The 144179-nt window shown below is 43.8% G+C and overlaps 2 protein-coding genes across 4 annotated transcripts; one reads left to right on the top strand and one right to left on the bottom strand.

Moving 5' to 3' along the window:
- Nucleotides 1-47560: 47560 nt before the first annotated feature.
- Tbpl1 (TATA-box binding protein like 1) lies at nucleotides 47561-73389 on the top strand. Of its 3 annotated transcripts, none has more exons than XM_032894880.1 (7): nucleotides 47561-47802; nucleotides 65359-65537; nucleotides 67759-67841; nucleotides 67980-68043; nucleotides 69417-69520; nucleotides 69614-69708; nucleotides 71376-73389. In XM_032894880.1, the coding sequence occupies exons 2-7, from the start codon at nucleotides 65403-65405 to the stop codon at nucleotides 71453-71455; spliced, it is 561 nt and encodes a 186-aa protein (XP_032750771.1). In that variant the 5' UTR covers nucleotides 47561-47802; nucleotides 65359-65402; the 3' UTR covers nucleotides 71456-73389. The 3 variants fall into 3 exon arrangements, with proteins under 3 accessions (XP_032750771.1, XP_032750772.1, XP_032750773.1); XM_032894881.1 differs by lacking the exon at nucleotides 47561-47802 and adding an exon at nucleotides 48180-49587; XM_032894882.1 differs by lacking the exon at nucleotides 47561-47802 and adding an exon at nucleotides 59936-60385.
- On the bottom strand, nucleotides 71907-125978 carry Slc2a12 (solute carrier family 2 member 12). Its single transcript, XM_032894883.1, has 5 exons — nucleotides 125692-125978; nucleotides 106110-107447; nucleotides 87884-88006; nucleotides 84011-84143; nucleotides 71907-75282 (listed from the first exon to the last, which is right to left on the bottom strand). Exons 1-5 carry the CDS (start codon nucleotides 125804-125806, stop codon nucleotides 75129-75131), a joined length of 1863 nt encoding a protein of 620 aa, XP_032750774.1. The 5' UTR covers nucleotides 125807-125978; the 3' UTR covers nucleotides 71907-75128.
- Nucleotides 125979-144179: the final 18201 nt, after the last annotated feature.

Genomic DNA, 144179 nt, shown 5'->3' with positions numbered 1-144179 from the left:
TTATATGTCACTTGACCTTCTTCGCTTACTGCTTTTAATATTCTTTCTTTGTTTTGTGCATTTGGTGTTTTAACTATTATGTGACAGGAAGAATTTCCCTTCTGGTCCAATCTGTTTGGAATTCTGTAGGCTTCTTGTATGTTTATGGGCATCTCTTTCTTTAGGTTAGGGAGGTTTTCTTCTATAATTTTGTTGAATATATTTATTAGCCCTTTAAGCTGGGAGTCTTCACTTTCTTCTATACCCATCATCCTTAGGTTTGATCTTCTCATTGTGTCCTGGGTTTCCTGTATGTTTTCGGCTAGGAACTTTTTGCGTTTTACATTATCTTTGACAGTTGTGTCAATGTTTTCTATGGTATCTTTGCCCCTGAGATTCTCTCTTCTATCTCTTGTATTCTGTTAGTGATGCTTGTATCTATGTCTCCTTGTCTCTTCCTTAGGTTTTTCTATATCCAGGGTTATCTCCCTTTGTGTTTTCTTTATTGTTTCTATTTCCATTTTCAATTCTTTCACCTGTTCAGTTGTGTTTTCCTGTAATTCTTTCAGAGATTTTTGTGTTTCCTCTCTAAGGGCTTCTACTTGTTTATTTGTGTTTTCCTGCATTTCTTTAAGGGGGTTCTTTATGTCTTTCTTAAAGTCCTCCATCATTATCCAAAAATGTGATTTTAAATCTAAATCTTGCTTTTCTGATGTATTTGGTATATATATTTCAGTATTTGGTATATATGTGTTCAGTATTTTCTTTGGTGGGAGAACTGGGTTCTGATGATGTCACGTAGTCTTGGTTTCTGTTGCTTATGTTCCTGTGCTTGCCTCTAGCCATTGGGTTGTCTCTGGTGTTTGCTTGTTTTGCTGTTTCTGAGAGTGACTTGGCCCTGCTGTAGGCCTCTGTGTCAGCACTCCTGTAGAACTGTTTTCCTCTTTTCTTTCAGTCTTTCCTGAGACGAGGTGCTCTTCTCTCAGCTGTGTCGGCACACCTGGAGACTGTCTTCCAGCTCTAGGCATGGGCAGGAATCAAAGGGTCCTACCCCTGATTGCTCACAGGTCCTTGTACCCAGCAGGCACAGTTGGCACTATTCGATTCCTTCTTGGGTCTGGACTGTGGGCAAAGGGTAGTCTCCTCTGACTTCTCAGGAGTATCCACACTTCTGAGGGTCCAGCTCTCTCCCAAACGGGATTTGGGTGCAGGGAGCTGTTTGGCCTGTTCAGTTCAGTCCTGGGCGCTGACCAGAACCTCGGGTACCAGTGGCTGACTGTTCCCATATCCCTGTGTCCAGAGGCACTGTGCAGTTTCCCCTTGGAACAGGGATGTGGGCAGAGGTGTGCAGAGATGACAGTCTGTCCTGCGGTCTCAAGATGTCTGCACTCCTGGGAGGTCAGCTCTCTTCCCCACCTTCTTTAAGTATTCTTGGGTGTAGACACCTATTTAAGTTGAAGTTTTTCTTCTAGAGCCTTCTATAGAGCAGGATTTGTAAATTTGGTATTATTGTGAAATATTTTATTTTCTTCATATATTGTAATTAAAAATTTTAATCAGTTTATTAGTCTGGGCTGGGCTGGTGTCTGTGGTCTCTTTGATTCTGTAAAACATGTGCTAGACCTTTTAGAGTCTCCACTGAGAAGTCAGGTATGATTCTAACAGGTCTGCCTTTTTATGTTACTTGGTCTTTTTCCCTTTAAACATTAAACATTTTTTCTTTGTTCTGTACATTTACTGTTTTGGTTATTATGCACCAAGTGGATTTTCTTTGCTGGTCTAGTCTACTTGGTGTTCTGTATGTTTCTTGTACCTTGATTGACATTTCCTTCTTTAGGTTGGGGAAATTTTATTTTATGATTTTGTTGAAAATATTTTCTGTGCCTGTTGCTTTTCCTGCCTCTATTCCTATTATTTCTAGATTTGGTCTTTTTCATGGTGTCCGAGATTTCCTGGATGTTTTGTGCCAGTAGTCTTTTAGATTTATCATTTGTTTGACTAGAGTATCCATTTCTTCACTCTTGTCTTCAATGCGTGATAGTCTCTCTCATATCTTATATTCTTATCTCTGGGATTCATGTTTGTGTTCCTAAATTTTTGTTTCCTGATTTCCCTCAGTTTGGATTTTTTTTTTTTTTTTAATTAATTTATTTTTTTTTATTAACTTGAGTATTTCTTATTTACATTTTGAATGTTATTCCCTTTCCCGGTTTCCGGGCAAACATGCCCCTAATCCCTCCCCCTCCCCTTCTCTATGGGTGTTCCCCTCCCCACCCTCCCCCCATTGCTGCTCTCCCCCAACAATCACGTTCACTGGGGGTTCAGTCTTAGCAGGACCAAGGGCCCCCCTTCCACTGGTGATCTTACTAGGATATTCATTGCTACCTATGAGGTCAGAGTCCAGGGTCAGTCCATGTATAGTCTTTAGGTAGTGGCTTAGTCCCTGGAAGCTCTAGTAGCTTGGCATTGTTGTTCATAAGGGTCTTGAGGCCCCTTCAAGCTCTTCCAGTTCTTTCTCTGATTCCTTCAACAAGGGTCCTATTCTCACTTCAGTGGTTTGCTGCTGGCATTCACCTCTGTATTTACTGTATTCTGGCTGTGTCTCTCAGGAGAGATCTACATCCGGCTCCTGTCAGCCTCCACTTCTTTGCTTCATTCATCTTGTCTAATTGGGTGGCTGTGTATGTATGGGCCACATGTGGGGCAGGGTCTAAATGGGTGTTCCTTCTGTCTCTGTTTTAATCTCTGCTTCTCTATTCCCTGCCAAGGGTATTCTTATTCCCCCTTTTAAAGAAGGAGTGAAGCATTCACATTTTGATCATCCGTTTTGAGTTTCATGTGTTCTATGCATCTAGGGTAATTCAAGCATTTGGGCTAAGAGCAACTTATCAATGAGTGCATACCATGTGTGTTTTTCTGTGATTGGGTTACCTCACTCAGGATGATATTTTCCAGTTCCAACCATTTGCCTACGAATTTAATAAAGGCATTGTTTTTGATAGCTGAGTAATATTCCATTGTGTAGATGTACCACATTTTCTGTATCCATTCCTCTGTTGAAGGGCATCTGGGTTCTTTCCAGCTTCTGGCCATTATAAATAAGGCCGCTATGAACAGAGTGGAGCACGTGTCTTTTTTTATATGTTGGGGCATCTTTTGGGTATATGCCCAAGAGAGATATAGCTGGGTCCTCAGGTAGTTCAATGTCCAATTTTCTGAGGAACCTCAAGACTGATTTCCAGAATGCTTGTACCAGTCTGCAATCCCACCAACAATGCAGGAGTGTTCCTCTTTCTCCACATCCTTGCCAGCATCTGCTGTCACCTGAGTTTTTGATCTTAGCCATTCTCACTGGTGTGAAGTGAAATCTCAGGGTTGTTTTGATTTGCATTTCCCTTATGACTAAGGATGTTGAACATTTCTTTAGGTGTTTCTCAGCCATTCGGCATTCCTCAGCTGTGAACTCTTTGTTTGGTTCTGAACCCCATTTTTTAATAGGGTTATTTGTCGCCCTGCGGTCTAACTTCTTGAGTTCTTTGTATATTTTGGATATAAGGCCTCTATCTGTTGTAGGATTGGTAAAGATCTTTTCCCAATCTGTTGGTTGCCATTTTGTCCTAACCACAGTGTCCTTTGCCTTACAGAAGCTTTGCAGTTTTATGAGATCCCATTTGTCGATTCTTGATCTTAGAGCATAAGCCATTGGTGTTTTGTTCAGGAAATTTTTTCCAGTGCCCATGTGTTCCAGATGCTGCCCTAGTTTTTCTTCTATTAGTTTGAGTGTATCTGGTTTGATGTGGAGGTCCTTGATCCACTTGGACTTAAGCTTTCTACAGGGTGATAAGCATGGTCGATATGCATTCTTCTACATGTTGACCTCCAGTTGAACCAGCACCATTTGCTGAAAATGCTATCTTTTTTCCATTGAATGGTTGTGGCTCCTTTGTCAAAAATCAGGTGCCCATAGGTGTGTGGGTTCATTTCTGGGTCTTCAATTCTGTTCCATTGGTCTATCTGTCTGTCTCTGTACCAATACCATGCAGTTTTTATCACTATTGCTCTGTAATACTGCTTGAGTTCAGGGATAGTGATTCCCCCTGAAGTCCTTTTATTGATGAGGATAGTTTTAGCTATCCTGGGTTTTTTGTTATTCCAGATGAATTTGCAAATTGTTCTGTCTAACTCTTTGAAGAATTGGATTGGTATTTTGATGGGGATTGCATTGAATCTGTAGATCGCTTTTTGGTAAAATGGCCATTTTTACTATATTAATCCTGCCAATCCATGAGCATGGGAGATCTTTCCATCTCCTGAGGACTTCTTCAATTTCTTTCTTCAGAGTCTTGAAGTTCTTATTGTACAGATCTTTTACTTGCTTGGTTAAAGTCACACCGAGGTACTTTATATTTTTTGGGTCTATTATGAAGGGTTTCGTTTCCCTAATTTCTTTCTCGACTTGTTTCTCTTTTGTGTAGAGGAAGGCTACTGATTTGAGTTAATTTTATACCCAGCCACTTTGTTGAAGGTGTTTGTCAGCTTTAGTAGTTCTCTGGTGGAACTTTTGGGATCACTTAAATATACTATCATATCATCTGCAAATAGTGATATTTTGACTTCTTCTTTACCAATCTGAATCCCCTTGATTTCCTTTTGTTGTCTGATTGCTCTGGCTAGAACTTCAAGAACTATATTGAATAAGTAGGGAGAGAGTGGGCAGCCTTGTCTAGTCCCTGATTTTAGTGGGATTGCTTCAAGTTTCTCTCCATTTAGTTTAATGTTAGCAATTGGTTTGCTGTATATGGCTTTTACTATGTTTAGGTATGGGCCTTCAATTCCTATTCTTTCCAGGACTTCTATCATGAAGGGGTGTTGAATTTTGTCAAATGCTTTCTCAGCATCTAATGAAATGATCATGTGGTTTTGTTCTTTCAGTTTGTTTATATAATGGATCATGTTGATGGTTTTCCGTATATTAAACCATCCCTGCATGCCTGGGATGAAGCCTACTTGATCATGGTGGATGATTGTTTTGATGTGCTCTTGGATTCGGTTTGCCAGAATTTTATTGAGTATTTTTGCGTCGATATTCATAAGGGAAATTGGTCTGAAGTTCTCTTTCTTTGTTGGGTCTTTGTGTGGTTTAGGTATAAGAGTAATTGTGGCTTCATAGAAGGAATTCGGTAGTGCTCCATCTGTTTCAATTTTGTGGAATAGTTTGGATAGTATTGGTACGAGGTCTTCTATGAAGGTCTGATAGAATTCTGCACTAAACCCGTCTGGACCTGGGTTCTTTTTGGTTGGGAGACCTTTAATGACTGCTTCTATTTCCTTAGGAGTTATGGGGTTGTTTAACTGGTTTATCTGTTCCTGATTTAACTTCGGTACCTGGTATCTGTCTAGGAAATTGTCCATTTCCTGCAGATTTTCAAGTTTTGTTGAATATAGGCTTTTATAGTAAGATCTGATGATTTTTTTAATTTCCTCTGAATCTGTAGTTATGTCTCCCTTTTCATTTCTGATTTTGTTAATTTGGACACACTCTCTGTGTCCTCTCGTTAGTCTGGCTAGGGGTTTATCTATCTTGTTGATTTTCTCAAAGAACCAACTTTTGGTTCTGTTGATTCTTTCTATGGTCCTTTTTGTTTCTACTTGGTTGATTTCAGCTCTGAGTTTGATTATTTCCTGCCTTCTACTCCTCCTGGGTGTATTTGCTTCTTTTTGTTCTAGAGATTTTAGGTGTGCTGTCAAGCTGCTGACATATGCTCTCTCCTGTTTCTTTCTGCAGGCACTCAGAGCTATGAGTTTTCCTCTTAGCACAGCCTTCATTGTGTCCCATAAGTTTGGGTATGTTGTACCTTCATTTTCATTAAATTCTAAAAAGTCTTTAATTTCTTTCTTTATTTCTTCCTTGACCAGGTTATCATTGAGTAGAGCATTGTTCAATTTCCATGTATATGTGGGCATTCTTCCCTTATTGTTATTGAAGACCAGCTTTAGGCCGTGGTGGTCTGATAGCACGCATGGGATTATTTCTATCTTTCTGTACCTGTTGAGGCCCGTTTTTTTGACCAATTATATGGTCAATTTTGGAGAAAGTACCATGAGGAGCTGATAAGAAGGTATATCCTTTTGCTTTAGGATAGAATGTTCTATAAATATCTGTTAAGTCCATTTGGCTCGTGACTTCTCTTAGTCTGTCTACGTCTCTGTTTAATTTCTGTTTCCATGATCTGTCCATTGATGAGAGTGGGGTGTTGAAGTCTCCTACTATTATTGTGTGAGGTGCAATGTGTGCTTTGAGCTTTAGTAAGGTTTCTTTTACGTATGTAGGTGCCCTTGTATTTGGGGCATAGATATTTAGGATTGAGAGTTCATCTTGGTGGACTTTTCCTTTGATGAATATGAAGTGTCCTTCCTTATCTTTTTTGATGACTCTTAGTTGAAAACTGATTTTATTTGATATTAGAATGGCTACTCCAGCTTGCTTCTTCTGACCATTTGCTTGGAAAGTTGTTTTCCAGCCTTTCACTCTGAGGTAGTGTCTGTCTTTGTCTCTGGAGGTGTGTTTCCTGTAGGCAGCAGAATGCAGGGTCCTCGTTGCGTGTCCAGTTTGTTAATCTATGTCTTTTTATTGGGGAGTTGAGGCCATTGATGTTGAGAGATATTAAGGAATAGTGATTATTGCTTCCTGTTATATTCATATTTGAATGTGAGGTTATGTTTGTGTGCTTTTCTTCTCTTTGTTTTGTTGCCAAGACGATTAGTTTCTTGCTTCTTCTAGGGCATAGCTTGCCTCCTTATGTTGGGCTTTACCATTCATTATCCTTTGTAGTGCTGGATTTGTAGAAAGATATTGTGTAAATTTGGTTTTGTCATGGAATATCTTGGTTTCTCCCTCTATGTTAATTGAGAGTTTTGCAGGATACAGTAACCTGGGCTGGCATTTGTGTTCTCTTAGGGTCTGTATGACATCTGTCCAGGATCTTCTGGCTTTCATAGTTTCTGCGAAAAGTCTGGTGTAATTCTGATAGGTCTGCCTTTATATGTTACTTGACCTTTTTTTCCTTACTGCTTTTAATATTCTTTTCTTTATTTTGTGCGTTTGGTGTTTTGACTATTATGTGTCGGGAGGTGTTTCTTTTCTGGTCCAATCTATTTGGAGTTCAGTAGGCTTCTTGTATGCCTATGGGTATCTCTTTTTTTAGGTTAGGGAAGTTTTCTTCTATGATTTTGTTGAAGATATTTACTGGTCCTTTGAGCTGGGAGTCTCCACTCTCTTCTATACCTATTATCCTTAGGTTTGATCTTCTCATTGAGTCCTGGATTTCCTCTATGTTTTGGACCAGTAGCTTTTTCCATTTTACATTATCTTTGACAGTTGTGTCGATAATTTCTATGGAATCTTCTGCTCCTGAGATTCTCTCTTCCATCTCTTGTATTCTGTTGGTGAAGCTTGTATCTACAGCTCCTTGTCTCTTCCTTTGGTTTTCTAGATCCAGGGTTGTTTCCATGTGTTCTTTCTTGATTGCTTCTATTTCCATTTTTAATTCCTTCAATTGTTTGATTGCATTTTCCTGGAATTCTTTCAGGGATTTTTGTGATTCCTCTCTATAGGCTTCTACTTGTTTATTTATGTTTTCCTGGAATTCTTTCAGGGATTTTTGCGATTCCTCTCTGTAGGCTTCTACTTGTTTATTTATGTTTTCCTGTGTTTCTCTAAGTGAGTTCTTCACGTCTTTCTTTCTTTTTTTTTTTTTTTTTTTTGGAGCTGGGGACCGAACCCAGGGCCTTGTGCATGCTAGGCAAGCGCTCTACCACTGAGCTAAATCCCCAACCCCCTCTTCACGTCTTTCTTGAAGTCCTCCAGCATCATGATCAAATATGATTTTGAAACTAGATCTTGCTTTTCCGGTATGTTTGGATATTCTGTGTTTGCTTTGGTGGGAGAATTGGGCTCCGATGATGCCATGTAGTCTTGGTTTCTGTAGCTTAGGTTCCTGCGCTTGCCTCTCGCCATCAGATTTTCTAGTGTTACTTTGTTCTGCTATTTCTGACAGTGGCTAGACTGTCCTATAAGCCTGTGTGTCAGGAGTGCTGTAGACCTGTTTTCCTGTTTTCTTTCAGCCAGTTATGGGGACAGAGTGTTCTGCTTTCGGGCATGTAGTTTTTCCTATCTACAGGTCTTCAGCTGTTCCTGTGGGCCTGTGTCTGGTGTTCACCAGGCAGGTCGCTTGCAGCAGAAAAGTTGGTCTTACCTGTGGTTCCGAGGCTCAAGTTTGCTCGTGGGGTGTTGCTTATGAGCTCTCCGCGGTGGCAGCAACCAGGAAGATCTGTGCTGCCCTTTCTGGGAGCTTCCCTGCACCAGGGTTCAGATGGCATTTGGTGTTTTTCTCTGGAGTCAGAGATGTGGGCCGAGTGTAGACTGTTCTGGTTTCCGAGGCGTGTCTGCCTCTCTGAAGGTTTAGCTCTCCCTCCCACGGGATTTGGGTGCAGAGAACTGTTTATCCGGTCGGTCGGTCCCTTCAGGTTCCAGCGCTGTCTCAGAAGCAGTGGATTTCCTGCTCCTGTGCCCTGCGGTCCCGAGGCCCAGTTTGGATTTTCTATGTTGTTCTATTTCTGCTTTCAGATCTTAACCAGTTTTACTCATTTCCTTCCACTGTATTTTTATAGATTTGTTTGAGACTTGTTCATTTCTACTTTAAGGTGTTCTATCCTATAGTCTATTTAAATTCGTGGGATGGCTAATTTGGGTTGAACTACAATCCAGAAATGGAAGGTACACCTGTGATCTGGAACTTGAGGCTAAAAGACACAGGTTTTTGATCCAGGTCTTGAGGTGGGATGATGACTTGATTTTGATGCAAATGAGCACATGCCTTTAATCCAGATCTTTAAGGCTTTTTCTTTTCTTTTTTTTTTTCCAGAGCTAGGGACCGAACCCAGGGCCTTGCGCTAGCTAGGCAAGCGCTCTACCGCTGAGCTAAATCCCCAACCTCCTTTAATCCAGATCTTAAGGCACACCTTTACTCTGGCCCACACTTCTGCTGGAGACCCATTCAAGGACAATGGAAGAAGGAAGCAGGTTTGGGCTCTTCTTCGACTGCTTGCGCTTTGCCAGCACATCCATTGCAGCCCACTTCTTCCAGTTTCCAGCTTATACAGAAGACCAGCTGTGACACCCCTCTGGCCATTGTTGGATTAGTTAAAGAGTTTTGTTGTTGCCCTTTTCCTTGTCCAGACCTTAGGGTTGGAGATGCTGCTGCTCAATTGGATGAATTAAATCCGATGGGTGTAATTGGGCTCCAAGGTAGCCAGGGCCAGGTTGCAGCATTGAATCACCAGAGACAAGATGGTCATAGTTACTATAATGGGTGGTGTAGACAAAGCAATGTTCTTGGTGACCCATAGACAAGATAAATTTTATAACACCATGACTCCTATGGACCTTTTGTGCTGGCTCATTAATGTTTCCAGGAACGAAATAGATAAGAAGCCCACTGCATTTCTGTTTGATCTGTATAAGCAGAAAAATTGCAACACTGGACCTCAGCAAAAGGCAATCTTGGCCAGTGAATCAATTTCCAGACTTGAGTCAGTTTGAGTCAGACTTGGGTCAGTTTGCAGACCTAGAACCCCTTGAATGAAGGGATGGCCAGGTGTCCCTGAAGAAGGACCTTGATAAAACACCTAAAAGTTTTGCTAACCTTTCTCCAGTCCTTTCCCAGAAGGACCTACAGCCTTTTACAAAAGTAACTGTACACCGGGGGAAAGGGAATAACCAGACTTTCCATGGTCTATTAAATACTGGTTCTGAATTGATTCTGATTCTGAGAAATCCCAAGAAACATTGTGTCCATCCAGTTTAAGAAGGGGCTTATGGGCCAGGTGATTAATGGCATTTTGGCTGGTGTCCAACTTCCAAACTCATCCTGTGATCATTTCCCCAGTTTCCAGAATGTATAATTGGGATAGATATACTTAGAAGTTGGCAGAATTATCACACTGATTCCCTGACCCGTGGAGTCCAAGCTATTATGATTGGAAAGGCTAAATGAAAGCCCAGAGTTGCCTCTGCCAAAGAAAATAGCGAATCAAAACAGTATCGTATTCCTGGAGGGATTGCAGAGGTTAGTGCCATCATTAAGGACTTGATAGATGCACGGGTGATGGTTCCCACCACATCTCCCTTTAACGCTCCTATTTGGCTGGTGCAGAAGATAAATTGATCATGGAGAATGACACACTTGACTATTGAAAACTAAATCGGGATTGGTAAAGATCTTTTCCCAATCTGTCGGTTGCCGTTTTGTCCTAATGACACTGTCCTTTGCCTTACAGAAGCTTTTCAGTTTTATGAGGTCCCATGTGTCAATTCTTGATCTTAGAGCATAAGCCATTGGTGTTCTGTTTAGGAAGTTTTCCCCGGTGCACATGTGTTTGAGGCTCTTCCCCACTTTTTCTATTAGTTTGAGTGTATCTGGTTTGATGTGGAGGTCCTTGATCCACTTGAACTTGAGCTTTGTACAAGGCAATGAGAATGGATCTATTTGAATTCTTCCACATGCTGACCTCCAATTGAACCAGCACCATTTGTTGAAAATATTATATTTTTCCACTGGATGGTTTTAGCACCTTTGTCAAAGATCAAGTGACCATAGGTGTGTGGGTTCATTTCTGGGTCTTCAATTCTATTCCATTGATCTATCTGCCTGACTCTGTACCAATACCATACAGCTTTTATCACTATTGCTCTGCTTGAGGTCAGAGATCCTACACCCGAGAGAGGGCTAATATCCAATATATTCAAAGAACTCAAGAAGCTAGACTCTGGAGAGTCAAATAACCCTATTAAAAATGGGGTAAAGAGCTAAACAAAGAATTCTCAGCTGAGGAATACGAATGATTGAAAAGTACCTAAAAAATGTTCAACATCTTTAGTCATCAGGAAAACTCAAATCAAAACAACCCTGAGATTCCACCTCACACCAGTCAGAATGGCTAAGATCAAAAACTCATGTGACAACAGACGCACTCCTCCATTGTTGGTGGGATTGCAAGCTGGTACAACCACTCTAGAAATCAGTCTGGAGGTTCCTCAGAAACCTGAGGACTCAGCTGTAACACTCCTAGGCATATACCCAAAAGATGCTCCAACAGATGACAAGAACATATGCTTCACTGTGTTTTTAGCAGCCTTATTTATAATAGCCAGAAGCTGGATCCTAGGCATATACCCAAAAGATGCTCCAACAGATGACAAGGACATATGCTCCACTGTGTTTTTAGCAGCCTTATTTATAATAGCCAGAAGCTGGAAAGAACCCAGATGCCCTTCAACAGAGGAAAGGATACAGAGAATGTGGTACATCTACACAATGGAGTACTACTCAGCTGTCAAAAGCAATGACTTCATGAAATTCATAGGCAAATGGATGGAGCTAGAAAATATCATCCTGATTGAGGTAACCCAATCACAGAAAAACACGCATGGTTTGCATTCACTGATAAGTGGATGTTAGCCCAAAAGCTCGAATTACCCAAGATACAATCTACAGACCCCATGAAGCTCAAGAAGAAGGACAACCAAAGTGTGATGTGGAACAAAATATTCATAAAAAATATTCATAGGAAGAGATATGGAGACAAAGTTTGGAGCAGAGACTGAAGGAATAGCCATTCAGAGCCTGCCCCACCTGGGAATGCATCCCATATACAGCCACCAAACACAAACAATATTGCAGATGCCAAGTACATGCTGACAGGAGCCTGATGTAGCTGTTTCCTGAAAGGCTCTGTCAGAGCCTGAAAAATACAGAGGTGAATGCTAGCAACCCACTGAGAAGAGGGTCCCTGCTGGAGGAGTTAGAGAAATGTTTGAAGGAGCTGAAGGGGTTTGCAACCCCATAAGAACAACAATACCAACCAACCAGAGCTCCCAGGGACTAAACCACCATCCAGAGTACACATGGCTCCAGCTGCATACATAGCAGAGGATGGCCTTGTTGGGCACCAATGGGAGGAGACACCCTTCGTTCTGCCAGGGCTGGATCCTCCAGTGAAGGGGAATGTCAGGGCGGGAGGCTGGAAGGGGAGGGTGGCATAGCACCCTCATAGGAGCAGGGGAGGGGGGATGGAATAGCAAGTTTCTGGAGGAGATGAGGGGAGGGGAAGGGGATAACATTTGAAATGTAAATAAAAAATGGGGGTTCCAGGTAAAATGTGCTTCTAGGAATTAGGAGCTGACACTTGGGGATGGAAAAGGAGAAGGAGCTGAGTGGGTCCTCCGAGGGAGGAAGCAGGAAATTCATTCTATCTGTTTAGTTCCCTGGGAATGAGGGCCAAGAGTCTGGAGAGGCCACAGTGGAAGGTCTGCTGAGGAGCTGGGGATGAGACTAGGGGATCAAACATGGAGGATCAGAGGAGAAAGGAAAGATCTGCACTTAGCCTGCTTGCTTCTCTGTCTAGAGCGGCTTGTAGATTCCTGGGCATTGTTTGCTGGAGTTGGGGGAGGAAGTTAGGAGGGAGGATGTGTGGCTGAGCCACTAGAGACAGGGCTGGAGGGGGGTGGGGGGGGAAAGAAGCCTCCCTCAGCAGGTGGTCCGCAGAACTCCGAGTGTGAGGGCCCGGTTTGGAAGAGGGGAGCAGTAGGTGAACATCTCCAGTTAGCTTCCCCAGCCAGAGCCCCGAACTCTTCCTCCAGTTTTACTTCAGCTTGGGTTTTCTCTAATGATTCTCTACTTTCATGTCTTAACGGTCATTTCCAGGATTTGTGTTTCCACAGACCCTGTTTTAACAGATTCGTTTCTATCCCCCTTTAGGTCCTTCCTTGAACATATTCCTAAAAGCTATTCTGAAGTCCTTGTCTTTTACTTCAGCTATACCCGCATTTCTCAGGGCCTGCCATTCAGTGTTGCTGGGCTGTGGTGGGAACAGACCCTTTTGGTTGTTACTGATTACATTTTTACTCTGATATCTAGGTGTCTGCGTTTGGAACTATTGTAATTCTAGGTGTTGATAACTGCTCTTGTCTTTGCTGGGTGTGTGTGTGTTCCGTTCCTTGTTTTGTGTGGGGAGGAGGGAAGTTTAGTGTTTGTTTTATTTTGGTTTTGCCCTCTCTGGATCTCAGGGGACTGTAGCAGCTATGGATTGCCTGGTAGGAAGTGTTTCTGAGCCCCCCAACCCCCAGTTGAGGCCAGGGAGGTGGGGATCCCAAGTAGAAAGTGTCTCAAGTTACTAGGGACTGTCTGGAAGCAGAGGGGTTGGGCAGGAAGAGGGAGGCTGAGAGGACCCAAGGGAAGAAGAAGGCTGGATCTGCCACCCGGCTCAGTGGCTTCCTGAGGGAGTTGAGGCAAGGGAGGACAAGCTCTGTGAGCCAGCAGCCTGCTACTGCCTGGGAGATGAGACTGGGGGGTTTGCACTGGAGGAAAGAAATGAAGGTTAAGACAGCATACCTGATTCCCAAGCCTGCCTGTCCCAGCCAGAGCCTCTTGGTATAGAGAGGAGGCTGGGTCCCTTGAGGACCTGCAGAGTCCCAGGGAGTGAAGGCAGAGGAGGGGGGCTGCATCTCAACAGGCCTGCCACAGGATGTCCAGCCTTTTGAGTTATTTTCCTCACTGAGTTCACAGTATTAGTATGGACTTTCTTCTTTGGAATTATTATTTTTTTAAAAAGTTGCATCTTCTCTCATATATGACTCCCTGAATTTGTTCAAAACTATAGACAGTCAGTTCTCTGAGGTTTTTTTTTTTTTTTCTGATACTTTCTTGATTTCCCCCAGGAGCATAAATAAAATACTAATATAAATTAGTTACACCGGGCTTTATCTTACCTGTTATTATGACAGTCACTCGGAGTGTGAACTACTCACACACATTACAGTCACTCAGAGAGTGTGAACTACTCACACACATGACACAACCCAGAGAGTGTGAACTACTCACACACATGACACAACCCAGAGAGTATGAACTACTCACACACATGACATTAACCAAGAGACTGCGAATGACTTACATAAGTGACAGTAACCCAAGAATGTGAAAACTTACACATATGACAGTGGCCCAGAGTGTGAACAACTTACACACATGAAAGTAATCCAAGAGTCTGAAAACCTTATATACATGATAGTAACCCAGAGAGTGTGGTAAACTTACACACATGACAGTAACCCAAAGAGTATGAATGACTTACATATGTAACAGTAACACAATTGTGTGAACAACTTACACAACAGTAACCCAGAGTTTAAATGACTTGCATACATGATAATAACCAAGAGAGTGTGAAAACCTTTACACACATGACAGTCACCCAAAGTGTGAAAAACCTTACACACATGACAGTAACCCAGAGAGCGTGAACTAGCAAAGAGATGGATGTATAGGTCACTGGAAAAGAATATAGGACCCAAAAGTAAACTCACAGAAACATCCGTAACTAATTTCTATCATAAAATCCAAAAAAAATTTTAGTGGAGCAAACATGTCTTTTCCTTCAGTGGATGGTGCCCTATACAAAAATAAGTTCAACATGAAGAATGGACTCACCTATAACATATCAAACTTTTAGAAAACAATGGATAGGAGAAACACCTGTGAACTCTAAGGAAATCTAGAGGATTCATAAACTTGATATTTTCTATATAATAAATATTTACTGCCTCCAAAGTCAGATGTTGGAACCAATCCTCATTGTGGTAGTGTTTGCAAGGTATAGATTGGGGGAAATGATTATGTCACTAGGGCAGAGTTCCCTGGGGTGGAATTACTGTCTTCTCCACTTTGCTTCCATTTGCTGTGATAAACATCATGACCAAAAGCAACTTGGAAGAAGAAAAGGGTTTCTTTCAGCCCATCATTGAGGGGAACCAGGGCAGGAGCTCCAGGTAGGGCCTGGAGACAGGAACTGATGCAGAACTGTGAAGGGATGCCAATCGCTCCCAGGATTGTGGTGGTCTCCTGTTGTTATACGGTTCCAGTCCCCCTACCCAGGATGGCATCCCACACTGGGCTAGACACTCAGATAACTCTGAGCGCTCAAGACAACTAATGCTAACCAGGAGAGTGTCTTTTCAAGAGACCTTCCAAGAGCAGCCTGTCAAAGGGAGACAACCATCTGCAAACCAGAAAGTGTCTGTGAGATATAGACTTCTGTTGTTCACGTGTAAACATGTACACGTGCACAAACACACATGTGCACACACATATGCACACACCCAGCTAGACAGCAGAAAGGCAGGCAATTCAGTGAGACACAGCATGGAGAAAGACCCATTAACTGAAGCAGAGTACAAATGGCAAATAATCTTAGAGAGAGAAAGGTTAAACACTGATAGCCCTTTGGAAAGTGTGAAGTATTAAGCCACAATGAACTATTATATACTTCGCAGAAGAACCAAAGCAAAATGAATGAATGAATATCAGGTGCTATTGAGCATACAGAGAGGCTGGGTCATTGACTCTTTGCTGAAAGGAATATAAAGCGGTTCCCCTACTCTGAGAAACAGTGTATCTGTTACTTAAGAATGAAACACACGAGGTTGGAGAGATGCGGCAGAGGTTAAGAGCCCTAGCTGCTCTTCCAGAGGTTCTGAGTTCAATTCCCGCAACCACATGGTTGCTCTCAACCATCTGTAATGAGATCTTGGGCCCTCTTCTGGCTATGCAGGCAGAATACTATACACATAATAAATCTTTTTTTAAAAAAATTAAACACACAAATACTACATATTTTCAGACCTTTGTGTGGAGAGGGAGGACTTTTGCATTTACACACACACACACACACACACACACACACACACACACACACATACACACACTGCGCACACACAGAGGCACACACATACATACCACATCTGAATGTCTACAACAACTCATTCATTAGAATTTCCAAGTAGAAACAACTTGGACATCTTTTAACTAACAAGTGATGAGAGATTAGTGGCAGAAAAATAGAGAGTGGCTTATTCATACATGTAACAACCGGGAAGAATGTGTGATGAAGTAGACCACGTGAAAAAGAACAAAAAACGCATAATGAACGCACAGTATCAATTTCCAATTAGATAGCACTAATGGGCAAAGATATATCCCTAAATTAGCAGCAGTGCCTGGTCCAGACGCCCAAGGAAAACCTGGGTTGCTAAGAAGCATGAATTCAGAGGAGATGCGCATGCCTGAGCCCATTCTTGTTACTCGGGTGGTCACATTGTCTGAAGGAGCTATGAAAACGGTGCTTGCAAATATTGAACCAATGCTTCTAAATGGAATGGCGTAAAAATCAACCTAAAATATATCTGACATAAATTACAATTTTAAATCTGGAAAACAGGTCTCTTTGGTTTACAAAAGTAAAAATGAGCCAGGTGGTGGTGGTGGCCCACACTGAAAATCCTAGCCTTCGGGAGGCAGAGGCAGGTGGATCTCGGGGGCCAGCCTGGTCTACGGGTCTACAGCCTGGTCTAGGATAGCCAGGGCTACACTGAGAACCCTTGTCTCAAGAAAGAAAGTAACAACAATAACAATGATTTTGACATGCTCATTCACCCCAGAACCTTCTAAGTGAAAGTGGCAAGATCCGGAGTCCGAAGTTATCCTCAGCTACAAAACAAGTTCAGAGTTTGGGGCTTACAGGAGACCCTTTCAAGAAGAAAAGAAGGGGAAAAGATAAAGGGAGGAAGAGAAGAGAGGAAAGATGATAGGGATTTAAAAGCCCTAAATGTGTTGCCTGGTTCACCCCATCAGGTGTCAGAGTTGGGGTTCCGACCCTACTCCTGGGCTCCACAGTTGGAGGTTTCACCCTTTAGCACACTGCCCCCTACTGGCTGCATCCTCAGCCACACCTATATGGAAATCCGCATACATTATCCTTTGCTCTGTGCCTGTCCTCAGGTGACCATGGCTGCCTAAGCTTCATGCCCTCCTAGCCATCCTGACAACCCGGGTCAGCTGATTTTCCACAACAAAATCTCTTAAGATGTGTCTCCTACCAGTTTTGCTTCTCCGTTAAACCCTGGATGAATACACACAATGAGAGAATTAAGCCTACTCATCGTCTACAGCCAACTTTAAAATAGTCAGATGGGACTAATGAAGCCACAAAGGCCCTGCCCCCTGGAAGAGGGGACACAAGAGCCTTTCTGGATAGTTATGAGAGTGACTTGTGCAAGCAGCCACTGAAAGGTACAAAAGTAATCCCACAGATGAACGTGAACATCGAAAATGACGCTGGCAGTCTTCAGGACCAGCAAAGGAAAGTCAGTCTTCCCTAGAGCTACCAGAAGGAGGGTCATCCCAGGGACACTTGATATAACCTCTGGGACTGCATGACAGCAGGTTTGTGTCTATCTAAGCAGCTAAGTTTGTTTTAACAGCAGTAGGAAATCAATATACCACGTCTCTAAAATCTTCTTAGAACCAGCCTGTGTGGCCATGCAGGTAGATGTCTGTGAGTTTGAGGCCAGCCTGGTCTGTAAAACGAGTCCAGGACACCCCAGGCTCCGTTACACAGAAAAACCCTGTCTCTAAAAGCCAAAAACAAACAAACAAAATGTTAGAATAAACACACACACATACATGCAGTTCATAAATTTATGTAGTTCTAAGTATTTAAGTATGTTACTTTTATAATATACACATCTTCATGTACAAATTTTTTTTTTCGGAGCTGGGGACCAAACCCAGGGCCTTGCGCTTCCTAGGCAAGCGCTCTACCACTGAGCTAAATCCCCAACTTTATGTACAAATTTTAATCCAATGTTTTAGCATTGACTTCCTTTGTGTTCTGTTGAAGAACTCTTGACAGTTTGTCACTGAAGTAGTCTTTGTGTTAAAGAATGTTCACACTGAAGTTTCTGTTGAGGCAGTGACGCCAGATGCCAGACTCAAACCACAGTCCCTTTTGACGTGTGTACAAAGAAGGTGGTCCCCAGACTGAGTGAGCCCTTTAAACCTTTCTAAGCCAGACTCTGGCAGGACAGGAAAGTGTGGGAGATGTGAAATGTTTGAGGAGAGGCTTTTGAAAGAAGATACTATGTGATGGGGGCTGAACTGTGAGGGTCACCCACCCTCATCATAGGGGCAAAGAGAGAGAGCACTGTCACATGAGTGAGGGTCCTCAGAGAATGCCAGTGTTGTTCCTTCAAAGGGGGTGGGTCTTCTTCTATGTGGCAGGTCGGGATGAAGAAGCCTCACTTATGCTTAGGAGGCAATGGCATGAAATCACTGTGGGCTCAATCCATGTTGACTAACGCGCTCTCCTAAGGTGATGTCTTCTATCTGCCAGGGACACGTGACCATACGTTTTAGAGATAAAATGGCTATGAGTAACGGCAGATCCAGCAATCATGCAACCAAATTATCATAAGTTCTTATTCTTGTACAACCTTGCTCTATAGGTCTGGACCCGTCCTTCCCTATTTAAACTGGCAGGCCAGCCTAGGGGTAAGGGAAGAGGAAAGGGAGAGAGAGACAGGGAAGGCAATTGTGTGCTCTCGGTCCTCTTCCAGCAGACCTGAGTGAGGTTTGGCATACAATATATACCTAGGGCGGGGCTTTTCTAGAGTGCACACACTGCATACCCAGCATGGTCTCGGTCACGTTTCATAACCACCCACTTGGCATCTGCAGCGGTCTTCCTATGCATTATTTTCATGTAGGTATCTTCTCTTTCCACTTCCCTTCCCCATTACTGAATTGCTACTCTAAGGCTCAGAGCACTGTCCAGTGTCTCAGACTTAGCATGGAACCCGCAGGGCTTGCAAACAGTCATTTAGGGGACTAAGGATAAACTCCCCTGCTGAACCCCACTTACTCGGGAGACAGGAGAATGGGAGTCAAGAGTGCTTGGATTATTATCAACAAGGGGGTTCCTATTGACTATAAATTATTTTCCATTTTAAATCTTTCCCACTCACTTATTCAGTCTGTGCCTGTGTATACGTGTGAACACACAGCTTTCAGAGTCTTCTCTCTTCTTCCACATAGGCATTCTGGGGTCAAACTCGGGTCCTCAGGCTTGGTGGCAAGCACCTTTACCTGCTGAGCCCTCTTGCCGGCCCAGAACTTTCTATTCATCAAAGTAGGTTCTATCCAGACTGGAAAGTCAACACTGATACTTCCTGTTGCCACATGCTGCATGCCCAGCTTTGTCAAGATCACCTCTCACAACCACCCACTGGGAATTTACTGCCACCTTCCTACATATTATTTCTATATACTGATTTTCTCTTTCTCCTCACCCTTCCCATGTTTCAGTTGTAGGTTCAGATTTCCTTATATCGTGGTTACTGTAGTAATGTTCATATAATGACTTTGCTTAGGTCCCAGTTTAATCTGTTCTACACAAAACCAAATCTTCATGAATTCAGCCTTTCCCCACGCTTGTGTGCCCAGCATTCAAACCCTCCCAAGCCCTAACTCTGTCTCCCTTTCACCTACATTCCTACTTTGTCTGTGTCCAAGGCATTTGCCCCAAATGGACGGGTGTGTGTCTGTCTCTCCTTCTGCTTGGGTGGGTCCCACGATTGTAGTTATGCTGTAGATTTGCAGTCCTTTCCTTTTGAAGGTCCAACTCAAATGTGACTTCCTCCCAAGAAGTCTTTTCTGCTCAGTCAGAAGCGGAAGCAATTAATCAACTAATACCAGAAGAGCCTTGTAGAAAAACACTTCCAGGCCCCCATCAATATCAATCCCACTGCTCAGTGGTATTTACACTCAAACCAGGGATACACTGACAGCAAGGATGTGATTTATATAAAAGAACAAGAATCTTCAATAAGCATTCAGAGTATCCCCGGATGATGTAGGCCGTGGAGGAAATACGATCCCAGGAAAGATTCTTCAGTTGTGGAATAGAGTTCACTGGGTTTTCACAGCCTCCGGTCCCACTAGAGAGCAGTTTGAACGAGAACGTTTCATTTAAAAACTTAACTCCTGTAAAGGGAGCACTGTATGTAGGGTTGGGACAGTACACCTCTAGCGGCAACAATCTTGGAAGGACTCTGTCTCCCCAGAGCTTGGGTCCAGACCCCCTGCAGAGGTCATTTGGACAGACAAAAGGCTTCGTGTATTGTGAGAGCGGACACACACTAGCAGGAACTAGTGACTTGGGAGTTTCAGCTAGAACTGGTACCCAGACAGGAGACACCTCACTGGGGTACGGGCTAAAGCCCCATAGGAAACGGCTGTGGCAAAGTACCGGGAATTTGTCCTCTGGGTTCGATGAAAAGCCGCCTATAACACACTTGAGAGGCTACCTGAGGAGATGGCTGGCTGACAAACCCCACTTTGAAAATGCTGTGTATGCTGTGTTCTAGTTGCTAAAGGCCACTGCCAGCCCCATCTTTTCCGAGCAAGCTTGGCTTGCTCTGGTTTGCAAAGAAGCTTGTGGGCCTGTTAGAAAGCAGCTCTCTCCTGCAGTGTCCCTCTGGCGCCCTCTACTGACAAACTGTAGCACGGAGCTGCGGGACATAACAGCCCCACTTGGAGATCTGCCCCAGAGCAGGTAATGTATCAATCTGGTAACGGAACCACCCCTACCTATGTCTTCCTGGGTCCTTATTTTTCTACTGAGAAGGCCAAATTGCCTTGTAAACTCACTATCAGGCTCCCAAATCTCAGGATTTCTCTGGGCGTTTCCATTGCCGTCACCACTAACATCAAGAATTTCAAGAGAACAAAAAAGTAGTGGTTGATGTCTTTGGTTTACCACATCTCTGGGATCGCAGTCACTGTGAAATATTGGTAAGCACGATACGAATTGTAGCTATTATTCTTGTGTGGAAAACTGAAGTACAAAGACATCCAGCTAGCACGCGATGCATCCTAAAGAGTGAATCTCAGATCCACGAGATTCTTGTAAAACCAGTGCACTATTAACAACCTTGGACTGGGTTTCTCGTCCTGAGAGTAAGGTTTTCGGTGTTCTAAATTCCAGGAACCTCCACTATAGCACTGCCTTGAGACAACTATTACGTGGTAGATAACGTCTCACCTGGAAATACCTTAAAATTTTAGGGGAGCTGCTTTTCATTGTGAATTCATTCGCTTGGTTGTGGACACCCTGAGTCTAGGTATACACACATTTATTTCTACTGCTCCTGGGCAACTCTACTGGCCTAATATTTATGGACTCTCAGAGCAAGAGCTAAGCAAGTGCTAATTGCCCTGTGGCCGTTGATGAAACCTTTGACACAACCTAGGCATTGAGATTTCATGTTCAAGATTAGAAACTAAAGGTTAAAGCCACTGAGTAATGTGACCAAGGTGATTACCTAAGTGGTAGCTATGGATGAGAAATACACATGGATCGGAAACCAGGGATTATTTAGTTTCTTGGTAGTGCCATGAGCCCAGAGCTCCTCTGGCTAACCTTTCATCCTTGTTCGTGGTACCAATTTACTTGGTTTTGGTTATTCTATGTTTTATATTTTAAAAACCTAAAATAAAGAGTGTTCATTTTCTATCTCCATTTAGTCACTGAGGTAATTGGGATCCTGTGGGGAGGGGGATGCTGAGCTGTCTAACAGGGACGCTTACCTCTAACCTTTCGCTTACCAGAGAGCAGTCACTGGTTTGGTGCCCTCCGCCAGTCCTTACAAATTCCAATGAAGGTGGGCAGACATGTGTATACTCTGTCAGCCATCTGCAATAGTCTGAGATGGAACTATTACCCCATATACGGCAAGCTTTTGTTTTCCATTGTGCGCTCCTTACCCTGAGCCAACTTGCTAGAACCGTTACATACTCGGGATGTATGTTTATGAAATGGATTTCTCTTCACTCCAGGTTTAAGCCAGACACGAAAACGTGCCTTCGGAATCTCAGCTCCCTGGAGGCTTAGGCAGCTCCTGGGCCCGCCTCATAGTGAGACTATGTGTCAAAACATAACAACAAAAAGTAACAAAAGTGAACAAAAAATAGACCGGAGTCCACAGTTCTGCTACACTGAAGCCAGAGCTCACACAGCTCTGAGCAGGGTCTGTGCGAGATTGGAAGACCTTGATACTTCACTCCACAGTCGTCATATACTATATTGGTTTTGGAAGCAAAGACAAAAACAAAACCATGGCTTTCAAGAATTGCATATCCTATAGCATTACGTTATTTAACAAAATTATGCATAACTATGCCTGCTTTTAGAGGAGGAGGAGAGAGAGCCTCTGTAGACCAAAAGGCCGGTCCTCTATTCTCTCTTCCTGGAATTGAAGGCTATGCCACAGTTACATCTCGTGGTTGTGCCAGGAGTTTCTGGCGTCATCTAAAACGGATTTTGCATTTTTGCAGTTACTGGGGCCTGACACCAATTACAAAGAATTTGCCAATGACATTACAGTTGATGGAAGCTCACCTTTGACGACTTCCTATTTCTCTACTTCTCTGGGTAAATCCCTCCTCTCTTCACATTTCACACCACACGGGGGCAGCCTTGTTCCTTGAGTCCCATGTGTCTGCTGCAGGGCTCTGCCTTGTTTCTGAGTTTCTGGGTTTGAGAAGAAAAAAGCCAACACCCTGGACCAGCATCCTGCAAAGGAGATCAGAAGAAAACAGAGGGGGCTCCTTGGCCTCTGAAGTCCCTTCTCATTCGAGCCCCCTATGCTTGGGATCCCCCAGCACCATCCAGGATAATGAGAGATTGGCAGAGGTGGGCAAGAGAGAGTGAGGCCGTTCCAGCATTTCCGAACAGAAGTTGTAAGACAATACATTCAGAAGACTCTTGTGGCGGTCCAAGGGTCTCCAGGACCAAAAGAACAGAAGTTAAAATTAAAGTTAGAACACACTAGTAAGGTACTCAATGCTCACATCCTAGGAGCTGATTCAAAATCCGTATTATATATCCTACCAGCTGAGAGGAATCAGACAGAACCAGCTCTTATGGAAGTGCTGTTAGCAGGTTTTTGCAGGAGAAATAAAAAAGTCCACCCATGGTAAAGAAAATGGCCCTCAGAAGCTCACAGGGAGTGGCACTATTAGGGGGTGTGGCCTTGCTGGAAGAAGTGCATGGGGATGGGCTTTGAGGAGCTCAAGCTATGTCCTGTGTAGCACGCAGTCTCCTGCTACACCATGTCTAGCTACATGTCATCATGCTTCTGGTCATGATAATGGACAAAACTTCTGAAACTGTAAGCCAAGCCCCAGTTAAATGTTTTTTTCTTTACGAGAGTTGCTATGGTCATGGTATCTCTTCACAACAATAATACAACACCTGTCCAATCACAGTAGTTTTAATTATTAATTACAATTCTATCGTAACTGAGTAATATAGATAAAAAGATAGCAAGCAATCTAAATGGTATTTTTAAAAGGAGCAAATGAAAGATGGATTTTTAAAGGTAGTTATTTAAAATGATTAATTTATTTTTATTTTATGTGTATGGGGGTTTTGCCTGCATAGTGCAGTGCCAGTGGACTCCTGGGTTCCCTGAAACTGCAGCCAGGCTGGGGGCTGCTGTGTGGGTGCCGGGAACTGAACCTGGTCGTCTGTAAGAGCAGCCAGCATACTGAGCCATTTCTCCAGCCCCAAAGATGTCTATCTGAAGTGCGTGTACTTTTAAATAAGACAGGTGCTGTCCCACTTGAACAATGCCGGCCACCAAAGGAAGCCACATTCTCCCTGAACAACTTTCCTGGTCACCGTTTATCTTTGTTTTGGAAAAAAATATCTTAGGTCAATATTTGGAGACAAGATAACAGCGTTTCTGGGCATGAGGTATGAGTCAGACAAAACAAGTTTCAAACCTGATCCTGCCAGTCAAGAGTCGTTCTCGGCAAGAGCCGCAAGACCCATTTCCTCATTCCTGTGGAGAAAGCAGGACACCTAAAGTTCTAGAGCTTAACTGAGATGTAAAAATGTAAAACGCTGAGCAGAGTTTCTGTCACAAAGTCCGTAACAAGTGCAAGAGATTATTATCAAGCATTCATTTCTTCACTAGCGTCTCATCAGTTGCCATGGATTTTTAAAAATTAATAATTTTTTATATGGGTGCTTGGTGTGTGTGTGTGTGTGTGTGTGTGTGTGTGTGTGTGTGTGTGTGTGTGTGTGTGTGTTATACTGCATGTATGCAATCCTGCAGGAGCCAGAAGGTGGCGCCAGATCCCGTGCAACTGGAGTTAGAGATGATTCTGAGATGCCCAGTGGGCCCTAGGAATAGAACCCCACTCCCCCATAAGAGTAGCCAGAACCCTTAATTCCTGCGTCATCTCTCCAGCTCCTTCATGGATATTTTGAAGTTTAATTTTCTTTAATTTTTAAATAAAAATGTTAGCTGTGTTCAGTTTTCCAGACAATACCATCATGTGCGAAAACCAAACCAATAAATAAATAAATAATAAAACTCACCTGAGTCTGCCTTTATTGCTTTTTCTCCTTGTCTCTCTGTATCGACTGAAACTTCTAGAAGCAGTATGAAAAAATAATGGGATCTTCATGTCAATAAACGCTGCTAATGTTGGTTCAACCAACAATGCAAACTCAGAGGCTAGAAGAAATGCCCAGGCCCGGCTCCTGTTCCATTACGTCTGTAACCTCACAAAGGTAAACCTACATACTCTTGCACATGCGTGCACTGCGCACTCGTATGAACGTGCACACACACCACAGACAGACGTGTGCTTACAAGCACGCACCCACGTGCGCACACACACACACACACACACACACAAACGTGCGCGTTTGTGTAAATGTGGAGCCCAGAGGACAAAGTCAGGTGTCTTTCTCAATTGCTCTCCCCCGTTTCTACTTCAATTACCTTCTAGCTATTTATTTTGTGTGTGGCTGACTGAGCATGTGCCACTGCGCGAGTGCAGAGGTCAGAGGGCAAGGGTCAGAGTTGGTTCTCTCCTCCTACCCGGAGGTATAAACACAGGTCACGTTGCAGGCTTCGTAGCCGGCGCCTTTGCCCTGTAGTTTACCTTCCTTGCCCATTTTATTATGTCTTATTTTTGGATTAACTATTGCTCTGTGTGTGTGTGTGTGTGTGTGTGTGTGTGTGTGTGTGTGTGTGTGTGTGTGTGTGTGTGTACACGTGTGTGTGTGAACTCATGCATTTGACATGCATGTGGAAGTCAGGACAAACTGACAGCAGTCAGTTTTCTCCCCCCAACCTTGTGTCTTCTTGTCTGCAGCCTGCTCCAGGCTCCCTGGCCTGCTCTGTCTCTGCCTCCCATTTCACCACAGGAGCGCTGGGATTACTGATAGACGCCACTGCATATGGTTCTTATGTGGGTCTGCGTCAGCCTGCCAGGTCTCTGAGGCAAGATCTTTTACCCACTGAGCTGTCTCCCTGCTCTGATGTTACTTTGAGACAGGGTCCTTACTGAACGCTGAGTTCGTGGATTCAGGTGGACACTAGCTCCAGAGATCCCATTTCCATGTCCACAAGGCCGAGATTACAGGGCAAACTGCTTTTATGTGAACGTCGGGGATCGAACTCGCGTCCTCATGCTTGCCTGCAATCAATATTGACTGAGCCAGTCCTATTTGGAAAAAAAAAAAAATCATGTTATTAGACTTTGGGGGCTGTGCTTCAAAATAACTTTTCATAATATTCACGTTGATTTCTTTAGTTTGGTATAGTTTTTAAGTCGCTCCTGACAGTCAATAATAAGCTCAAAATTAACCCACGTGTTTCTGTTTAAACTTTGCTTTATCGGTTTCTACTATTCTATAATACATCTTGGAATAAGCACTATAAATTCATTACACTATGAAGAAACTGCCGTTATTAACAGTGTAGCTACAGGGCTGCTGGAGAGATGGCTCAGTGGTTAAGAGCACTGGCTGCTCTTCCAGAGGTCCTGAATTCAATTCCCAGCAACTACATAGTGGCTCACAACCTCTGTAATCGGATCTGTTGTGTCTGAAGACAGCTACAGTATGGGATCTGGTGCCCTCTTCTGGGCTTCAGGCATACACGCAGGAGACTGCTGTATACATACTAAATAAATCTTTAAAACAAAAACAAAACAGTGTAGCTATGAATGTTTTTGCATTGTTAGGTCTCCATGCAAGAGTTACCCTCATAGCTCCTAAGGAGCTTAAAAATCACGTGTCGTTTCCATTGATTTATTTAGTCATATCATGCTGATACTCCTGAGCCATTTCTCTCTACTCAGCCTCCCGCTCCTCCTTCTTCTGTCCCTCCACCTTCTTCTCCTTTCTTTCCCTTTCTAAAATAGGGCCACTTGTAGCCCAGGCTTGCATCTAACTTGCTGTGGCAGCTTAACTGAAGCTGTCCTTCAATTTCTGATGCTCCGCCTCTCCCTCCTCTGCCCCCTGCTCCGTGTCTCTCCCTCCTCTCCCTCTGGATCTTTCTCCCCCGTCACCGTGCTCAGCTCTATCACGTTTCTTCTGTATAATGCCTTCAGATCTTTATCTTTCTACTAGGTTTGGTTGGTTGGTAGGTTGGTGGGTTGGTTAGTAGGTTGGTTGGCTAGTTGGTTAGTTGGTTAGTGGGTTCGTGGGCTGGTTGGTTGGTTGGTGAGTTGATTGGTGGGTTGGTGTGTGTTTGGTGGGTTGGATGGTGGGTTCATGGATTGGTTGGTAGCTTGGTTGGTGGGGGGGTGGTTGGTAGGTTGGTGGGTTGGTTAGTAGTTTGGTTGGTTGGTTGGTTAGTGGGTTCATGGGTTGGTTGGTAGCTTGGTTGGTGAGGGTGTTTGGTAGGTTAGTGGGTTGGTGGGTTGGTGGGTTGGTAGGTGGGTTTATGGGTTGGTTGGTAGTTTGGTTGATGGGTGGGTTGGTAGGTGGGTTGGTAGGTGGGTGGATGGGTTTGTTGGTGGGTTTATGGATTGGGTGGTGGTTTGGTTGGTGGGTGATTGGTGGGGGGGTGATTGGTAGGTTGGTGGGTTGGTTAGTAGTTTGGTTGGTTGGTTGGTTAGTGGGTTCATGGGTTGGTTGGTAGCTTGGTTGGTGGGGGTGGTTGATAGGTTAGTGGGTTGGTGGATTGGTTGGTGGGTTTATGGGTTGGTTGGTAGTTTGGTTGGTGGGTGGGTTGGTTGGTGGGTTTATGGGTTGGTTGGTGGGTTTATGGGTTGGTTGGTGGTTGTTGGGGGGTGGTTGGTAGGTTGGTGGGTTGGTAAGTGGGTTGGTGGATTGGTTGGTTGGTGGGTTGGTAGGTGGGTTGGTGGGTTGGTTGGTGGGTTTATGGGTTGGTTGGTAGTTTGGTTGGTGGTTGGGTTGGTGGTTGTTAGGAAGGTGGTTGGTAGGTTGGTGGTTGGTTATTGGGTTACTGGGTTGGTTCTAGTCCCTCATATTTCCTCTGCAATCTGTAAGAGATTCAGCCTTTCCCGTCCATGTTAACCCTTGTTGGTGCGGTGAGCTGTAAACATTCTGGGAAGATACTGCAGCTTTTCTGATTTGTGTTTCTTCACCCACCAATGACTGAGTATCTTTTCTCGGTGCTAACTTTCCGTTTGTCTATCTTTGGTAAAGGGTCTCTCACAACTTCCCTTCACTGCTTTATAATTCGCTCTAAGAATTCTCCATCAATACAGGAATTGCAAATATTTTCTACAAATCTGTGGCTTAGCGTCTCCTTCTCTTGGAAATTTTTTTTTTCAAACAGCAGTCATGTTTAACTTTTATGAAACGCCATAATTTAGTCTAAAAATTATTATTCTTTTGATACAAGAGGGATTTACCTAATGTGATGTCATAAACGTTTTCTCCAAGAAGTTTCTAGGCTCTATTGAGAATTAATTTTATATATAACCCAAGTTATGGATTAAAATTTTTTTGTTTGTTTTTTTATGTTGTTTGGGTTTGGGGGATGTGTTTGTTTGTTTTTTATGTTGTTTGGGTTTGGGGGATGTGTTTGTTTTTTTATGCTGTTTGGGTTTGGGGGGATGTGTTTGTTTGTTTGTTTTATGTTGTTTGGGTTTGGGGGGATGTGTTTGTTTGTTTTTTTATGTTGTTTGGGTTTGGGGATGTGTTTGTTGGTTTATTCATTTTTGTCCCTGGCTACCATGTGATTCCTGAGCCTGTTCATAATACAATAATCACTTCACTATTTAGTTCAAGAGTTTGCATACTGATTATAACTGGCTGGTAATTTTCATGTCTCTCACTGTCTTGCTGTACATCAGCAGCAAATACTTCTAGCTTCATAAAATGAATCTGTAAGTATTTCTCATCTTTTAACTCTTTAGAATATATTATATATGTTGCAATTATTTTTCTTTTTTGAATCACTGATAAAACTGCCCACAAGTACCATGTAAACCTGGAATGTTCTTTGTAAAAAATGTTTGGAAAATTGATTTATTATCTTAATTATAAGGAAGTGATTTCCTAGGAATTTGTCCTTTCGTGTTACATTTTCAAGTTAATTGACATTTAGGAATATTCATGACATTTTTATTTTAATGACTACGTTGTCTTAGTCATAATCATTTGTATATTCTCCTGTCTTTTGCTCAACTAATCTCAGCTAAGCAGAGAGCTATAAATGTAATGTTACTTTTTATTTACTAAAAAGCATTTAAATTGAAATATAATTATATCACTTTCCTCTTTCCTCCCTCCAGCCCTTTCTGTGTATGACACCGACTCCCTCTCAAATCAATGGTCTCTTTTACATTTATGACTATTACTACAATATATAATATATAATATGCCATATATTATATAGTAACATATAATATACAAAATATTTACATATTATATTTTTATTGTATAATATATTATAATAAATATAATTAATATAATGAAATAAATATAAAATTATATATTTTATATAAAGTATTACACATATTATATAATATATAAAATATGTAAATATAATAGAAAACAATATGCAATTGGATATTTATATAATGTTTGCACGTTATATATTGTATAATATAAAATAAAGATAATATATTTAGAAATTATTGGAATTTAGATATAATATAAAGTTGTATATATCTTATATATACATATGTACATATATAAAAAGTATTTAATAATAAATATATATTTCTATATTTAATATATTAATGTTAAATTAATATTTCATTATATTGATTCAATTATTATAACATTAATCTATTATATATTCTATGGTGAATATTAATAATGCTAGTTAATTAATGACTATATAAGTATATAACATAGAGTGAATGTTATATTTTTATAAATATAACAATTATATGTGTTTTATAACACTCCAGATTTTATCTTCCTCCCAGTCTACCATCTTCCACATCCCATACCTCCTCCCCAGACCTGGCAGTCCTCTGCTGTATATGTGTTGGAGGCCTCATATGAGCTGGTGTTGGGGGCCTCATATCAGTTGGTGGATGCTGCCTGGTTGGAGGTCCAGTGTCTGAGAGATCTCTGGGGTCCAGGTTGCTTGAGACTGCTGGTCCTCCTACAGGATTGCCCTCCTCCTCAGCTTCCTCCACCTTTTTATGTATATAATATATATTATATTTTTAACATACAATATTATATAATATTAACATTATATATAGTATGTGCGCTTAAATATATTAAACCAAGCTTCTGAGTATGTTCAGGGTGAGCATGTTTAGGGTGACTTGAGTATGTGATTTCAAGGCTAACCACTTTGTATTAGGTAACCAAATTAGGGAGCTAATCCTTGGGAGAAGCTCTGTCTCCCTGTCTTAGCAGTCATTAGCTGCCTGGAATTCCTTGTCTCGAGGTGGATCCTATGAGACTTCTCCCTCCTGTATTAGCATGTCTATTGATCCTCCTGTTCGGGTTATGTTCAGGCACCCATAATGCTGAGGGATCCTGGGTGTAGCTTTCTGTCCTTTTCAGGCAGCTCCAGACCAGAGCAGACATCATAGATCTCCGGCTCTTACCGTCTTCTGCCCACTCTGCTTCAGTGTTCCCTCAACTTTAGGTTGTAAGTGCTGTGTGTGTCTTAGTTAGGGTTGCCATTGCTGTAGACAGACACCATGACCAGAGCAAGTCTTATAAAGGAAAACATTTAATTGAGGTTGGCTAATGGTGTCAGAGGTTCGGTCCATTATCATCATGGTGGGAAACATGGCAGCATCCAGGCAGACACGGTGCTGGAGGAGCAAAGAGTTCTACATCACGATCTGAAAACAGCCAGAAACAGACTGTCTTCTGCAGGCAGCCAGAGGAGGGTCTCAATCACACTGGCCAGACTTGAGCACAGGTCTGAGCTCAAACCCCTACCTCCACAGCAGCACACTTCCTCCAGTAAGGCCACACCTCCTGATAGTGCCACTTCCCGTGGGCCAAGCATATGCAAACCACCACGTGTGGTCCATGCATCTCTGCATTATGATGCTTGTGGTTTGCAGTGATCTCTGTAAATTTAATAGTTACTTTATAAAACCAACTTCAGGCCCTATTAATTCCTTGGTGGTGAGCTATTTTACTGCTCTGAAGTGGCTCTCGTGATCTCTGGTAACACTCACTGATCTAAGAACTGTCTCACTTCTACTGTAATTTGGTGTTGGGTAATTCCGGGGACTCTATTGCTTCACACCTTGCTTTCAATCTTTATGTCTTCATGATTTAGATGTAAGTTGCATATAGTTGGATTTTTCCCGTTGTCTTTTACTTAATCTTATTTAATCAGTGTCACTTTGAACCACAGCATTAAATCTGGATGCTTTTCTTGCTTTCGAGCATGCTTTTCTTCTACCTGGCCATTAAACACTTCTCTTGCACGTCGATTGGTACATGTATGTGCATGGGGAGGGGAACTTGTCTGCCCGTGTGCATGTACAAACATTCTCGTTCTTGCCAGTGCACAGAGGCCAGGGTCTGATACACCCTTCCTTTCTCATTCTCCACTAGACTCTCTGGGCCGCAAGACTCCGGGTTCCACCTACATTGCCTCTCTAAGAACTGGAGTTGGAAGTCTGTGCTGCCTCACTCAGCTTTTTAAGGCAGATGCTGCCGATCCACACGCAGGGCTTCCCGCTTGTGTGGCAAGCACGTTCCTCACCCAGCCATCTTCTCTGCCTTTCTCTCTCTTTCACTTGGTTCTCGTTCATATTGCTGTGTCTCTTCAGTTGTCCGTTGAAATATGACTGGTTAGACATGAGTAGTAGTGCTCAAAAATGCCTTCATAGGAGACACTTATTAAAGCCTAAACAAATCTACCTTCCTGCAGAGAGATCTGAGATCTCCTTACTCTTGAGTTAAAGAAAAAGAGTTCCTTCCCTCCAAGGTTCTAGAAACAAGCAGCAGCAGAAGTTTTCTCAGTTTATTCTTACCTCCGGATGTAGCTTCTTCTATGTCTCCGCTGGGGTCAGGAAGCTTCCTGCTTTGAACAAACTCTGGACAATTGCGTTTAAGGAAGGAATCAAAATGGAGGCTTGAAGTCTCCAGGCTAGTCCGTATCAACACAGCTGAGCGCTTCCCAGCTCCCACTCCTTTCCCTGGTTCCTCTCCGTTGACTCTCACAAGCAGGGGGCCTTTTCTCCCTGCTCCCACTTGCCCCACAACTAAACCTCCACATCAGGGTCTGCCACTTTAAAATCCACTGATGACCATTTTATGCTAAACGGCCAGTACTTACAACATCAGCAGGCTTTCATTTCTGTTTAACTTTCTTAGACGGAAAATACTGCTGTGGCCTCTGTTAGTAGACATAGCTTCTATTCTGTTTTTGATTGATGCTTATCATTCAGACACCCTGTCTGCTGAGGGTGACCTCCTCCTAACCCCTTCTTCTCTCCTAGTGCTGAAGAAGAGCTTCCGTCTCCCACCCTCAGCGTTTTAGACGCTGTCAGTAGCATGCTTGCTGGCCAGCGTCCCGAGACGTTTTTGATATCTTACTCTTTATTTCATCAAAATGTTCAAATTTATTGGCATGCAGTTGTTCATGGTGTTCTTTTTTTATTCGTTCAGTCTTGGCCATATCTGAGCCTCCCTTTTGTCCTTAATTGGTTCTACTTGGGCTTTATTTCTTGTTTTTCTTGGCCAGCCTCTCTCAGGCATTGTCTATTTTATTGCTTTTTATCAAAAATATCAGCAGAATCTTCTTTTTGTTTTATTATTTCATGAGTTTATCTTTGGTCCATATTTTTCTACTTTCTAAGAGTTATCCTTTTTACTTTGCTTTTTCTAAAAAAAAAAAAAATAAATAGCAAGTTAACATTTTAACTACATCTTGTTCCCGTCTACTCTGATGGGTTTCCGATTTCTCATTTTTATATATTAATTTTTGTTATTTTGTCTGAGGTTAATATGGCTCCTAATTTATTTTTTAATTTCATGTGCAGGCATGTGTTCTGCCTGCATACATGTCTGTGTACTACATGTGTACAGGGGCTTCAGAGGCCAGAAGAGAGCATTACAGATCCTCTAGTTACAGATGATTCTGAGCTGCCATGTGGGTACTGGGAACCAAACCCAGTGCTCTAAAAAGCAGCAAGTACACTGACTCATCTCTCTAGGCCTTGATGAGGAGATCTCCTGCTAAGATTTTCCTGGGCCCTCCCGCCCCGCCCCCCCGAAGATAAGTTTGATCTCAAATCTTAGTCTTGATTCTCACGTCTCAGCCTCCCAAGTACCTGGACTGCAAATGTGTCACTATGCCTGACTTTTCAATTTCCCCATCTCTCTAGTCTTCTGTGCTGTGACTGTGGGTGTGCATTCGCGTGTATGTGTGTGTGTGTGTGTGTGTGTGTGTGTGTGTGTGCGTGCGTGCGTGGTAGTCAGAGGACAACCTCTCTGCAGGTGCTGTCTACCTTGTTTTGGGAGACAAGGTCTCTGAGTGGCCTGGAACTTGCCAATTAGGCAAGTCTGACTGACTGACCAGAAACCATGTTTGGATTTACCATTCTCTGCATACCCAGCTCAGGAGTTACGGGTGTGGCCGTAAGCCCGGATTTTAACATGGGGTTGGGGCTTTAACCTAGGACCTTGTGCTCATGTGGCAAATGCTTTATTGGGTGAATTATCGGCACTGCCCTACGTGTTTCTGTTCTTGAATATAACACACCTTTTTAAGAGGATAAGAGGTTTTTGTTGGTGGCGGTGGTTTATTTAATCACCGAAACATCTGTTTTTCAACTCATGAGCTGGCTTAGCAGGTAAGCCACGTGCCACCAAGCTTGACGCTCAGAACCTATTTTATCAAGGAGAACCAATGCATAAGAGCCAGAGTCCGGTTGAATTAAGTCCACTATGAATCCCTCCCCGTGTCAAGGGACCACATACTCACTTTATAATACAGGGATGCAGCGCTCGTCTCCACTTTCCTCGTACTTTCTTGGTCTTTCTCTCCTTGTTGGTTTTATCCACTCATGGCTTCTGTACATTCCTTTTTCATTGGTTTGGTGGTGATAGGGTTTTTTCCCCCTCCTTCTACTAAACGGGAATCTAAGCATGTTTTGGGTTTTTTTTGTTTTTGTTTTTTTGTTTTTCTCTTGTGGGTAGAGATGGTTTGAGTTCACTCAAGAAAACCTAAAATTAACCTTCTTCCAAACATTACAGACCTAAGGACTCTTCTCAGATCAACCTCCGTCCATTGCTTCCAACTTAATAGCATTGGTAAAGATTTATGATCAGAGTTTCTGGTTTAGAAATAAAGTGGGTAATTTTCCAACTACTAGAGGGTCAAATGCATTTTCAAAATAATTTTTTTATGCATTTGAAAGTAATTTTGAAGTCAAGCATAATGGTGCACACCTTTAATCCCAGCACTTGGAAGACAGAGGCAGGTGGATAACTATGTGTTTGAGGCTAGCCTGGTCTACATAGTGAGTTCCAGGACAACCAGAAACATTGTCAAAGAAAAAAAAAAAAGAAATAAATTCTGGCATTTATCCTTAACTTTATTTTGGTTATACATTTAATTTGTAAAAAATGTTCAAGTGCACGTTTTAGCTTAACAACAAGTGTTTACTTTGTTGCCCTTCTGAAATCCAATCAAACTAGCATAGTAAAAACATAAAGATTAAAAGTCTGGCCGGAAGAGGCGGCGCAGATCTTCCTGGTCGCTGCCACCGCGGAGAGCCTGTGGGCAGAACCCCGCGAGCGAACTCGAGCCTCGGGACCAAAGGTAAGACTAACTTATCTGCTGCAAGTGACTTGCCGGGTGGAATCGGGACAACAGAGGCAGAATCCCTCTAGGACCAGGCACGTCCTGTGTTTACCGGAAGTCCCACACCCGTGGATCCCGGCCCGCAGCAGCTCTCTGCTCCCAGAACCCGTGGGAGAGATACCCACCGCCTGGTCAGGTGGGCACTCCTGAGGCTGCAGAGCAGAAGAGACCACCAACACTGCCCACCCCTGCCCACATCCCTGGCCCAAGAGGAAACTGTATAAGGCCTCTGGGCTCCCCTGGGAGAGGGCCCAGGTGAGGCAGGAGCCCTGCCTGAGACACCGCCGGAACCTGAAGGAAACAGACCGGATAAACAGTTCTCTGCACCCAAATCCCGTGGGAAGGAGAGCTAAACCTTCAGAGAGGCAGACACGCCTGCGAAACCAGAAGAGACTGCTCTCTACACACATTGCTGATTCGAGAGGAAAACACCGGAGGCCATCTGGAACCCTGGTGCACGGAGGCTCCCGGAAGAGGCAGCGCAGATCTTCCCGGTTGCTGCCACCGAAGAGAGCCCGTGGGCAGCACCCTGCGAACGAACTTGAGCCTCGGGACCACAGGTAAGACCAACTTTTCTGCTGCAAGTGACCTGCCTGGTGAACTCAAGACACAGGCCCACAGGAACAGCTGAAGACCTGTAGAGGGACAAAACTACACACACAAAAGCAGAACACTCTGTCCCCATAACTGGCTGAACGAAAACAGTAAAACAGGTCTACAGCACTCCTGACACACAGGCTTATAGGACAGTCTAGCCACTGTCAGAATTAGCAGAACAAAGTAACACTAGAGATAATCTGATGGCGAGAGGCAAGCACAGGAACACAAGCAACAGAAACCAAGACTACATGGCATCATCGGAGCCCAATTCTCCCACCAAAACAAACATGGAATATCCAAACACACCAGAAAAGCAAGATCTAGTTTCAAAATCAGATTTGATCATGATGCTGGAGGACTTCAAGAAAGACGTGAAGAACTCCTTAGAGAACAAGTAGAAGCCTACAGAGAGGAATGCAAAAATCCCTGAAAGAATTCCAGGAAAACACAAACAAACAGTTGAAGGAATTAAAAATGGAAATAGAAGCAATCAAGAAAGAACACATGGAAATAACCCTGGATATAGAAAACCAAAAGAAGAGACAAGGAGCTGTAGATACAAGCTTCACCAACAGAATACAAGAGATGGAAGAGAGAATCTCAGGAGCAGAAGATTCCATAGAAATCATTGACTCAACTGTCAAAGATAATGTAAAGCGGAAAAAGCTACTGGTCAAAAACATACAGGAAATCCAGGACTCAATGAGAAGATCAAACCTAAGGATAATAGGTATAGAAGAGAGTGAAGACTCCCAGCTCAAAGGACCAGTACATATCTTCAACAAAATCATAGAAGAAAACTTCCCTAACCTAAAAAAAGAGATACCCATAGGCATACAAGAAGCCTACAGAACTCCAAATAGATTGGACCAGAAAAGAAACACCTCCCGTCACATAATAGTCAAAACACTAAACGCTCAAAATAAAGAAAAGAATATTAAAAGCAGTAAGGGAAAAGGTCAAGTAACATATAAAGGCAGACCTATCAGAATCACACCAGACTTCTCCAGAAACTATGAAGGCCAGAAGATCCTGGACTGATGTCATACAGACCCTAAGAGAACACAAATGCCAGCCCAGGTTACTGTATCCTGCAAAACTCTCAATTAACATAGATGGAGAAACCAAGATATTCCATGACAAAACCAAATTTACACAATATCTTTCTACAAATCCAGCACTACAAAAGGATAATAAAGGGTAAAGCCCAACATAAGGAGGCAAGCTATACCCAAGAAGAGGCAAGAAACTAATCGTCTTGGCAACAAAACAAAGAGAAGAAAAGCACACAAACACAACCTCACATCCAAATATGAATATAACAGGAAGCAATAATCACTATTCCTTAATATCTCTCAACATCAATGGCCTCAACTCCCAATAAAAAGACATAGATTAACAAACTGGATCAAGCAACGAGACCCTGCATTCTGCTGCCTACAGGAAACACACCTCAGAGACAAAGACAGACACTACCTCAGAGTGAAAGGCTGGGAAACAACTTTCCAAGCAAATGGTCTGAAGAAGCAAGCTGGAGTAGCCATTCTAATATCAAATAAAATCAATTTCCAACTAAAAGTCATCAAAAAAGATAAGGAAGGACACTTTATATTCATCAAAGGAAAAATCCACCAAGATGAACTCTCAATCCTAAATATCTATGCCCCAAATACAAGGGCACCTACATACGTAAAAGAAAACCTTACTAAAGCTCAAAAACACATTGCACCTCACACAATAATAGTAGGAGATTTCAACACCCACTCTCATCAATGGACAGATCATGGAAACAGAAATTAAACAGAGGCGAGACAGACTAAGAGAAGTCATGAGCCAAATGGACTTAACGGATATTTATAGAACGTTCTACCTAAAGCAAAAGGATATACCTTCTTCTCAGCTCCTCATGGTACTTTCTCCAAAATTGACCATATAATTGGTCAAAAACAGGCCTCAACAGATACAGAAAGATAGAAATAATCCCATCGTGCTATCGGACCACCACGGCCTAAAGCTGGTCTTCAATAACAATAAGGGAAGAATGCCCACATATACGTGGAAACTGAACAATGCTCTACTCAATGATAACCTGGTCAAGGAAGAAATAAAGAAAGAAATTAAAAACTTTTTAGAATTTAATGAAAATGAAGGTACAACATACCCAAACTTATGGGACACAATGAAAGCTATGCTAAGAGGAAAACTCATAGCGCTGAGTGCCTGCAGAAAGAAACAGGAAAGAGCATATGTGAGCAGCTTGACAGCACACCTAAAAGCTCTAGAACAAAAAGAAGCAAATACACCCAGGAGGTAGAAGGCAGGAAATAATCAAACTCAGAGCTGAAATCAACCAAGTAGAAACAAAAAGGACCATAGAAAGAATCAACAGAACCAAAAGTTGGTTCTTTGAGAAAATCAACAAGATAGATAAACCCTAGCCAGACTAACGAGAGGACACAGAGAGTGTGTCCAAATTAACAAAATCAGAAATGAAAAGGGAGACATAACTACAGATTCAGAGGAAATTCAAAAAATCATTAGATCTTACTATAAAGCCTATATTCAACAAAACTTGAAAATCTACAGGAAATGGACAATTTCCTAGACAGATACCAGGTACCGAAGTTAAATCAGGAACAGATAAACCAGTTAAACAACCCCATAACTCCTAAGGAAATAGAAGCAGTCATTAAAGGTCTCCCAACCAAAAAGAGCCCAGGTCCAGACGGGTTTAGTGCAGAATTCTATCAGACCTTCATAGAAGACCTCATACCAATATTATCCAAACTATTCCACAAAATTGAAACAGATGGAGCACTACCGAATTCCTTCTATGAAGCCACAATTACTCTTATACCTAAACCACACAAAGACCCAACAAAGAAAGAGAACTTCAGACCAATTTCCCTTATGAACATTGATGCAAAAATACTCAACAAAATTCTGGCAAACCGAATCCAAGAGCACATCAAAACAATCATCCACCATGATCAAAGTAGGCTTCATCCCAGGCATGCAGGATGGTTTAATATCTGGAAAACCATCAACGTGATCCATTATATAAACAAACTGAAAGAACAAAACCACATGATCATTTCATTAGATGCTGAAAGCATTTGACAAAATTCAACACCCTTCATGATAAAAGTCCTGGAAAGAATAGGAATACAAGGCCCATACCTAAACATAGTAAAAGCCATATACAGCAAACCAGTTGCTAACATTAAACTAAATGGAGAAAAACTTGAAGCAATCCCACTAAAATCAGGGACTAGACAAGGCTACCCACTCTCTCCCTACTTATTCAATATAGTTCTTGAAGTTCTAGCCAGAGCAATCAGACAAAAAAAAGGAGATCAAGGGATACAGATCGGAAAGAAGAAGTCAAAATATCACTATTTGCAGATGATATGATAGTATATTTAAGTGATGCCAAAAGTTCCACCAGAGAACTACTAAAGCTGATAAACAACTTCAGCAAAGTGGCTGGGTATAAAATTAACTCAAATAAATCAGTAGCCTTCCTCTACACAAAAGAGAAACAAGCCGAGAAAGAAATTAGGGAAACGACACCCTTCATAATAGACCCAAATAATATAAAATACCTCGGTGTGACAAGCAAGTAAAAGATCTGTACAATAAGAACTTCAAGACACTGAAGAAAGAAATTGAAGAAGACCTCAGAAGGTGGAAAAGATCTCCCATGCTCATGGATTGGCAGGATTAATATAGTAAAATGGCCATTTTACCAAAAGCGATCTACAGATTCAATGCAATCCCCATCAAAATACCAATCCAATTCTTCAAAGAGTTAGACAGAACAATTTGCAAATTCATCTGGAATAACAAAAAACCCAGGATAGCTAAAACTATCCTCAACAATAAAAGGACTTCAGTGGGAATCACTATCCCTGAACTCAAGCAGTATTACAGAGCAATAGTGATAAAAACTGCATGGTATTGGTACAGAGACAGACAGATAGACCAATGGAACAGAATTGAAGACCCAGAAATGAATCCACACACCTATGGTCACTTGATTTTTGACAAAGGAGCCAAATCCATCCAATGGGAAAAAGATAGCATTTTTCAGCAAATGGTGCTGGTTCAACTGGAGGTCAACATGTAGAAGAATGCAGATCGATCCATGCTTATCACCCTGTACAAAGCTTAAGTCCAAGTGGATCAAGGACCTCCACATCAAACCAGACACACTCAAACTAATAGAAGAAAACTAGGGAAGCATCTGGAACACATGGGCACTGGAAAAAAAATTTCCTGAACAAAACACCAATGGCTTATGCTCTAAGATCAAGAATCGAAACAAATGGGATCTCATAAAACTGCAAAGCTTCTGTAAGGCAAAGGACACTGTGGTTAGGACAAAACGGCAACCAACAGATTGAGAAAAGATCTTTACCAATCCTACAACAGATAGAGGCCTTATATACAAAATATACAAAGAACTGAAGAAGTTAGACAGCAAGGAGACAAATAACCATATTAAAAAATGGGGTTCAGAGCTAAACAGAGAATTCACAGCTGAGGAATGCCGAATGGCTGAGAAACACCTAAAGAAATGTTCAACATCGTTAGTCATAAGGGAAATGCAAATCAAAACAACCCTGAGATTTCACCTCACACCAGTGAGAATGGCTAAATCAAAAACTCAGGTGACAGCAAATGCTGGCGAGGATGTGGAGAAAGGGGGAACACTCCTCCATTGTTGGTGGGTTGCAGACTGCTACAACCATTCTGGAAATCAGTCTGGAGGTTCCTCAGAAAATTGGACATTGAACTGCCTGAGGATCCAGCTATACCTCTCCTGGGCATATACCCAAAAGATGCCCCAACATATAAAAAAGACACGTGCTCCACTATGTTCATCGCAGCCTTATTTATAATAGCCAGAAGCTGGAAAGAACCCAGATGCCCTTCAACAGAGGAATGGATACAGAAAATGTGGTACATCTACACAATGGAATATTACTCAGCTATCAAAAACAATGACTTGATGAAATTCGTAAGCAAATGGTTGGAACTGGAAAATATCATCCTGAGTGAGCTAACCCAATCACAGAAAGACATACATGGTATGTACTCATTGATAAGTGGCTATTAGCCCAAATGCTTGAGTTACCCTAGATGCCTAGAACAAATGAAACTCAAGACGGATGATCAAAATGTGAGTGCAGATCGCTCATGAGAGAGACACAGCCAGAATACAGCAAATACAGGCGTATGCCAGCAGGAAACCACTGAACTGAGAACAGGACCCCTGTTGAAGGAATCAGAGAAAGAACTGGAAGAGCTTGAAGGAGCTGTTGACCCCATATGTACAGCAATGCCAACCAACCAGAGCTTCCAGGGACTAAGCCACTACCCAAAGACTATACATGGACTGACCCTGGACTCTGACCTCAGTGGGGTCGCAATGAATATCCTAGTAAGAGCACCAGTGGAAGGGGAAGCCCTGGGTCCTGCTAAGACTGAACCCCTAGTGAACTAGACTGTTGGGGAGAGGGCAGCAAGGGGGGGAGGGTTGGGAGGGGAACACCCATAAGGAAAGGGAGGGGGGAGGGGGATGTTTGCGGAAACCAGGAAAGGGAATAACATTAAAAATGTATATAAGAAATACTCAAGTTAATAAAAAAAAAAAAAAGATTAAAGTCTGGTATGATAGGTCGTAAGTATAACCCCATCCCTGGGAGGCAGTGGTAGAAGGATTAGCAATTGTAGGTTATTCTTGGCTCCATAGTAAACGTGAGGCCAGCCTGGGCGATGTAAGACTGCGTCTCAGAAAACACAAAGGGAAATTTAGTTATTCTGTTGATGCTTTTCCTGAAGAAACTGTCCACAGCTAAATCAAATGTGCAAACAGTCTCATTAAACAATGTATTGAAATCCTAACCCAGAGAACCTGTGGCTGGAAGCTTATTTGGAAATAGGAACCTTGAAAGTGGAATGACATCTTGATGTGAGATCACCCTGTAGTAATGGTTAAGTCCTCAAGCCAACGGCAGTGTCTTCATAGGAAAACATTCTGGGAGGAGGGGATTAAAAAAACAAAACAAAACAAAACAAAACAAAAAAAACAAAAACAAAAAAAAAACAGATGCAAAGATGGAGGGAGGTGAGGTGAGTGGTCTGTCACAAGCCAGGGATGCCAAGGGTTGCCAGGTGGCCCATAATACACCCTCCCCCGCTCCTTGTGAAAGGAGTCAACCTGAGAGGATTCCAGGTCTCTGGCTTCCAGAATCAGGAGAGTGCGCTTTCTCCCTGTTTTCTAAACCACTTTGTGGTGCTTTGTTATATCAATCTCGGGGAAACTAGTACAGTGAGCAACTTGAACGTGGAGGGGTAAGACACACAGAGGAAAACACCAGCAGAGTGACAAGGACATCTCTGCCTCTGTTTCTTCAGCTCGGCCTAGGGAGGCCATCTCTGATGTTCATGCTTTTCCTTCTGGCCATGCTGTATTTCTCCTGCCCTCAGCCAGAACTTGTTTTCCTGATGAAGTGGCACAAACCATTTGTGGAAGGGTGAGGTCCTCCGACACCTTGTGCTTTATTTTAGCTGCTGTCACTTTCCACTGACTCCCACATTAATTGGTGGCACTAATGTGATGCCCCAGAGTGTCCTCTTGCCTCCACCGCATAGAAGCAGGCAAACTTCCTCTTTGAAATTGGGATAAATCACATCATCTCGTAGATTGGTTCCTGTTTTCCCTTTTCTGTTCATTGTGTAAGGAACCCAAAATAGCCAGGTGGTAGTCCTCCTGTCTCGTGTAATCAGTGTTGCGTCATCTGACAGGAGCAGCCTCCCCTTGGGCCTCTTGTCTGAACCCACGGCAGCCAAGGTTCCCAGGCAGAGAAGGAAATGAGGAGCTTGTAGATGACACTGGAAGATAAACCACCGTCTCTGCCACATCTTGATTCAAACATTGCTTTTTATGGGAGAGACAGCGTGACATGGGCTGAATTGAGGATCTCATTTTCCAAGGTCCCGTCTCCAGCTGGGATCATAACTAAGTTTTCCATAAGTCATTTCACCATCCATTTAAGCCAGATGCGTCCCAGCGGCGTGTGTGTGTGTGTGTGTGTGTGTGTGTGTGTGTGTGTGTGTGTGTGTGTGTGTGTGGCCAGCCCAATTAATTCCCTTGCTACGAAAGGAGCTCTGATCAGAGGCGGCGTCGACTAGGATGCTCTGATGGCAGATAAGGCACTTTGTGGGCTCACAGTCAGTAGAACTGGCAGAAACCTTACAGGCAGTAAAAACTAAACCGTTTCCAGAATGTGTGATCATTCCAATCAGGGTGAATCTTTGTTTCTTCCACGATGGAAGATATCCAGTATAATCAACCTGCCACCAGATGGCTAGCTCATGGCACCTGGGAATGGTGCCATATTAGAGACTCGATGCTGCTCTCTGCTCTCGACAGATTAAGCACTTGGCAGTAGTGTTGCCAAGGTGACCCTGCTAAGGGAAAGTCCATGCTGGTGAGCACATGGATGGCCTCCTTCCTGACTACCATAGCCACTCTGCTTAAAGGTCCGCGGTTGAGCTGTGAGATGGCTGGAAAAAGACACTGACCATCAGCTGGCTAGTGTGCCCTAGTGTGTCTGCCTAGTGTGCCCTGGTGTGTCTGCCTGGCTGACAGTCTCTTCTGTACTGGGTGTTCGCAGTGTGTATTCAGCTACAATGTACGTATTTTTACAGTGTGTACCCATTCAGAAAATGCCCACAGACCTCTTAACAGGCTTCCTCGTCCTGCTTCCCAGTCTCATCTCAGTCCTTCCAAATTGTTGATCCTTTAGTCAAATCATTAGCAACTAGTTTTAGCACATTCCCGTTATCTCTTAATCATGGGGTTGGTTTGTTTTTTGCTTTTGTAGATAAGGTCTTGCTATGTTACTCAGTCTATCCCTGACTCCTAGACTCAAGTGAGTCTCCTAGTTTAGGCTCTGTGAAGGTGACAGATGCCACCATGCCAGCTTTATCCCTTTCGATGTGTTGGACCAAACAAATTCTGTTTTAATTTGGTTAACTTGGAGACTTTGCTGCTGTCCCTGAGACCCATAGAGAGGGCTGTCAAAGTCACCTGCGCTGCAGAACATGGAGTCTAACAAGGCCTTCTATGCTATAGGAGCTCGTGGGGGAACACAATGTAAAAGAAAACTTTACTTCAGTATATGCAGCATTATCAACTAACAGAAACCCAACCTTGTGACACCAAGCACAGACAGCTAACTAACTGTAGGGTCTAGACTAGTCACCAAATAGGAATCAAATGAATATAGAGCCAAGAGGCCAAGCAGTGGGTGTGCACATGTTTAATGCCAGCACTCTGGGGCGGGGGACGGTGGGAAGGGCAGAGGCAGAGGCAGAGGCAGAGGCAGAGGCAGAGGCAGAGGCAGAGGCAGAGGCAGAGAGGGAGAGGCAGAGAGGCAAGAGAGGGGCAAGAGAGAGATGCAGAGAGGCAGAGAGGCAGAGAGGAGAGAGAGAGAGAGGAGGAGAGGGAGAGAAGCAGAGGGAGAGGCAGAGGCAGAGGCAGAGGCAGAGGCAGAGGCAGAGAGGCAGAGGTAGGGGCAGAGGTGGGGGCAGAGGCAGGGGCAGGGGGGGCAGAGGCACGGGGGCAGAGGGGCAGGGGCAGAGGGGCAGAGGGGCAGGGGCAGAGGGGCAGGGGCAGAGGGGCAGGGGCAGGGGCAGGGGCAGGGGCAGGGGCAGGGGCAGGGGCAGAGGCAGAGGCAGAGGCAGAGGCAGAGGCAGAGGCAGAGGCAGAGGCAGGTGAACCTCTGAGTTCAAGGCCATCCTCGTCTACACAGTGAATTCTAGGAAAGCCAGGCCTACACAGGTCTATCTAGTTGGCCAGCTCAGGTCAGAAACCTGCTTCTCTGTCTATTAGAGAAGTTCTTGCTGACTGATTGTTTGGCTGGGGACCAGAAGTGAGAAATTCCCAAAGGATAGATGAACACTTTTCCAAGAGAAGAGTTCCATAAAATAAAAAATAAGATTCCAATAAACTAGTCAGATGCTCTATGGGTAAAATCACTTATGACCAAACCCAAGAACCTAGAGTCAATCCCAAGTGCCCACATGGTGGAAGAAGAGAACTCACTCATGAAAGGTGTCTTCTCAGTGCATACTGTGACAAGAAGGTGTGTGAGCACTCACTTGTGTGTGTGTGTGTGTGTGTGTGTGTGTGTGTGTGTGTGTGTGTGTGTACTCACCATTGTAGTTCTGCTTAACATCAGTCAGCTACCCCACATACTACCACAAACATGCAATCCATCCTCGGTAGTCGAAAACCCAGTTACTAAATTTAAACTCCAAATTCAGGAATCTTTAGACTGTTGATTTCGCTCAGGTCTGATTGTGGCCAAACAGTGTAGGACTTTACGCTAAAGAAGAGGAAAACAGACAAGGAAAAGCAGCTTGTGATGGTGATGAGCATCCACTGTGCTTGGCTAAACAGGAGGAAGGGAGTCAGGGCTGTCCCTCTACAGCACCCACGTTTCTCTTGTATCAGATTCTGCCCCAAAGGTACAGCAAAAAAGCAACCTAACTCATCTTTCTACCAGATCTGAAGCCTGCGGACATTGTCCTTGAAAACAGATCACCTTAGGAATCGTCTGCCTGGGAGTAAGGGCTGGGGAGTAGACTGGGCTTATGAAGCTGTGTTATTAGCATCATGATATCTGCTAAGATGTTTACCGCTCAGCTGGCATAATGGGAGGACTGTCTATGGTAATGGGGCATATCAACACAGAGGAGGGCCCCTGAGGAATGGGGCAGCTCTCACATCAACAGCTCCCTGGTCTCTAACTTGGTGTGAGACAAAAAGCCTCGTTGCTTTAACTGGCATGGCAGATCCTCACCAGCACAGAAAAGCTGACCACTGGCAGAAATAACTATACTTAATGGCGTGACGTGATTTCAATCCTATCTCCCATCTTTTGCAGGACTACAGGAGGCTAGAGGAGCCAGCACATTCCTGTAGCTTCATTTGAAGAGCTAAGTTTCTTAGAGTCAGACTTACTGTGACAGTTGGCTGTTGTCTTAAAATGTCGGTAGTAAAGGATACATTTTTGTAGATTTTTTTAAGTTACTAATAAATACTGTGATATTAAATTATTAAAAATGCCAACCTGTCCGTTTAGATTTCAGTCTTATTTCATTGTTGACTGGATCAGCTTGTAGTTATTGTAGCCTGTGTACTAATTACTCTTCTCAAGGCTGCAACAAAATTCCCAACCAAAGGAAGGAAAGAAGGGTTTATCTGGGCTGTTTACTAAGGCGTGTAAGGGCACATCCTATGATGGTGGGGGGGTGTATGATGGGAACACGAGGCAGCAAGTCACATTAAATCCACAGTCGGGAAGCAGAGAAAGATGAACGCTAGTACCCAGCCACTTCTCCCTTCTGTTCAGCCAGGGTTCCCAGCGTATAGAATACTGTCAACACACATTTTCTGTCCCATCTCAGTTAACCCAATCTAGAAACTACCTCAAAGTTGTGCACAGATGTCTGCTTCCCAGGCGACTCTAATCCCCAGGAAGCTGACAGTCAATATTGCTGTCATGGTTTCTATGTTACATTTGCAGTTGCAGAACTTTTACCAATGAAGCTCGCTCATCTCTCTGGTCTAGCATGAATAGGGTGTCACTGTCCTTGACTGACAGCGGTTCTAAACCTGTGGGCCATGTCACCTTTGGTAAACCTCTCCAGAAAAAAATAGTTACATTAAGATTCGTAACAGTAGCAAATCTAGTTATGCGGCAGCAATGAAAATAACTCTATGGTTGGGGGTCACCACACCATGAGGAACTGTATTAAAAGGTCTCGGCGTTAGGAAGGTTGAGAACTGCCCCGCCATCTTACAGTTAAGACAACTGTAACTGCCTCTTTAGGTGTCAGTGCCACAGCGCTCATAGGATGCTTAGTTTACAGCAGGCTGCAGATGGCGACTTCACAACAGTCTTCTGCGCACATACGAGCAGAGATGGTATTGTCCCACTTCTCTCACTAAAAGGGACTTCCTCCATCCGAAGGACAATAAATGGGATAGTATGATAGCATGGAAGTATTCTGGTCATTAATGGGAAATGGCCATATAAGGTACTTTTGTCTGGGAGTCAGATCAAAGGGGAAGAAAGAGGGTTTCACGCACAGATGCCAGTCCATCATGGCCAGGAGTGCATGGTGCAAGAGTTCCCATTCCTCCTCCAGGAAGAAAAGTGAAAGCAGGGGCCAGGGCAAGAAATGTCAGCTAAAGACACACCCATGACCTACTTCTTCCCAGCAGGCCTCACCTACCTTTGATTTCCATATAGTAATGCTGCCATACTGTGTAATGAATCTATTGCGAGCAATCCATCTGTCTCTGAAGGCATCATCGCAGATACACTTACAAGTGTGCTCTATTAATCATCCAGGGCGAAGAATAATCCAATCAGGCTAACAATCAAGATCAGCACCACAGCAAATGGAACTTGCAGGCAAACTATATCCAATTAAGGCTCCTTGGCTATAACAAAAGGCAACCTGAAGTACAAGGCACTAGACGTTCCAGGTATCCTGCTGGGCTGCTTGAATGAAAGTATCACAAAGACCTTAGAATCAGTCGCCATTGTTGTAAAATTGCCTTCTAAGCAGGGACAGTGGCCCTTAAAAATAGAGCGTTTAATGGTTATCGTTTTTCTTAGTCAACCATACCCCCGTTGCTCGCCAGCACGAACTCCCTAGCATTTGGAAGAGAATTCAAAGTCCCGTCTGCAAGGTGCAGATGGTTTGGGGTCTAACTTCCCCTCCAACTTATCTTCTCACTTTCTCCTATCTGTATTCACTTTGCCCTATTCCTATTAACACCCCGCCCTCCCCAGCGTAGCCAGACCTCAATATCCTCTTTCCTCTCAGTGCCATCCCTTCGAGATCTGTCGAAATCAGTCACCACAGGCATGACTTTCTCACCCAGCTTCTTCTTCGTTCTATCCCACACAATCACACCTATTTAATATTGCTCAAAAAATGAGAACTGAAGCAAATTTGTCCTACGGAGCTTTAAAACGTTCGAGTGCCGTGTGTGTGTGTGTGTGTGTGTGTGTGTGTGTGTGTGTATACGCGCGTGTTTTCACACTTAACAGTAGGGAGAATAGGCATCCTTGGCTACCCCTCAAATACTTAAAATCCCCTACTAGTTGTGTACTCCCAAACCCTCAGTAGTCAGTCAGCCATTCTCAAAAAGCCAAGTGGAGTGGTCCCCGTCAAAGGCCAAACAGCTAAGGAACCCGGTTCACGTGGCCTTTAACCCGCTGGCCTCCCCCACCGTCCAGGGCGAGCCAGCAGGGGCAAGAGCGGGGTCGCGCGGCGACTCTCAGGCCGTTATGAGTCTCGCTCCGCAGGAAGCACGGCCCACGCCGTCCCGAGGGCTCACTCGGCCCGCACGGTGCGGCCGTTCAAACCGGCGAGTGTGCGTCGCCAGCGTCCGGCCAGCCCCACTGCTCCCGCCACGCCGGGCCCTCGCTGAGTAAGGCCGGGACCCCCGGGACCCCCTGGTCAGGACTAGGGCCCAGTGGCTGCTAGCTGAGCTTGTCTGGATAAACGGTTGGGTGCTAGGCACAGTTCTGGTTTAAATGGAAATTAAAGCCCGTTTGTGCTATGCTGCTCGCCAGCGATGAGCGGAAAACATGCACGGGGCTTCCAACCCTCCCTCGGCGAGCTGAGGGAAGCGCAGCCCGGGTACCCAGCGCCCTCTGGCCACTTCCGCCTCGCCCATCCCGCGGGCAGGAGGACTTTGCCAGTGGCTTCTGGAAGGAGGAAGGAGCTAGGGGCCAGGGCTGCGAGGGGAGCAGCGAGAACCGGAAGTGAGTGGCTAGCGCGGATACCCGGAGTGCCCGGGTCCGGCGGCACTCTAGCTGCCTCGTCCCGTCTCTATGCTCCCGAGCGTCTAGTCTATTTATTGTCGCGGGGGAAGCAGCGGCCGCCCTGTACCCGGAACAACAAAGCGAGAAACGGAGCTCGAGCCTTGGGGGGCTCCTAGCAACGGGCCGGGGCGGGAGTTCCATGGAGACTGGGGAGCGAACCCGTTTCATCTTCATCCTTGTCCTCCAGCTTCTTCTCCGCGTCCGACGCAACCAGCAGCAGCGCTGCCGCCGCGTCCTTTACGACCGCCCCGTCTTCCCACGGTAACCCCGTCGGCGGTCCGGGGAGGGGGACGCGGAACCCGCGGGGCCCGGAGCAGCCGCGGGGCGTCTGCGCGCGGGCCGGGCTGCGGGGAGCTGTGCGGGCGGGGACCTGAGCATGGGAGCGCCGCGGGCCACCGGCTAGTACAGAGGACAGGCCGAGCGGTTCGGGCATCCCAGTAGGGATAACGGGGTGGGGGTGGGGCGCGCCTGCCTCGCCGAGGAAGACGGACGGGCAGGGATGGACCGGGTCCTGGAGCACCCCCCCCCCAGGGGTAAAGGGACCATGCCACTAAGCGAGGGGTCCGAGGCTTCTCGGAAAACTTGGAGCAGCTGCGCGAGGGCTCCCCCAAATAGCGGCGCCGTCGCCTCTCGTTTCTGGCACTTGCCGGGAGCCCCGCTCTATAATAATAGTAGTAGCCAAATTAAGCTTCGGGAAGAAGGATCTGGAACGCGGGAAGAAAGAAATGAATTGTGAATAGGGCTGAGCAGGGATGAGAATTGGGGGAGGAGGAGGCGATAATCGCTGCACAATCGCCTGGACGGGTTCTAGAAGTATATAAAATGGGAAATGACTGAAATAGAAAACACTCCTTTGCCGAGCTGTGCATCTGCAGGCCGTGCATCTGCAGGCTCTGCCAGTGTGCACATTGCACCGAGTGTCAAGCTGCAGCCAGTCCACATCTGTGAGCTTTACTGCATCTGTCACCTGCCGAGCGAGACTGGCAGTGACTAGTGTGAACTTGGCGTGCTTATGGTTAAGAAGAATGGCCTAGAATTGTGGCTTGTGTATGAAGCTCAGATTCCGTGAGGTCATTGAAAAAGGGGAATGGAAGGAGGGCATTCAGACTTTGGCCAGAATTCGCAGGCTCTTTCCAAGTTTGAGAAAATAGCAAGCAGTCCATTCAAATCAAGAGTGACTTTTAGCACTGTCTGGTTGAAAGAATTATTTAGGGTTTAATACGCCCAGTTAAATATTCATCAGTCTGTGTTCTTCAGACTTGCATCACAGACTACTTAGGAGACTGAGGCGGGAGAATGTGAGTCCAAGGCCTGCTTAGGTACATAATAGTAAGTTTCCTGCACTAGATACCTGCCTCAGAAAACAAAACAAAACTGAATTTCCCATCGGTAGTAAAGTTCCTCTGTGGTCCGGAAAGGTTACATTCTACAGTAATAACATTTTTATGGTCAGTAGGACCAAGGCTCTTCATACAAAGTTGAAGATTAATGATGGAAACAGCATTGATAATTTTCTAGGCAATATGTTGACCACAGGTTCAGTTGCTAAGCCTGGCTTCTCCTAAGCCAAAGGATGTCGCTGTTACTGCCAGGCCTCTTGTATATTCTGTGCTCCCAAAATGAGTGCCAGGAACTGTAATGATCTAGAGCTGTGTGCTTTCTTGAAGAGGAGCCAGGCAGGGTACAGTTTTTAAGTCCTTGTTTCATTGTAAGCTTCTAACTGGGACTCTGGGGTCCAGTGTTGTTAGTTGAAGTACTTTCAGATTGACAAGGAGATCAGCAGCTTCCCTTTAAAAGGACTGGAGATTTGAACACTGAGATGAAAAAGTCAGTATTTCAGAAGCCAGGGTGAGACTTTTGCTTCTTATTTTTATTTTATTATTCTGTGGAGGCTACTTGGTGATCATCCACTGTGGGTTGTAGTGCCAGCCTTGGAACTTCTCAGTGTGTATCCTAAGGAACTCCCTGCACATCAGCGTTTCCATTAGACTTTCTTCACCTGGACTGTTTGCTGAGCCCTCTGTCTTCTGTGGTCCCTGAATGCTGGTCAGTTCTCATGTCGAACTTTTATTAATCCTGTTTTGGCTTTCCGTGGTGTTGGCCCCAGGACTCCGTGTTCTCCTCAATTGTATCCTGATCAGAAATGCTTTTTATACTTTTATATGTTTTTCTGCTTCATAGGGAGTTTTCAGCACATGCCCTGGGCTTATGTATGTTTTTCATTAATGGTACTTTGTTGTATTTTCATATGAACCCTTTTTGTGGGGAAGAATTGGAGTGGACATGCCAGATGTTCTATATTTCAGAATAACTGCTAAGCTTCAAATTCATTCTGATGCAAAAGATTGTATTGAAATAAAACTGTGATAATATTTGAGCTCTTGATAACTGGGGTATTTAGAAGCCCATGCGGTACTACTGTTACTATAGACAGTCACTCTTTTTGAGGTTAAAAAGATATTACAGACCATGTTATGTGTTATAAACAGAACATAAGGTTTTTGTAATTCTTAGTCTAAAGCTGTTTTCAACACCTATCTTACCATTTTGCATCTGAATATGGCTAAAATTACATTTTGCAATTTTAAAGGAAGTGCAAAAGTGGTTTCCACACATTTTTCTTCAGGTGGAAAATAATCTGATAAAAAATGTTGTGGGTATATCTGTGAGAAGAGTGTGCAGAATTTGCTATAATGTACAACAGATCATGGGGCACAACCAATATTTTGAAATGTCATTTCTCATCAGAAATGTGACATTATTTAAAAGGTAGCAAATTCTGTATAGTGTAGTTGAGTAGACATGAGGACATTTAAACACTAAGTAAGTGACCCTAGGTGGTTGATTTCTTCCTGTTGCATCAACAACAATGTGATGAAATTATTACTATGAAAAATAAAGTTTAAATTGATTTTGGAAGCGTTTACAGTAGAAAGTTTTCACCATGTTTCCAAATTAAAGCTTTTAGTGTCAAGATTTTTAGCTGACATTTGAACTATAAAATTTTCCTGAAATTCCTGTCCATTGCACTTCACACCTTTTTTGACTGGTGCCACTTGAAGTGTGCTTTTTATGTATGGGTAGCTGACAGAGAAGTGACAGACATGGGTAACATGACATGACGGAGGTGAATTTAAGTGTCAGATACTGTATTACATATGTACTGGTACTATAACTGTTGGTCGGTAGACATCATCATGCCTGGTTGATACAAGAAGCTTCTAGAAGGTCAGCACTGTGATTCATGGCCATATTGCGTGTTCATATCCTCGGTGTGTTTTGAAGACTGACTTGTTTACTATATGGAGATAGCATGTTGATTTTACTGATTTGGGGGCTTTCCTAGCAGATGAAGCAGAGCCTATCTTGTGTGCCAGTGCCCAAGCCCTGAGAAAAGCCTTCTGACACCTAAGTCTTCCTGTGTCACATCTGTTCGTTACTCTCTGTGTAGTGGTGCAGCTGTAGGCACCAGCAGGTCAGAGGCATGATTAGGGCTGTTTTAATGAATCCAAGCTATAGAAAGAAGGACTGACTGCTCCCACTTGAGCAGGAGACACAGGGACTGTGTGCATCTTAGGAGTACCACTGTGGAAGAGTCCTACAAGTTGAGACAGACCTGGGGTCTTCCAGGACACCTAGACAAATGTGATTTTTTTTTTTATTATGATACATTCTGTCTTTTTTTTTTAGAAGGGATATAGAATATATGTTGCTTTTATAGTTGTGAAAAAGCAAGATTCTAGAAGTATGTCATCAATGGCAAATAGTCAGACCACGTAGGAAATTCTGCTTACCTGTTCTTAACTGTGACTAAATGCTAACACAGAAGATAATTTATCTTGAATGGTTGGATTTATGAAAGGAAACATGTTACCAGGAATCTTATTAAATGTTTAATCATTACGTCAAAGTAACTTCTTGGGCAGTTTAGATTTCTCTTCACATGGAGTCACCAAAACTTTAAAATATTACTCCCTCCCATACAGTACAAATGACCTTAGAGTATTTACTCATTAGAAAGTGCTGAGGTCTAGGGAAAGAGCTCATTGGGACAAGTACTTGGCATGCAAATGAGAGGGCCTGAGTTCAGATCCCCAGAATCCACATGAAGTCAGAGGAGGTGGGTGGTGTGTCTATAATCCTTGTGATCCTGTGGCTAGAAGGGGTGCAGAGACTGGAGTCCCCCAAAGCCTGTGGGCTAGCTAGCCTGTCAGAAGCAGCACTGAATCAAGACAGCCTGTCTTACATAAGGTAGAGAGAGGGTGGGGACCTGTATGTGAGGTTGTCCCTGATCCCTGTGCTGTAGCCTTTGCACATCCATACTTAGGCGCATTTGTGTGCACACACAAGATTAGAGGAAGAAAGGGAGAAATTAGATGGTGTGCTACAGACAGCATTTTGTCATGACTTGTGAGTACTAATGGTGCCTAGCAAGAAAGACAACTTCGTATATAGATTGGCCTGGATGAAGGCTAGTTTACTAAGTGAAATTCTAGTTTCAAAAGAATCAACCTTCCTTCTACTAACTTTGAAGCTCTTACTTGTGAGCAGTAACTTGATGAGGATTGGTTACATTTTTGGTATTAGAGTGGGTATATTAAAGGTATGAACCGTTGCCTACTTAGCAGCCACCTGTGTTGAGCATCAGGGTTCTGCTTTTGTTAATGGTGTGGCATCACTGTCTGCAATGTAGAGTTAATATCTGAGCTTAAAGGGTCATGTGAGGCCGAGAGAGCGAGCAGGTGCTGTGAGCACTGGTCCTCTGCGGTTGCGTGCTCATCAGATCTCTCCTTTCTCTTGTTCCCAGACTTGCTGTTACATTATTGACGTTCCTTTTGATCCCAGCCTATTAGACTCATCTGTGCTATTAGGTTTTAGTGTAGGGGAGTACTTTGAAAATGTCTAATTGTCACAGGAGCATCTGGTTATCACTTAGAGCAGATGGGCTAAGGAAAGCCAGACATGTACGTTTCTTAGAGAAGGGAAACCAACAAAGCCTGGTCTGGCTCCTGGTCACAGCTATTGAAAGGCTGCTTCCCTCCCTGTGGGCCTGCCGGCGTCCCTGCCTGTGTAGTCTTCTGAGTGGAAGAAACAGGCCCCATTGACTCATTTGGCAGGACTGGCCTGACTTTAGAAAGCATTGTTACTTGTATACCTTAATTGATGATACACTTGAAATTTGTTAGTACCCGGATCAGTCATTTGAGTTTTCCATGCCACTACAGTTGTAAAATTAATGTATCCTTTAGAGTTACAGAAGGAGCTGACGCTGTTGGCTGTGACAGTGATTACCAAAGGGCTTTTGAATGGAAAACTTAATTTTTTAATGATGGTAAGGCTCAAACCAAATATTGAAACTATCTAACCTGGGAAGTAATTTGATAATTACAGTTGACTATCAAGATAGCTAATTTAAAGTCAAATTGAACACTTGAAACTACTAAAATACTACTACTACTACTAATACTAATATTAATAATAATAATAATAATTTTGCTGAGCCTGATGGAGCATGTCTATAATTCCAGTACCCAGAAAGCTGAGACAGGATCACTGTAAGTTCTAATCCAGCCAGAACAAGACCCTGTATCAAAAAGAAAGTTTTGCTTAAAGTAGATTTCAAACTATTGTCTTCTTTGTTGTCTAATGTCTAAATCCTGTTTTCTTATTGAAATAATAATTTTATAAAATATACACTATCCCATCATTCATAGTGTATTTAACTCAGTGGAAGTTACTGCCTGAAATGTGTCAGGCCCAGGTCTCTACCCCCCACACACACACATACCACAGAGCAAGGTGTGCTTCTCATATATAGAGGTAATAAAGTCCCTTTCCCAAGTTTGTGTTGCATTTTACACATGAGATTAGCAAGATGCTTGTATTCAGAGATAAGACTTTGTTTTTGTTTTCCTAATTAAAGAAAGTGAAGCCTGGCGGATCCTGCTGATTTAGGTGAGCAAGTAGATTCGTCAGAATCCATCTTATAGTGATTACATTTTCTTAACCCTTTTGTCATGGCCACATTGATCCCAGATCTTAAGACAACAGAACAGACACAGATGTGAGGAGAAATGACTGTAGTTTTTCTGCTCTCCAACCCAAGTGTATGCTTATAGCTCCTTTAACGTCAGATACTCTGAAGACTGTTGGAATAGGTTTAAGAAAGCAGGTCCTGAGCCTCATGTGGCATGGTGGCTCACAGCTTTAATCTCAGTGTGGTGGAGGCAGAGACAGGTGGATCTCTTGAGTTTGAGGCCAGCCATACTTACATAGTAAGTTCCAGGCTAGCCAGGGCTACATGTTGTGGCTCCATTCAAAAAGAAAGGTGGCGTGAGAGACGGACCTGAGGGCAGTATGTTAGTACTGCCCTTTACAATAAAGTTTACCTGCTGGGAGAAGGGTTTCCCTGGTGTTTTTTCCACCTTACTATTTGAGGGCAGATGTTGCTGTACAGATGCCAAGATATGAAGCTAATCTCTAATCCAGGGTGCAGATAGGAAGATGGGTAAGGTTAGTCAGAGCTTCTGAAAACTCACAGTGAACTCGAAGCCTTTGTGGGAAAAGGCTCACCCCGTCCCTTTGTCAGACACTTTTCTGGAGCTACAGAGCTGTTGTCACTCGCTTGCTTATGACTGCTATGCATCTTGCATCTCCTCACCGTTAGCTTCAGACAGCCTGGGGGAAGTAGTCCTAAGCAGCCTTTAATCCATCATGGCCTGGCCACATCCCAGGATCTTCACTTAGGGAGGTCATGGAAGCAAAGCCATGTTGAAAATGATCACCAATTCACAGTCAGCAAACCTGGTATGCTACTCTGAAAGTACTCTCTGTTCTATGCTCCTATGGTGGCATAGGGTTAAAGATCTGACAAGACAACGGATTAAAAACTCGTAGATGAGCCAGCTATCTCTTGCCTGTCCTAGCATTGGGAGATGGAGGCCGGAGGACTAGGAGTATAAATAAGGTCATTGTGCTAGTTTATGCTCATATACTAGCACTAGGCATTAGCTACAGAGTGAGTTGGAGGCCATGTTGAACATACATGAGAACATATGTTCAAACAAACAAAAAGTTCGTATGAGTAATTCTCTGATTCTCTTAGCTCATATTGCTAGCATGATTGCAATATGGCAAATTAAAGCTTGACAGTAATCTAAAAATCTCACTACAGTGCAGACCTGCTTGGGCAGTTTCATACGCTGTCCAATGGAGCTGTGATCACTGGAGGACCACATAGATGATGGTGGCCTTATCATAAGGAAAATGAAATTTCCTGTTACCTGTGTTTCTACTTTACCCTCATTTAGGTGCACAAATAGTTATGTTGCCATTTCCTCTGAAATGCACAGTGGGGATCACCCTGTACACATTTGTAGGCTTAGATGGTGGCTGTACCACAGCCTGAGTATTTCTCAACATACCTCTGAGAAGCAGCAAGAGAGTACTTAGTTGTCTTTATGTTAAAAATGTGCATCTCTAGCCCAACATGATGGCACGCCTCTAATCCCAGCACTCAGAGGAGGCAGAGACAGAGGCAGAGGGATCTCTGAGTTCAAGGCCAGCCTGGTCTACAAAGTGAATTCCAGGACAACCAGAGCAGTTATACAAAGAAACCCTATCCCTGCCCCACCTCCACCCCCACCTCTTGGCCCCCCATAAGTGCATCTCTATTTATTTCAGGTTTTTTATTTTTGTTAAAATTAGAAGGCCTCAGATGTCTCAAACAGTGTCTGGCTGTCTTGCAGTGAGGTGGGATCTTGCTGTGTATCCCTGATTGGCCTCTACCTGGTAATCCTCTGACTCAAAGGCCACATGTCCAGCTTTGAAACTATACTTTTAATTTGTCTTGTGAAGTTTGTTGTTGTTATTGCTGTTGATTTGTTTTTTGTTGTTTGAGTTTTGTTGTGGGGTTTTGTTTGTTTGCCCCCCTTTGTAAATAGAGGAGTAAGCCCATTTTGGCTGTGAAATGAACAGAATCCTGACAGACTGGACAGGTTAGCTATTCTGGCTTTAAGAGTTGGACAGGTTAGGTTCCTTGGGTGACTTAAAGCATGGAGTAGTTTAGGGGGGAAAGGAAAATGAAGAATGAAGTGCTAAGTATAAATATAATGTAAGTAATACAAATAAGTCTAAATCTTAACTTTTGTTACTTAATTGCCACCTTGAATAGAATCTGTCCTGCAATTCCTTGATTTGTTCCAGAAGTATTCCTTTAACTCAGCAACCAAGTTGCTGATCCCAGAGCTAAAGACATTTAAATTGAGCTGTTTCTCTAGAGAGCTTAGTGTTTGCTGTCCCTAGGCAGTAGAACACAGTCTCCCTTGCATGCTGAGTACTGTGCTGCCGTGTCCTCTGTCCTGTGGACTCAACTCTCACTGAAATTACTTCTCCGGCTCATCCTGAGCATCTCATGCGTCTTGTTTACTCCTGTATCACAGTCTCTCATTATTTCATTGCCGGCTTGTTCGCCATCTGCTTTACTGCTAGACTAACTGCTAAGAGGCTCCTCCCCTGCCGACTCACAGGGCTTGATTAACTCCAGTTACATAGTAAATGTGCAGTTAGAATAAGAGTTTGTTAGCTGAAGGGATGATCTGCCCTTTCCAGCAGTAAGCTTTAAAGTGGACTGTAAGGGTGTGTTTTAAGTAAATTCAGCTATAAAAGGAAACTTGGGGATGGGAAGTGCATAGCATTCCAGGCCAAGCAGATTAGATCCTGTTTTGTTTTTCTAAGAACCAAGAGGTTGGTGTCTGTCTGTCTGTTTGAAGTAGGGATGTAGCACAGTTAGAAGGATAATTCTGGTAGTTTGATAAACAGACTAGATGTTGAAGGCGGCAAACAGAAAAGTTGTAGTGGACGGATCTTGCCATAATGATGTGCAAGAAAGCTTAAAAATAATTCTTGGTCTGGACACAGAATATAAAGCTATGTTTGAAGTTAGCTGAGTATAAGAGAAAAAAAAAAAGAGATTAAGGAAGGTTCTGAAGCTTTGTGGAGAGGACTAGAATGGGTTTGAACCAGGGCTTCACTTGAGCCCAGGCTAACCTGGAGCTCTCTATGTAGCTCACGATAGCCTTAAACCAATGACAGTCCTCACCCTCAGCCTGCAGAGTGCTGGGATAGCATACATGAGTGAACATGTCTAAGACTGAGAGGTCTTTGGTTGTGATGAGCGGCTAGTGGCTGGTGACTGCACTCCACTCATTCACCTAGCAGTGGTGGAAGCAGCACACTGCAGTGTTTCTGTGGAATTGAGGAGTTTTGACCTAGTAGATAGTTGGGAATGTGAGATTAAGTCTCTGATAGGTCAAGATTGACATAGGAGCCAGCCATAAAGTTCATAGACAGCAGTCAAAGCCCAGAAATCTCCAAGAGGACTAAGGTTTATGGCATATTTAAAATATGAAGAAAACAACCTCCTCAAGCACACAGAGGTGTCTGTCTTTCCCTCAAGCACACAGAGATGTCTGTCTTTCCACAGTTTTAGAGAGTCCTTAACTGCTGGAACTGTTTTAATTTAATTCCTCAGGGGCTGCATTAGACTTCAGTAAGGATTTCTGATTTAAGGAGGAGATGAAACTGAAAAGCCATGGTGTCGCTCTGGGACCTAGGTTGACTCTCCTTGTAGCCCAGAATGGCCTCAACTCTAGTCGACCCTCCAGTTTCAGCCTTCTGGTTACTGGAATTACAGGCATGCGCCACCCCGCCCTTCTCAGTGTTTCAAACCTTAGTCTGTTGTCTGTGAGAATAGATGACCCACCCAAGAGAAGCAGCACTAAGTATTTAAATGCAATGAGTATTTAAAGCTTAATTTCCAGATTGAATGTCTAAAGCTTCTGTGGGGACCTAAATAAAATTGAGCTAAGTAATCAATGTGTAATGTGCCCCAGTGCCTGCTTAGTCTTTGCTGGTCCTGCTCTCCATCCCCTCACAGCTGCTCCTCAGCCAACCATCTCATTCTCAATCAGTAGCCATCATGTGTTTTGATTAAAAATAGTCTTATTTAAGTCTGCAGTTATTATTAAATTTGTGGCTAAATCTATGTTCCCACCATACTAATTTTATTGATCAGGTACATCAAATTGTGGGCTTTATTTTACGTCTTGCTTTTCAACTTGAAGACACGTGAAGTATTCTTGTGTTCCAAAGCTTGAAGACTGTAATGAATCACCAGAAACCTTTTCCATTTTTGAACATTTCTCTGCTCATGGAAGAGGAAGAAAGGAGATAATAATAGGAACAGTAAGAATAGCTAAATCTGAATGCTTACTGTGTACAAGAGCAGCGCCAGGCTTGTCACATGGAATTTCAGTTGATGCCTGGCGCTTGCTAGGTCCTGTGCTGTGTTATACATGGAGACACTGAGGCTCCCCTCTGCTTGTAGCTCATAATGTGGCTCATAAGGGACTGCCTTACTGTCTGGTTTGCTGAGCGCTTAGATGGCCGTGTCTATTCTGGATCTCCTCTTGGTGTCTCACAGCGTTTTAGAGCTCAGGATGCTCCAAGTAAGTTGTCACCCACTTCCCTCCTGAGCAATCCACACGGCCTTTCCTTGGTGTCAGGAAGTGAGAGCCTTAGCCAGAAACCTAACATCACCTCCGTTTCCACATTCTCTTCCCTGTATCTATTGCAGAGTTCTGTTTATTCTGTCTCTTGAGCTTTTCTTTTTTACTCAGTGCTGATATAGGTTTTCTCACCAATCTCATTTCCACCCTCCTATTGCAGAGCAGTAATGATTTATGTCTTATATTCTTCCCACCCCCACCCTTCTAGCTTACCACCACACCTGGGACAAGTATGAAAATCCTTAACATGACACAGTTTGACCCATTCTCCATCTCCAGTTTTCTCCCTGTAATTCTTCCCATTCTCCATGCTGGCCTGCCCTTCAAGTCTTAATAGCCATGGTCTAAACTTATTTCAGCATTAAGAACACCTGCTCTTTCTTCCTACCAAGCCACTGCTGAATTGCTGTGTTCTAGCATGGGGCTCAGACTGGTTTCCAGTGTTTGTTACAGAATTGGTTTAACAGAAGTGATGCTGAGCTGCCGAACAAGGACACAGTAGCCGTACATTTGAAGTGCAGTGAGATTGTCTTCAGCAGAAGGACTAGATTAACCTGGCTAACATTTATATATAAGAGCTTTACGACTCAGGAAAGTAAACCATTGATATAAAACAGCTTCATTTAAAGAAGTATAAATGGTTAGCAATATTTAAAGAATTTACCTTTGTTAATATTTAGGAAAATCAACTAGTGAGGTATTGGCTACTTTTGTATCTCAAGTTGTCAAAAGATGTCATCATGGTCATTGCTTTATTTTATAAGTATGGGGGGTTTGCATGCGTGTGTGTGTGTGTGTGTGTGTGTGTGTGTGTGTGTGTGTATGTGTGTGTGCATCACACATATTGCCTGGAGCCCATGGAGGTCAGAGGAGGGTGTCAGATCTCTTGGAACTGGAGTTAAAAACAGTTGTGACACCCGCCATGGGAGTGTGGAAATTGAACATGGTTCCTCTGGAACAGCAGCCAGTTCTCTTAACCAGAGCCAGTTCTCTAGCCCTTGTCAATAGATTTTTACAAAAACCTTATAAGATAGCACTTGTATATGATCACCATCTTGTTTAAGATGCTCAGATAAACATATGAATTCAACAGCCTAAGAAAATCTAACAGTGGTTGAGTACTGTATGTAACCAGAACTGACATGCTTTCTTAAAAATCTTATATTGCAGTGTGTAGTGGCACGTGCTTTTAATCCTAGCACTTGGGAGGCAGAGGCGGTTGGAAGTCTGTGAGTCTGCAGCCTGGTCCAGACTGGTCTGCAGAACGAGTTCCAGGCCAGCCAGGACTGTATAGTGAGGCTCTGTCTCAAGCGGGAGTGAAAATACATATATGTATGTATACCGAGAGTTGGGGGCTGACAGTGTCTTGTTTCCTTTTCTGTTGCTGTGACAAAATTACCCCAGTGGCAACTTCAGGGCAACAAGACTGACTGGTCCACAATTGAGGATTACAGTCGTCTGTCAGTCGAGGTAGAGAAGACACAGCGGTCACATGACAGCCATAGTTAAAGACGGGAGGCTGTTGAGTGCTTTGCTCAGCTTCCCTTCGTGTGGGGAGTTCAGGGTCCAGCCTGGGAATGTTGCCACCCAGAGCTGGTGGCTCTTCCCACCTTGGTTAACCTAGTCAAGGCCGGCCCCTCAGAAGCATGCCCAGAAGCTCATCTTTTAGGGCTCCAGATCCTATCCAGCTGACAATTGGTTAACCCTCAGAGTTTACTTAAAATAGCACGGGGCATCTAAAATAAATTTTATCTACACATAATAAGGAGCTGGTATATCTTTAAGTTTGAGGTCTACTGTGGTTTAATTTATGAAGGTATAAAAGTGTATTCTGTAGAAAACATACTCAAAGTTAGAATTCTTGCCCTGGTTAGCAATGGTTATAATACAACCCACATTCCGCGTACTGGGCAGTGGAAGCAAGCTACAGCTCCAGTCAGCTGCACAGCCTGAGAGGGATCTCCCAGCAGTGGTCTCCTTCAGAAAATGAACAGCATCTCCATTTCTCCTACTGCCTTTTAGGCACCATTGCCTAAGATACCACTGAAGTGTTAGAAAACTTATTTTTATGTGGCTTTGTGTGCTCAGTAGATAGTTGCCAAAATACAGAGAATTATTCTTAATAAAAAATAGTCTTTGTAGCTCCCTGTAGAATCCTTTATTACATTTAATTTGTTGTCATTTATATTTGTTTATCTGTGCGTGTTCACGTGGCTGTATCAAGTGTGTGAAGATCAGACAGAAGACAGGTTGTTGGAGTTCTTTTCATCTATCGTGTGAGTCCCATTAATGGTTGTCAGACTTGGTCACAACAAGAGACTTCACCACTGAGCTGTCACTCTGGCCTTCTCTGAAGAATAGGTTTAAAATTATAATAGTCATTTTAATGCAAGTTATTCAGATGCATGCCACCTGTCTTCTAGTCTTCAGGCTGGGGGGGGGGTGGTGGTGGTGAGGAGGAAGGCCTTACTTTGTGTAGCCTAGGTTGGCCCTGACCTGCAATGACCTCTTTGTTGTCTCAGTCTTCCAGTCACTGTGTTTACAGGTAGAAGGATTTTTATTTAGAATAAGTAGTGTAGTTAACTGGTAGACGTGTGTATAGTGAGCATTAATTTTAATAAGGTGTGTTTGCTTCAGCATTTATTCAGTGCTTTATGTAATATGGTGACATATCCTTCCTTTAGCTTTTTGCGTGAGTCCAGGCATACTACAAATTCTTTTCTTGAATACTTGGAAGAAAGAAAAATCTAAGCCTGAGGTATAAGCAGTTGGGGCAAATACAGGAATGTCTGCGATAGCATGGCCCCTGCTGGTCAGCTAATGGGCTCCAGCTCACTGAGGCCGCCGTTCTGTGGACCACAGTAATGTGCCTCCTTTACTTCTGCCGCCCTTGAACGGGAGCGGGAAAGGGAGTGCAGGAAGTTTAGCCTTGAGAAGGCATATGTAGGCTGACACTAGAGTTGACAGGAACTTAGTGTATAATCAGAAAGTTGTGTATATTACATGCCTTCATCTTCCCATTAGATGGTGCACATTTGTGTGGTGAGGTATCAGACATTGAGAGACACTGCACAGCAAGATCTGTCTCTGGCTTCCAACAGGGACGGATTCCTTATTTTAAAGTTCAAGTTGATCATAGGTACATGACAATACCTGAATACCTCTGCAGGTCTCTAAAAATTGGCATAGGTATCTGGATAACACTCTTGCTGCCTCCCCTAACAAAGTTCACAGTAATTTCCTCATGTCAAGTCAAGTAGATCTGCACAGGTCATTGGTAATGCCCTTAAATGTCTTCTATACTGGATTGTTCAACAAGAGTTTAGTCAAAGACCTTGTTTGTGGATACTTTTAGTTCATTTTAATTTTAAAAATGGGATTTATGTTTTTCACAGTTAAATACTTTACTAGTGTACCTTAGTGGATTGGCCGAGGAATCAGACTTTCTCAGAGGCATGTGGTAAATGGTTTAGGCCTCCTTGTCCCGCTCAGCACCGTATGTTTACCTGCACTGCAGACACTGTGGAAACATGAGCATGGCTGAGTGCCTGGAAAAGTTTTCCTACCCAGGTTCTGGCCCGTTCACTTGCTAGGATCTGCGTCTCTCCATCCACAGCTGTAAGGGCGCTTAAGTTCTCTTATCAACTCACCCAGTCTCGTGTTCAGTTCCCATAGTCAGCTGTAAAGCACCTGCAAGCTCGCTCGGTACCTGCTGCCTGCTCTGCTCTTGGTGACAATATTGGACCTCCCCTTGGCCATGCATACGATACCCCAGTTTACAGGAGAGGGGCTGAAGACGTGGAGAAAGCTAGGTGACTGATGACTCCACAGAGTTAATATAAGCCCCGCACCAAAGCCCTCTTCTGCAGTTTATGCTACTTTCCGAGGTGAGAGAGAACAGTCTTCTAAAAGGCAATAGGATTCTGGTTCTCAGAGAAGTGTTCACTGTTGGGTAGCGTGGTAGAACCAGGATGTAGGATGGCTGCTTTATAGAATACTGTGTTAGTGTGGAACTGTGTTGATTTGCTTGACGTTTAGAAAGGAGAGATCTCTTGGGACTTTGTGAGTAGACTTGTATGTGTTGTAAATCGGTCTGTTACCAATCTTACCCTAAGTTGGCCAGTTCAGATTACAGATGGATGCTGACTTTGTGGTCAAGCAACATCCCCTCGCAACATCCACAGCTGTAACACAGTCTCTTAGAGTAGTAAGACTCTTCTCCTGTGTGGAAGCAGATCCATTTAGTTTGGCTTTTTTGGCCCTCCATTGGATGGTAAGGTTATTTGTGCTTTGTTTTTATGACAGCATTTATTGTGGCCTCTTATAGAAAATGTGATGTGGTTGCTTCTGATGAAGTTTGTCGTCAGAGCCAGGAGGGGGCAGTGTTCTGCAGGAGATCCGAGGTTGCAGTGGCTTTGCAGTGAATACCAAGCCCTAGGCTAGAAAGTCAGAGCCCTAAAGATAGGTGCTATGTTGTCCACACAGTCACTGGGCAAGTCGTGGGAGGAGTTCTGCTTCCGTGTGTACTTTATAGAGTGCTGGGAACATAGCACTTCAGGAAAACAAGACCACTGCCATTCTAAATATTTTATTTGGAGTATTTGACAAATCAAACTCGAAAGTGAGACAAAACAGTTAGGCCATTTTTAAATATAAGTCCCGGACAAAGAGTATGTAAACTGAAGTAACTTTACTTTTAACAGTACACCTAATGGGTATGTGTTGATTTGGGAATTGAGATTCAGAGCTGGGGTCGAGCTCAGTTGGTAAATTACAAGTTGGTGCTCACCCTCAGGTACAGCGTAAGCTACATGAAAGCCTGGCTCAAAAAACAAAAAGGAAATTCAGATTCTACCAAAAAGTGCTAGTTCTCTACATAGAGATGCTAACGTTTTGATACATATATATCATATATATGCACTAAAATAATCTCATGTCAGGCCTCCATACTAGTTAAGTGTATGTACCCACAGAGGCCAGAGATGATTGACCCCGAGGCTGGAGTTAAGGATGTTGGTGAGCCTCCTAATGTGGGTACTGAGAACTGAACTCGTGCTTGTGGAAGAGCAGGTACTCTTAACCATTGAACATCTCTGAATAACTTTATACATTAACAAACCTCTGTCTAAGCTTTCGTGTTGTATACTATTCAGAAAAGTGTGTCTTGTGGCTGAAGAGACACTCAGCGATTAAGTAGATCTTACTTATGGCTCTTGTAGAAGACCTGAGTTCAGATTCCTACGTGGTGGCTGACAACCGTCCATAATTCTAGGTCCAAGGGACCTGATGCCTTTTGACCTTTGAGCGTGCACGTCCGTTCATTCTCTCTCTGTCTCTGTCTCTGTCTCTGTTTCTCTCTCTCTCTCACACACACACACACACACACACACACACACACACACACTCACGGGATAGTATGTCTCTTACGGTCAATCTTGTTTATTCTTTACTTAGCTCAATATTACCAACAGACAACAATTCCATGAGTGTGCACATATTTTAGGTTCTGATAATTCACTGCAACAGTATCTTTGGTAGAATGTTTCTATACCAAATTATAAGAGAATTTTGTCATATTTATACTATAGCTAGGACCATTAGCCATTTGCCATGATAAATGTTACCACATTCTTTTAAGTTAACATTTCCTCAGCTATTAACTATAACTAGTAAGGTTTTTTTTTTTTTTTAAAAAAAAAAAGCATGTTTATAAAATTTGAATAACTCATCCAAGAAAAACTAACAGAATTTTAAATGTTACTAGAATTGACAGGCAATGAAAAATGTACCCAAGTAGAGAAATGCTAAAAGAGCAGGTTAGGATGGCCTTCAGTGTTTATTTTAAAAGACAGACAGACAGACGGACAGACAGAGAGAGAGAGAGAGAGAGAGAGAGAGAGAGAGAGAGAGAGAAAGAGAGATGAATTCAAGCTTAAGAAGTTTTCACTGTAAAAAATTACAAAAATGAATTGAACAAATCTCAAAGAGATGAAATAAGCATAGGCCAAAAAAAAGCAAAGATGGGATCAGCTTAACGAGCACAGGAAGGAAGGAGGGAGGGAGGGAGGAGGGGGGGGGGAGGGAGGAAGGAAGGAAGGAAGGAAGGAAGGAAGGAAGGAAGGAAGGAAGGAAGGAAGGAAGGAAGGAAGACCTCGCAGCAGCAAGCTGTGAGCACACAGAGTGGGGCTGGCTGAACACTGCTGTGGCTGAGGCTTGAACCAGTCAGTAAGACCCCAAGAAAAACCGTGGAAGATATGCCCAGGCAGTGGTGGCACAGGCCCTTAACTCCAGCACTACAGAGGCAGATGCAGGTGGATCTCGTGAGTTCAAGGCCAGCCATCTACAGAGGGAGTTCCAGGGCAGCCAGGACTACACAGAGAGACCCTGTCTCCAAAAAAAACAGTGTCGGTTGTTCTAAAACACTGACAATACTGAATTAGTTTTCCAAAAATCTCTAGCAACTAAGAAGTTCAAATATTTTTAAAATAAGTGCTTTTGTATTGCTTTTCAGAGAATTTTAAAACAAGAACTACCATAAGTTTTCTGAAACTGGCATAATCTTAGTACTTAGATCAGATAGGACAGTACAAAAAAGGGATGCTATAATTATAACCATTAAAATTCTACTCAGAAATGTGGGTACACTAATCCTGAGTAAAGGATTAAAGGAGCTCACATGTACACATGGAACAGAACATGAAAGATATGCATGTTAAAGGCCAAAAATACAAGAAAACATACAGTGAGGTTAGGGTATGGCTAGTACATAGAATGGAATATTAAATGGTTGTATGCAGGTGTTAGAAATTTGTATTTCTTAATTTTCTAAAACAGGGTCACACTATGTAGCCCAGGCTAGCCCTACATCTGGGTCAGTCCTACCTTGGCTTCCTAAGTGCAGGGATTATCAGCATAGGCCATGGTATCAGCATAGAATTAAATTCTTATGTAAAACGCTAGGGTCTGCATTGTGCCTACAAGGACTCCGAGACCACAAAGTCCCGTCCTTGAGTGTGGCATGCTTGGCTTCTTATTGGAACTATAGCACACCTGAACCATGAAAAAGTTACTACTGGTTTAAGGATTGAAAGTTATTTAAAGATAATTTTGTTGCATCTATTGTGACATTTTGTGATAGGAGATATTACTTGATTCTTATAATTGAAAACTATTATATTTTAATTTTAAGATTATTTGTGAGAAATGGCAAAACATAGAAGTTCAGTGACTATCTTGTTTTCTTTCCCAGGATGTGATCTTCGTGGTGGGAAACCAAGTTTCTAAACTACCCCAATGGATGCAGACAGTGATGTTGCATTGGACATTTTAATTACAAATGTAGTCTGTGTTTTTAGAACAAGATGCCATTTGAACTTAAGGAAGATTGCTTTGGAGGGAGCAAATGTAATTTATAAGCGTGATGTTGGGGTAAGTATCTGCGTTTCAGTATGTGTACTGTGTGCATTGTACAGACAAGTTGTGAGCACCTTGCTATGCTAGGTGTAATGGATGCATGGGCCCCTGTAGAGGTGGCACTTCTCATGGAGACTGCAAGTCCTAGAAATAACGCTTACTTAGTCTTGGTGGCTGTCTACCCTAGTACAAGCCCTAATTTAATTTTGTTGCATGTTAATTTTCCTGTTCCTTTTTAGCTAATTAAGTTATATTTTTAATAATAAATTGCTAAAAAGTGGGACTTGTGTTTTAACCTAAATGTAAGATTTTATGTTTTGTTAAACCTATTAAAAACATTAGTGTTGTCAATAAGTGACAAAATCTTAGTGATTTGATGTCGGCTTTCTAGTGACAGTGGGTATGCATTTGGCTTTGATAAAGTACATACCATACTGGGACTCCAGGTCACCCTAGTCAATGTGACTCTTAGAGAAAAGGGAACAGCAGATGCTAGTGTCATGGTTCCTTTTCTATCCCTGTGAGACAGTGTGACTGATAGAGGAAAGAGTTGTGTGGGCTCCGAGCGTCAGGTAAGAAACACAGCAGGAGGCAGGCCTGGGGCCTGGGGCTGGAGCAGTAGCCAAGAGCTCACATCTTGATCCACCAGCATGCAGCAGAGTTAGGGTCATAGAAAGACCAACACTGGGAATGGCTTGGGCGAGGCAACTGAAACCTCAAACCCCAGTGACACACCTCCTCCAAGGCCTCATCTCCCATTCCTTCCCAAGCAGTGCCGCCAGCTGAGGACAAGTCCTCAGACATAGGAGCCTATGGAGACCATGCTCATTCCCAGCTGGCACGGATGTGGGCCTCATGCTGCTGGTGGAGTTACAGAGTCAACCTCTGAGAGCAGGCGTTAGAGTCAGGCGGCTAGGTAGCCACTGGAGATGAGAGGGAAGGTAAAGAAAAGTGGTACACGTGTCTTTCTTGGAGAATGGGTGCAGTGAAGGGCGTCCTGTTTAGTGAGACTGAGCACAGCAAGTATCACATCCTTTCTCTCAGAGATATTACATACATACATAGCCCAGAGAAGGAAGACTGAAGACTGAGGAGAAAGGAGAGCACGAGGCTCATGAGTGCTAAGATCCACACTACACTGAGAAGGGGTTGCCTATGAGGCCCAGACTAGACAGGGTCTAGACACCAAGGAAGTGGCTCCGTGGGCAAATCACTTGTTGCACAAATGTGGTGCATTTGGATGCCCAGAGCCATGTAAAAACCAGGTGCAGGAATGCTTGTTGTCCTCCTGTGGGAGACAGAGGCAGAGAAGGAATCCCTGGGCTTACATGGCCCAGCTAGTGTGTCACAGGAGAGGCTGTCTCAGTGCAGAGCAGGGAGATGCATGCCGTGCTGTATGCCTGCACACAGACATGAGTACATGTACATGTCATCAACACACAGAAGATTGTCTTTTAAGTGAGGGATGCATCTGAAGGCTCAATTTAAGTTCTAAAAACTAAGTGCCTATGTACCCTAGGTAAATTATCTCCAGTTTTTAGAACTAGAAACTAAGAACAAGTTAAATTCAACAAAAACACAATCTCATTGGCCAATTAAGTTTTTTTTTTTAATGTGTTAGTAATAACATCTTCCCTTACCAAAAAAAACGAATACACAGAAAGTCAGGTGACAAAACATATGACTGTCGTCCCCACACAGGCTATAGGATTATGTGTGGTTAGCCAGCTTGGGCTACCTAAAAAGACACCCGCATCAGAAAAGCAAACCAAAATTTAAAAGTTTAAATTAAAAAAAAAAAAACAAAAACAAAACAAAAAAAAACAGAATTGAAGCTGACAGTCTTAAGGTGGGTGAGTAATAACTAAATGTCGGATGACTTCATTTCACGGTTTCTTGCCTGAAATTTTATAGCTTATTTTAGTTTGAACATTATCTTGCTCGATTTTAAGTATTCCTCACACTGAATTGTATTGAGTTTGTAATGTGCACATGATGGAACTAGGAGAAACCACTGCAGGGAGAGACTTGCGCAGACCGTTTCTTGGGTCTGTTTACACTCCGCTAAGCCACTCTCGAGACTGTGATTGCATTCAGTATTGGCCTTCACTGGAGGATGGTGCCTGGCTGGGTAGTCACTTCAGCCCTGCGTAATAGGTGGGCAGGAACAGGGGCACGTGGGACAGAGCTGTTTGCCAAGACTAAAGTAATTGGATTATTGCTTTTTTTTTTCCAGAAAGTATTAATGAAGCTTAGAAAACCTAGAATTACAGCTACAATTTGGTCCTCAGGAAAAATTATTTGCACTGGAGCAACGAGGTAAGTGTTGGCTGGGCTGGCACTGCGTATCCTCTGCTCTGCTCCCCCGGGAGGACACTCTAGACGTAAAGCTCCTCGGCTTTCTGCGTAGACTGCATTTTCTGTGCCACTAATCGTCTGTTTTTATTTCAACTACAGTGAAGAAGAAGCTAAATTTGGTGCCAGACGTTTAGCCCGTAGTCTGCAGAAACTAGGTTTTCAGGTAACATTTTCTAAAAATATGTGTACTGCACATGTTCAAGGATTTAATTTTATAAGTTAAAAAGTTCAGTAGACTAAACAAATCACAAGAATTCTTCTCTGCTGAACTTTTTCTAGATTCTTGATATTGCTCTTCAGTGTGAACATTTGGTAGCAAAGTATGGCTGTAGAGATTGGAAAAGACTTTTTTCCCACTACATTGTTTCCCATAGAGACTTGTTTCCTTACACATTAATGTTCTGTGGACTCAAGCTTTTCTACCTCCCTCTCCCACACAGATGCACTCATCAGAAACTGTCTTTTGATTGCCTCAGGAGACCTGGTCAGGATGTTAGAGAGCTGTAGAGCCCTGTTGACACACACATCAGGCAGCACTCTCACGTGTAGAGCTGCTGTCGCTGGCTAGTCAACTTTGACTTTGTTACAGTCAAAATGTGAATACAGTTACCACTTACCATGGCCTTCGTAGGTCATACTCAGTAAGATGTCCTTGAAGAACGTTCCTGAGTAGGGCTGTAGGTAGAAACTGAGTAGGTGAGAGTGCACTGCCAGGGAGGGTGGGACCACAGTTCATGGTGCTGTGGCGCTGTGGCATTTCTAGCTCTGCTGTTCTGCAGGCACTGGGTTGGAGGGTGGCTCTCATGTACAGCCGAGGCCTCCAGGGAATGTTTTACTGGAGATATTATATAGAGAGAATGTTTTACTATAGATATTATATAGAGAGAATGTTTTACTGGAGATATTGTACATAGCACAATGTGGCTTCCGGAGAATGTTTTACTGGAGATATTATATATAGCACAATGGGAGAGACTTGCTTGGAATGAGTAAGGCTTTGAGTGTGTCCCCACTGCCACAGACAGACACAACACAGACACACATGGGAGTCTAGGGGTAGAGAATGAAGAGAAAAAGGGAGACGTGTTTTAAAAAGACATTAGCAGGAGCACCTGTTAGTGTTAGAAAATATCAAAGCTGCTTTTCCTAGCTAAGCTTACCAGTATTAAGAGAAACCTCTGCTAGTTATCAACAGCTTTTGACTGGATCACCACAAGGACCACAGAAATGCCTTTAAAATGAATTTAAGAGCCCAGCATTCACTCTGTTTTAATTCTTCAAGTGACAGTTTCTCCATTCTGACTCTGGGATTCCTTTTGACTCCTTTCCTTTTCTAGCTCTTTTCTTAGTTTTAAATATCCCATTTTCAATATTAAGATTAATTACATAAAATTTAAAAGATAACAAATAGTTTCAGTTATACAAATACCATTTTATAATGATGTTACAGAGAATTTGTAATTAGTACAGATTGCTATAATGAGCACTTTTATGTGTTTCAAAAGTAACTTCTGGAGTTTTGCTTTTCGCCCACAGGTAATTTTTACAGATTTTAAGGTTGTGAATGTTTTGGCAGTCTGTAACATGCCCTTTGAAATCCGTTTGCCAGAATTCACAAAGAACAACAGACCTCATGCCAGGTAGGTCTTTGAGGGTCAAGATAACATGCAAACTTGGAAGCTGCCTGTCAGTGTAAATAACAAAACGTAATTGGTAATTGTGTTTTGATATAGCTATGAACCTGAACTTCATCCTGCTGTGTGCTATCGGATAAAGTCTCTAAGAGCTACGTTACAGATATTTTCAACAGGAAGTATCACAGTGACAGGTAACCTGGGACTTGATGTACAGTTGTTCTGAACTGCATCACTCGCTTCTGATGGATGCTGCGGTGTCTTGTGTGGGCTCACGGTCATCCTCATCAGGCGTTCTTCATGCTCACATGGCTGTGTCTGCCGCACATGGTCTCAGTGTACTTTGGACACAACTGTACTTGCAGACATTTGAATAGGAATATCCCACCATAATCTTCATAGTATAACTTTTAATGTATGCAATATTACATTTAAATTATGTAGGAGAAGCCCATTTTTTCAGGTCTGGAGATAGATATTCAGTATAACTAATTCCTGTTATTTTCTCCATGTGCTTCCTTGTCTCATTTGACTCCACCAAGTACTTGGATGGGGTAGCTTCAGTAGGTAGTGCACATGTCCAGGAAGGCATTCGCTTGCAGTTTTTGGTTTTTTTTTTAAAAGAGTACTGTGATAATAAATTATACTTGGACATACTTTAGGAGTCAGGCCCTGAAGACAAAATGGTCTAAGATAGATTAAGGAATCTTGTTGAATTTTTTTTTTAATTCTCAAGTGAATGAAGACTCAACCAATCAGCTGCAGTTTAACTCATGCCATGTATTTTTCCTTCTTCTCAAAGCCAGTTGCCAGACTCCTGCCTGAAATTGTTCTCTTATTTCAGATGCTTCTAAACTTCTGAGTCTAGATTTCTGAGAGGCCCCAGTGTGTAGTTAAGTCTCTACTAAATACAGAGTAGCACATTGTAAACCTAAAGAGGCCTTTAGTCCCAGCACTCAAGCAGGCAGATCTTTGTGGGGCCGGTCTGGTCTACATTGTGAGACTCTGACTTTAGGGCAAGAGGGACGGTGATAAACAGGACACTGTAGCAAACTTAAGAAAACTGAGCGGCTTAATTACTAGACTTTGTGTTTGACTGGCTTTTTTTTTTTTTTTTAAGTATAATTATCGAATTGATAGGTTAAATACCTTACCAAACTGAAGACAGTTGGCCTGATTATTACTATGTATATATACATAATGCGGAATCTCCTATGAATGTATGGTTCCTGAGAGCGTTGTACAGTGGGTGAGGTGAGCCAGAAAGGAATGGATCAGAATACAGTGTGTGCAGTACGAGGGAGGCTTACAGTCGGTGGGTAGCTAGGCTTTCATGACTTCAAGGGGTGATTATGTTATTAGCAAGACTGCTTTGTTCACAGACTTAAGAAACGTTTCTTCATTTCGTGTTCCTTTTGATCATGTAAATGTTCAAGTTCCATGGACTAATTACTACATTGCATGGCCTTGTCACCTGATGCTTCCTCCAGAATTCTGCTGAATTAAATAAGCTCTGAAGTCAGTGGTTGCCTCAGTGCTGACGTGAGCTGAGCACTTTCAGAGCCTACAGAGAAAGAGCCAGAGCTTGGGTAGCGGCATTAAATCTCTTGGCTGTTCTCCACGGCCTGTGCCCCTCAGAGCAGTTCTTCATGCCGTGCCAGAAGCTAAGCACATGACGCTGTGCTTTAGAACAGTGCACTGCCTGGGTCTTGCTCTGACTGTGTTCGTGACTTTGTAAGTGTGCAGTAGTGTTGTGAACAGGCCTAGGCTTCTAAACCAGGGGAGTGAGTGTGTCTAACTCCGGGAGATCAGTGCCCCTCTCTGGCCTGCTCTCAACCCTTCCTCCTCCTTCTTGTTACAGGGCCCAATGTAAAGGCTGTGGCCACAGCCGTGGAGCAGATCTACCCATTCGTGTTTGAAAGCAGGAAGGAGATTTTGTAACTCAGACTTCGTTGGTTAGAGTCTCTAACTGAGCACCATTTGAAACCTGCTGCACATTGGACTCAAAACACAAGGAAAACTGGACCAACAGTGACTGAGGACAGAGACTCGTACTCACGGCTACAGTGTAAGCTCCAGTCTCTTTGGATTTTACTTCAACCTTTGCTGTAATATAAAAAGGAAGTTTACAAGACATGACATTGCTGCTTTTACAAAAGGACGTTCTATTTATTTTCGCAGTGATCTCATGTCCCCACAGGCAGAGCTGTCGCAGTGTGCACTACCTTACAGTTGTTTTATTGATGTCATTATTTTTCCAGTTGGAGCTAATGTGTTTGATTTGTGAATAGTCTTTTACATTTTTGTATGCTGAATATAGGCACCAAAGAACCTGTAAACGTTATCTTTTTAAATTGAATGTGCACAAATAAAAGTTTGGAAAAGATCTCTCTTCATATCCATTCTGTAACTTTTATTCACTATTTCCTCTTTTAAACAACTGTATTCATTTTTTTTTTTTAAATCTATGCAGGCTTAGACATTGGCTAAAAGTGTGTGGACTTCTTTTTGAATAATGTGGATGCTACATGTATATAGTATCTTTTCATGCTCTGTTACCAAATATCAACTAGAATTTTTTCCTGGCAGATTGGAAGTAAAAACCATGTATATAAGCTCTGGGTAACTAGGGTAGAACTCCAGATAAATGATGATGTTTGTGTTACTAATTTAATATGATAGAAAATGTTAAATGCATTTTAAAAGCTAAGAAGTTGTAGTTGAAGAGAGGCCGTTACCTGTCTAGGTGGACATGAGTAACATGTCCCAGTTTTATTCTGGAAAGCCCAGCTGTAGGTGGAGGAAGCAGTTGAGGCTCCTGTTACCCTTAGGTTGATGCTCAAGGCTGTACTAAAAGTCTTGTCAGAAATTGGTTAACATTGTGTTTTAACAAGAAATGCCCACAGGCTGTGTCTGTGCCACTGTGTGGTTCCAGCTCGACTTGACCCTGAGAACCGCTGGCAAGTGCGCTCGCCATGTCTGAATAGTGCAGGTGAAGGGCGACTGGAGGACTGAGGGAAGCCACCCTTAAACTTCCATTCTATGAGACAGGGCCCTCAGCCATGCACGGACTCTGGATGGAAAGGCAGGGTCAGGCAGGTGCTTAGTGTGGCCAGGGGTGGCTCTACCTACAGATAAGTCAGGTGGAGTCAAAACAGATTCTCTGTACAAACTGAACATTTCCCACGAAGCTCTGACTTACTGTTTTACTTTTGAAAGGTTTGCAAAGGCTTGCGACATCTGCACCATGTTATAAACCTTACAAAGCTAACTTAGGCACTGGCTGAACAGTGCATAAGATTCTACGTTCAGTTTTGTTTTCTTAAAGCTTTCTCATACCCTGCCTCTCGGCCTCTTCAGAACGTGGGAACAAAGGCGAGCTTTTTACATTCGCTTGTTCCATAGTTTTAATTGTGACTTTTTTAAGCCTTCGATTTTTTTTAAAAATTGTTTTTATATTTGGGTTTGGTTTTTCTTTTTCTTTTTTTTTTTTTTTTTTTTTTTGGCTTTGTTTTAAGATTATCAAAATTCAGAGGTAGAGGCAGACTGCTTTAAAACCATGAGAGTTTACCACTTGTTTTGACAGTGAATTCCTGTTTTGCAATGTTCAGAAACATGTGTGAGGCAGAAACTCTGTTAGGGGAGATAACATTTTCAGCGTTCAGTGACCTGAAAGCCAGGCAGAGCTGAAGCTCTTGGGAAGTGTGCAGAGAGCATGGCCGACCTGGGCTCACCTGCACGGGCACAGTCTGGCAGCTTCCTGCGTGGGCTACAGAACCAGCTGGGAAGGAGTGAGTGGGTCTCGAGTCGCCTGGTTTTCTACAAGTACTGTAAAATTTTTTATATAAATAAAAACTGTGAATATATACATACAAGTTTTAAGTATTCCCCCTTTTTATTTTTGAAAACCAAAGGCTTTGTGTGCTGGGAGTGGGGTGGGACTAATGCTGAGTAAAAAGTTATTTTGAGTGTTTAAGATCCATACTTGGTGACAAGAGAATAATAGAAAGTTTACAGCGCTTCCATTGATGTCATTAGTAATAAGCTACGTTTGCTTGCTTTTTGCCCATTCACAAGGAATACACAAAGTAGCCAAGTGTGTCTATGTATGTGTAAAATTGAATCATTTAACAATTTTTAAAATATCTTAATCCGAGAAGTTGGAGGGAAAAGAGAAAAAAAGCTTGCATTGATAACCTGCCTTGAGTATTTTAAAGAATGTGACCTATAATTCCAGAGACTCGTGATAAATTTGAAGTGATGCTCTGCCCTCTCCTTACTCAAGAGAGTAAGTCCTTACTCACATTCTTATTTGATGTGAAATATATTATGGCGTCCTCAAGATTTCAATCTCCCTCCTTACCACACCTCGGTTAGAGGCTGCGTTTGAGAAGCAGGCCTCCTGTCGCGCTCCTGAGGCTCCAGCACTGCACTCTCACCACCGCTCACTCCCATGTCTGCGCTCTGCTCCCAGGGCACGTGGTGGGTGGGCGCGCACGTCTCTCAGACTGGGACCATTTGGTAGTGAAAGGAAGAAGATCCCAAATTAAGGGGCCTAGGTTCTCTCTGTCACGGATTTTTTTTCTATCATATGCAAATTCTGGTGAAATGCTGTGTCAAATCTTAAAACTCAAGTGGAAAAAATAGAGGCCAGAGAAGTGCATCATGTGGGGAGAAGCCACCTCGCTGGTGTGGCTGGACATCACTGCTCACCACAGAAAGGAAGGTAGGCCAGCTCTGACGCCAGTGCCATCCCCTCTGTCTGAATCCACCAGAAGGTGAGCAGAGAGCCAGTCTGCTGTAGCCTGAGGTAGAGTGATTCCTGAGCAGTGGGAAGAATTGCAGAAAGCTGAGGGCTGCTACAGGGTACCACACAAGCCTTCCCAGGAGACAGCTCTTAGAGATCTGACTTTATAACTTAAAGCTAACTGCTTACCGATCTGGATAAATAATACTATGTTAGGCTCCTTCTCTGATATTTACTAACAGCAATTCCTAAATAAATATGGTCCCAGGAATTTTAAATTTATCTTTCTAATCATGTTTTAAAAAGATGGAAAAAATGGCTTAAGAGTTTTAAAAGTTGACATAGAACTTACAGAAGAATATTTTGATTGAGTAGTATCTCATTACATGTGATGTACAAGCTGCATAATCTTTGGTGGCCTTGAGTGACAACCGAAGTGTTACTCAGGACACCGTCCTAATCTACAACACAGATGTAATGAAATCACCCACACAGTGCGTTGACAGAAGACCGGAGCAAGGAGTGTCTTCGGAGGCACATGTGGTGAGTGCCCGCCCACAACACCACTGCGTTCAGCCGTGAGCGGCTCCTAACAGACAGCTTGAGGCAGAGGCAGGCCTCATCGCTGATCTAGAGGAAAGGTTGAAGGCGTTGAACCTGCCAGTACTGTTTTGTTTAACCTGATACATCAGGGCACTGGCGCCTCGAGTACCTTTTGGCAAAAGTCTGTTTGGGGGGAGAGGAATTAATGGTAGTCTTTCTAATTTCAGGGTGTCCGTGTAAAACTTCTCCATGACAGTGAGGAGAAACCATGGCAGAGACCCTTGTAAGTCCTGCCACCAAGCCACATGTAGGGACTGGAGCCCCTTAGGTCTCTGGCGAGGGCCGCTGTGACTGTCCCCTATCACACAGCTTCTTACACTCTGGGAGCTGCTCTTGGGGCTTTGTTTTTTGAAGCTGTGTTGGCACTAATTCTTCTTGGTGATGACTCATAAAACAAATGTTGTTTTTCACATAGTTCCTGAAAGAGAAAGAGGCGCTAATGAAAATGTCATTCTTCGTGTGTAGCACTTGAAAGAAATCTGCAGTGCCTTTTTAAAATCATCCTGGGGTTGTCATGGTTTAGTTAACTGTGATGTGTGCCTGCGGCCTTTGCTCAGTGTCATGCAGAGAATGAACTGGGCAGCTGTCCTCTCAGAACATGGCCACAGCACCCCTCTGTACAGGCCAAGACTCCAAGAGTATATATTACCAGCAAGAAAGGAGTGATTCCACCCCTAATCCTGACTCACTTGCATTTTCTAGCCCCAATTACGCCAATATTCTGCCTTCTGTTCCCTCTTCTACAGCATAAGTTACTTCCATGCGCATAAAATATGCTGTGCCCCTTTATCAGGAAGGGATTTGAACCTTTCTCTCTTCGATGGGGAACAAAATGGGTCTCAGTAGGCAATGTGGGTGGAATTCCAAGGGGCTTGTGCAAAAGCATGTGATTTGGGGGTATAAACTGTTGGTAATAGAAGGAGATAGCGAGGGTTGGTAGGGATTATCTATTGTTCAACACTCTGCAGTTCCTGGAGTTCAGGCTGGGAATCCATGTGGAGAATACCAGAGCACACTGCACAGTACTTGGAGGGACTGTGGCTGTGAAGGCACTGACAACAGGAGGTGGGAGGTGCTGAAGTATCCTCTCAAAGAGAAGAAAGGTCAGCCGCCCCCGGGGAGCCGCGCCAGGTGGCAGGGCCTCCTAAAGTCCCATTTCAGGGTTATGTCCCTAACCTTGAAGGAGGCTGGTCAAATTGTACTTGCTCTCCAGATTAGAGCCTAAAAAAAGCCGAGAGAGATGTTAATGAGAGCTAGGTTTTCCTCAGTGACAGGAGGATGGGTCAGGGAGGAAGGAATTGAGCCAAGCAAGACAGGAAGTGAGGATGTGAGTGGCAAGCGCAAGCTTCAGAGTCCTGGGGAAGGGCTGTTGGGCACGGTACTTGAGAGCAGGAGCTAGAGAAGGGACAGTGACAGGAAGTGGAAGGTCTCCACAACAAAACTAGATGCCTTCCATACTGAGACAGTATCAGCCCCTACTCCTGAGAGCCAAGCGTGTGATGCCTGTGATTCCTGACCTTTCAGCCCACACTGCCTTGGAACACCTCTTGGCTTTGGGAATATTCTGTTCTTTTGGGTTTCCTCACCACTGGTGTCTCCATCCTTGGAGATCTCTTTCTTCTAATCTCTGAATATTGGCCTAATGGAGGGCTTAGTCTAGTCTTGGGCCTTATTCTCCACTTCCGATGAATGTTCTCATCTGGTTTCATGAGGTCAATGGCTTCCAACATTCAACTCTATAGACTTACAGACTTAACAGTCACATTCAGCTGCCTACTTCTGTGTCTCTATTTGATGTCTAATGAACATCTCCAAATTAATACATCCAAAATTACTCTAGCAACCCCTGTGCCTTGAAGCCGGAGCCCCTTCAGGCTACTGTATCTTGGTACCTCAAAAGCTTAGACGTTACCCTGACCATGCCCAGCTTCTGTATCCAGTTCTCCCGTTCGTTTGTTAATGCACGCAACAATTGCCCTATGTGAGGAGAAACAGCAGCAAACTAAAAATTCCTGTGCCATGGGGCTTGCCCATTACCATTTGTTGCTCTAGCAGAGAACTCTGATGGTTTCCAGTACAAACATGGCAATTCACAAGTGTCCCTAACTCCAGCCGCCTTCTAGCCTCTGCTGACATGAAGCATATATGTGGTACATACATGCCTATGCAGGCAAAACACATTGTACAGATTCCTGTTCCCAAGGAACTAAATCTAATGAGAGAGTAAGAAGCCAAGTGAATGTTTCAGCTGTTAAGAACTGAAATACGGGGTTGGGGATTTAGCTCAGTGGTAGAGCGCTTGCCTAGGAAGTGCAAGGCCCTGGGTTCGGGTCCCCAGCTCCCAAAAAAAAAGAACCAAAAAAAAAAGAACCAAAAAAAAAAAAAAAAAGAACAAAGAACTGAAATATGGTAGCCAAGAGTCAGTGATGTCAAGTAGGTTGGCAGGAAAAGGGGAGGTGGCACTGGGGCAGATAAGCTGCCTCAGGGAAGGACTTGAACAGCTGCTGGCTGGAGTAGAGGAGTAGGAAGCATAAACTGTATTGCTTTGCTAACGTGACAAACCCCAGGGCACTGGAACAAAGGAATGACGTGGTCACTTTTTGAAAGGAACAGAATGGAGAGGAGGAAGTTGGGAAATAGGGACCAGGTAGGTAATGAAAGGAGTTCATGGTACCTCAGACTACAATGGAAGAAATGGATACCAGTGAGAGGAGGAGCCAGCGTAGCCTGCTATGGAGGGAGGGTGTGAGGACGAGAAGAAAGACTGGTGTATGGCTGCAGCCAAGAAAAGGAAGACACTGACATCAACTGAGGGAAGTAGGTTTGGAGCCAGTGGGGAACTTTCTAGCATGCTTCTCTTTTCACATGAGGAGGACCCGTAAGCAAGGCATGAGTAGGCACACCTCGAGGTTAGGAGCAATCGAGACCAATTCACTTCAGCGCCTGGTAAACATGGTTCAGAGGGCAGACATTGACCCAGATGAGTCAATGAGTGTGAGAGAAGGTCCGTAGGACGAAGTCCAAACTCCTCACAGAGATGCTGTGGAGCCAGGCAAGGACAGGTGTGTGGGGAGGTGGGACAGCCGGAAGGTAGGTCCCCGTATGTGGTAAAGCTATTCAGAAAGGATCCTGAATAGCTCTACCAAAACAGGCACTGAGAATTGGCCCCTGTGCTTGGACTATTTCAGGGAAGTGGCAGCCATTGAGGTCATCAACTGGAGCAAGTTGATGAAAAGGGAAAATGAGCAGAATGGATACAGAATGTTGCTATAAAAGAAATGGCAAATTTGGAAGAAAAATGGCACCAAAAACAACAACAAAACCCTTTTTAGATAGGGAGAAGCACATAGCTTGGTTGGCAGATGACTTGCCTAGCATACAAGAAGCCCTGGCTTCAATCCCCAGAACCACATAACCTGGATGTGGTGGTGCATGCCTGTAATCACTGCACTTGGGAGGTAGAGGCAAGAGGATCTGACGTTCGAGCATTCTCAACCATGTCATGAGTTAAAGAGAGGCCAGGGATTCGTGGAGCCATACCATTATAAAAGGGGGGGGGTATCCCTCTAAGTTAGTATTCACGGTAATAAAAAGTACAAAGAGAAAAACGGAGAATGAAGGAGTAAGCAGGAAGTCTTAGAAAAGGGAGAAGGGAAAGGGGTACGAGGGGGTTGATGTCATGGGAATTCAGAATTGGCGCTCAAACCTGGAGGGCTGTTGGTGTGAGTACAAAGCCAGACAATCCCTAGGACAGACAACTGAAGATCCGTGGCTGCCATGCCGCATGAGGGGCCAGCCATCTGAGGCGAGCACGGTGCTTGTGAGCGTCCTCAGCCTCAGGCTGCTCATAACTCACCTGGCCTGGAATGCCAATCACGTCACGTCACTGTCCATGCTAAAACATTTGGTTCTCTCCCACAGCAGTTAGAGCAACTCCTCCCTCAGCCGCCTTATCAACCCCAGGGACTGTGACCTCTGAAAAGTTCTTGCCCTTCCAGAAACAGGTTAAGCCTGTTTCCGAGTTAGCCTCTAGACTAGCAGCTCTCTCCTTGCATTTTTTGTACCCCTACCTTCCTGGGTCGTATCTTAAAGGTTATCTTAGCACAGCCTTCTGAAGCCTGCCCCACCCCAAACACTAGTCAGCACATTTTCCTTATCCTGGGAGTACAGTGGTTTTGTTTTTTTTTCTCGTCAATAATTTGGTTACAGAACCTTCACTGGTATCTGATGCATAATAGTTGCTCAATAAATATGTATTTGTTCATTTATTTTTGTGTGCTTTTTGTGTGTGCTCTGTGGAGACACTGAGTGTCTCACACATACACCCAGGCCCTCTCACTGAACCTGGGACTCACAGGTCTGGCTGGATTGGCTGGCCAGCAAGCTTCAGGGATCCTATCCTCCTGGCTTCTCTTTCTCAATGCCGGGATTGCAGGAATTCACTGCTACCACCCCACTTCTCACGTATGCTGGGGACAGACACGTTTGCGTGGCACACACATAACTGAGAGAGCCAGCTCCCAAGCTCTCAGTAAGTATTTAGAAGCAGCTCGTTTGCCTGCAGGAATGGACAAATCACATTAAGACTTCAGAACGAAACTATTTATAAAACATTAGCTGGTTTTCACCTAAGTTGGGGGAAAGAGGAAGGAAAATCACAGTGGAAGAAACTGAATACAGCAAGCTTCCCACTGGAGGTTTGTAGTTGGCAAGGCAGATATTAAAAACAAAACCCTTTCAAATTACATGATAGCAGTTATGTTTCCTGACTCTCAGCTGAGTCACTGTTTATTTTATAAGGGACTTAGCATCCTTGGAAGAATATTTGTTTTCTCAGCTTTGTAAAAACTGGGGCTGGGGTGGGGACCAACTCTAAGTATGAGAGAGGAACTATTAAGCAATGTACAGTATCAAAATTAATGTGAATGTTTTAGTTAACTTTCTTACTCCTTAGGAAAACCCTGTTGGGATTTGCACATCCGGACTGGTTTCCATGGCGACAAAAGTTGATTCGCCTGTTTTATTGTAGATTCCAAGACTCCTTCAGCTCGGCAGTGGCCCTCCTCCATCAACTTGACTTCAGTTTCCATATACTAGCAAGTTCCATGGGCTTTCTTTCCACTGCCCTACATTTCCGTAGTTAATTTGATAATCTACTCAGACTGAAAATGTCTGTCTCTGGCATTTCTCTCCAGGGAGCCTTGCTTAACATATGTTTCAAACACTTCTTGCGGGCTTATATAACTCAAGCTGCTTACACAGTTTCATTTTAAAAGCATGTCTCCACCTACTGCACCAAGCAGAGAAAAGTGGTCAGCCCTTTGAGACTGGGCGATGAGTTGAAAGAATTCTTTTCCTTCCAGAACTCAGTCTGGGGGTTCCCCCTGTAGCATGCACGGGACAGGTACTGCTATTGCCAGTGCCGTGTTTAAGCCACGGGCCTATCATGCCACCTTCTTCCAACTTCTCTGTTTCCCACCCCCATAGCTTTGCCTGTTTTCCCTCACAGTACTGTGGAGAGGGGTCCCATCAACTTTGCTTCAGTCCACTCCTAGTTTTCAACGCCTGACTGCCTCAGACAGTGCCCGGACTGAGGCTTTCAGTAACTGCATGACTCAGAAGAACCAAATGTGGTTCTCACAGACAGTAAGTCAGGAGTGTACTCTCTTACGATCCTCCCCCCTGGCAGAACGCTGAGTACGTTTTTCTGAGTTTTAGATACCCAAATCCTATGCTCTTAAGGAACATTTTTGAAGACCACTAAACAGAAAGATTAGGTATTTCTTAATTCTGTCTTCAAGTCGTTAGGACTTATGGTTTGCTTTATTTGACAACCCTACCTGAAATCTGCTTAATGAGAAAAGTTTTAAAAGTTAAGACTTTTGGAAGGAAATACAGTGTGGACCAATAATAAGCCCTTAGTTTTGTCTGTTACAGGAAACTAACGGTTCACTCAGCAATTCAATCCTAACAGACTTACTATTGTTCACCAGGCTTTTTTTTTTTTTTAAACAAACTTGTAAAACACATTTTATGCCTTGAGTTAGGAGTTGGGTAATTCAAAGTGCATGCACACAAACTGGAACGCAACGAAAGGCAGAGCCTCAGATCCCTCGCCTGCTTAAGCCGGCCTCTTCTGTACCGATGATTCTTAATATTTTTTTTAGCTAGCTGCCAAAAGCTTGGGCTCTACAAATGTTTCTCACCCAGCTACTGCCCACGTTCCAAGTACCTGCGTCCCTGTGTTGACTGCCAGATCTGTATCTTGAGAGATGTTTCTCCTAAGTCCCAGATTCCTGCCCATGCTGGCATTCCCTCTGTTTGCAAGTCTCAGGAGGGAATCACACAGAGTGGATCTGTACAGATGGAAGTCAGGGCTATCCCCAACCTCCACACCAGACCCTCTGCCAGACCTGCCCCTCTTCCCCAACATCTTGCTGCCCTGAATGTCACTATTGCATTGGATTGGTTCTGGGAGCCCTAGAGCAACTCTATTCGTCTCTTTTCCCTCATCCATCCTTCCCACCTACATCCCAGGTTCATGGGCCCTCTTGTGTACTATGTCCAGCTTCACTCCGTCCCATCTGCCATCTCAAATATCTCCATTCAGCCCCTTCTCTGTCCACCCTTCCAATTTTGCCAGAACATTCCTTCTTAACTCTGGCCACTTCATCTTTTATTTTAAACACTCCTGCTAGAGGGGTGAGGCTTGGGGGATAAGAGAATTTTCTATATAAACACCGGGGGCTTGAGCTGAAATCTTAAGCACAGATGTAGAAGTTGGGCGTGGCTAAGCATGCCTGCAATCCTAACACAGGGGGATGGAGCCAAGAGCATCCAGGCCATCCTGCATAGCCAAAATAGTGAACATCAAGTTCACTGAGAGACCCTAGCTCAAAGGACTACAGTGGAGCTCAACAGAGGAAGGAGGCAAAGTCCAGCTTTGGCCTCCATATGTATCCTCACAGCACAAGTATTCCAACGTGTGTGTGTATACCACACACGCTACACATTGCAAAAAACAAACAAAAAATAACCACTACTGCCTTTAACGTCCAGATTCTTTACTAAGAAGTCAGAGGTCCTGCTTGACCCTTCTTTGTTCTGGGCTCATCTCCCAGTCTCAAAGGCAGCTACCTTCCATAGCATAGCTCTGAGTGCAACATTCCTATGCAACACTCCCCAGCCCCCAGGAGCTTCGTTACCCAAATAGCTTTCAAGATTCCGCTCTGGTATTCTTTCCTTTGGTGGTGATGGGGTGGGGGGGGGAACGACGACGACACTTATACAATGACATTTTCTAACGAAACCAGCAATTTATCATTGTGCTAAACAACATGGCATCCTACAGTGATCTAACTTCTTGTCTACCACCTAGAGTAGAATCGGGTTCTTGCGTCCTTCATTTTCAGTATCTACTGGGGGGCGGGGGGTCCTCATTATATAGCACTGACTAGCCTGGAATTTGCTATGTAAGTCAGGCTAGCCTGGAACTCAGAGCTCCGCCTGCCTCTGCCTCCCAAGCGCTGGAATGAGAGGTGTGCACCACCTCACCAGGCTTTGATTCTTCCTTGTCTGTTGCCTTAGGGAAGAAGAGTGACATCATCGCTGAGGTAGGCAAAGCCTGATGGGAGTAGCCAGTGTGAGGCTGGTGTATTCATTCCTTACTGCTCCCTCCTCCCATTGCACGAACTACGTAGATTATAGACACAGCAACATCTTAGGACCCTCAGTAAAAACCTCTGTGCTGAAGGGTGGAGGATGGGGGTTGCGAGTTCAAGTCCAGCCCGTTTTGAGACCCTCTTTCAAAGAAACAAAAAACAAACCTGTGCTAAGTGCTCTCCAGCACCTGGGAGGAAAGGTTTCCTTGCCCATATGCAATTCCCACGTGCCGTTAGCTAATCAATCAGCCTTCCTGACAACCACATTTGTTTCATTATAACTTAATCATTTCCGTTTTATTTTCTTAAAAGTGGCCTCATCTGCAGCAAGGCGTAGCCGCAAACTTGATAGTCGGCTTAAGCTTTGAATTGAGAGGAGCCTTTTGCTTAGTGAGATCAACTGTTTTAAAGACTGCAACCACACCGAGGGTCGTCAACACAAAGTGAAAGTTTTCCACAAGTCTACTCACTCCAGCCCAGGCTAACCCAGGACTAACTGGGCCTTTATGAACGCCGGCACACACTCCCCCACTACTGGCTCATCTCTCGCCCTGGAGCTTCCCTCAGATGGAGCCTAGGGCGTCACTGTCACAGTTCCTGCTACCATACATGTCTCCTCGGTACCTGACCATTATTTTATAAGAAATTACAACCTATTACAAATTATAGTACAGTTTACTTTATTGTAGTAAAGCCACGGACTAAGCATGGCACCATTTCCAATTTAATCCTAAGAAGAACACATTTTCCTTCATTCCTAGACTGTGGCCATCACTTCCCTCGGGCCGTAAGTCTGAGCAGTCAGAACTTGGTTCATGGCCCACTTGCCAGTTAAATTATTTATCTCATCTCTCTGTGTGTAATTCACTTAAGGGCCTAGAATTCAATTCTAAATGCCTAATCGTGTAAGACACTCCTTACCTTTATCAACTCTACTGTGCCACATTGTCAGGAATTGTAGACATTTAGCACCAAGAGTTCTGCTAATCGTAGCCTTAAGGGTTTGGGTTCCTAAGTCCCTTGAACCTGTTTTAGATGAAGCACCATGGTCCTAGCTCAGGACAGCCACCCCAGCATCTACCCAGAACCTCAAACAAAGGTAGCCTTTTGACTGAAGAGCTAGAAATGAAGATGTTCTTTCTTGGGGAAGAAGAAGGTTGAGGTGAGGTCTCTTGAAGCTGGCCTAACACGTGTAGCTAAGGGTCACCTTGAACTCAGTCTTCCTGGCTTTACCTCTAATGCTAGGATCACAGGCTTCTAGCACTATGGCCAGCTTGGGATTCTCGCTCATCGCTGAATACAGTTTTAAAAGCCTTGTATATCAATAAGCAAAGGTTCACACACATCAGGGACAAGGTCGGGGAAGTAGGATTCTGTAGGCAGTCTTACAGAAAAGGGAATAGCCTAAAATAACTCCAGGTGTTATTTAGTTAATTGTATATAAACACTGAGCTTGTACCAAAGACCAAGGATACAAATACTTACGCCTTCGACAGCTCCATTGATATCTGTTCCAAAGAGCATCCCTTTGTCTCGGGTATAAACAGAACAACAAAAGCCAGGGATGTCAGACTCATGACTGTGTATATGAAGCACACCCACGACAAGCCAATAAGGTCTATAAGGGACAAAAAAAATGTGATTAGAAATGTACTCTGCTACGTCGATCTCATCTGTGACCATCACTTCCCAGAGCCTATAGGAAGCCATGTGTTTTCTTTGCGCAAGGGAGTGCTACCTTCCATGAAAGTGAGATTTACAAATTCAGAAGATGGCCAGGTTCTTTTTGTTTTATAACCCCCGTACCCTACACCAACCTCCTCAGGTAAAATGCAAAGCTGTCTTACAACCATCACAATTTCGATGTGAGACCAGGGCGGATGAGAGAAATAAGCTGGTGTAAGACATCTTCAGCAAAAACTGAGATCCTTGAGATTTTGACGGATTTCCCTTGTCAGCTCTCTTGACCACTTCTGAACAAAGATATAATCCCTTTCTAGCCATTGGCCAAGTTCAAGGAACATTACACTAGGAGTTGTGTAAGCTTGTCCCTGGGGCTGGTCCCTGGACCAGAGTAAGCAGTTCAGTATGACAAGGGACAGTGAAGAAGTACCTGGCTCTTTTTACACATATGCTCAGACCAGTCTTGCTCAGGTAAGATCTGTGAATGACCCTTGACAGCTACAGTGACAAGTAAATCTGTTGGTCAGGAGGAAAACTGACCTGAGTGTTACATGTGGAAGCCATCTTTGACTGCAGCGTGGATGGATCTAAGCATAGTAACCACGTGTGGGGTAAGTTTGAGATGAGGTGGGAAGGAACAGGAAGAAGACAAAGACATATTTCTGTTTAAAGGTGTGGGGGGGTGTGTGTGTGTATGGGGGGAGGTGTGTGTGTGTGTATGTGTGTGGGGGAGGGTGTGTGTGTGTACGTGTGTGGGGGGTGTGTATGTATGTGTGTGTGTGTGTGTGTATCTATGTGTTATGTGGGAATGTGTGTGTATATGTATGTGAGTGTATGTAGGGGAATTCCCCCCATTATTTGATTGGCTAATAAAGATGACAAGAAGCCAATCGCTGGATGAAGATAGGGAGGCAGGATTTTCAGGGCAGGACAGGAAAAGAGGAAGAGAGAATGAAGACATGGACCCAGCAGTTGGTGGACAAGAAGATGCAGGATGTTGGCCAGGAATTGTTAGACCCATTGGTGACCTCTGCCACAGGAAGAATTCCAACATAGAATAGCTGATGAGTTTAGGATGATAGGTTATGCAAAGAGTGAGACAGAGCCATGTGGTCACTGTCACTGGCAGAGCTGGCCACAGGATGGAAGGCTGGCAAGAGAGCCATCTCGAAGCTCTCGAGAAGCAGAGCCGGTGTTTGTGGGAGAGGTGTTGGCTAGGAGAAACAGGCAGCCAGCGGTCACAGTCTTGGGCTACTGCACCAGGCTAGGAACAGAGACCTCTGCCAGATGAGGTAGACAGAACGGCATGGTGGCATGGCACCAAGCTAGCCATGGGGCTGGGTGTGATCACAGATGCCGGTGTGGATTTGGCATGGATTTTTAAAATTACACGCTACAAGTGTTATGTGTATATGTGTGTATGTGTGTGTGAGTGCATGTGTATATGTGTATGCCTGCATGTGTGTAAGTGTATGTACATGTGTGTATGTGCATGTGTATATGTATGTGTGTGAGTGTATGTACATGTATGTATGTGTGTGAGTGTATGTGCATGTGTGTGTGCGTGTGGGTGTGCACATGCACACATGGAGGTCTGAAAACACCAGATCTCATCCTCCATTACCATCTGCATATTCCTTTGAAGCGGGGTCTCTCCCACATGTGATGGCCATGTTTTCTCAGCTAGGATGGACACTAGCAAAGCCTAAAGAGCCTCCCGTTTCTGCTTGGCTCAGGGTTATGGCTGCAGGTGTGTGCCCGGTGGCCACCTTGGTAGACAGATGCTAGAATGAAAGTTCTGACCATCCTAATGGCATAGCAAGTGCTCCTGACTGCTGAGCCATCCTCTGAGTGCCAAGCCAGCTCCCCGACAGTTTTAATCAATCCCGTCTCCCTGCCTTCCTTGCCACTGGTACAAGGCTATACCAGGTGGACTGCTTAGTCAAACGCTTGTAGAATTAGTTGTAATTAGTAAAGCCCAAAAGGCTATCTCATTAAACGTGTTCCTCATTCTGTTTCATCACTTGCAGTAACAGACACATCAAGACGTAATGTCTCATTGCCACCGCCACCTACCTTACTTGGACCACAGATCTGTTTTTCGGGACACTCTGCTCGGTTCTGGGCTTGGCGCAGTGAGTCAGACGAGTGTACTCAGAACTGAATTCAAGGCCCACCATACAGTGCTTCTTGACCAAGAACAGTGTGTTGTGCATTTCACCAAAACGTTGCTATCCAAAGGCTTATTGCCAAGTAAAGAAGACCCATATCTCTGAAATCACTCTCATCCATGATTGAAACTTTGATCTTTGAAAATACATAGAGATCTTTTGACATCTCAAGTAGAAGTCAGCTATCTTTGATCAGTCCAAACCTCAAAAACTAGCTGGGTCTTTGTGTGGATAGTAGCTTGTGCCTGTAATCCCAGCTGAGGGAGGATGTGTACACAGGAGGACTGGCATAAGTTGGGTCAGACTCTACTACATAGTCATGATCAGTTCTTGGAAAGTCAATGACCACTGGGGGAGGGGGATCTATTCAAGGGTCTGGCTCTTCCTTAGCTCAGTCAGTATATCAGCCAGTTGGGTCATTTGTTGCCATTTTTAGTCATATATATATATATATATATATATATATATATTCTCTCTCTCTCTCTCTCTCTCTCTCTCTGTGATCAGTGATCAGTTTTGAAGAACGCTGGTGAACCACATTGTTACCTCAGTATTTGAGAACTACTGCATGAAATTTCCAGCACTTATCTTGCCTTACATAAGATCCACATTCAGAGTAGCCGAATGGCAGTAAGAAGAAATCTCTCTTTAGAGAAGCATCCCAGGGAAATAAAATAAATTAACAAAAATGAAACAACAAACAAGATAGGCAGACTGAAAGAGTGAGGCCCTGGCACCAAGAATCAAAGGAGTTCAAGGTGGGGGGGGGCAGCCAGACTGAGAAGGTGACAAGACATCCTGAGGTCACTTGCCAGGAATGTGCTAATTGGCTAGAAACCCCCAGGCCTTCCTTCCAAGCCTCCAGATAGACAGATACAGGAACTTACAGGGAACACAAAGGACGGGAGACATGAAAACTATCAAGACCCTGCAGAAATCTGTGCAAAAATCTGTGCAACCTCCAGGTACTCTCTCTCCCCTAAGTGTGAAAGTCTAGTAGAAAGAGTGAAGACAGGGCCTACACATCCTGGGACCAAACATTCAACTGTAAATTACGTATTCACAGATAACCGAAGCAATAAAAAATGACTATAAGGTATTTGGTAGAATGTAAACAGAGAGATACTGGGAAAAATTATTAATGTTTCAAGGGTGATAATTATACTATACTCTAAACTTTAAGAGATTCATGCTGAAATTCCATGAACAAAATGCATATATATATTATGCTATATTACATAATACTTGATATATACATATTCATGTGTATATATGTATATATGTGTGTGTGTATATATAATATGTGCATATATGTATATATAATATTCAAAGTAATTTGATAAGTGGGAGGCATGGGGTTAGAAAGGCATTAAGATTGAAGGCTGCCTAGGTTAGGTACATACTGGTTCATTACCAACCTCTCTACTTTTGAGGATATTTGAACTTTTCCACAATAAACACTTTTATGAAGCTTATGAAGACATCAATGGGAAAGAGTTCTTACCAGTCACCGTCAGAAATGTCAAGGAGATGAGAAGGTTGATCCCCCAGTTCATGCTAGAGGTCAGGGCCATGGCACGGCCTCTAATTCCACCGGGAAAGATCTCACTGAGCACCAGCCAAGGCACTAGGACAAATGGGAGAACAATGAGACAGAGAAATTAACGAAGAACTTTGACACCAAGAGACCCTCCACGGCCGCTCCAAATCATGCCTGGCTTTGTGGCTAGAGGTCAAAGCAGTCTCTCAATTCCTCAGGGCAGCCCTGATAATGACATCTCTCCCTTTTCTAACTGGACACCACAGCCCGGGGGAAGATGGGCAGACGGAAGTCCTAAATTAAATATTTCTCCCAGATGCAATTATAATACCAGACTAGACATGTAGATATTTGGAAGAAGACTGCTCTTGCTATCAAACCGATCAGAGGACTTTCTTTATCTGAGAGTGTCGAGGAGCATCATGGGCTCTGCCGGGTTCGATTGGGAAGGACAGAAGATGGCGAATTAACTCGTCTTCTGCTCACGGATTTGATTTGCTCAAACAGAGATGGGTTCTTACCGTGGGCTGACTTGACAAACACCTCTGCATTTTCTCATTGGACCTTCGCCAACCCCAGGCGAGTCGAACCACTGCTCTTTTTCCTTCATGGAGGAAGAGACTGTGGCCCTGAGGAGTCCATGACTGGCCAAGGTCACAAAGCTCCTCACTGAAGCGGGGCACTGAACCCTGAACGCCCTCTTCCCGTCAATGTGCTATCTTGGCAATGGCTTAATAAATATGAGTGAAGAAACGTGAAGAAGGTTAAGTGTGAAGGCAGTGGGCCGTGCCACCAGACAGAGGAGCTGGTAACGCAGGTTCAGAAACCCTGGGGAATCTCAGGATTAAGAATGCCAGGCATTAGAACCAGCTCCTGGCCATACTCCGCCTGTCCTAGAACATGTCACCATGACGCCCCACTGAGAAATCAGTCATGTAGCATTAAAAAACCCCTAGAGTTCTCCATGCTAATGGGGTATCTAGATAGGCCCTGAGCGTTTAGCCAATGAGCTTCCATCCTGGGCCTTCCTTCCTACAAAAGGTATTGAATCCCTGGTTCACTCTGAGGAAGGTGTATGCATTCACAACCATCATAAATAAAACAGTTTGGACAAGCGAAGACCTTCTCTGTCACCAAGGATGGTGGCAGGTGTGTGTGTGTGTGTGTGTGTGTGTGTGTGTGTGTGTGTGTGTGTGTACTCTTTGTCATAAAGAGCCTCACCTAAATTTCCCTGAGGAGATGGCCTTCTCTCGTCCAGCCGCTCTGTACTCTACATTCACTCCAAACTGGATGCTGACTCGTCCTGGGGCCCAGCCATCCCCTTCCTGCCTGGCGAATAGGGGAAGCACAGACTCGCAGACCACTGTTTTCAACTCCTGTGGTCCCCAGTGGCATCCAGTTACACAGGAGATTGAGAACCACATCATCTGTATCTATCCCAGCCCCTGCTGTTTCTCACCCAGGAAAACATAGGCTGGGACCCCTGTCTTGGACTACGTTCTGCCTCCTCTGAAGAACATGCTGATGGCGCTCCTGGCATCTCAGGCGAGGCAGACAAGGCAGCCCGAGAGGTAAGAGGATCTGATGGGACAGAAAGAAGGATTTCCGAAGTGCCCAGTCTAGGCTCTCTGGAGGGAAGCAAACCCATTGGAAAGATGCTGTTTCCAACCACATGATCGTAGCCTGGAAGAAACAGAAAGACAGGCGTGGCCCAGGACTGAGCAGTCAGCAGGGCCTCCAACTGGGCCATTTGCCTCTCTTCTCACAATCATGCTCTATGGGGAATCTGTCTGCTCTTTAGAGAGTAGTGGGAGAACTGGTAAGCCTTCAAGAGAATCTACATGAGGCTACCCTGAAGACCTGCAAGACAATTATAACAAAAGCAGAAGGAAGGAAATTCCTGTAGTAAAGACTGGTCTCGGGTAAATGCGGTGTAAAATTATGTGGAATCACTGTTTGTTCTCTGATAAAGCATCCTGAGTGCTTGGGTCACAGCTATGTGTCACCACACTAGGCTCAACTTCAGCCTTTCAAAGCTAAACGATCTCTCTCTATACCACTGTTTGCCGTGGATATTGATTACAGCTATCGGTTGAGCTGAGGGACCTCAAAGGCCTTGGGTTTCAGAAGGAAGGAAAGGAGGTGGGAGGAAAGGTACTTTTTTTCGTCTTTTGTAGAGGAATTGGCTCAGATCGTCATGATTCGACCTATCTCAACACCTGTCCAAAACACCCCCAACTCCACTTCCCATCATGATGGCTTCATGGAGTTATTCAGTGGCTAAGTGTTGTTGGGGTCCTCAGAACCACACTGGCCTCAAATGAGAAGGAGCTGGTTTGGCCATTTTAGGGAAATGGTTGTTGCCACCAAGACTGACGAGGACATGATAAAGCACAGTGGATAGCATGCATGAAGCCCTGGGTTTGATCCACACTACCACAGGGCATGGTGCCACAGGTCTATAATGGAGGCAGGTGAATCAGATGTTCAAAGTGATCCTCAGCTACAAATAAGTTCGAGGCCATCGTAGAAAACATGGGCCTCTGCCTCAAAAAGAACAAAGCGGATGGAGGTGGCATACACAGCACTGGTGGCTAGGTTGCATGCACTGAGTCTGAAATGCCAGGGACTTGTCTTAAAAACCTAAAAGACATTCAGAAAGTCTACACTATGCAAACAGTGCAGCAGCTCAACCAAGTCCTGGGGCCATTTAACCAGCCCAAGAAATGAAGATTGAAAAATACACTTCCCTCAGTGTGTGTTCTGGTGGGAACTTGTCAGTCAAGCCCTGCGCCTGACATTTCCAAAAATAAAGAGCGTCTTTGCTGAAGTTTCTACTTCACCTCAAATCGAATGGGAGGAACTAAAGAACCGATGTCTTTTTGGCTGATAAAATGCTGACAAAAATTGGATGCTGCAGCAATTGTCAAATGAATGCTTAGCCATCCCAATATAGAGCCCGACAAATGAAAGGAAGGATGTTATTTTAATGGTGGTGACGGAACTGTGAAATCAATTGCAAGTGTTCAAAACCCAGGAAAGCGAAATAAAATTTGGAATGCAGTGGCAAGAATGGCCTCCTGTGACAGACAGAAGCAAGACAGAGCAAGAGTCTTTGAGTCTGGATGGCCCCTGGAAAGATGCTGCGCATGCCCAAAATGGAAAGAGTAGACGAGTGTGGCCTCAGTATACAGGGAATGGGCACAAGCGCATCACCCACCACGTGGGCCCCACTACAACAATCTCTGTAGAAAACACCAAGTGCGATATTTCCTTTTTAGCATCCATGAGGACCCATTTCCTCCCCGAAGAAAATCAATCTAGTCTACAGCTACATGGGAAGGTTCTTTTCCATGGACTCGGGAAGAAGTGGGGATTCTCGTTGAACATCCTCTTTCTTCCCTACCCTAATGATGGGCCAGCAGAAGTTACACTGTCCCGTTTGCTCTACAGAGGACTCACAACACATAAAGCACAACAGGGTTGTGTATGTTGCGCTGTCATTCAGCAGGCATAAAACATCTCTCCTTGACTCCGCTATTCAACCCCTGTCTTACCGTGACAGCACCACTTCAGCAAGTTGTGCCCCTGGAAATGGAAGAGTCTACAATGCCCCTAATGTCACTGTAAGCTGTAATAACTATGGAAATCTGAGCTTCTGGGGGAACCAAAGTCAGTGATCACTCACAGCTATGTAACTCCTCGATCAATGGTATCAGATCATCAGAGTCCCATAAGAATTTGCCAGATTCAGATACGTTATCTACAGACACAATGATTACAACCACATAGAGAGGACATAAAAAGTCCGTGAGGGAGGGCTATGCTCATGTCACTCTGTGAAGACTCAGCCTCAGGTTAGGAGGGATGATAGAAATAATAGTTCTGACCCATGTAAGTCACCCTGAGCATTTCCGGCCTCCTACTTAGTCTGGCCCACTGCCCCAGTTTTTCCTATGAACCTGTCGTTTAACCCCCTACGCTCTCAGATGTAAACCCTGCAGCTCTCCGGGCACACTCTCCACTTGGCATGAACTTCTCCTGAACCACCTGGCGTGTGAACTCAAGAGCCTGAAAGATGCACTGAGGTCTTGAATCTCCTGCCAGAGAACAGAGGAGTTCCACACTTGGGCCGCAAAGCGTTCGCCAGCTGGATTTGTGGCGGTATTCGTCCCTGCGCGTGGCAGAAGTAGACCAGATCCCATGGTTTTGTTGTACTTCAAGCGGTACCCGCTACACTTAGCTTTCCTGCAAAGGGATGCTTAACATGTGGACAGGAGCTGATTGGTGTGTGGTGCCCAGATGTTCTTCCAACCAGATGTGTAAATCCTGAGACCTCTGTTCTTTCAACAACAGACGCTGGTAGGCCACCGGCTCTGACATGAGCAGGAATGAGTGGCTTCGCAGTCTCACAGCCCTCAGTCTCTCTGAGTTGTGACACTCATGGCCTTTTGTAAAAGAAATATTTTATTCAGGAATATTATCTTGAACTGCCTAGGTTACAAGCCAAGATAGGCACTGGAATAAGGCGCCCATGTTTCCCAAATAAGGATTCCTAATCAAAATCAATCAGAATGATTTTTTTTTCAGAAAAGGGTGTTAGCAGAAACTAGCTAACTGGAATGATTCTTAACTTAAAAATGAAATGAAATTAAAAATGAATCTCTCTTTATTTTTAGATAGGCTCTCACTGTGGAACTCTTATGAATACGAAGACCATGCTGATATCAAACCCTTATCTACCTCTGCCTCCCAGGTGCTGGAATTAAAGGTGTGCTCCACCGTGCCCAGATAAAAACTAGACCCCACACCACCCCCATTTTTTGTCTGGCACCAAGAAAAGAATAGGAAAGCCCTGTGCCATGGGGCTTCAACCATTCTCACTCTTGTACCCTGAAGAGTAATTTGATGTTTGAAAAAAGGGAGTATTTTTTGTTACGTATAATTTACATTAACATTTTAATCATAAATTTGCATAATAGCAAAGGAGGCACTGTCTAGCATGTCCAGCTTCTAGGCATTGGTCTTCTAAAGGCTTCCAATAGAACATAATGGTATCCCTTATTGGAACCCTCTTTTACATGTGAGCCGTAGTATTGAGCCTACACAAGCCCTACATATTCAAAAACAGTGTAAGATTCCCCACCCCGAATATATTAACACCACAATTAGTACAAAAGAGGACAGAACGAGAGAAGCATCTCAAAACATTTAGAAATTACCGAACATAAAAAGCATCGAGTACCTTCAAGAGACCGAGGGATCACTGCCATTTATTGGGTTCCTGTGGACGATGCCACTTGTAGAGTAATGCACTATTTTTCTACCTTTGAACTGGATGGGATTTACTATTCTCAATAATAACACAGGTGTCGAGTGGAAGGAATTCAGCACCAACAGGGTCATTCACGTCTCTGAACGAACAAGGAATGCTTCTTATGGTGATCCGCCAGCTGGAGACTTGATTAGACCATCCCTTAGTGTTTTGGTTGAAAGGAAATCATCGGAGAAGAAAGGACTATTATCTCAGTTGTGAGTCATTTCTCAACACCTACATTAATTTTTCTTATCCGTGTTCTTCAGCCTTTGTGATTCACTGTATGTATAATAACACTACTCATAAAGTAACACATGAGCTTTCCTTTAAATCGAGTCTATATACAACTGAAGAGACAGGAAGGGGCAATTTAAATTTACCGTCCACTCTGCATGGCATGTGCTGTGTTAGTGGTGTATGAATGTTATTGGGTGCACCACGCATATGTACACAAATGGAAGTCAGAGCACAGTGTTGGCTGTCTTTTTCTATACTCAATCGCCTGGACACACCATCTCTTCAGAGAGAACCATCTAGACTGGCTGGCTTGAAAGCTCTCAGGGTCTGTCTCTGCTCACCACAGCTGATGTTACAGGGACCAATGCATTCAGCCATACTCGGCTTTTGGCATGGATGCTGGGGATTCGAACCCAGGTCTGTGTGTTGACAGAACGAGCCTTCCTATGCACTGAGCCATCTCTTGGGCCCTATTGTATGCTTCTTATTTTTGAGATAGAGTCTCATGTAGATGATCCTGCACCCCTGCTCCTCCTACCTCCACTTTCCAAGTAGTCGGATTGCAGACATGTGCCGCTGTATCTGCTTAGAGAGAACAACCAATAGAGGACTGTGTTGTTGCTGTGTTTCTCAAAGATGAATCTTTGGAAAGCGACTTCCTCTATAGTATCTCGGAGGACCTTTGTAGAGTCTAATGTATATACATATCCTGGTAAGACAGAAGTGGCACTCCACACAGGCAAGCAAACATAAGAGCAATGATGGGCAAGGAATTTCTCTTTTCCGGTCTGAGTTTGAGTGCCACGGTGTTGAAGTACTGTTGTATACAGACATAACATTCTATACTCTGCCTCCTTCATGACTGAGGCTATATTTAGGAAACTACTGTGGTTTTTATTGCTCCAAACGCTCCTTGGTACAACTCTTAATGTGTTCTGAAAAACACCTAAATAACCAATGTCTGTGCCTATTAAGATCATGTTAAAACCTCGATGTGCTTCTTTAATGTCTGATGTCCAGGATTTACAGTGTTCCAGAATAGAAGATTGTAATGAGGGTGCTAACTGGAAGCTAAACACGGTTTGTGTGAGCGGTCACAGAACGGATGGTGCCATTCCTCCACGTGTTTAGCTCTGCCTCCTGTGCAGCGAAGAACTCTGTGCTTCCTTCAATATCACGACTGCATCTTTAACTCTAAGAGGAAGAAGGACTTCATTAGCCCGGTGCCCGAGTTTCTTTTAAGTTTGCCTCTGTGCCTGAACACAAAGTTAGTGGACAACTATGCAAGTGTGACACTCCTTGAAAATAACCCTGGAGGGTGAAATAACTCACTCAGTCAGATTAACCCAGCTAACTGAGGAGGAGAGAACAGAGGGAACTGTGCAGATGTGGGTCAGATCTGAAAGGAAAAAAAAACTGTTTTGAAGATATTAAAGGGAGTCAACACTTAACGCTTCTGCTACGTGAATATTGTTTTATAATGTCCACATTTGATGTTCAAATTTTACCGTTTAAAAGATAGTTTGTGTAATGTGTCCCTATCTTTATGTTTGTAGGAGGGAAGTGCACACTTGGAAAGTCTTTGAGGTTGATGGTTCTGAACACTGGGGGCCTGGGGCCCAGGAGGAAATGCTAAGCTGACCGAGACCTCTTGTGAAACACAAGATGTACTTCTGGAATGTCAGCCTTTGTCTTGAACCCAGCATGGGTTTGGCATGAGGCAGCGAAGTGAACTTCCAAATTAGAACCTGCTGTTCGCATGCCTGGAATTGTCAGAAGTCGTGGCTATGTAAGCACCTCGTGAGCAGTGGGGTTTGGAGAGCCGGAGCTGTCTGGATACAACCTCTACATTGAAATGTTATGGCAGAGGCCTGCTGCTCCCAGCTGCTCCCCGTCCTCCAAAGGGCTGCGTCAGCTCTGCGAGGTGAAGCAAAGCCAGGCTAGGCTGGAAGCTCTCAAACACTGTCCCAGGAGAAACAGGAGAAGGGGCATGGGAGTTTACAGACAGACATGTAAGCTGAAGGGTTTTCTATGTGTGTCTGGCATTACTTCTTGTCCAGGAGCAGCAACTCTGACAGATCTTTGCTGCGGACCCACTAAAGGTGCCAATGGCATACCACACAAGTAAATTATCTCCTCTGAAGGAAGGGGCAGCTTTGATTATTGTTGAGTAATTGTAACGCCTCCAGGAAAGGAAACGGGTTGTTTTGTTGTCTGTATCACCCAAGACTTGGATTTTCCAAGTTTTGGGTTTCTCTCCCAGGTGACCCAACATCTGTGCAGAAATTTTATAAATAATCCCATTGATCTATGGAGTTTGGATATCTACCATACGTGCCGATATCCCCAGTGTTCTGAGTAATAAAATGGCTTTGTGTTCTGACTAAGGAGTCTAGCCTGTTAGCTTGCAAGTGGGGAAAACCGTGGCTCCTTTCCAGTTACTGACACCGTAATTACTTGTGGCCAGGGTATGTCTCCCATTACAGTTATTAACTCTACTTGTCCATTCACACCAGAGGAATCCAGTGGAATTTTAAGGCTAAGATAATTCATGAAAATATGTCTACAAGCATTAATACTAATCAGGGAAACAAAAAAAGGAAAACAATAATAACTTTTCCAAGCCCCAGGTTTAGACTGTCATAGAATTCTCTTAGAAAAAAAATTACAGAGGAGTTGCGTCCTATTTGATTTAGCTGGGCACAGCAGCCCATGCCTTTAATCTGAGCAGCGAGGGCAGCCGAGGCAGGAGGGTATGTATTTGGGGCTAGCCTAAGCTACAACGTAAGAGCCAGTCTCAAAAGTGGATAGATAGATAGATAGATAGATAGATAGATAGATAGATAGATAGATAGATAGATAGATAGATAGATAGACAGACAGTCAGATAGATAGATAGATAGATAGATAGATAGATAGATAGATAGATAGATAGATAGATACAGACAGACGGACAGATAGATAAATGGAGAGTGTTAAATTACAAATGCCACATTAAATCATCCATGTACAGGTACAATGAAAGTAAAAGGAAGGATGGCTCAGTGAGTAAAGGGGTATCCCCAGGACCCACACATGGGAAAAAGAGAAAACTGACTTCCAAAAGTTGTCTTCTGATCTCTGAATGTGCATACATGTGCTATTACCCCCAACACACACACACACACACACACACACACACACACACAGAGAGAGAGAGAGAGAGAGAGAGAGAGAGAATTTTATAAAGTGAAAATGGAAATAAAATAAACCATTAATTAAAAAGAGTTAAAGTCAGAATGAGTCATCCATGATACTGCTAAACTCAGATCTCTTTTTAAAAGGGAAACTAGGTCTCATACTTGAAGAACAGAAAGGAAAAACTTGGAAATCGGCATTTTGTCTGACACCCTAAGAGTGATTTCGAACGTAACCTTCCGTAGGCATCAGTTGCCTTTACCCTCGGCTGAGCACAATTAGTGAGGTGGAAATTTTGACACAGTGCGTGGGGGCTCCATGTGAGCAGCCGTCCCCCACACTGCCCTTCCTCGATGCCAGGGCTGACTCTCAACAACAGGGAACAAGGGTGTATCAGTCAGTCCCACAGCCCAGGGCTTGGCTGGCTGCAAACATGGAGAGTCTGAATCAACTGCATGGATTTCTAGGAAGCCTTGACTACAGGTGATCCAGGACGGAACCACACTTCCCAGTGCTCCAGGTCCATTTCCACAGTGGCCATCCAACTGAAATTCAGTGGTCAACGAAGCTGCCAGTGATGTCATACAACAAGAGCGAGCCATGGGGTGTCCTTGGGGACATCAGTGCTGGCAGTATCTGAACGCCTCATGTCTAGACCATGACCAGAATTGATACCATTTGCCCAAGTCCACCTTGTGCACCAGAGACTAAACAAAGGACTTGTCCAGATTGCTTCTTTTCCCTTTGCTATTACACTGAGGTAGACACTACAGGCCCACTGTCCGGGTTAGCAAACTGAGAATGTCAAGAGATGAACTTACTTGTCCAAACTGCTACACTATGGAGCTGAGATTGAAGCCAGGAAGTCTCAGGCAAAAATCCCATCCGAATCCTAGCACTGTGTCAGGCAGACTCATTGAGCTTTTCTGACACTCTCTAATCTCTCCTGCTCATGTCTATCCTCAGGGACACTTGGTCTGCCACCATTTATCCCTACTTAAAACTCCCCTCCTTCCAGATAGTCACACTACCTTCTTTGCACAAGACTTGCCCCAATTTCACAGGCACAGAACCGACCCCCACCCCCACCTCATACCTCCCTACCTGAAGAGCCCTTCCCCAAGGGCACCCTTCCTTTTGGCCCTCTTTATTCTCTTTGCTATTCTTGCCTCCATCTAAACAGAACACTGCTCTTCCCTGATCACCCTGTCGTGGTCTCTCCCATCCACATCTGAATGTCTGGGCCACAATGCCCTGGGGACAGATGAAGTTTCCACCACGTTCTGCCTCAGTCTTCGATTCCTTGCCTGCCAATATCGGCTCCATGGTGGGTAGACAATATAGGAAGAGATTCTCTAGTGTCACGGTCATTCGGTGTCACCTGTCATTTGGTTTTGGGCTTGATGTTCTACTTGATTACGTGAAACAAACATAGTCTAAGGCTCACAACCTAACTTAATACATGACCTGGAGAAAAATCCCTTACATCTGCTCCTGGCAAGAAGGAATTTATGAATGAGAGAAGGGATAATTTATTTACAGACGTAAGGATTTTCGGATTAGAGAACCAAGACAAGAGTAGTCACACAAGGCTCTTGTATGACACTCTACAATGAACAGGAGTGAAATGTGTCAGAAACCTTGACAGGTGACTTTACTAGAGAAAATCCAGGGGAATAGGTTGTTAAGAAGAAAACAATAGCTATGATAGAGTATGGACCGAGTGTATAAGAGATATGATTATAGGAGATCCAAACCCATGTAGGATTGGGAGCCAATCGCTGTGACATAGATGAGGTATGGCCTGAAAATGATGCATTATTGTTATATATGTCATGCTGATTGTTGACTATATATCATCATATGGTGATTTATGTTGTTAAATACATACGAGCAAAGATGTCCTCAAAAAAGGAAAAAAGAAAGAAAAAAGAAAGGAAGGAAGGAAGGAAGAGAAAGGAAGGGAGGAAGGAAAGAAGAAAGAAAGAAAGAAAGAAAGAAAGAAAGAAAGAAAGAAAGAAAGAAAGAAAGAAAGAAAGAAAGGAAGAAAGAAAGAGAGAGAGAGGAAGGAAGGAAGGAAGGAAGGAAGGAGGGAAGGAAGGAAGGAGGGAAGGAAGAAAGGAAGGGAAGAAGGAAGGAAGGAAGGGAAGAAGAAAGGAAGGAAGGAAGGAAGGAAGACCACACATTTGTTTCTAAGTTACAGTGGTATTGTAGGCAGAACCGAATTTCTCCACAAATGTTACCTCAGATGAACTCATGACATAATGAGAACGGGCTCTGAGTCTTGGCTGTTCTTCTCTTGTGGAGTAAGTAGATGTTCTCATAATATCAGGAATCTGTGTTTATGTGCTAAAAAAAAATCTCAATCATTAAAAGGAGCTGAAGTGGACAAGACCACCTTGAACATGCACTGGAGACTCAGGGTAAGGTTTTGAACCGATGTAGGAGGACAAGGAGCGAAAAAGTGATCATTTAATAAGTGTCGTGAATAATGGCAGTGGGGTTCATGTCCCCATTTAATTCCATACAATAACTTACTATTGGTTTCACAGACGTGAACAAGGGTTCTTCTTCTCTTAAGTCCTGTGAACCCCTCAGCAGGTGGCTGAAGCCAGTGCACTCCTTAGAATCCCATTTTAAGTAGACACAAGGAAGTATATAACATTACTCGATGCCACATGAGGTCTCCTCCTCCGAGATTCTACATCCTAAAGCCACCTTGTTATTTCACAGCTAGAAAACTGGAGGAGCCAAGAGTGAGATGACTGGGGCATACACTTTAACCTAAGAATAGAAACACTTTCCTGGCAGAAGAAAGCCACACTATGATCTAATAGAATTAAAGAATGCCGCCCTAAGCCAACTCACACTTAAGAAGATTTAATAAGGGTGGCTTAATCTCCCTCTCAATGTTGCTTTAGAACAACAAGTACTTTCCCCTTTATGCCTCTACTTACACAAAGGATTTGTTTGTTTTACAAGCAATAAACTCTCTAACCTCCATAGTTGAGCAATAATCACACCAGGCTAATAAGTTTTATAATGCACTTAAAATCTGGTATGAAAGGCTCGCTCCTAATAACATTTTTAAAGCTCTAACTGGTTCTTGCAGTTTATGCCAAGGCCCTACGATATGATTCTGAGTATTGAAATGGAATCCCCCATGGCATGTTTTCATGAGGGGAGAAAAAGAAATCACGGCACAAATATAGACACGAGTGACTGGCTCTTTGCAAAAATAAACAAAGGGTAGTTTCTTTAGACCGTCCCAAAAACACTAGGAAAATCTCTGTCCCGAAGCCCTGGAGAGAGGCGACTGTTCATGTCAGGAGGGTTGATTCAGATCCTGGCCTCCCTCACAGCATGATGCAGTCTCACGTGGACACCCAAGCCAGACGCTGGAGGAGCCGTTCTAAGTTAGACACCATGGGATGAGAGGGCTAATTCGCTCCCACACCCCAAGTGCTTTCAGTCCTCAGCTTCCTCACCCAGCGGCAACACCATGGACCTAGAAGTTCTGAAAGAGATTTGCTCCTCCACATTGTGGCAAAAAAAAAAAAAGAAGAAGAAGAAGAAGAAGAAGAGGAGGAGGAGGAGGAGGAGGAGGAGGAGGAGGAGGAGGAGGAGGAGGAGGAGGAGGAGGAGGAGGAGGAGGAGGAGGAGGAGGAGGAGGAGGAGGAGGAGGAAGAAGAAGAAGAAGAAGAAGAAGAAGAAGAAGAAGAAGAAGAAGAAGAAGAAGAAGAAGAAGAAGAAGAAGAAGAAGAAGAAGAAGAAGAAGAAGAAGCAGAAGCAGAAGCAGCAGCAGCAGCAGCAGCAGCAGCAGCAGCCAAGTTGTCCAAGAAAATCCAGGATGGCTTTCAGAACTCTGTGTCCAGATATTTAGGATTTAACAAAGGCACGCCCTGACTGCCTCCCGCCAGACGGTTCTAAACATGGCTGTCTCCCGGCTTCTTTTCTTATAGGCAAAAACAGACCAATTTTTAAAAGTCGTACCCAAGTGACGTATTGCTCTACAGAAAGCCTCACGCTGGTGTGTGGCAGCAAGCAGGCTCGCTTTGGCTGGGTAGCCTCCGAAGTTACTGAGCCCTTTGCCTGCCCACTCTGAGCTGACTCTGAGCTCCTCCCTTGGCTTAAAAGTCTTTCCCCAGCTCCCTTCACAATCTGAATGTAGCCTGGCATGGTTTATAAGCAGAATTATAAGGTGATCATGTAAAGAAAAAAAAAAAAAGAGAACAGAGAGAACGAAACACAAGAACGCACGATCTAGTAATCGTGCTCCAAAGGGAATGAACGGAAGCCATACAGGCTGTCACTCAAACATGGAGCTGCACGGTCATTCGCTGTGACACTCTGCTTGGTGGCATCCAAAGCACTACTGGCTCAGCTGGCATACGCCTCTTCTGCCCAGCTCTGCCCATTCCATAGGGAAAAGAACAACTGAGAACGCACACAGTGTGTTGGTCACGTAGCCAGTAAATGAAAGAGCTGGGATTAGAACCCAGGGTTTCTGGTTTTCAACCCAGTCTCTTTAAATCCCAGACTGAGTTATTCTAACATTTGACATACATTAACGGCTCATACAAACAGAGGCCTTTAAGGAACTTGAGTGGATGCATAGAGGAAATTTTCATGAAGCCTCAGAGGTAGGAAGGGTTGGGATTAAGAAGAGGGGGAAGAGGCTAGGTGTGTTCTGTGTTTATGGGCTGGGGTAGGGAGGGGTGGGAAATGAAGAAGCCCTAAGGGATGAGGTATTGCCTCACCATGCTTGTGCTAATACTTACAGCGCATACCGCGCAGAGTTTCATTGTACCTCTACATGAATGTCGGCTTCAGGGCACGCTATAGCCTCTAGTGTAGCTAGACCCTTATACACAGATGCACTGATACCCTTCAGGGACGTGACGGAAGGCCCTGAGAAGCTGAGGCTTTAGGGCTGGGATGGCTATAATGGTAGAGAGTGTGGGATCAGCTAAAGGAATCTAAGTCTGGGTCTACAGACCTCAACCCATGTGACCTCAGGATCCTTGGCAGCATAGTTCCTTTCCATGAAAAAAAAAAAAAGCCACCTACCATCTTCTCTTCATCTCAGAAATTGGTCGATTTCTCTGATACGATATAAGGCCGGCATTCAAGGAAGGTAGATGGGGATGAACAAGGCCCATAACTGAATTATTGGGAGGCTTTCTCTTGGTATAGGTATAACAGAGATAGTCTAGCTCTATGTTATCCTAGCCTAGGCTGGCAGAAATAGGAAAGATACGACAAATACAGGATCCACTTTTGAGGAACAGATCAAGTCTTTGGTCACTGACTGAACTAAGAAAAAAAAAAAAAGCCCCAAACATCAACCCCCAGGAGCTGCAGAGGTGGCAACCTCACCTCACAGGAAAATTGGGGACATGAATTGGGACCCCAGCCCAGGATCTCGACATCACCGTGGCTTAGACACTGTGCCGTTGACCACTGGGTCCCCTTATAGGTAGCAGGGAACACAAAATTTGGCCAGATCTATTTTTAGAACTTCCCCAAGGCCAGCCATTTCTCTGCAGATGGCCAGCGTCCTCAGACCTGACAGGAAGACATGGGAGCAGGCGTAAGTTTCTTCCCACGCACTCCTGGTTTGCTATGGCAAGTTCAGTTGGCTTTGCTCTCTGCCTTCTCTGGTATAAGTTTCTTTTCCACTCTGCAGAGATTCCAGGCCATGATTAAATAAACAGACCACAGCCTTCCACATGTCTCTACCAGCTTCTCTCCATAGCTTAGTAATCTCCAAAGATTACTAAGTCTTTTCCTGTTCCTCTTACTGACCTTTGCTTCCTTAGCTTCTCCCCGTTGTCATGTCTGACCTCTCTAAGAAATCCATTACGGGCTGTGGAGATGGCTCAGTGGGCAGAGCACCTACAATCTCATAGTTCATGCAGTGAGATCCAAGGAGGAGGCATCCAACAAGAATCCCCAGATGCTCATGCATCAGAGGCCTTTAATAATAAAGATTCTGGGGGTTGGGGATTTAGCTCAGTGGTAGAGCGCTTGCCTAGCAAGCACAAGGCCCTGGGTTCGGTCCTCAGCTCGGAAAAAAAAAATAATAATAAAGATTCTGGTGCAAACAAAGATGGTAACGATGGCTATCCAAGGATGGCCTCTGACCTCTACATGAATGCTGTGGCATACATGGTCCAGCACACAAGCACACTCGCATACATGCTTGCATACACATACCACACACCCACACACATAAACACATAGACACATGCATGCATGCACGCACACACACCCATGCACAGTGGTGAGGTGTCAAAAATAAATAAAAAGAACTTCTGTCTGATCATCACCCAGAGTAATCCTGCCTGAGTGCAGTCACCCTCATGGCCACAGACGACCGGGGCCCTTCTCAACTGTGCACATTGTGTTTACTCTAAAAGGGTCACTAGCTACTACTAAAGAGTGACAATACTGAGAAATGTAGTTTAGTGTTTAGACAGTCAGCGTGGCAAAGGAGAAGTCCATGTCGAAGTGCAGCCTGATGTAGGTAAGCAGCCCCAAATGGGGGAAGCTACGGGCTCCCACCAGCATCGCCACAGTACACGGAACTAAAGAGCTCCAAATGGAGAGTGAAAAAAGAAAAATGTCTGGTGGGCTTAATCTTTCGTTATTTTGGTCTTCGTTATATCAGCTGAACCTGAATTCTAACTGATGCACATATTCAATATTTCATTAAGTTCAGTTATCCAAGGACATGTATATCAAAGGTTTTAAAAATCATTATTTTCTGTCTCTCTGTGTCTCTCTCTGTCTCTGCCTGGCTGGCTGGCTCAAAGGCAAAAGGGAGGTGGTGATCATAAACTGAAGCTTAGACACCAGAAGGCAAAACGACTATCGCAGTGACAGAAAGTTCTCTAATTCATTAAAGTTTACTATCCAGACCAACAGGAAACTGGACCCACCGGCTGAGGACATGAGCTTCTGGACTGGCTGGTCCTTCATACCAATACTCAACACTAAGTTTAAGATACATTTAAAAAGCAGAGCAGGGTACCTTTTAAGGGAGCAGAAGCCATGAACCCACTGATTGTTTCCAAAATCGATCTGGATTCTTCACAGAGGGGAAGTCTGTTCTATTGCACTGAGATAGGAAGTGATGAGCTAGAGTAGAAAATGTGCTGTATTCAAGATGAACCAGAATTGAAAGAGAGAAGGGTGATGTGACGTTAAAAGACTCCAGTGGTGGATAGGTTTGTAGGTGTCCTAAGCAGCTTGGGTCCCTGAACCCTGGCTAGGGAAATGACGAAAAGACAGACACACAGAAACATGTGCAATGAAACTGTGACCAGAGCAGAAGCAGGGGTTCTCTAATCATTGGCAACCTGGAACCTCGAATATTTACTGCATGCAGGGCATGGGTGGGATTAGCTCATCTCGGTAGAGAATCTCTGCAGGCAAGCAGACTCAGGCTGTAAACACCTGGGAGAAGAAAACTGTGGTTGCTAGGCATTGAACACACCCATCAAGTTCATAAACACTCATATCTGAACTTCTGAGGGAAGCATTGTCTGGCCCATATGGGTAATGACTTTGCCAGTTTACCATGGGATATTGGTGTCTGAGCCCTAGACAGGCCTTGCTTATATCAAAGTACACATTCATAGGACTTCACTCACCTGGGACTTCCTCTGCTCCCTATGTAGCTTGGTCCTAAAAGTTCAAGGTCAATGGCTCTCTTCTGATGTATACCCCCATATAATGTCAACTCTTCCAACTGAAGAGAGTCTCAATTTTAAAACCAAGAGGGCACACCTATTGTATGCTTTTTCTAAGATACTAAGGTAACCCTTGAGGTTTCAGAGGATTGGATCAAAAGTAGCTATATAAAAGAAACATCATTAGTTTCACCATGAACACAGGGGAGATAAAAGATTCTGGCAAAGGAAGCCAGCAGATGGGTAACTACCATGCAAAGTTTATCAGATGAGCAAGTCTCACTGTACTGCATATATAACAAAGTTTAATAGAGAGTGTCAAGTTGTTCCTTTGTATATGATAACACTAATGCTTCACCAAATGTCATTAGTTCAAAAAACCAGAGCGGCCACATAAGTGCATCATGGGTGAACAGCTTTCCATGTTAACATCTTAATGAACAGGATCAAAGCTGAGACAGACCAACCAGAGGCTAGGGTGTAGTAATAGTTACTCTAGCTGCCCCTTCACAGCCTATATGGGAAATCTACCCACCCATGGTGTCAGAAGATTGCCTCCTCTGACTACCCAACCGAGTTATAGTTGCTTAGCCCTAGATTGCCTTGGGTGAGTGAGCACTGTGCAAGATCCACCAGATCCCTTCCTGTCTGGAATTTGGGTGTGTGTGGGGGGGGGTCAGTATTTAGAAACTGATATTTTAGAAGTGTAAAATTTAAGCAATGAGGAGGTAGTAGAATTAGGGCAGGAGAGGCTATAGCAGCATGTTCAAGGGCATCGATTAACTGAGATCCGACAGGTCAACCCAGCTGATTGACAGTCAGAAAGAGACCAGCCTTTATTAGAGAAAATTTGTCACTTCGATTCTTATAGACGACTCTAAATGGAGGGATTGAAGAAGGGTGGAAAGATGGAGGAGGAAGGGGGGAGGCAAGGACAGAGACGGGAATCGGAGGGCAACAGGATCTGAGATGGGAGGGTTATCCTTGACTTTAAGCATTCCCCCTAGTGACATGTACAAGAGGTCCTCCACAGCCTTCCCATAAATGGTGGAGGCATCTCAGGAGTCAAAAGACTGCAGAACAAAGACAGAGCATCTCAGCGAGTCTGTCTGTGTTTGAACAGACCAAGTCTAGAAAGTGAAAGAGCCTTGCAGGTAGATGCCAGCAGGTCGCCAAACTTGGGTTGTGTTGGGTGGAACCAACCACACAGTCATCTTCCCATTTAATGGTAGAGTGTGACATTCCCCCAGGAAGCTGCTCTAGTAAATAAAATTTACTCAAGTAAGAAATAAGAGAGAATTCTGCCCCCCTCACACTCCCATGCTCGGTATTAGTAGAATGCGCCAATCATTAACAAAATCTAAGCACTTCCTTTGTTCCCCTCCCATCCATAAAGAAATTCACAGAATGCAATGCAACCTCAATAAAGCTGCATTCCTACAACAATCTAATGCCATTGAGCAATGACTCCCTTTCCAGATCTGATTCACTCCTGGTCAATTGTGCTAAAGTGTGCTCATGTGGTGCAGATGAGTAGCTGATCCTGTAGACCAACACAGGTTTTGTGCTTCCTGGAAGCAAGTACACAACAGGCACATTTCCCACCTTTGCAGAACATCGGGTGTCCACCAGTTTGCTCATTTTGCTTCTTGTACTTGCATCTAACAAGGCTGTGCCTGACTCTAGATTGTTCGAACTGATGGCAGGCAGTACAGAACAATCGGAAGTGATAGAGCAAGAGAATAAGAAGTGAGGTACTTACTGGGTCCCAGACCAATTGAAAACGCAGCCACGTAAACAAGCAAGCTGGCCAGGGACAGCCATTTGTAAACAGCTGGGACTACAGGGTCCGTGACTCCCTGGCGGTCAGTTCGGCTCAGTCCAGCATTTGGTAAAGATGTGAAGGCCATCTCCCCTTTGGGCTCCATGCCATTCCCCAGGGGAATGAACGAGCCCTTGCTGTAGGGAGTGACTCTTTTAAGGTGCTCCCCGAGACTGCTGTTGCTAACGGACAGGTTTCCTGTTGCATAGAACACCAACTCCTCCAGGGACTGGTTAAGAGGACTATGGCTTCTGCAGATGTTGGTGAAGTTCATGTTGATGTTGAGATTCACAATGCCCATGGTCAACAGTGAAGCAGCCATCACAGAGGAGCCAATGCAGAGGAAGGTTTTGCTGCCAACGTGGTCCACAAGGAGGGTTGCTGGGATGGTGCTAACCACCTTGACCACGCCAACCCCAGTGGAGGCAAGGCTGGCTGCCTCGTTGCTCTGGAAGCCAACAGACTTCAAGACAGTCGATGCGTAGAATAGTATGTTTGGTTGGCCAGTGGTTTGGACAAAAAATACCAGTGTCAGACCTATCAGGATTCTGGTCCTCATGTTGTCCTTGGAGCGAAACAGATCCCAAAAACTATACTGATACTCATCTTTCAAGGAAGATTTGATCAACGTGAGTTCTTCAGCAGTGTCTGAGATCACTCTTAGCTTCCTGAGGACTTTGCCCGCAGCCTCCTCTTGTCCTTTCATCACCAGGAAACGAGGACTTGGAGGAAGAAAGTACATAGCAATTGCTTGCAGAACACCCAGGGGAATCACGAGGCCAAACATGTACTTCCAACCGTTGGAGATGTTGGCGAATGCGTAATTTGAAATATAGGCAAAGAGGATACCGGTGACAATCATCAGCTCGTTCAGCGACACAAGAAGTCCTCTTCTGTGTTGGGGGGCAATCTCTGCAATGTACACACACGTGGCAATGGAAGACAGGGAGATGGAAACCCCTATAGCAACACGTCCCGTGATAAGAAGTGTGTAGGACAAGCTCAGAATTAAGACTAAGCTTCCGAGTCCTAGGAGACAGGATGACAGGATGATGGTGAGCCTTCTTCCGTACCTGTCTATCAGCACGCCTCCGGTGAGAGAGGCGAGGAATGCCCCGATGAGGAGGGAGCTCACAACCATTTCCTGCTCATGGCAGGTCAGGGCTAAGAGTGTTCTGATCTGCAGAAGAGCCCCAGAGATGAGCCCAAGTTCATAACCCACCAGGAGGCCGCTGATGGCTGCGGTAACAGATGTCAAGAATGTAAACATGCCGGGACCTACAAGCAGAAAAGAGAAACGGTGAAATCAGTCCAAGAGATCATCCCAGACACGCCATATCCAAACGGAGGCTCGTCCCTGGGTAAGACTTTCATAATGTTGGCTTTAGACACACAGCCAACTGTGGTTTAAAAAAAAAAAAAAAACCATGGTAGAATAAGACATTAGCCAAAGAGATAATTAACAACAGCAGGAAAAAATCATTCTTTTCTTTGTTGTTTAGGAGAAGACGCATGGAGGCATGTATGAAGTCTGGCTTCCTTCTGGCTAGTGTTGGGGTTGTTTCAGTCAAGAGTAAGCAGCTATGGGAGATAAGCACCTGGCAGAGAGTAAAGGCAGAACAAGGTTACCAGTTAGTACGTGCCTCTGGCATTGGATTAGATGTCCAGATAGCCTGCTTGTCCCAGCCCAACCCAGGTCTTTAAAGACAAACTTCCAAGGGCAGGGAGGAAGGAAGGGACCTCTACAAGAAAGTGTGGGTTCCTGGCTGTGTGGAGCCCCACAGAAACCAGCCTCTAACTCTCTCATTCCTCACTGGCCACCATTAAGCTGTACTTGGTATTTGCCAGTGCCATAGAGGTGGGAGCAGGAGTAGGAATGATTGAACAAAGTCAAGGATGTGTTAAAAATAAGGAAGGGAGAAATAAATGGGGGGCAAGCAGCCCACAATGTCAGTTGCACACAAGATGAAGAAGGAAAGTAGGGTGCAACAGAGAACTGAAATTTTCCTTTTTAATGTAAAACTCTAGGGAAAAGGGAAAAGGTGAACAGTTATTACTTTTCAGTGATGGGTATGTATATGTATATATGTACATATATGTGTGACATATATTATATATGTCACATTCTAAGATACATACACATATATATGTGTATATATGTATATACACAAACATATATAGATATAGATAGATATAGATGACACATAGATGTCTTGTACTTTGACAAGACCAAAACAGAATAAACAGGAAATGTTGTTGGCAGGGGGAAAATATACACAATATAATTGAATATAATATATAAATTTTATATTAGTATATAATTGTATTGCTATATAACTAGTATTAACATAATATAAATTTTACATTTATATTCTATTTTATTTTATTTCATAGTGGCAACCATTTCTGGGACATGACAGAAACAGTGAGAAAGACAGCATACAGTCTGTGTTCCACAACATGAGCCTGCCAATAGGGAAGGGTGGAGAGAGACCTTGGACAGGAACAGAGGAGACACTGCGTGCAGGGGGATGTCACCGTGACACTTTTCCAAGTGTTCCAAGTACAATGGGCTACCACCCACTGACTAAGTCAGAGAGAATGGGCAGCACAGTTTTCCTGGTTTGGGAGGTAGGATTGCTTCAATAGAGAAATTTCGTCTTCAAGGACCTAGAGTAATCCCTGACAGAAGACGATTTTGGTTCAGATTGGAGGACTCAGGTGGAACTGGAGGCAAGTCCACAAAGACAAGGCTTCCTGTCAAGCAAAGGAGTGCCCATGAGTGTGACTTCTCATGAGTCGGAAGTGGACTAAGCCAGGGGGTTGGTACCTCAAACAGCACTTGGGTTGAGCAGTCAAGTGATTGCTTATAGCCTGCCTGGTACAACATGCCCTGCCAGGACAGGTCAGGAACGGAACTGTTGTGTACAGTAGCAAGAGACACCAACACCAGAAGCTTCATTTTAGACTTACTAAACCATTTTCTTTGTTTCCCCTGAAAGATAAAAATGTCCAGAAGGGACACGCACAGTCTCTGAGGCAGATGAAGGCTGGAGAGATGTAGCAAACGTAGTGCTTAAAGCCACCAAATGTGTGAGGTCACTTAGGAAGACGGAATGGAGGAAACGCAGCCGAGCTAAGACGGGGGAGGGGTGAGGGTGGGACCTCCAATATGAGGGCCAGGATCAAACATGGAGACGCAGTAAACCCAAGTTGGCTGGGCTGGAACAAATGTGTGGGCCCTGCTCTCATAGGCTGAGATGTGGCCATTTAACTCTGCCCGCTTCTGAAGTGGGCAGGATGCCATTTTTAAATGGTATTCAGAAGCCAAGCATGGGGCACACGCCTTTAATTCCAGCATTCAGGAGGCAAAGGCAGACAGATCTCTGTGAGTTCAAGGCCAGCCTAGTCTACACAGCCAGGGCTCCATAGGGAAACCCTGTCTCAAAACCAAACCAACCCCCCAAAAAAACCTATTCAGCTCTCTTGAAATAAACAGGTCACAGTAAGATGATCTAAGCACCAAATAGCCAAGATATTTCCCAGCGCCAGTAATTTAGTGGCATACGTGGATGGACAATTAGAAGAAAACAAGTAAACTGAGGGAGGTGTTATAACTTGATTGGTAGCACGCTTGCTTAGCAAGCTCAAAGCCCGTGGTTCAGTTCCCTCCACTGCATAAAGTCTTGGGTATACATCTTAGCACTCTGAAGCTAGACACTCTGAAAAAGTTCAAGGTCATCTTTGGAAACATATAGAACTCAAAGCCCACCTGGTCTACAGAGATTGTCTATAAATAAATAGATGATAGATAGATAGATAGATAGATAGATAGATAGATAGATAGATAGATAGATAGATAGATAGATGATAGCTAGATAGATGATAGATAGGAATGGATAGAGAGATAAATGGATGGATGGATGGATGGATGGATATAGGTAGATAGATGATAGATGATAGATAGATAGATGATAGATAGATAGATAGATAGATAGATAGATAGATAGATAGATGATAGATAGGAATGGATAGAGAGATAAATGGATGGATGGATGGATGGATGGATGGATGGATGGATATAGGTAGATAGATGATAGATGATAGGTAGATAGATAGATAGATAGATAGATAGATAGATAGATAGATAGGGATGGATAGAGAGATAGATAGATGGATGGATAGATAGATAGATAGATGGATGATAGATAGATAGATAGATAGGGATGGATGGGTAGAGAGAAATAAATAGATGATAGATAGATGGATGGATAGATAGGTTAATAGATAGATAGATAGATAGATAGATAGATAGATAGATAGTGAGCCATAGACCAGTGAATAAGATTAAAATATTCTACATCAAATAAACCAAATAAAGCTAACATATAAGAATTAAGCCATCAAGATTAAAACTGTATCAACAATCTATACAATCAGAAAATAACTATTAAGCACTTTTCTAGGTACCAAAATACACACAAACTCACATACATAGAGAATGAAATAACATAAATGTGGTCTCTGCCTCCAAGAAACTTAAGCACCTGGTGACATTCCCACTGTTTATTACGTTTGTTTTGTTTTAGCATATACTAAATGACTTAATCTCTCATAGATCCATTTACATCCTCAGTTTCCACATGGATCTCCTTTCTCTCAGATGGTCTTTAACATTCCCATCAGCAAACTCTTCTACTGCAAAGAAATCAGTGAAATCGTCTTAATTGGATAAGGATAGTATTGTCTGTCTGTCTCTCTGCGGAGCGTGTGTGTATGTGTCATAAAGTATGGAGTGTGCTATGAAGTGTGGTGTGTGTGTGTGTGTGTGTGTGTGTGTGTGTGTGTGTGTGTGTGTGTGTGTACATGTTGAGAATAGAGGATAACCAACCTTTGGGAACCAGGTCTCTCCTTCTGTCGTGAGATCTGGGGATCAAACTCAGACATCCAGATTTAGTACTTTTACCCGCCGAGCTCTCTTGCCGGCCCAAGAACACTGTGCTATCCACCCTTCCCTCTGTCATTACTCATGCTATCTGTGCATGCTGCATGGACTTGTGCATGCATGTGTTTGTCAGTTGGCAACCATGGCCTCTCAAGTTCTGATTGATGCAACTGGTAATTCTTGAGAGCTAAACCTTGGAGGCAGATGGGCTGGGGCAGCCAAAAGAAGTTCATGGTGACAAGGGTGGCCACGGTTAAGGATGTGGTGGAAGTGACAGCTGAACAACTTAGGAAACAGATGGTTGTCCCTGCAACTTTCCCCTTCCTTCCTTTCCGTCTTGGAAGATGGGAGAGGGTGTTTCCCTACCAAGGGGTGCCTTAAGGATCCCCTCCTTTGATGCTGCGTCTGTTGCTTTGCCTTGGAGAGATCTGCAGGAGTCAACAGAGTGGTTGGAAGAACTACTCCCTTAGGGGAGAGGGGCCTGGCTGGCTCCTGCTGCTACTTTCTGGACTCAGATCCCTTGCCTCTTTCCTTAGCCGGGGCACAAAACACTGACAAACAGGGATGCGTGCAGTGAGTCTGGAAGCCATTCAGGTTTGTGAGTGTCCTTAGGACCTGGAACACTGAGTCCAGTTCTTCAGCAATTAACGATAGCTATCTATAGATTATTAAAACATTTTTTACTTTAATCTGCATCCATCATAGCATATTCTGCTCTCAACCGCTGTTTTATCTACCTCTGACCAATTTACCTTGCGGTAGGATATTCTATGACCTTAGCCGTTATGGGAGGAGTTTACCAACAGTAGTAAGAATTAGGGGACTTAGTCATTTAAACGGAATTGTCTCCAATTGTCGTGTGCTCCAAGGAGCACTATCCAAACCATTTTCCTTACCTTACTGCTGGGACTTATAACAACTGAAGTTCCAGTTCAATCCTGAGGCTGCCCCGTTGGGTTTTGAATTCTAGCTCAGTGTAGGATGCTCTCCTAGATGGCCACCTCTTCTCGTGACCTCCAGCAGAGAACATTTACCTGGTACAGCTCTTCATATAAAAGTCATGAAGAGAGGCATAGACGGGCCTTTTCTTGGGTCTACTTTTTGCTTAATGATGATGATAGAGGCAATATGTCATTCTATAGATGCCAGGAAGTAGACGTAACTTCCCCCCAAGAAACCTGGCAGTAAACTGAATGAAGCAGGATGTAGTCTGAGGTAATGGCAGGAGATAAAAAAGTCTGTGTTTGTCAAAAAGCAGCGGAAGAGTTTGGGGCAGTAGGATGGCTTGAAGTGAAATAGCCAGGACTAGAGCAGAGCAGAGTATTACCCAAAATAGTGTAAAAACAAAATCTCAACAACAAAAACCATTCCCAGACGTCAAGTCAAAAGCTGGCTTGCCTCTTCTCACAGTGTTGTCTCGTGACCCTGATTCCAGCTCCCCTTTTTCACATGGCTGTTTTCGACAGAAGTGCCACCAGGACCTTGCAGCTTTGCAAGCTGAAGCAAGCAGAGAGTGGAAAGAGAAACTATATGTCCCTGTGTCTTCTGGCTACCTTGCTGGGAGGCCCATAATTCCATATCAAGGCAATAGGAAGATGTGACCACAATCAAGATGTTGTATACAAAGGAGCCGTAAGACCCACGGGGTCACAGAGTGGGCTGGCAAGGGGCACTGGGCAGGGGACAGCCACGCTGGCTGCCACAACAATTGCTACACTGTCTCTGCTCATGGCGAGTCACATGAAGCCATGACTGCACCCCACACTCAACACGAGATGCTCCATTTTCCACAGTATTTGGGTTTCTGCCCGCTTTCTTCTCCCCGTTCTTCCCCAGATGCCGGTGGTACACAATGGGCACACAATAGATGCTTGCCGCCTCACTAAATCCCGCAGTGGGCCGACAAGCATGTGCGCACAGGTTTTCTTGGCCGGCAGCCAGGTGATTATACGGCTTGACCAACTGTGAAAGCTTCTCAGATTTAAAGAACCCTCCTCCGCGTATTGTTCGAGAAAACCTCGCAGTTGCCCCTCGAGCTGCCCGACCATTGTGCCCGCCAATCCCTGCACTAGTTCACCCGAGTGCCTTTGATCCCGACTCATCTTTCAACAGCCACCTCAAATGCTACCACCCGCTGGGAAGACCCCATTACCCTTCCTGGCTGGGTTCTGCGGGCTCAATCCAGCCTCTCTGCAAAGGCTGCTCTCAGAGGGCCCGCCCCATGGGACACGCTGGTTCCTGGATTTGCTCATCTTTACTTTTACGTTGAAAGTTAACTTGGCTGCCAAGCTCTGTTCTCCACACTTCTCTGTTCCCAGCGCTAGTCTTTTGTGCCTGGTAAGATGATCGATCGGTTTGCTGAGCCGGTGACTAGAACAGCGCTTGCAGGACGCTCTTCCTCCGTTGGAACCATCCTGTCCTCCCCACAGCTCTATTACGTACTGCTAACACGCTGAACTTTATAATTACATACATGCTTGCTGTCTGAATAGCATACCATCAACATTTCCAAAACGTTTCCAGAGCAATCATTAGCTTGTCACTATCACACCGGTGGCTTCGGGGACTATAAAGTCCTGTGTGTATCTGTGTTTTGATAAAATCAGCTTTGAGCGTGAGCCTGCCCCGTGTGACCACTCACCTGCCCACAGCAGTTAGCAGTTCCCTCTCAGGGTCCCACCTTTCAAATTCTACTTCACTCTCCCAGTCCCAAATTCCCCCACCCAGATATACATCATTTACTGTTACCAGAAACCTCATATCTGTAGCCTATGGTGATGGGGGTAGGGAAGGGGGAGGGGGAGATAAGGCCAGGAACACTCGGACAGCAACGGGCACATCCAAAAGAGTCTCCAGGACGTCGTGAATTCCTGAAGGCTAAGTATACACAAACTTTTAAAGGCTACACCCCATAGAGAGCTACAGGGTGGAGTTCCCAACCCCTAAGAAGCTACTTTTTGGCCCTGTGATATGTGTGGTGGCCCTGTGGAGACACAAATTGACTTCTGACTCCTATAGGCCTGCTCCCGACATGGACCTCCAGTTGTGCCTTCAGCACAAGGAGGAAACTCTGAAATCTGACCTCCCTTGTCACCTACTATTGCTGGCCATCCCAGGAAGGACAGGAGGAGCATTACTGACTTACTTTTCTATTCTTCCAGTCTGGGACTGACCCGGTGGCACATTCATCTCCAGACAAACCTTCTCCCTATTCTGTTGGCAAGAGAGTTAGTTACAAATTGGGGTTGTATCCTATTACTTAGCTACATTTGGCTTCGCTCTGTTACTTACTGTCCTTTATTGTCTGCACCTGTAACTTCCCTTCTTTCTTCTCCTTCCCTCCATCCCCTCGTCTCTCCTTGCTCTTTCCTTCCTCCCACAGCTTTTATCGGGATAAGCCAAGATGTTTTCCTCCAAGTCTCCAGGTAGTTGTTGAGCCCTTTTGCTCAAAGAACATTTCTTTCACTATATTTGTAGTATTTGTTTAGTCATGTCTATGCTAATCACGCATGCCCCTATTCTTCTGCAGATCTATCTTTGTGTCGCTTTTACTCAGCCCCTTTAATGGTTTTTCCTGGTCACCTGCCACATCACAGACACAGAAAATCAATCCCTTGTGTGGCTTTATTTTTTCTGCTCCCTCCACATCTTATGATGGCCAATGCTAACTCAGCTTTCAGTGGCTCTGTCTTCACCTCTGCCTGCTCACCCGCACCAGGCGTTGCCACTCTAAATGCTGTTAGTTCCTTAAATGTCCACACGCTGGAGTATGGTCATTCTAGTAGGGGCTCCTTAGGTCACAAGGAACTTCACCAATGAAATGGAATACTGATGTCCATCAGAAGGAATAGGAATATTGTAAAGTGAGGCTTTTTTCTCTCCCTTTCTTTTTGTAAGATAGGGTCTCACATAGCCCGGGCTAGCTTCAAACTTAGTGATGATGCTGAACTATTGGATCCTCTTGCTTCCAAGCACATGCCACCACATTCAACCCCTGGGGTTAGCTTCAGGGTGAGCAAGTTCTTAAGCATGCCTGATCCTGACTTTGCGTCCCTTCCTGGCTTTCTGTTTTGAGAGACCAAATCTGGTTTTGGCTTTCTGGTTTGAGATAAGATTATTATTTTCCCTCTCTCATGCACTCCCAACATTATGACCTTTTGATCCTCACAACCAGCTGTACTAAGGAAGTCCTCAACCATGGACTTTCGGACTCTGAAAACGTAAGCTAAATAAAGTAAGTAAGAAACCCTGCCTGAGGTGTTTAGTTCTAACTAAACAACGGCAGTGTAATGCAGGCATTCTGTTATTGTCTTTCACAATCCACTGTTTTAAGATTACTTAGAGAACAGAAGTGGCTTTAAAATTTATGTTTTTGATAAAAATGAAAAAAAAAAACCTCATTCTTTTCTATTATATTTGGAATGCACCAGACAATAGCCAGATTTTTCTGAGCTCTTTTTTCATTCATGAGCCAGTTACGATGTTTTTTGACTACAAGATCCCCAAAACCTGAAAACCTCTGAAGCTTTACACGTGATGGAATTTTCTTCAATTTCAAATGTATCCAATGAAGATGTCTCTGTTGAGTTTGGTGTCTCCAGTGATTCCCTTGGCTTTCCCTGCCTTCCTCTCCCTCCTTCTGCCTCCCTCTGGCTCCCTCCCCCTCCCTCCCCCACCCTCTGCCTCACTCCAACTCCCTCTGCCTCCCTCTGCCTGCCCCTCCCTGCCCTTCTTCATGCGTAGATGTTCTCTCCAGTGTTTGCCAGACTTGTGGAAGGTCTGGCAATCACCATCTTGAAGTTCAGAAGAAGTAGTAATGACAGAACAGTGTGGGAAGAGCTGGGCTGTGGAACAAAACACTTAACCCCTGGAGAAGACAGCTCTGTGGGAGGACCCTCCTCTTCCCCTTCTGCATCCACCAAATGGAAACACACAGTGGGACCTTGCCAGAGTCTAACTCGTTACTTGGGTCTTAGACATTAGTATAGCATCTGCATTTTATCAGCGCTGCCTCTATTTCACTCACAACTAATTCTGCTTTTCAACACTACTGCCATTTCGCATGTGTTTCTATGTCAACATAGAGGTTCCCAATAGAAGGTTAAAAGAAGTTCAATAAAGAGGAAACCACACAGCCATCCTGCCTAGTCACCTCTGATGTTTCTAGATGAAACTTCTCAGTGTGTAGGAGTTATGGCAAGATATGGATGTTTGAACGTTCATACTTTCTTATAAAGAATTCCCACGAGTGACTAATGTTTTTTTTTAATTAATTAAAAAAGTGACATCCCTTTTGTTTTACAAAATTTCAAATGTGTGGACATGGGTGGAATTTATTAACTCACATACTTAGTAGTCATCTTCTGTCACTGCATTTTCTAATTAATAAATAGAAAAACCACAAAATTATTTGAGGATTTTAAGTTGTTTCTTTACTTAAAAAATGGTTGAAAATTTGCCCTCTTGCAGGCTTCGTTGTTGAGGATGCATTTGGCTCTTGAAAAGGGGGTCTCAGGTAGCCCAGGTTAGCCTTAAACTTGCTTTCTAGCCAAGGATAGCCTTAAACTCCTGATGTCCCTGCCTTTACCTCCTAACATGGCTGGGATTGTGGAAGCATACCACCACACCCTGCTCCCTTTGTGCTCCATAAATCCATAATTAGGGCAACAAGGTGGGAAGAATATAAATGATATCGTAAATCCTATAATGATGTAATTTTAGAAAGTGCTCTTTTTTAAATTAAGGCCTGAGGTCACATAGGCGTTGAGAGAGATGCTCACAAGGAATTCTGCCAATGGACAGATGAACCAGGGGGACAAAGGGACAAAAGACTGAGACAGTTCATATGATATGGAAAATTTGGACAGGGAAGAAGGGAGGCATCAATAAAGAAGGGCTAAAGAGCAAGGAGGGAAACGGCTAGGATATATTATAAATTCGCAGGGACGAGGATGGGAAGAGAAGCCAAGAACACAATTTGGTGAGGGTTCTGAAGATTTTAGCAAAGGGAGTTTGCAATAAATTTCCATGTGTTAGACATGACAAGAGACTTTTAAGAATGTGCCCTCATGGGCTGGAGAGAGGGCTCAGCCATTAAAGACTAAGCTCACAACCAAACATGTAAGAATGCGCCTACACCGTGGTCTCCAGAGCACATCAGTGAGTTTCAGAAGAGCTTGTGGCTGGGGTTTGAGCATGGCGAGGGGAAAGGCTACGGTATTCTTACAAGCTGGGTAAGATCAACCCTCTGCTGTAAGGGAAGGGCGAGAATCCAGGGAAAACAGAAAGCTAGGGCACAGAGAAACAGAAAAGTCACAAGGCCTGCAGAGACTGCATGCCTAAGAGTCCAGGCAAAGTTAGGGAGCCAGGAGGCCTGAGGATGTAACCACAGGGGGGTGGACCTGGCTTTCCTTTCAGAAAGAGCTGAGTCACCTCTGAGAGCCAGGGACTGTGAGGTCCCTACAGTGGGATGCTTCCTGGGAGTTTCTCCTTTCATGCACTGAGCTCCCCTGCAGGCCGTGCACACAGCCTCAGATTCCTGTCATCATCCGTCTTTCCCTGCTCCAGATCCGCTGTTCCCATTAAACAGAAACCCCTGTCATTTCCCCAAAGTGCCAGCCTCTTTTCTACGGTTTTCTATCTGCTTATTTTCTCCTGTTAAATGTTATACAGACCTCTTGGTCTCAGTTCTCAGTTATGCTTTTTTAGTGTATGAATGTGTGTGTGGGCATTCGAATGTGCATGTGCACGTGTGTGCTTCTGTGTGTCTGTATGTGCGTCTGTGTACATGTGCACACATGTACAGATGTGTGTGCATTGTGTATGCACATGTGCATTGTGCGCATGCCTGTGTGTGCGTGTGTGTGTGCATGTATGTGTGTGAGTGTGTGTGCGAGTGTGTGTGTGCGTGTGTGTGTGTGTGTGTGTGTGTGTGTGTGTGCATGTGTGTGTGTAGGCCAGACTTGGCATGGAGTATATTCTGTCATTGTTCACCACCTGGCTTGGTGAGGTGTGGTTCCCATTCTTATTGCTTCTGGTTTGAGAGCCTTGGACCTTATCACCTTTTAAATAATTATTTAAGAGTATAACTTATAGACCCAAGTGACACCTATACAACATCTAATCTACAGCTCCTCCTACTAAGGACAGACAGACACAGTCACTCCTACTAAAAAGACATAGTCCTCCTACAAGAGAAAGAAGAAAGGAAAAAAGGCACAGTCTCTCCTATGAAAGGAAGAAAGGAAGGAAAAAAATACAGTTCTTCCTACTTAAAAAAAAATATACAAAAATTTAAAAACAAAGTAGACAAGGGAAAAAACTGTATATCATGTCACAGAGCTAAGTACCAAACACACATATCTTGAGAGAACACCAGTATGTCTAACATCAAAAGCCTCCGAGAGGAGCATTGTAACCTTCCAGGCGTCCGCAGGCAATCAACATGACTGCATGGCTATAGTTAGACCGACTTTTTCCTTTCAGATGAGCTGGTAAGGATCTATAGGCAGGGGCACTGTGTCAGATTCTTCCTCACCCTGAAGCGTCCTACACTGTCTCTTACACAGTAGCTGCTCCATACATTTCTGAATGCAGGTTCTCTTTTGTTGACTCCAACGAGTCCTTCTTTACTCGTCTTGTGCATTGAGCCACCACATGTGAAGCCCTAGCTTGTGCACAGAGAGAAGACAAGGATCATCTTCATGTTCAGTACCTCGGTGACCCCAGTGAGCTCCCAAGGACAGCACTGCTGGTGACCCTGTGCTGCATGTCTAACATCTCTGGATGTTAGAATGAATGCCTAGAGAGGGGCATAATCCCTGCCCATTATAAATTATACAGAACTTTTCAAGCACTGTCTGTCAGCTCTGATGGTAAGAAAAAAAATGTGTGTTGTTTATGAAATCGTAATAGCTTTTGTGCCTGTGTGTGTGCATGCTCGAGTGCATATGGAGCTTGTAGACACTAGAAGACAACCCCAGATGTCACCCTAAGGAATGCCCTTTGCAACAGGGTCTCATTGACCTGGACAGGCAGCAAACCCCAGGGATCCCCCGCCTCCCCAATGCTGGGATTACAAGTGCCTGGCACTTTTACATGGATGCTAGGAATTTAGACCAGGTCCTCAGACCCTCAGCCCAGAAACTTATAATTTCATTTCTAAAAAAAAAAAGTTACCATGAAACTAAGGGAATTTGATAAAAAAGAATGCAGTCAAGTCCTGAACTCTAGATTTGGCAGGTCAGGAAGTTGAAAGAGTGTTGGTTGTATGGCTGGTCAAGATTTGGGGTTCTGTGATTGGCGTTCTCAGCTGCCAACTATCACCCCTCTGACATGGAACAGACACTTGGCTTCTCCCTGCCAAGTACCTGGGCCAAGAAGTGAAGGTCCTGTCTGGAATCAGAGCGCCTGATTAGTTAGTGGCTAGACTTTGACAAAATCAGCAAGGCTTATACTTTCTGCTCCTCTGTGACCTCGGTCATAGGATTAAATAATATTACTCAATTCAGAGTGCTGGGATGGTGGAGGAGCCAAAAGCTGACTGTTTGATGGTACCAAGTACATGAGTGCCAGCTGCTCACTGCTGTTTGTAACCCTGCATGTGCGATAGGGTTAGTCTTACTCCAGTGGATCATTGTGGGATAAGAAGGAATGTTGTCATTGAAGCACTTGGCCCATGATACTCGGTTCATGGAAGTCTTTAATCTGAATTGATGTAAGATCTCCATAATATGAAAAGAGTACCATTCTGGCATTTGGTAGACACTGAAGCTGATCTCAAAACCAACCAACCAACCAACCAAAACTAACAGACAAAATAACTACAAAAGGCTTCAACTCTATACCTATCAAAGGAATAACTTCGGACAAGGAGCTCTTCCAGGCCCAAGACAGAGAAACCCAGGGAGCAGCTTTATGGACCTCTGAGCCTGGTAACAGCATTGGTTCTCTCCTAAGGTAAGGAACCTAGGCCTGATGGAGCCTGGAGATTCAACTAGAAACTTACAGTGAATACAGGAAGGAGAGGAGAGTGCTGAACTGAGTTACCAACATGCAGACAGCCAAACATACTGTAGAAAACTGTAGGACCAAACCATCTGAGTTTTTCAACAACTAACGAGAGAGAGAGAGAGAGAGAGAGAGAGAGAGAGAGAGAGAGAGAGAGACAAAGAGATAGACAGAGACCACCACATAAGAGACAGTTGGCACAAAATTTAGTCACAAAGTATGAACACTACATGGGTCTCCACTGAAGTGAAGCAAACTTACTAAACTATCAAAAAGAAAAGTAAAGCCTGGAAACAGCTTCTCACATGACATCAGGAAATAAAATGGCGCCTTATGTCCAGCATGCATTTTCATAAACCTGTGAGTTCCCTTGTTTTAAAACCCACAACCCTGGATAAAATACAATTGCATCCTGAAAAACATTCTTTCGGTGATTCTTGCTTGCCTTGTGGGTTTCTACAGTCTAGTCCCACTGGAAATCAAATATTTTATTAGTGTGGGAATGCTCTCTCACCATGCAAGTTGATCCTAATTACAACTCACCCACCCCCCCAGTTCTTAAAAGTCTTACACATCCGAAGCTAAGTGCTATGTCAAGCAGCCTGCCTCACAGCTCCCAATTCCAAGGCCCATAAAAGTGCGGAGACGTCGTGTATGAAGTTACGTGGGCACTGCCTGTGGCCCAGGGCAATAACAACAGATGATGTACAAGCTTCTCAAGAAACAGCTACTTCCAAGGGGAGCACAGCGGAGGTGTGAAAGTCAAGCTGCATTTGTTTATTAAGGGAAAGAAAATCCTATACGTCCAACAGAGGACTGTACTCCTCCACCCCTGACACTTGAATAGAATTTTATAAAATAAGTCGTTGTTCAAGTGTAATGGGCCTACTGGCACTGGAATAATAAGTCGTTTCTGTCTTATTGCTTTCGAACAAGGTGCATAAATAATTAGTATGTCAGGGAGTCATGGTCGTCCAACAAGTCTACAGAGAACGTGCTCTATCGTAGAAGGGGAAACCATGGCCGTGACAACACGAACCCAAAGAAATAGACATAGCTCGTAGACACTTATGATTTACGGTGTGGCTCTTTTGATTCCATGTCAGCTGAGAAGTATTTTGAGAGCATTTGGTGTTTGCGCCTGAAACAGAAATTGGATTTTTTTTTTTTTTGAAGGACTAACAAGATGGGAAAGTGCCTGAAACAGAAATTGGATTTTTTTTTTTTTTGAAGGACTAACAAGATGGGAAAGTGTCCTCATTTGGAATTCTGCAGAGTCCTTGGGGAAGAGTGGAGGAGCTGTGCAATTCTCCCCTCTCTCGCCCCCAATCTTGATGCTCCTTAAGTCATTTGGTGACTTGCTCTTCTGGGAAAGACTATTCGCGGGGAAAGTGACACGGGGTGTTCCTGCTGCTCACCCTTGGAGCTTATAAAACCGGTCCTCGATCACAAAACTCCCTGTAAATGTCTGCTTCATTCAGTTCAGCTGTGGGCCCTCATCGCTCACTGACCCGGGGTTGTGCGGCTCTCAGAAGTTTTTAACGATGATGAGGCTAACTAGTACTTGGGTTTCTCTTACCCAGGAAATGCTCCCCCATAAACTCCTCTTTCCCGCGAGATTTTAAATGAAAATCTCACAAATCTAAATCTGCATTTCAAGATCCCCTGATTCCTCCGCAGTTATGTGTACCACAGGGTTTGCTCGGGCTGCTCTGCGATACTCCGGGCTCTACTTCCGCCGCCAGGGAAAGAGAACAGCCACTAAGAAGCGTCCGATGGAAAATTATAAGGAATATTCTCCCAAGCTCACCTTCAAGAGTCCTGTCAATTACCAACAAGCACGTCCCCGGAATCTGCTGCTTCAGCTACTGTGGCAAGTCTGGCAGAGAGGAGTGCAACGTTGGAAATATTGAACACCTGGGACAGGGTACTGGCCTATCAGAAGGGACCCTGGTCATAAAAGCCAGTCCCAGCACGCAGGTGTATGTCAGCAAAGTCTCAGTGCCACAGGTGGGCCCCAGGGCTTGGCTGACTGCTCTAGCGCTAGGTATGGCCTGGTCTGCCAACTCCCTGCCGCAGCCTGACTGCTTGATGTTCCTGCTCCTGTTGTTGTGGTTGGTCCAGGACCTGTGGCAAAAGGACAGCCTGTCTGCATTGTCTCTGGGTGACAGTGGTTCTCAGAAAGGGACAAGAGCACTGCTCTTCTTACGTGTGCCTCTGTGGCGGAGCAAATCCAGCATCCTCTCCCTAGGAGTTCCCTGGAAACCATTTTCTCGAGCCTCACATCTAAGCTAAGTCCCAAGTTAGAAACTCTGGCGTGATTTCCAAGGGAGGTTAAATGTCTAGCGTCAAAGGGGTGCTGACTAGACCCAAAGGGAGACGCTTACCTTTAAAATCGGTCTCATCATACAGAGTCCCTAGTGCTTTACAAATCCTCTCAGCTCCCTGCTGTCAGCCATCCCTTGGTTAAATATGTGGTTTTAAGAGTCAATAATTTTGTCGTTTTAAAAAATTATTACATTTATTTATGTGTAGTGTGTGTGCTCATGGGCATTCAGTATTGTTGCCTAAGATAATAGACCTATTATCAACAATCTTTTTGAAATCAAATCTCTGTCATCTGGCCTGGCTGGTTGGCCTGACTTTCCCTTCCCTGGGAATGGGCTTGTTCCCCCATAAGTTTCCTGCACGAAGAGTCCCCCGTGGGCAGGCCAAGAAAGCCAGACCCGGCTGCATTCCAAGGTTCCAGGTTAGGCTAAGCCTGAGGGACACTCAGGCAGTCTTATTTACCTCAGCACTCACAGCTTTACAATCCCGTAAGAACAACTCTTTAGGGTATTCTGATTAGTGGGAGTGTTTTGAAGTTCATGTCTTCAGAGGGGGATAAAGGCCAAGCCTTCCAGAAGGGTCTGTGAGTCAGTTCTGAATTCATTCAACGAATACAGCTCTTGGCTTTTGACCTTTTTAACCAGGAGAGAGAGAGAGAAGAGAGAGAGAGAGAGAGAGAGAAGAGAGAGAGAGAGAGAGAGAGAGAAACCAGTGGTGATGAGGAGGCTTCCAGAACCCTCTCTGGGCAGGAGTTTGGATGTCACGATGAGGAAAAGTGTGGAAGCTGAGGATGAAGGAACAGGGCCAGGGAATCTCCGAAGTCAGTTCGATATCGACTCCCTACTAACTTTCCGGCGCCCTGCGAGGGGTGTGCTAGCTTTGTAGCCTCTGCCTTTAGCTAGACAGAGCATCAGCTCCAGGCATCAGGATTGGAAACTGAGCGTGGCCCTCCTTCGGAAGGTCAATTAGAATGTGTCTGCAGACACTGGGAATGTTACTATCGGCATGTTCGCTTTGAGTCATCGCCTCCTGGAGCGACAGTGACGTTCACTATCTTCCATCCACTGGGGCAGAGCGCCCTTCCTACCTAAGGAGTTGACCACAGGAGACTTGCCAAAAATGCCTCCCCATGTGCAAGAGTTTGGGGTGCAGATAGAATGAGCTGAGAGTTTTCGGTCAATCTTTTTGTTGTTTGCTTTTCCGGTATCTCACATGGTTTCATCAATCACCACCAATATAACTTATTTCCCTTTTCTCTTGGTTTTTTTCTACCTAGAAATATAGAAAGACTCCAAATACAGAAATATAATCACCAAGCACACTTCGAATACTCTGAATTTCCTGGTTAAAGGAAATTATATACGTTTGAAGTACAAAGAGGCTAAAAAGTATTTGCCAAATATTTTTTCAATAAGCATCGACATCTTGATTTAAATGAACTAAAATAGAATCCCAATATTAGAGAAGGAGACATAAATGACTTCCTAAAACTATACAGCAGTGCTGTATATTAAACATGTACGTATATGCACAGGATTGCTTAAAGGTATCAAGCACAACTTAACACAACTTAGGGACATCTAAAATGTTTGCATTCATCTAAATATAAACTATAAAAACAGAGCCCAAAGCTGTAGTCATTTGAGATGCTAGTGAAAACTTTAGGCTTTTTTTTTTTCTTCTACATAATGAAGATTCATTTGGGATTAAATGTGTACATTATTTGAGTTATTCTTTTTTTTTTACAGTGATAAGCAGTCGCCCTTTCACATTGAGTTCTGCATAAGATATATGAGCTTATCTACAATTACCTTCCATGAGGATAATTGCAAACGTGTACAATATAAGATATGAAGGTACACCATGCTTTCAAAGCTACCTTCGAGGGGTGTGTGTATGTGCGAGTGTGAGCGTTTGAGAGTGTGTGTGTGTTTGAGCTCACCACGTCATCCTCGTTGGCCTAAATCCTGCCTCCTCCTGTATACATTACAGGTAGGTGGTGAAAATTAGTCAACTCTTTGTGGTTATTGCAAAAGCCATACTGGGCAGTTACTTTTCTTGGTCTTCATGACACTGCGACAAGAAGACACCATTTAATTAACCCTTTGTTTGCCAGCTCCTCCCCAATGCTCTGCTCTCTTCTGCAGTTCATTCTCTCAGGAATGTGTAGATAAGATCTTTCCAACTTCAATCTGACTCCCCTTGCCTGCTCTTAACCGAATTTAACGTCAGCCTGAAAGGCCTTGGGAACAGAGAGAGGTCAAAGATGGCCCCGGGTGTCCACCCTTGATTAGATGAGGGAAGGAAGGGTCAGGCTAAGCCCCTAAGCCTGGAGCAAGGCATTCCTGAGGTGGGGCCACCTCACCTCCACGGGAGGCTTTGTGAATTCCTTGCCCAAATTATAAACATCCTTGTGTAGACCCAGTCCCAGATGAAAGGCTGTGAAGGGTTTCTGTGTCTGAGCATTGGTGACTGTAACATTCCCCTAGGCGGCTCGGGAATGGAACTTATGACGGAAGCATGTGGAGCTGATGACAAAGTATCAACCATAGGAAGAAGAGGTTCACTTCCATTCTGTTTGTCATAACACAATTAGTTAGAGTCCCTTGTAAAATAGACGAATGGAAAGAGGCACCAAGAAACAAACAAACAAACAAACGAACGAACAAAGAAGTGGAGAACTGTAAATTTGGAAGCAAAGGCAAGCATCTAGGTGAAGCACAGATAACGCAGTGAAAACAGCTAAAGTTCTCTTTGGGAAGGAAAAAGTATTCAATGAATCTCATTCTGAAAGGCAAGTTTCCAGGAAAGCTGGGACAAGCAATGGAGCAGTTTAGGGACATGGAATAACTCATAACATCCACTTGTTCCACACCGTCCATTTGCCACAATAAGCAAAAAAAAAAAAAAAAGTGCTTGCTCACAACTGAGGCTCTGATCCACCTTTCCGAGAGAGAAGAATGTGTACATTGTGTTACGTAAAGCAAATTGATGTAGCCCATCGTTGCAGCAGCTCCTGTTTCAACACATAAAGTCCCAAGGAGACTTCGGTCCCCGCATGTTTGGCTCTGGGTCACTCCGCGTCGCACTGAACCCTGCATTCCCGTCTCCACGCACCCGGCACGCTCCCGGGTTGCGCGCGCACACGCACTCCCACGCACACGCACAGTCCGAAGGGGCTCGCGGGGACAACTGTCCCCTCTAGCGGTCACCCGAGCCAGCCCGGCCGTCTCACTTTACCTCCCGCGCAGGCAGGATGCCGGCCGCCACTGGCTCCACAGCTGCCTTCGATCTCCGCCTCTCTCCCCTTCTGGTTCAGCAGATTGGGGCCCTCTGTGTTTTCAACAGGTACCATGGTCACCGTTGGACTTACAGCTTCTCCCTCGCCACCGGACCACCCCGACCTACCGCGCTGACAGCAATGGTCACTGTCCCCATGGGCAGCATGCTAAAAAAGAGTGGGAGGGGTTGGAGGGGGGGCGACCTTCGGGCAAAGCCAGTGTGATTTGTAACCAACTTTGTTTCTATTTCCGAAGGCTTTGCCCTTTTCGGTGACACAGGCTGTTGCTATTCCAAGCAGCCTATCACAGGCAGGGGGAGGGCCGTGTCTCCAGGATTGTTTTGCCTTTAGATGCAAGTTGGAAGCAAGAGGTTAAAAAGACTTGGGACTCAAAGGCAGTTGTTTGGCCACCGGCTAAGGCTAGCTCTTGTGTTCCCCCAATTTGAAAAGCAGCTTAGAAAAAGAAGCATGCAGATTTAAATGCAAGTCTGCAAGCCAAGAGTGGGGAACAAACGCCCACAGATGGTATCAGTTAATCTTGCCGAAGAGGAACACTTTATGTAAAGGCATACCAGAAGGAAAAGTATTAATTTTTCTTCTGTTAGCAATCCTGTTACCCTGAAAGCCACGACACTCTTCAGCTTAAACAAAGAGTAAAACTTTTTTGTTTCAACGGGATTTGCGTCTAGGTAAATGCCTAGCAGAGCTTTCTCTCCAGACCTGTGGGACGGGTGAAGGCCTGCTCCCAACCCCAAACGCATCGAGTCTTTAAACACTTTCTAGCCTGAGTTTATAGCAAGATAGTCCTTTTAAAAATGCACAGTTGACCTGAAATCGAGGAGCAAACAGAGGATCTTCTGTCAGGTTGTTCCTTGGCTTGGCTGGCGGGAGAATACTCGGAATTCAGAGATGACTGGAGCTGTTGTAACATGAAACAAATCAGGGCACCAGAGGGAGGGGTGTTTTACTGGTTTGTGAATGTGTACTTATATAAACAGTCAGACAGACTGACATATTTTACCATCCCTTCTGTACTTAGCAAATCATATCCACTGAGAAGGCTGTGACATCACCTTAGAAATCGTTGGGGTAAAAACTTAAGTGTATGAAGTACTTTATCAGACCAAAATTATGCTGAATGTGTGACCTCAAGTGATGCTTCCCCAAAATAAAGCTCGTTAGAGAAAATGGGAGTCAAATAACTTGCCTAGGCTTTTTAGAGCAGGTTGTAGCTTGGGGGTAGAGCGCTAGCCTACTTTGGAGTGCCAGAGTTACAACAAACAAACAAATACACCCAGTGCTCTCAAACTCTTCAAAGCTAGTCAGGAACGGAGGGGAATTCTCCTGCATTCTAACATTCCAGCCCTGTCCAACACTCTTTCGTTATTCTTGACATAAAAGATACCAGGAAACACAGATTCTCATATTAGCCATACCTGCAAGGGAACGCAGGTCTGCACTTGTCTGGGCAGTGACCTGTGTTTGCTTATTTTGCACACAGTTTGTGTCATTAACTAAGTTTTTCATTAGCATCATTTGAGCACATCTTCCCTCGTCCTTAGACATTTCTATATTAGGCTTCAGGAAAGTCAGGAGCAAATGGAAACAGAGTCAACTATAATCCAATTACCACTCAAGGAGCATTGTGATCATTACCAGTAGAAGCTCAGAGAAGATCGATGTATCAAGACCAAAGAACTCATGATGCAAAATGACTGAAGAAACTGCTTTTGCTTGTCCCCACATGCGTTACAGAGGTGGCAGGTTTTATCTGTGAATATATGTTTATCGGTTCGTCTCAATCCCTCGCTGGGAACCTGTAATGAACTTCGCGTGGGGTGGGACAAATGTTCTTGCTGTGGATGACTGGTACAAATGCTTTGTTTTATGACGGCTCCCCACCTCCACCCCACCCCCGCTTCCTGTTAGCAGGAAGTACTAGATTGTTAGCTGGGGCAATTGAGTAGGCACAGGACAAACCCACTTCCAGAACACCTTATTATGATTGTAAGCGGCTCGGCGACTCATGCTCAGCTCTCTGTAACTGCACTATTCAAAGACTCTGTGGGTATAAATCAGAAGTCAAGAATAAAGAACCAACCGGACTGACTACATTGCCTCCTGGCATCTGAATCTGCTTCTCGTCTCACGGTTGGCCTGACGAAGGCCATTGGCTATTTCAAGTTCTGGTCTACACTCGCCTTGTTGTTTCACCTCAAAATTGACTCCACTGTGCGGCCCCGGGATGTGCTGTGTATTTTCAGCCCTCGGAAACAGTTTCTTTGACTTTGTCCCACCTTTCTGCCGATTCACTTCTGCTTCCCCCCTACCCCCACCCCGAAGCAAGTGATAGAGATCAGGATTCTGGTTACCCAAGGTTCGTCATAGAAGCTAGAGCCCTTCTTTGAAGCAGGCAATATAACTAGAGTTACCTTTTCCATTCTCCCTTCAGGCAGGGTCTCGCCGGATTCTCAGAAGGAATGCTACACAGAAAGGCCAGGAATCTGAGCATACAGGTCTTGCCGAGTTTCTCTTTCAGTTGTTACCAATAGACTACACCCTCAGGATCCATCTGCATTTCCACAGTGGCTGTCCTGTCCAGTCTTTACTGAACCCAAGGATGAGATCAGTTTTCCATGGGTCTCCAGAGCTTCCCTTACAGAGAAGTGTAGCGAGATGAATGTGCTACGGGTTCTTGGATTAGCTAGCCTTTCGTTATGGTTGTGCTGCAATGACTATCAGTATGGGTGGTAGGAAAAGCTACCTCGTCCTTCTGCCACGCCGATTGATCCCTGTAAACGCAATGTTTATCATTTCCAGAATGTGAACTTCAAGAGGGCAGGAAGCTGTAGGTTTCTATACATTCATCCATCCCTGTATTTCTAGCATCTGGGAGGACACCAGTCACGCTGTACCTGCTCGAAAGGTCTGACACACAAATGGGCCAGATAACTAAAGCTCTTTTTGAAACATCGAAACCCAAATTATGATTGCCTATGACACTTGGTCCCTGCTCTCACCTTTGCCTTTGGGAAAAGTATCACTGTGGGATGTACCAAGGGAGTCTGAACTATTAAGGCCAACATTAAAAGCCGTTCTTCCACTCAGAATATATAGCCAGCCCCCAGGAGGCAGGCGGTTTGTCACTCGTATCAACAGTAAGTTTACCACATTGTACTTCAGACCACTGTTGATGGGCAGGGCCGTCAGGTCTTCAAACACTGCAGCTCACAAAATGGCAGCCTGGGACAGCAGATGTTTGGTTTTGTGAGAAGTCATTGCCCCCACTTTGCAGAAATCTAAACTCAAAGCTGTACCAAACATGCCCAAGATCAAAAGATATTTTCCAATGTCTGGTTATGAAAAGCTTTAATCATGCAGGAAATATTTTGTAATACTGTCTTACTGTCTTCCCAATTACCTATCAATAATCCCCCATCTAGTGGAATATATTAATTTTTGTTACAGCTAAATAAAGGGTAAATGCCTTCTATGTGGTACCATTATCGAGGTCTCTCTCCACTCTTTAGATTTCTTCTTTCAGCAAAGTTTTACATACAGTATTGAGCACAAAACCTAAGAATGCCATTATCCACGTTCCACAATCCTGGTTACACCACAGAACATGACCAGCATCCCAGAAAGGTCCTGTGTCTCTTCTGAGCAAAGTCCCACCCCAACCTCCAGAAGGAACCGGTATTTTGTTTGCCAGTCAATCACCTCCACCTGTCTGGACTCCTTCTACTAGGGGAGAGTGTGTGACAACTCCTGTGTAAAAACTCTTTCCCCGTGTTTGCCCCTGAACTCTCTGTTCACTCTGTTTATTGCCGCATTGCATGAGTGAATTCCCCAACTTACTCGTTTTCTCTTACGGACTCCTAGGCTGTTCCCAGCTCTTTACGTCCTAAGTAAAGCCGTGGTGAGAACAAGTGTTTCTACAGAGACTAGCATCTCGGCATTGACCCAGCAGTTCAAGTCTGTTGGATCCCAGACCCACCTGCTTGCTTCTATATCCTGCTGCTTCTCTATGCCGTATCACTATGTTTATGTGGGCGTCTCTGGGGTTTCAACCTAAAAGGACTCATTACAGTATAAACACAAACTGAGAAATAGGATCTTTAGACCAACAAGGAGTCTAGATACAAATTCAGTGCGTGCTTAGTCACAAGCCAATTAATACCCACTCTGGCATGATTCTTGTGAGGATATTTATTTTATCATTTTCTTATGTTACCTGAAGATATTTGCTCTCTAAATGGTTTCTTGTTTATCTATTTGATTTTGAATTGGGCTCTTGCTATGTGGCTGGCTGAATAGAAACACTATTTTCAAAACAAAGATGATTTACATAGAAAACAATATTGGACAACTGTAATGAAGGCTCTCCCTAAACCTGACTGTGGTATTCATTCCCCAACAGGCTGCCTTGTCTGGCCTCAGTGGGAGAGGATGCCCCTCCTCTGACAGAGACTTGATGCACCAGGGAAGGGGGATGGGTAGGGGCACCCTCTCAGAGGAGGAGGAGGATGAAGGCCAGGAAGGGGAAAATGTTTGGGATGTAAGTAAATAAATATAATTTTTAAAAAAAGTATATCGGTTACTTCTAGAGGTTGGGGTGGGAATTTCCTCAGAAGAGATGTGATGCAACTTTCCAAAATGATCATGTTTTTTGGTGATCCCTCTCCCTATGCTTTCTAAATGCTGAGATTATAGGCCTCTTCCACCCACCCCAAGCCACTAAAGGTGTTCAGTGTTTCCTTCATATGGTTAGAGTATTATATGGCTTGTTACATATTTAAAATATCCTAAATTACAAAATGAACATAGGTAAGTTCACTGTATTTAATATTATATATTAGTCATTAAATATAAGACAATGAAGCAATGCCAGAAAATATCGATACTGTTACTTTAAGTAGGAAAATCAGTAGAAAGTTACATACTCAATATTTTCATACAAGCCTTCAAAATATACATATATACATTGTTCAGGAACTTTGAAAAATTAAAATGAAGTATAACTGATATGGTAGACTGGCAATCATTTGTAAAAAGTATTGCCTTAAATTGTTTGGGGGATAGGAATGCAGCTTAGTGGTAGTTGCTTGTTTATTATTTGTAGAAGACTAAATTGAAATCCTCCCACTCCCCTTCCCACACACATGCACTGGAAAGAATCATACATGGTGGAGAGATGACTCAGTGGTTAAGAGCACTGGCTGTTCTTCCAGAGGTCCTGAGTTCAATTCCCAGCAACCACATAGTGACTCACAACCATCTGTAATGAGATCTGGTGCCCTCTTCTGCTGTGTCTGAGACAGTTATAGTGTACTCGTATAAATAAAAATTATAGAAAAAAATAAAAAAAAGAAACATACAGAAAATGTGGGACACCATGAAAAGACCAAACCTTCAAATCATAGGAATAGATGAAGAAGAATCCCAAGTCAACAGCATAGACCAGATGTTCAACAAGACCATAGAGAAAAACTTTCCTAACCTTAGAAATGATATACTTATTCAGATAAAAGAAGACAGATACACAAGACTGAAAAAGAAACCCCCCATGACTGGCCTATCAATTAAAATACTAAGTATACAGAACAAAGAAAGAGTATTAAAAGCTTCAAGAGAAAAAGCATAAGTCACATATAAAAGCAAACCTATCAGAATAATAGCTGATTTCTCATGGAAAACATTGAAAGCCAGAAGAGCCTGGAGCAATACAGTCCAAGTCCTAAACATCCATGAAGGTAAATTGAGACTAATGTACCCAGCAAAACTATCCACCATAGTTGCAAGAGAAAGAAAAAAACTTTCACACACACACACACACACACACACACACATACATACATACATACATACACATATATGACTTTAAATTTTTAGTATCTAGCAAACCAAACCTAAAGAAAAATGCAGGAACCAATGCTGAAGGCTGCAGAGAGGAATAAAGACAACGAAGAGAAATACAAAGAAAGAAATACAAAGCTATAATTACTACGACACAAAGTCCAATGAAGAGCACAAACAACACCAAAAATCCACCTCATAAGACCACAACACACACATGTCAATAATGACTTTGAGTACAAATGGCAGTTATCACTATCCTAATATCTGGTTAAAAAAAAAAAAAAAGGAAAAAGACTTCAAATAGACTAAGCTAAACAGAAGAGATAAAGACAGACACCTTATTCTCATCAAGGGAGTAGTTACCCAAAAAGACATTACTATTCTAAACAAACTTTTGTGCACCTAACTTTATAAAAATAAAATAAAATAAACTATTAGGACTAGAAAGATGTCTCAGCAGTTAAGAGCACTGGCTTCCAGAAGACCTGATTTCAAATCCCAGCTGATATAAGGCAGCTCATGGCTATGTGTAACCTCAGTTCCAGATCTGGCACCCTCACACTGACATACCTGCAGGCAAAACATCAATGCATTTAAACAGTTAAAAAAAAATATATATATATATATTACTGAATTTAAAAACTCATGGTAATGTCAAAACATTAATAGTAGGCAGTTTCAAAACCTTATTTTCTTCAATAGACAGGTCATCTAGACAATTAGATTTAAATGACATTTAAATCTTAGGTATTAGAAATTATTAGAATTATTAGATATATTAAAATTAAATGACATCATACATCAAATGCCCTTAACTTGTATCTCCAAACCCAAAGAATACACATTCTACTCAGAAGCACATGGGGGCTTCTCTGAAATAGACTGCATCCTAGGACACAAAAATCTTTATAAATTCAAAAAGATTTAAATAGCTCTGTGTATCCTATCTGACTGACCACAATTAAATTGACAACAAACAAATCTCTAATAAGTGGATATTAAACAACTCATAACAGCATGATGAGTGTTTCAAAGAAAAAAATCAAGAAAGAAATAAAAAACATTTCTGGAACTAAATGAAAATAAAAATACAACACAATAAACAAATAAATACAAAATAAAAAAACTGGGACATATGTCCTCCAGGGAAATGTATGGCCCTTAAAGCCAACCAAAAAAAGAGCACAAATAAATGACTTAATGAGGCAACTCAAAAAAGTTATAAACAAGATAAACCGAAACAAAACAAATAAAAACAGATACAAACCAAGTTGATGGTAAGAAATAATAAAAATCAGAGCAGAAACTAATGAAATAGAAACAAAATAAACAACACAAAGAGTTAACAAATTTAAGGCCTGGCTCTTTGAGAAGACAAGTGATTGACAGACCCTTGGACCAACTAACCAAAGGAAAGAGAGAACCCAAGTTAACAAATTCAGAAATGAACAGGGAGATATTATAACAACCACTAAAGAAATTCAAAATATTATAAGGGAATACTTTCAAATCTGTATACCATTAAGTTGGAAATAAAAAGCAAATGACTTATACAACTCAAAATTTTGGAAAAACCTAAAAGAAATGGATGACTTTCTAGATTCAGCCAAATTACTAAAATCATACCACAAAGAAGCCAACAACCTTAACAGACCCATAATCAATAAGGTGGTTGAAATAATAATAATAATAATAATAATAATAATAATAATAATAATAATAGCGAAAAAAGTGCAGGGCTAAATGGATTCACAGTAGAATTCTACAGACTTTCAAAGAAAATCTATAGTCAACTCTTCTTAAACTATAAAAGAAAGGAAGGAAGGAAGAAGAAAAGAAGAGAAAAAGTTAGCTGTTTTCTTTTCTTGTGGATCTTGGAAGTTAGTATCACTCTAATACAAAACCAGATGAAGGCGCATGCATGTGCAAGAGGGAAGAGAGAGAGAGAGAGAGAGAGAGAGAGAGAGAGAGAGAGAGAGAGAGAGAGGGAGAGAGCCAATATCTCATGATTTTAAGATGTTCAGTGAAACACTTGCAAACAGAATACACACATAATTCAAAAGGATCATCCACCATGACCAAGGTGACTTTATACCTGAAATGCAGGGATGACTAAACATATACAACTCAGTAAATGTAATAAACCACATAAAGACAAAAATCACATGGTCATCTTGATAGATGCAGGGAAAGGCTTTGGCAAATATTCAACCATCCTTAAATAATAAAAGTCCTAGAGAATGTAGGATAAGGGGAACATAATTCAACATGATAAAAACTGTATGAGTAACCCAGAGGCAACAAAATCCTAAATGGAGAAAGAAAGACCCAGAGCTACACCGTGAACTCTGAAACAGGACTGGGTTCCACCATCACCCCCCTCCTTTTTGATATGGTGCTCAGCTACTAGTTCTAAATTGAGGCAATAAGGCAAGACAAGGAATTAGAAATAGGTACAAATAATAAATTCAGCAATGTGGGATGAACAATCTGCAAAAATCAATAGCTTTTTTTTTCCTATAGGTCACCAAAAAACACACAGAGAAGGAGATCATGGACACCCTTCCATTCGCAATAGCCTCAAAGAAAGTAAAATATGTAGGAATAAAGCTAACCAAGGAAGTGAGGACCTCTCCCATAAAAACTTTAAACCTCTGGAGAAAGACATTAGAAAATGGAAAGACACACCATATTCATGAATTGGTAGAATTTATTTCATGAAAATGTCCATTCTACCAAAAGCTATTTACAGATTCCATGCAATCTTAACCAAAAATTCCCATTTTAATCCTCATAGAAATAGAACAAACTATCCTAAAATTTATATGGAATGGCAGAATAATACTACACAAAAAGAAAAATAATGAAGGTATTGGCATTCTAGATCTTAGGATATATTACAGAGCCATAATAAGAAAAACAATACAGTACTGGCATAAAAACAGACACATAGACCAATAAAACAAAATCAAAGACAGGAACATAAGTATGCATGATTTCAGCCAGTTAATATTTGACACAGATGACAAAAATAGAAGCTGGATAAAAGAAAGTATCTTCAACAAATGGTATTGGAGAAACTGGTTGTCGACACGCAAAAGAATGAAATTAGTCCCATACCTGTCACCTTGCACCAAAACTAACTCAGAATGGATCAAAGACCTAAGTGTGAAATGCAAAGCACTGAAGCTGCTAGAAGAAAACGTAGGTGTGTCCTGCTATAGTATCCTACCTATAGGGAAGGACTTTGAGAATTTGATGACTAAAGAGAAAGATCAACAACTGACCAAAAGAACTTCCTAAAACTCAAAGATCTATACAGCTAAAGAAACAACATTGTGAACAGGAAGACCACGTAATGAGAGAGAACCTTTGCCAGCTACACATCTGACAGTCAATAGAATATATAAAGAACTAAAAACAAAGAATTTTTTAAAATGAGCCATTCTAAAAACCAGGCCTTGGATCTGAAGGGGGAATTCTCAAAAGAAGAAAGAAAAATAGCTAAGAAATATATATATGGTTCACCACGCCTGGAAATTAGGGAAATGCAAAACAACCCTGAGATTTTATTTTACCCCAGTCAGAATGACAACAAACAACAAACTACGAGTGCTGGAGGAGATGAGTAGAGACGGGAACTCCATCCACTGATGATGGAAATGCAGATTGGCAAAACCGGTATGAACATCGCCGTGGAGAATTCTCAGAAAACTAAAACTAAAGCTACCATGTGACCCAGCTACAGCACTTGTTGGCCTATGCCCAAAGGACTTAGAATGGCAAAGGATCTGTGCAGTCTTGCTCTGCTCTGTTCCTTTTCACACTATACCAACTAGCTAAGGAAGAGAAAGGGCCTAAATGTCTATCACCTCATGAATAGCTAATGACAATGTGGTACTTACACGCTGTGGAAAACTATGCAGTTGTAAAGAAAAAAAAAATCATAAACTTTGCAAATAAGTGGATAGAACTAGACCTGCCAGCCTTAACCTTTTTCCTTTGATAACTTCTGACAAAACATCACAGATCTGTTCTCATCTGAGGCTCCTAGTTCCAAATTATTATAAGTGAGTATGCATCCTGGAGTAACTGCAGGAACTAGGAAAGTAAAAAGGAGCATTGATGGGGTTGGGTGGTAGCAAGCAATGGAGTGGGGAATCATAGGTTCCCAGTGATCTGAAGGAGGAGATGGGGAAATGGAAGGTTCTAATTAGGCACGGGATAAATACAGAAGAAGGGTAATTAACAGTAAACATTTCTAAAACAGCCATAAAGAACCATATTGTTAACTACTACTTGAAATGCCTATATCACAGATAAGTTGATGTGTGTGTGTTTGTATGTGTGTGTATGTGTGTGTGTGTGTGTGTGTGTGTGTGTGTGTGTGTGTGTGTGTGTACATCTGAGCTGAGCTAATAATGTTCTCATTAGAAGAGCTTAAAACCAGCCTGCAAACTCCCAACATCCAGGCATAAGACACAGACACATCTCTCTCTGTGTGTGTGTGTGTGTGTGTGTGTGTGTTATTGGCCTGTGTTTTCCAGGAGATTCCTAAAACATACAGGTTATTGCTATGTGTCAGTGGTTGCTACCAAGAGGTGGAAGGTAGAAGGTAGGTCCCTATTGCACTTCAGACACAAGGCCCAGGGGCCACTGGAATTGATCTGAACGTCTTCTTCCTGAGGACTAGCTCTTATGGTACCAGAAGGTGTATGCAAACTTCCAAAAGAGAAAAGCAGCCAACAGTCCTACCCAGCCATGATACCTATGAACCATAACAACAATCAGCAAGGCATGATAACCCTACCTGGCACCCATGCCTTGGCAGTAACCAACATCTTTCTAATTGTACATAAGACCTGCTTAACAAGGAGAATATGCTTGCTACTGGAAACCTAGCCGACTACACAGGGCTGGTGAAGTCATGGATCTTGGAAGAGAACCTACAACTATCAATTTACTAAACCAGCATACTCCCTAACTATATTCTAAATACTTGCCCTTCTATCCGCTGATAAATATAGTCCTCACCCTTCATCAAGGAAACTTCTCTTTGCAATAGGTGGAGACCACTACAGAAAACCACAACCAATCAAAATACAGAGTTGCAGAGCTCAGTCCCAGCGGATATGTCTACAATACAATTTTTATACCAGAAAGTTGCAAAACCCTGAAAGACTGAGAGTTTGCTGTGAGATTGTGTCTTCTAGGAATGTCACACGCTATACCCATAAGATCCCACCAACATGACTACCCAAACATGAACTGAACAAAGACAGCAGCTGACATGCTACTGTGGATGAAAGAAAGCCCAAGTGGCCTCAATCCCCACAAGGAACCACAGCCAACCAAGAAATGCTGAGGGTGGGAGACATAGTCTTCCTCGGGGAAAAGCACATCGATTGATTATCCAATACCAAACGATCAGCTCTGAAAACACATATACAAGTAGTTATACAGAAAAGCAGGTTCTATTTAGGAATATATATGTATACATATATGTCGTATACATAAGCATCATATATGTATATAGTAACAATTAATGGGAAATGAGCAATGAGAGGTATATGGGAGGATTTGAAGGGAGGACAAAGGAAAGGGGAAAATGATGTAATTATACTATACTCTCAAAAAATAAAAGAAATTATTTTTAAATTAAAATACACACACACACACAGGCACACACAGATACAGAGACAGATAGACAGACAGATACACAAACACACAGACACAGACACAGACACACAGACACACAGACACACATACACAGACATGCACATACAGAGAGAGACACACAGACACACACAGACACACAGACACGCACACACAGATAACTATTACACAGATAACAAGCACACACAGAACAAGTTAACAAAAGAAAACTAAAGCAACTTAATTGAACCAAATTTTGCGCGATAAATACATTTTCAGAAACGAGGACCCCCAAGTTACGCACAGAGCTGCACATCTGAAATCCCAGCAAGAAGTGGGGTGGGGTGGTATTTATTTACTTTTTGTATTTTGTTTTCTTTTCTCTAAGCAGAGAGCTGTGTAGACAATGTGTTTGGGACAAAGCAACATATTCAAATAGAACAGACAGTGTGTGTGCCCAAGAGCGAACCATCCAGTTAAGGACAGGACTTGAGGCTTATTCTTCTGACTTTTTAAAAACGTGTTTTAGAGTTGACTGGGTACATCAGACTGTTCTTTCCCCCTCCTTTCCTCTCCCCTCCTCCCCCTTATTTTATGCACTGAGGTTGAAGCTAGGGCCCCACTCACGCTATACACAGAATATAGCTCTACCTCTGAGATGCATTTCCAGTCTTCTTTCTCACTGAGGCACGGGCTCATTACATTCATTGCCCAGGCAAGTCTTGAACTTGTAATCCTCCCGCCTCATCCTCTTTCATAGGTGGGGTTACTGGTCTGTGTCACTTCCATCTGTTAGCTTTGGCTTCTGGGGGATACTTGTGTATACATAGACATTTCCAGCCACACATCGCCACAAAGGACATTCTTCACCCATAAAGTTTGTGGCTTTTATGATGTGTCAGTGTGGAACACTTATGTGAAGAAGCTGCTCTGAGAACAGGGTCAAAGGTTCAAGCCAAACACAAAGGGAAAAACCACAGAGAGGCCAGTCCTGCAAATCTTAGAATGCTTGACAGCTCCTTAGCATTTTATTGAAATATTCACTTTCATACTTAATTTTGAACGTTTACTTGTGTTATATAGGAGGACCACATTTTTTCAATCTCAGGCCCTAAAAACTTGGATCTGCCCCTGTGAATATGTTTTGAAAACATGGGCTTTTCCAGATGACTATGCCTGCTAGAAAAACCTCCTGGGTTGATTCGCAAATCCTCCCTGCCCCTCTCTAAATCCAGGCTGCCTCACCACCTCCCACATGACACCCAACCACACAGCACAGGTCCTCTCTGCCTCAGCAGATTCCATGCTGCAGCCAAGAGGGGTTTAGTCTAAATCTAGATGTCTTGTTTCATTTGAGACAAGATCTTGGTATGTGGCTGTGGCTTGCCTGGAACTCACTATGGAGACCTGGTTGGGGTTGAGTGGCCTTGAATATATCTCTGTGTCTGCCCCACTGAGTACTGGGATTCTAGGCATGGACCACCATGGAGGGCTTGAAATCAAAATTACTTCATTTTCAAACTTTTCATCATGACTGGAGAGATGGCTCAACCGTTAGGCTCACTAACCAACAAAATGGCCAACCTTTCATCAGCTTCCACTGGTTCTAAGGATTGATCGGAACTCCTTAATGCTGCTTAAAATGTCATCATGACCCGGTGTGAAAGGCCCGGTAGCCTTTCTGGTTTAGTTCTGCAACCCTGTTGCACACTGGACTGTGCTGAGCAAGGTCATGGGCTCCCAGCTTGGCCCTCTCCCCCGTAGATGTTCTCCTCTTATTACTTACTGGGTCTCCCATTTGCTTCTACCTCTTCCAGTAAAACTGAACACACCAGGGCAAAGACATTCAGTGGGCAGAGAGGCAAAGGGACGGTTGAAAGTACTTTTTTTTTTCAGGTGATTCTCTCTGAATAAAGTTGGGGAGTAGGTGTGTCAGTAAGAGCTGGTTGGACCTTTAAGCAGAAGGAAAGTGAACTCAGGAATTAGAGAATTTATAATACGCTATTGTGAGGCCTGGAAACTCAGATCACAAGCATTTGGGATCACATCTCAGGCTGATATAGAGCTGGCACATGTGCTGAGCTCCTACATCTAAGCTGCCAAGTGGAGCTACAAGGACAGGAGCATGCTGCCTCAGCTGGGTACCGTGACACACAACGGTCACGAGGTAGGAACGGGAAGCTTATGAGTTTGAGGTCAATCTGGGCTATGGAGATAGTCTGTCCCCAAGAAAATGAAGAAAGGCAAATGAGAGGGAGGAGCTAGCACTCTAAGGTGGAGGTGAATGGATCAGGGTTAGGGCTTCTGTTACATAGCATAGGGTAGAGGGGAGGTAAAATACCTACCACACAAGCATAAATGAGTTCAGGTTCCCAGCACACATGTGAAAGCTGTGCTCAGCCACTCATATCTGTGACCGTGGTGTGTGGTTTCAGAGCTACTCAGATTTCTGCATTTTGGTCACCAGCCGGTATAGGCAAAAATGGAAGCTGCTGATAAAAACGAGAGACTATGACTTGAAAAATTAAGTGGAAAATGACAGGCCATACAGACACACACAGATACACACACACACACACACACACACACACACACACACACACACAGAGGTACACGCACAAAGACAGACAGACACATAGATAGATGTATACACACACACACATACACCCAAACATACACACCACACCACATACCACAAGGGAGGAAGAGGGGGAGGAGGGAGGGAAGGAGAGAGGGAATATAAATTTTTCATTTTATTTCAGGTCCAGGACTAGACTCTCCGCATCCAAAACTGTGTTCATGAGAAGCTGTATGTGCTGGAATCTAGTATATATATATATCTGTCGGATCCTGAAGGCTAGCAGAAGCTCCCCAAAGAGACAGAGAAAGTAGCTCCCCTGCTGACCGTATGTTCCTTTATGTGGTGCATCTAATTGATACCAGGAAACCCATGATAAAGAAGCCCAGATGAGTAGATTTCTATTCTTCTCAGTGGGGTAGAGGAGAGAATGGAGGTGACCAGAGTCACTGCCCTGTATCTGTGACAATGGTGACCATTTGTGATGTGGGGTCTAGAGGCAGGGTTGTGGAAGGTCCAAGCTTCTAGAAGCTAGAGTTACTACAGCCAGCAGAGACGAAAACTATGAGAAGTGAGGGCTGGGGAGATAGCTCTGTCAGTAAAGCACTTGCTGTGTGAGCATAAAGACCAGAATTTGGACCCTCAGAAACCATGGAAACACTGGGCGAGTATAGTTGTTCACCTGTTATTACAGCTTGGGGGTGAAGACAGCATCCTTAGAGCCAACTAGCTAGTCCATCCTGGCAAGCAGGGCTCAGTGAGAGACCCTGCCTCGAGGCATAAGGTGAAGAGTGATGGAGAAAGATCCCCTTGTCAATCTTGGGCTTCCACATGCATGTGCACACATGTGCACCCACACACATGTGAACATGCATACATACATGTGTGTACATGACATACACATGCATATGCAGCACGGGAAATGTGGTCAAGAAGACAACGGGAGGAAGCTGCAACTCTATGGTGTTGGTTTGGGGTTTCTCTGAGGTCCAGGAGTATTTTATACCTTCTAGTACTTGGAATGGGATGGGTAGGTGACACGTCCTTTTCTCTCCTTGTTGATCCCTTCCCATCCCCGTTTTTCAGGTACCCTAGCCTTCACTCAGCTCCTATCTTCCCAAGTGGGTCATCTAGGCAGTCTCTAACAGTACTGAGGTGAGGTCATGACCACCTTGTTCATATCCCTCCAGGGTGTCTGGAATCTTGAGATGCTCACTAAATATTTGTTGAACCCTGAACAGGATGAAGAGGATAGAGACGGCTCCCACCATGAAACCCCAACTTGACCTTGTGTGAAGTCACTACCAGGTTGTTTAAAGATTCTGGGACTTGGTTTTAAAATAGCTAAACCACCAGTAGCTCCAGAGCCTCTTTATGTTCCAGACTCCTCCTCTCTAGAATGGGATAATAATGATGCCATCCATCTCACAGAGTCCGCAAGAGGAATGACTGGGTTAATGTAGGAGCAGGGTTTAGGCCAGTATTTGAATATAGCGTTCCCCAGTAAATGGCAGCTGCTGTTACTGCCAAGAGTTCCACAGATGCAGAAAGTAACACCAAGAAAGAGCCAATCAAGGGTAAGACCACATACATTCTAACATTCGATCTGTATTTTTTGAACTTTTAGATAATGAAATGATCTCCATAAATTTAGTTTACTCGTCTCTGAGCCAAGGAGACATCTATCCACTTTAGGTTAAGGGCCTAGATGTGAGCCCAAAGCCAAGTGCTCTCCTGTTGGCAATATTCCTGTAACATTCTTCTGGGAAATAGCAATTTTCCAGGCCTGCCAATGAACTTATACCTTGCTTTAGCCAAGGGGCAGGCTTGCAACAGCCTGCCAGCTGACACACACCACCCCCTAGCCAACAGAGGCAGGCTTGCGACAGCCTGCAGTGATAACTAGATAATCCAGCCTGGAACCTGGGGCTGAGTACAAGAGTGGTGGAACTTTTGATCCTGCCAAGTTTATTTTCCTTCTGTTAAGGCAGCCTTAGAGGCATTGCTACTTTGTATCCCAACTCCCACCCCCATCTCCCACCCCCATCCCGACCGGGTAAGGGTAACAGTAGAAAAGTAAACATCAGCACAGCTGCTCAGTAAGGCTCAGAATACACCAGGTCTTGGGTAGAGACATAGCCCTCTGACCTGCTCCAAATATTAGAAAATTTCATACCGTCACCCCCTCACTCAAGGTTAACGCAGGCTGGAAAGACAGCTTAGTGATCAAGACCTCTTACGGCTCTTGCAGAGGACTTGGGCTCTGTTCCTAGTACCCACTCCCGTTCCACGGAATCTGATGTCTTTCTCTAGCATCTACGTGTAGCTCACATATATCGTGTGCATGCATATACGTCAGCAAAAAAAAATCATATGCATAAAATAAAAATAAATACTTAATCCATCTGGGTCTGTCAATCACCTGGCATAAGAGATCCCCTGCTCAGAAAGGCTGTTACAGCTAAAGAAAGCCAACGAATAATTACCCTTTAATAATAATGAGATAATGTACTTACCTTTTCTGGAATGACCCTCAGTGCAGTCACTTACAAAGCCACCTTGGTGCAGCTCCTCCGAGTCTGTCCTAAATCAGAAAAACATCCCATCTACTTCTTTTCTGTCTTTCTTTTTTTCTGTCTTTTCTGTTTTTCTTTCCTAGCTGAAGCCTACTGGACTTTTTTTTTTTTTTTTTTTTTTTTTTTTGGCCATGTAGCTGTTGCTGTCCTGTGACTACTGGCTAAGCTTCTGCTGCTAAACACGCTAGCCTAACTCACACACCAGGAGACCATTTCTCTTCATCTTTTCATCTCCTCCTCTGAGCTCGTTCTGTTGTTTTCTCTCAAATGCTAATAAAATTGCCCTTGGGTATCCTAATGAGTCTGTTTTTAAATCTCTTAGGAATAAGATTAAGATCCCAAGGAGATCCCAATTTCCATGGTAACATATGGCAACCTACATTGGGCTCCCCAAAACTTCTGGTAGTACGTTAAGGTGCCAAATAGGTATTCCTAGCAACTGATGGAAAACGTGGATATGTGGGTATAATGTTTTTGTGTACTGTGTAAAGGTTATCCTTGTGTTTTTCAAATGCTGTTTTCTCTGCCCCTAGATCTTGTTTCAATCCAGACATGGCATTGTAATGCTTATACCAAGTATCTCTTGTCTCAAGTTTGTGTAAACAGTTCTTACCATTTATTCTCTGCCTTGTCAATGAATGCTGATCATCCAATGGCTGGGCAGAATGGAGAGTAGTGAGGGGCATCTGCCAACCAGAGGAGGGAGAGAGGAGAAGAGGGAGCGTCAGATCAGCTAGGAGGACGGAACATTTGGAGCCGGAAGGAAGGGGTACACAGAGAGATAGTTGAAACACATCAGGATTGAAAGTCATCTTAAAATTGTGAATGTGATACATGAATTCGATCTGTCTCTCCCCCTCCCCCTCCGCTGGGGTTGGGGTTGGGGTGGCGGGGGGCAACAGCAGCCAGTTGATGCAGGTCCAGCGATGACACCTAATCTACTTGCCCGTTTATTCATTCAAACTCCACTGCCTCTTGATAAACAAGGTTTAACTAGCATGTGGCAGCAGTGTGGTGACCAATATGGTGGAGAGAAACCAACAAGAATATACAGTAAACAAGCACACTTTAAATGTTCAGTTCTTTACCTCTACCCCCCACACACAAACACACACCTCCCACCTAACCTTTGAAAGTACCTAAGTGAGAAAAACTGCTTTAAGGTGTTTGTGTGGGACTTGGAGGCTGGGAGGGGAAACAGTGGCTTAGCTCACAGGGCCAAGAACCTACATTTCCTCTTCTCTGCTGCCCCCTGTTGGTATAACAAGGGAAGGGCAGGTTTCCAGTTGCGAGGCCAGGATAGTGATACTAGAAGATGGAACAGAGGGTGTCACTTGAATTTGATCTGCCTTTGCCACCTTCCAACTCTGTGTAATTTCTGTGGCTCCTGTTAGTTAGCTGTCTGTGCTGTCTCTAAGCCTGCCTAGGTGTCTTTGAACCTAGAGAAAAGAGAAGTTGTCATTCATTTGGAAATCAGTCCATCCATCCACCCATCCATCCATCCACCATCTTTCCATCCACCCATCCAAATGCTTACCACACTCCTACACTGAGCCTGTCTGTGTAAAGCAGAGGGTGAGACCACAATAAAGGAGACTTTTCGGCTTCCGTCACTACACCGATCCCTTGCCTTCTCCTCCTTTCTAGATGTGAATTACAAAGATGTCTTATAACACATCCAACAACGAACGTTCCACAGCTTTCTGGGTCCCAAACACTACTTTGTGAGGACGCTTTGCTTTTTTAGTTACTGACGGCTTCCTCGGGGTTATGACTTTCA

This window comes from Rattus rattus, chromosome 2 (genome assembly GCF_011064425.1).
Source record: "Rattus rattus isolate New Zealand chromosome 2, Rrattus_CSIRO_v1, whole genome shotgun sequence".
Taxonomy (NCBI): domain Eukaryota; kingdom Metazoa; phylum Chordata; class Mammalia; order Rodentia; family Muridae; genus Rattus; species Rattus rattus.
Note: the sequence above shows the minus strand (reverse complement) of the source record. Positions and strands in the feature narration are given on the sequence as shown.

Excerpts from the sequence above, each read along its gene's own strand:
- Tbpl1 (XM_032894880.1), top strand. The coding sequence starts at position 65,403 with ATGGATGCAGACAGTGATGTTGCATTGGACATTTTAATTACAAATGTA. Across the intron at positions 65,538-67,758 it reads TTTATAAGCGTGATGTTGGG|AAAGTATTAATGAAGCTTAG; the intron begins GTAAGTATCTGC and ends TTTTTTTTCCAG. Across the intron at positions 69,709-71,375 it reads AGGAAGTATCACAGTGACAG|GGCCCAATGTAAAGGCTGTG; the intron begins GTAACCTGGGAC and ends TTCTTGTTACAG.
- Slc2a12 (XM_032894883.1), bottom strand. The coding sequence starts at position 125,806 with ATGGTACCTGTTGAAAACACAGAGGGCCCCAATCTGCTGAACCAGAAG. Across the intron at positions 88,007-106,109 it reads TTCAATTGGTCTGGGACCCA|TGCCTTGGCTGGTGCTCAGT; the intron begins GTAAGTACCTCA and ends CATTTGTCCTAG. Across the intron at positions 75,283-84,010 it reads TCAATGGAGCTGTCGAAGGC|GAACTATGTGAAAAACAACA; the intron begins GTAAGTATTTGT and ends TTTCTCTTTCAG.